Below are 144,179 nucleotides of genomic sequence, written 5' to 3'. Positions count from 1 at the left end.
TGCAGCTGCTGGAGGGGAGCGGGCTGCTGGGGAAGGGAAGCATTATCCTGGCAGACAACATCATCTTCCCCGGGGCACCACACTTCCTGCGCTACGTCAAGAGCTCCGGCCTGTACCAGCACCGCATTCACCAGGCCACGCTGGAGTACTTCCGGGGCATCCGAGACGGCATGGCAGAGCTCACCTTCATCGGAACCAAGTAGAAACCTGTCTGTGAAGACAGAAGGGGCTGCTACCTGCTAACTTTAATATTGAAGAGTTAATACATGCTGTGATAATTTGTCAGTATTTCAATGCTTATTTCAACAGACTTTATTTTTTTTAATGTTATTTGTCTCTATTCGGATTGTATTTAAATGTTGTCAACACAAATTTGATTGAGTTAGTAGGGCTAGATTATGGCTAGAATTAGTTTTGCGAGTTGGTTATTTAAGTTACTATTGCTTCCTTATTCACACAGAATTCTAGCTCCTTTTTTACGGTAGGATTCTTTTTGGGGTCAGCAATAAGTAAACTGAAATACTATATCTATACCACCTTGCATTACCTTTTATATGAAAACCATTTACTCATACAGGGTCAAATCAGTAACATCATGGATTTTTTAAATTTAATAAACATGAGAACAATTGCAAATGATCACCATTTTATTTTTAAAAGATTTTAGATTCTTCTCTTTTGGTGTGGTTCTTTCAGAATATTTTCTTTAAGTGTTTTTACAATACTGTACAGAATGCTTATTTGTTCATTACATTTTATATATCATCTTATTTTCAGAATGGTTTGATATTTAATTAAATACTCGTTAATGTCCAATTAAGCGAGCAGCTGCCAACCTGGTTAAGTCCTTTTAAATATGTAATTTAAGGGGAAGTAATTTTAAAGCCATTGTTTTATATAGAATATACAACCCATTTTCACTAACTTGGTTATTTTTTAAAATATGGAATTATTTCTCAAATGGCAGTCAACCATGAAAATGAACACAAATAAAGAATTCAATTGGACAGTAGACTACCAGAAGGGTGAAGACATGCTGTTGGCATCTGAACATTTCAGGGCAAAGTCCTTTGGTAATAATCAGTGTTTGTATTACAGGCAATTAACACAGACAATCTAAAGCACTTGGTTCACAGTTCATTTTCTAAAGTTTAGATTGAGCAGTAAGATGGATTGTGAAGCATTGATCTAATGCACAGACAATGAGTGATCAGTACATTGTGTTCATGAATAAAAAAACAACACTTCAGAACAAGCTCTTCTTTATACAGGAAAATGTGAGACCTACAATGACAGAAAATAAGGAAGAAAGATATACTAAAACAATTGTTAAGTGCTGTGATGCTTGAAAGGTGTAGAATTGCTGCTGGTTGAAATTCATATATGTATTACACTATATACTGATATACAAATACCCTTATCTCCCTCTCTATACTTATTTTTGTCACCTTGCTTCTATGGAATCGTTCAGCATTAATACACTCCCTGCAATCTCTTATATGCTTGATTTTAATGTCATTTTTGCCCTGGTAGTAGTAATGTTGTAAATAGAAAATAAAATGCTTTAAAACACACAAGTTCTTTAAATAACATGTGACTTTAATTTTTGTTTTAAATAGTAAAATGCAGTAGAACAAACCAGATGCATTTACCCCAAATGAAATTTCAGAGTAAATCCCAGACATGGAAGCTATCCAACTTTGTTACTGTATCCATTTTGTTAAATCTCAGCAGAGACAGCTACTGGATGGTCTAGACTCTACAGCAGCATGACAGTTGATGACCATCAGTGACTGCTCATTGATCAGTTGTGTATTAAGTATCATAGTTGCTAGAAACACAAGTTCATCTCGAATGGGCTTGGATGTGTACGTGTTCTGTATAGTACACTCCAGACAGTAAATTTATAATACCAGTAAAAGCACATAGTACTATATTCCCTATTCCATAGCACCATTGGGAAGCCAACCTATTTTCACATACTGTATTTGGATAAACACACCGGATATGTCTAATGGCTGTGTGCCGTTTGTAAACACAAGTGTAAAGTGGTTATGATTTGCAGCATTTAAAAACTTCTGGACAAGCGGCTCTCCTGCTGTAGAATGGTTACCCAATAGTGTTGGTTTGTTTCTTACATTCATTTGCTGAAGCATAAACACTTTGTTATACAACAAAACAAACAAGCAAAAAACAATCCAACAAAACCTACTTTACCATATACTGCAGTTAAACAATGCACTCAAAATACCAGAGCAACAAGGTTCAGAGCATACAAAGCCAACGGCAAAGGGCTGCGTCCTTAAAACCGTGAACCCTTCCTGGGTACTGGAAGACCAAAACAAGGTTCTGGATGTTGTTTTTCACTCTAGTACTGGAAGGAGGGTCTAGATTAGGGGCCTCCAACCCTGGTCCTGGAGAGCCCCTATCCAGCAGGTTTTATAGGTGTCTTTACATCATCAGTGGCTAAAGAGCTGGAACACCTGTTAATATTGACTAACTAAGCCAATAATTGGTTCAATTACATAACAGAGATTGGTTGAAACGAAAACCAGCTGCCACAGTAGCTCTACAGGACCAGGGTTGGAGACCCCTGGTCTAGATCATCCACTGGTCCTGGTCTTGATCTGCCCCTTCCATATCCACCTAGGAGGAACACACAGCAATCAGATTTCATTTATTTTTTAAATAAATGGATTGATGTAATGGTGTCAAGTCCATATGGCTATTTTTAACAGCCTCTGATTAGCTCTAATCTTTGGCTTACCTCATTGATCTCCCCGTCATCAGGAGACTCTGTGTAATCATTCATCTCGTCCATGTCCTGCATGTCCTCGTCATCTTCAGAGTCCTCCTCGCTGTCTTCATCATCCTCATCATCCTCTTCCTCCTCGTCATCAAAGTGCTGTCAAGTGGTCAGCATGGCAAACAGTACAAACAAAACTCAGTTAGTCATACAAACCTATTTATTATGGTTATGGTAAAATAACAGTTACTTCCTTGGATTGTTTGCAGTTTTGTTTTGGTAGATGTTTACATAGGTGTAACAAATGCTTGTTTCTCAGGGATTTCTTCAAGATCACCAGAGCTAGCCTGGAGCACAGCCTGATGGGGATGTGTCTCAGGTCTTAATGCTGTAACATTGTCAGGCCTTGTAAGCTATACCTTGACATATGCATGCTATAAACAAATGATCAGTCCGACGCCTACAAGTTAAGCCAGTCCGTTCAAAAACAGCCATTTAAAGCCCTGCAAAATCTGTATCTTTTAAGACTATAACTCAAGAATCTCAACATATTTTTATCCACCAAATGAAGCTTTATTTTAAAATGACAATACAACAAAATGAACCACACGTAAAGAGCTTTTAAAAAATCCTTAATGCAACAAAGTGAATGTCAAAAAGCCACAGACATTCTCAATCCACCAAACAAACAAAAATAAAAAGTCCTGTAAGTACATTTGGTACCTCCGAGGCGGGCTTCCCAATAGGCACCAGGGTATTGTCTTTCTCAGCTATGCTCTGGAGCTGAAAAGACAGGGATTATAATCACAATTAACGAAGAAGGACTGAAAACAAAACCTGTTGTCTGAGACAAAGTAAAATGGAGGCTTAAACAAGGACTGGTATGTTAGTTGATCTTGCTAATCTTTTACTAATGTAAAATGTTTACATTAAACTGTCTTACTGACTTGTATTTATTTGACAAAATGTATTTTTTCAGCTACCAAGTAAAGACCAAGTGAAAAGCTGCTAAACGGGTACAAGAGTTAGGAAGACACTTCGAATGTACCAACATAATTCATGTTCAGTCGTGAGTAGAATAAATAAGGTGGTGCACAAACAGCTTTCTTTTTTTGCTTGCTAAAGTGAAATTCTCATTGAAGGGAGCACCACCCACACTACAGCAGGCAAGGACCAAGTCAAATAGATCTTTATTTGAAGACATGGCGTATATTCAATTGATATAAAGAGTGGCTAACCTAAATACACCCAAGAGAAGCACACACACACACTATTAAGAGTTTTTTTTCTATTTAATTAATTAAAGGACAACAATATTTAGACCCTCCTTCGTTTAGTTCAATTAAACCCCCATATCTAAAAGATTACTAATGGGCGGGACAAACTACAATTGTTCTGGTCTGGATTGCATTAGCCTCATCTGTCAAATATATTATTATTTTACAGGCTATTTCACAAGCACCACATACTTAAAGGGGAGTGGTTGTACCTAGACAGCTCTCTTCTCAAATGGCTGAAGGTCGTTCCTGACAATATATGGCAGGTGTGGGTTATTTCAGCACAACCGCGTGCCTTCTGGTGTGTTACTGCTTGCTTAATTAATTAATTAATAGCGTGGGAACTGTTCATCAGGCAACAGCTTGACAGATCATACACAAACCCAGGCCTGGTGCTGCTGCTCCTGCTGCTGAAGCTCGTTCTCATCCACACAGGGCCGGTCCAGGTTAAACCAGAGGGACTCGGTCATCCGCGGGAACAGGGAGGGGAAGAGTGTGGACATTCTTAAGAGAGAGAAAGCAAGATCAACTTCACAAATTGGGCATTCCAGCTCAAGTGGACCACATTCCTGGAAGCTGTTTCCTCCATTTGTTGGTTGATGATCGATAAACCACAATTTTGCCGCACCCGAACACTGAGTAAGTAAACCATATGGAGTTAGCCTACATGGAAGAGACTACTTGCAGTTTGTTTTCCTTTGTTCCACTGTCCACTACATGAATCGTTACTTTATAAAATATTGCAAGTTGCAAAACAGCTTTTAATTTCGGTTAACACCTCGTTTATGTGCGATCAACATACCATGATACAGCGTTTCAATAATAAATGAAACGCTATACTATAAAATTACATCATCAATTGAAACTCAATATTAGATTCTGCTATGAATACAATGCAAATGACTTGAGTTAGTCTGCAATTACACAAATACCACCCACGAACAGAGAATACAGGGAATATTTTGCTACAAACATATAACATTGTATGTTTTTATTTTAACACAAATGTCCACAATACCGTAAAAAATAATCCATGTTTTAATTTCAAGTCAGGTCTTGTCTTTGCTGACTCAAATATTAAACTTTTTTTTTTTAACTCCACCGTTTCATTTTTAGAATTTGGATTTATAAAACGTTTCTGTCAATTGCAAAGTTGTTTTTAGTACATACCTCTGATCACAACCTGTCAGTGTTTAAATTCAAATTGTTTCCCTGCCGGAAGTCTGTGTTCACTGAATCAGAGTCCCTCTCCTAGTGATGGTACAGTTCCGCATGAAACCTACGCTCCTGTTTCCGTCAACAAACCGAAGCCCGTTGCGTTATTGAGTTTAATAAGGAAAGGAAAGGACCCCAACTGGGCTGAATACGATGTCATGTCACCACAGGCACAGGGCGAAATCGATTCGAGGTGCGCAGTCTGCGACTGTGTAAATTAGAGGGATGATTTACCATTCTTCAACGATCGGGATGAAATTATATTATGGGACTCCTTCAAGCTCCAGACAGCTAGTTCCGTTTGAAGTTGAAGCTGCCTTTATTCAAACATACAACACATATTGTTCTACAAATATCCTAACAGAACACACATGCACATTTTATAATTATACTGACATACGTACAGTCTTCTTAAACCAATTTGAGAGAGCTTTCCAGGTATTTTAATGTGGAGCTCCCAGACTTCCAAGCTACTCTGGAACACTGGTATTGGGTCAAAAGATTTCTAACCTGTTTTGGCTAGCAAGTTTTCATGTCATTGATAAACATTTTTTTTTCTTTTCTGTAGCCTTTCCTTCAGACATAATATTTGTTTTACTTCTGCAATGCCCTTGATAGGTCTGTAAAGTAATTTCTGGTTTCAAGGATAAATTCCTCCAAAAAAAGGATTGGTTATCTCAGTGTGAAATGAAGGAGCTCAGATAAAGTGGGAAACATTTCCATAAAAGTTTTCCATAAAAGACTCCACAAATGTACGGAACCCCTAAAGGGACATGGTGTGAATTTAAAAAGTTGGTTAGTATCTTGAGCGCATGACATAATATCTTGCTGAACACTTTCTGCAAAATAATCCCATACTTCTCAAAATATGTTTTAAATGTCTTTCACTTATAACATAATCATGACAAGTGTGAAGTACAAAGATAATATCTTTATTTTTAGCCCGATATAAAAGTAAAACTCAATCAAGCCACACTATGAGCTCTGTTACCACAATCTCTTACAAGGATTAAGCACTAACTCATGCTCACCAGATGTCATGCGCACAAGATATTATGTTGATACGAACCTTCTTTTTTAATTCACACCATGTCCCTTGAGGGGTTCTGTAGAAATGTGCCCATTTGCTTAGGAATATGTATCCTATCCAGAATAGCAGGTATGCGATGAGAGCATGGTACATGCAAGTCATAAAAGTAAAAATCCCCTAAAAAATGCTGTATTTATTAAGAGATGTGTAACAGGATGACAACAGGACCTCATAATATTGTGTCCTACAACAAAGTATAACTCCTGCATGGTAGGGGTTTGTTTTAAGAGTTTATAATACCCAATTATTTTACAGTTTTTTTCTCCCCAAGTGTCAAATTTTCTCTCAATAGTATCTTTACACCCAGGAATTCGACAGAGGATGTTAACAGCCTATGGGCTGTAGAGAAGCAGTCCCTGCCGATTTCACTCCCATAACTGTATAACTCACCTGGCCTGCACACCCTGAAGTCATGCCTTTAGCAGGTGAGCCACTCACAGAACCCTACACACTCACATCTTGATCAGATGCCCACTGGTTAAAATTCTACAGTGGGATAACCTGGACTTGCTCCATCTACCCAATCCCTAGCTTGGTGTGTGGGGCACAATTCAGCCCACAGCGAGAGTGTATGTCTGTGACACATCTGCATTTGTGTTCCCTGATGATGCAATGGTACTGTGTGGATTAGTTCGTACCATTGTGATACCATTTGTACGTTAAAATATGAAGATGTTACTAATGTGGCTCATACACTATAGCACCTCCTTGTGCTCCCATTTCCCCTTAAAGAACAAAGAATCGGGACTAGGTTCTCCCATTTATCTGTTAAAAAAGCTTGAAAAGCATGTTTGAAACAATCCCTTTGAAGGCATGCCAATCTGTGATTAATGATGGAATTTAGCTTCACATTATGAACGCAGTGGCGATATAGCCACTCTCCTGCTTGATCAAACACTGTAGGTCGATGCCCATGGATGGGTTTTCTGTTGTAGAGATGATTTTGATGCAGATCCATTAAAATAAAACTACCGGTATGGGCTTGCAAAGAGCTCAGAAGAGACTCTCAAATGATTTACCTTTGGAGTGGGACTCCTTTCTTCAGCCTGGAAATTACAACACACAGTTGGACTTTAATCGGAATTCAGCGTGGATAACAGCAAATAAAGTTATTGAATAGCACTGCACTTACTGAATAGTTAACTGTTAAGCACAATGTTTTATTATGATATAGAGGAGAATGCTACAAGTCCCTCAGTTTTGGAAGCTCGCCCTCAGGTTCCTGGCACTCTCAGTCGCTGCTCTGTTCTGACCCACTCCTGGCCAAGGCCAACATGTCGGGTTACGAGGCAGCGCCATGACGGTGTCGGAAGATGGTGGGCACGGCGTCCGGCTTCAGATTCTCTCGGGTCAGCACCTCACAGATGAAAGGCTGCACCACGAAGCAGCAGAACCAAAAGCTTTCCTTCCATCGTACTTCTCACTATTTTAAAATATTTATTATCTTCGACATTTCATAAGGAATAAACACAATTAAACCCCTGGAACAGATTTTAGATAGCCAGGCAGTTTATTGCTGGCCCTTGTAAAAAGGATTTGGTTCCAGTGGGAACACCAAATTTAACGTGGTGTACAGAGTGCAATGGTGTTCTAATGCACCACACTGAAGAATAGATCTACAAATCCTGCTGAATAGTGTATCTGTTTACTTTAAGATCAGCTTAGTTGCCATCATGCATATCCCGTCACCATAATCCAGAATTAGAAAGTTTTGCTCCAATTTTGTTACATACAGCCTTAAAAGAGTAAGTAGCGGGGTTCAGAAATAAATACAGCATTACATGTCCCCACGTATTGCTACAACTGTTTGCAAGAAAAAGCCCTACCTCCCGTGTTGCTTTTGTTGACCCTAGGAATAACCAGCAGCCCCACATCCTGTGATCTCAGAGTGCGGTTTGGAAGATACAGGGTCAGTAACTCCTGCGAATAACTGGGTGCTAATCCATTCAGCAAAATCTTACAATTCTATACTGCACAGGGAGCCAGTGTAAAAGAGGCCAAAACAGAGGTAATATGTTCACTTTTCCCAGTTTTAGCCAGAATTTTTCTGGTGTCCCACGTTTTGGGACACCAGAAAAAAGTGCATTACAATAATCAATCCTAGATGAAACATGGGCATGCATTAGTCTCTCGGCATCAGATAAGGAAATAATTGGTCTAAGTTTGGCCTGGTTTCCTGGCATGTAAAATTACTACATAGTGCAGGTTTCATCTCCAATTAGTACGGAGTCAAAATGTAGTTGTTTTTATAAGAAGTTGTTTTTATTTAAAATGTATATATATATAAGAGGAGTATACAAATTACATGTGCATCAAACGCATTTCCCACAAAAAGTTTAATTCTCAGAGAAAAACAGTTTATTTCATGAACACTGTAAAATAAACAATAAAATTGCACAACATAAATGCCAAAAAAGAACTTACATTTGGTCATTTCTACCTGTTGGTGGTGTGGGGGTACTTCACTGGGGTCATCAGCTGGGCACCTACTGTCTCGGGTGTTTCATCGACAAGCCCACGACACCTCGGGTAGGCTGGACTATGATTCCGGCGTCCCAGCACCACCCTCCTCCCTCCCCCAATCAATCCAGACCAGCTAACTTACCTTGGCTATCCGTTCCTTTTCAACCAAATCCATCTGCTAGATATTTCCACGCTCTCACCAGGGCACCACCATCTTTTTGCTAATATTTTTTAGCCACACGATGTTCATCAGCTTCCGAAGAGTGCCAAATTTGGAAGCAAGGCCGTTCGAGAAGCAGACATAGAGGTTTGCAATTGCACTCGGGGGCGAAGCACACAACAAACGTTTTGCGTTCTATTTTAGTCGTTCTGTAACACAGCCAGCAGTTCTTATGTTTCTCTAGGTAGCCAGGAACGTGCAATGTATGGAATGACGAGGAAGGCTGCTTTATTTTGACTGCTGGCTCATACAGCGGCACGTCATCTTCTATACCGATTCCTGCCAGCTGCCGGCAAAGATTTTCTCTACAATGGAGATGAGAATATTTTCTGCATCTTTCAAAACCGTCTGTACCCTGATTCTTTTCTCGCCACTCTTGGAAGAAAAGGACACTGTTGGTGACCGTTATGTCAATGAAGTGGAAATGGATTGGAGGAGAACATGGTAGGCTCCGATTCTCTGGTCGGATTTGTCTACACCACAAATGTGCCGATTATAGTCGTGAATGGCGGCAGGCTGCCACACCTCCGTTTGAGTCCAATGACCCTCGGTTTTTAACATTCTTGTTATGGTGCTCGATTCGTTGGCACTATGAAATGACGACAAACAAGTAATGGCTCGAGCATCCCTCCACTGAACAGCTAGAATGTTCCCTTCCTCGATACGACATCATCTCATATCTCCACACTTGCTCCGACATTCCCATTCTTTATAATCCTTCAGAATAAAGGAAAAGTTTAGGCAATTTCTGTTGCACATGCCACAAGAATTACAACCAAGACTTTAGTTCCATCAGCAAACTTGGCGATGTATAAAAATGATATATGTTGTAGCCTTGGTGAACAAGTGGCTGGACCAATTCTAAGACTACCTTTTTCGCTAAACCAGTTTCCCTACCATCACGGTTGCCGGTGTAAATATCAAAATTAATTATGTAACCGTTGTCTGACGCTGCTAGAACCCACAACTTGAACCCCCACCTAGTTGGTTTATCTTTCATGCACTAAAACCTGATCGCGACTTAGACCTAACCATATGCTCATCGACTGCTACATTTGGTTAGGCTGGTAAAGTTTAAAACATGTGGCTTTTAGGTGATCGAGGAGGTAGCGCAGTTTGTGTAGCCGATCATTATTATTCTCTGTGGCAGGATCGACGATATGTAGCGCAGCAATTATCGCCTTGAATCGATTGTGTGTCATGAACTCCCTGGGGGGGGATTACATTTTTTTTACTCAGGTGCTGTAAGAGAGATCAATACATCCGGGGCTTCATTGGAAACAGCAGGCATGGGGCTTTGGTAACCAAGGAGACTACACAGGTACGCTCCAAAGTTAGAGCGGGCCTGTAGGCTCCTTGGTTACCACATACACAGTGCACACGCTTGGAATCATGCCGCGGACGCATAATCAAAATGCTTAAACATTTTCAGTTCTTCTACATTCATTTGAAAATGATAGAAACTTAAAATATATGAAATCTGAGGCCTTTATCTGTGGTTTGTTAGCTTCAATCAAATTTATTTATGTATTTTTACATTAATTTATTGTTTTGGTTATGGTTTGTTTAATTATTTGATTTTTCTTTTATTTATTTTGAAATCTGATTGCTTATTTGTAGCACTTGTGTGTAATATGACACCTTTTTAAAGGGGTATTGGCCGAGTTAGGCAGTTTTTAGTGTTCCTCTGTCAAGTTCCTCACACCATCTTAATCAACGCAGAAGCCTGGTATTTACCTGATGGATAGTGCCCAAATACCGTTCTGATTGTGATATTATTTGAATATAACAAGCAGATCAGACATTTGCATTGCCTTTTTTCAAACACACTGTTCTCTGCACTTTGCTGGTGTGCTGTGTTATGCCTTTGTTTTGCTGTTTGTTGTAGCCTTGAGGGCTACTCAGCGCAGACTTTGACCTACTTTAGAGAGAGCATTAATGCCAAAACTCCCCATTACACAGCTTATCATGCATTCTTCATTTCAAGCCAATCAGAGGTACACTGAAAAAACATGACAGTGAGCGGTGATTGGACGTTGTGTTAAAGTGCAATAAGTAGGTTTTCAGGTTGCATGAATGTTTTTATTCTCTAGTTTTCCTGGGAGGTTGCTTGATGTTGGATCTCTTGAAGTGCAGTCAGTGTAAAACTCCAGGGTTCATCTAAAGCAAATCTTGAAACTATATATAAAAGGTATTACTTTTCATTATCCTGCGTTTTAGTACTAAGAAGTAACTTCTTGAAAAGTGACTTGCGGCGAGCTGGGAATTCAAGGTATTGGTGCTATTATTAAAGTACAGGTAGACTGTGTGTTCATTTCCAAGCAAGGTGACTGATGTAGAGCTGAGAATTTTCAGTGCTTGTTATTGTTTTGGTGCAAAAATACATTTTAAAACTTGAATCTAGTTGCCCGGAGAGGGGAGCTTATGTTTTTGTCAACTGCTAGTATCTCATAATACATTAAACTGTTATCAAAACACTGTTTTGTAAACTCCTTGGTGGAGCTGTAATAATAAATGTAACTTTTTTTGTACCAAAAAATGAACCATGTTCATACAAGCACTTAGAAGAAACTACTGTGATTGAAGTAGACAAACGTTTTGGCTAGTGTCTTCCTCGGTTCACTGATATTAATACACAAGCCAAAAAGGCACCAGCTGAAACATTTGGCTACTTGACAAAGTATGTGGACATGCTAAGGGTGTTGGTGGCAACTTCTAACCTAGTTTGGCTGCCATATTGAGGTCATATGACTTTAAGTTTGGCAAATTTTTAAAAAATATATATAGGTGTTTTTGGATTTACACATAAATATTTATTTCAGGACATTATGGACTAAAACCCTTATACACATCCTGAAATAAATGATTTTGTAAGCATTTAAACCTTTTGTGTACATCCAAAAAAATGTGTTTAATTGTTTTTAATTTTATATCTAGGCCTATTTTTAAAAAAGACACAGAGAGAAAGACAAGAAGAGGGAAAAACTGAAAAGAGAGAAGTCATGCATGACCATTTAGCAAAAAGAGATGAGAGGGAATGAATACAAACCTGAGCTGAACAAAATAGACCATTTTGTCTAACTTCAATTTCATGAGCTCCTTAGTCCAGTGACTATATGAAAAGGAGACAGCCTGCTTCCAGTTTAGGATGGACTCTCACTGAGACTGACTAGGCATCCACTTTTGATGAAGGGTGTCAGTGTGGTGGTTTTGTGATGTGGACTAATGCCCACTGTGGGCTAAATTAACGCCACCAAATGAATTTCACTATTGACAAAATTCACCCCAGCCTACTGAGGTGAAGACTTGTGCGTTAACCCACTAAGCCACCTAGCAACGACAAAGCATGAAAAATATTTACACAAGATGTCCCTACATTCAAATAGTGAGTCCAGAGAATAGAAGTGGCAAGGCATGTTCTCTAAGCTTTTTAATACTTTATTAACTTCAGGGATAAGTTAACAGCTAAGCTACGTTGAGATGTGGCTCTCAGCAGGCAGTAATTCCAGTCATGTGTTGCAATAGTCATTAAGTAATTGCACTGACAATGCTTTTCAGTGATTTTATGCTTACGCTTGGTTAACAGTTAAGTCTTGCAAGCTTTATCCAAAGACAAAGGTTAAAGCAGCCTTTTTTTGATGACCTTCTACAATGATCTCTCAGGTATGAGTCTATATTAGAAACAAAAAAAAAGACGACCAGATAAGTGTGAATTTATTGATTTATTGATTTCTGTTTTATATTGACTTAGACTGTTGGTTTTGTTCTTAAGATTGTGATAATCTATTTTTTTTTTTACTTTTATGTAAAACAGTATAAAAGTAATATAGGTGTATAAAGGTGAAGCCTACAAACTCGTCTGTTGTTTTTTATTGTCTGTATGCAACAGACTAGCTACTATAAAAGCCCTTTCTAACAAGCCTGGTGCCTCGTACAGTCATGGTTTTTATTTCAACCAGGAACCAAAGATTTGGTTACACTCTTTTTACACAGAGTGCAGTTACAGTGACTGGTCCAGAGTCTGTGGCTATGGCCAAAGATTTTGCATCTACTAGAATTTTAGGATTGAGATAATAATAATAATAATAATAATAAAAAAAACTGTATAAACATAATTTAGATCTTTCATTTAACAGCATGTAATCAAACAAACTACAAAATTATTTCGCATAAGTCTATCGGAAGCCACAATAGTAGCAGTGTATTTCATGTTAGATTTCAATTTATGTCAGTTTTTCGTTAAGTGTATGTTATACTACAAAGCGGTATGCAATTGAATATGTTAATGTGACATGTAGGGCGCAATGCAAATGGAAAAGAAAAAAGAGAACTGAATGAAACAGAAAACCTGAAAAACATTTTGCAGAAATGTGTGGTCCTCGACATCATCTCCCTATCTGTCATCTACAGAGAGATGCTGGGGCTAGTGTTACTGGCGATGGTTTCTATGGCAACAGGAGAAGACGTGCTAAACATGTGCATGGATGCTAAGCATCACAAAGTCCACCCAGGACCAGAGGGGGACCTGTACCAGCAGGTAAGGATTACAATTGTAGTCATCTATCTAAAGCTATGTTTTCACTTTATTAGTCAAGCATACATACATATTACTGCCTGTGTACCACACACGGTCTTTTCCTTGTTTATGTTATCCAGTGTGCTCCCTGGAAGAACAATGCCTGTTGCATGGCTAACACCACCTCTGAGGCCCACAATGATCAATCATACCTTTACAACTTCAACTGGAACCACTGTGGCATGATGACGGACAAATGCAAGAAACACTTCATTCAGGACACATGCTTCTACGAGTGCTCTCCCAACCTGGGGCCCTGGATCCAAAAGGTAAGAAGAAAAAGGGTCCACTTTTTGTTTTTCAGCAGCTGGTGGCTAAACACAGATTCCCAGTCCCTCAGCTCTAACCGCTATGCCACTCTGCCTCAGTCCCACGGCTCAAACTACTACACTAGGCCCCATTTCCTCTGATGCATTAGCTCAGATCGCTGTAATCAAAGACCACGCCATCAAGTCCTCATGTGTACATTGTATCCATCCTGCAAGGCACTGTTAGGCTCTTATATATATATATATATATATATATATATATATATATATATATATATATATATAATTATATATATATATATATATATATAATTGTTGTGATTGTTCAACTACTTTAATTGGAAGCCAATTTAATTGACTAACAGTGACTTCAATTTAATAAATTTGTTTTAACAGAATACTGATAATTGCCATTTTTATCAATAATGTGTTGAATTGGGAAAGAAAATGGAATTGGAATTGAAAAACTGGAATTGACCCAAACCCTGGTGATCACTGAAAGTACATCTATTTTAGCTAGCCGTGTTTGACCACTAGATGTCACTGTAGCCCCAGAGACACACTGCCTGTGTCTGGACCTTCTGTGTTTAAATATTTCACTGCTGAGGAAAGCCACCATTGTTCACCACAACAACAAAGCCTACCCACAAGCCATAGTCATACAACTTGTTCCATCTAAACAACAAGACCTTTCAATGGCTGTCCAGAAAAGAAGTAAAATATTATTCTATACATTTTACCAATTGTGATGTCATTTTTTAAAGAAAAATGCATGTTTGTTAAAACACTGGCCTCTTATAAAACAGCACACATGAGACCTACATTTTCTTCTAAAATTTTTATTGGAAAAAGGCCATATGAGCTATAATTAGCTCGTTTACAACGGTGTCCAACAGCAGCAAATTACAATCACATAAAACACACAGAATACACATTTAAAACACTACACAGCATGATATACACAGAGCTTCTTCAGATAATAATGATACAGCACATTTTTTAATTGACGATGGGAAGTCTCTGATCTAAGTCCCATCGGCAACGCATTCCAATCTTCAGCATAAGCAGAAGATTTCCTTCCAGTAGCACTTTTTACCAACGGTATTTTAAAATATTTGGTACCACAAACATTTCGTAAGCTGTAATCACAGGTAAACTCCTGGAATAGATTACTCCGATAAACAGGCAGTTTGTTAAGTTCTTTCTATTATCAGGTGACAACAAGTTTACAAGGTACAGTGGTGTTCTAAAGGAGTACTCTACGAATCTACAAATCCTGTTAAACACTGTATCACTCTTCTTCAGCGACTCCTTACTAGCAGTCATGTAAATCACATCATTATAATCCAGAATAGGAAACAAAAGTTGCTTAGCTAATTTAAATCTTGATGTAAAATTTAAGCAATGACACTGGCCATACAACAATCCCAGTTTTCTCCCAATTTTTCAAATTTAAAAGTTGTATCGATATTAACACCTAAGTATTTAAAAGTATCAACTGTCTCCAAAGGTTTATTACAAGTAACAATAATACTATTAGAATTATTGTTTTGTATCATTTAAAATCATAACCAATAGAAGTGCAGCACAGGTAAGATTTATGGAATCATGTCATTGGCTGTAACCCCTTTAAATGGTGGAGAACTGTGTGTTTCTGATGTGTGACATTGAAAGAGTCATAATAGAAAATTGTAAATGTTTGTTGTTGTATATGTGACCATTTTTGGTTGTGCCATTACTGCTCAATACATCAGTTGCCTTTTATTTCTAAAAAAAACTGTGCTTGATGGGTTGAACAATCAAATATGCATATCCCATCTGCAGACCTCCCCCCAAACGAGCACTTGTGGGATGAGCTTGGGCACTACTCATTAGCCTGCAGTACCCTGTGTGCCATTGCAAAAACACCCCTAGTGCCCTCGAGTGAATTCAGAGTCACTGTCCTGAGCAACACAGGCACAGTGAGTGGTTTGTTCTGCACACCAATAAAATTATATTCAGAACATAAAACATTGTATTAGTGTAGTTCTTTAGGCCTTTGTTTTATAGGAGTCATTTTTAGTATTGTTTTTTTATGCACATTCTTTGAGTCAAAAAGTACTTTAGAAATGAAATGCTGTTTTCTTTTTTTGTTTCAGGTTGACCAAAGTTGGCGTCGAGAGCGAATCCTGTATGTGCCCCTATGCAAGGAGGACTGCAGTGCATGGTGGGAAGATTGCAAAGATGACTACACATGTAAAGAGAACTGGCACAAGGGCTGGGACTGGAGCACAGGTCAGTTGCTCACACACTGAGACACAAACAAATACATCTGTCTACGGTATCTCTAAAGATGTACTGTACATGGGACCTTCCTTTTTGGACAATGATATATACTTATTTGCTTTGGGTAGGGGGTTAAAATAACAGTTCATCCAATTGCGAAGAAACTCAGTACAGTCATTCCATAGCACAGGTTTTTGGAAATATCAGAATCACTAGAAATAATAGAATTTGAAGAGGCAGAAGCATACGTGTGGGCTGAAAGAGAAACTCATGTTGCCAATGCTTGTGTTAGACCTCCTTTGTCACAATGAATGCTAAAATAAAAGCAATCATTCCTTCCTTTTCCAGGAATTAACCGCTGCCCAGCAAATACCCACTGTCAGAAGTTTAGTGACGTATTTCCAACTGCGCAGAGCCTGTGCGAAAAGATCTGGTCTGACTCTTACAAATACACCACCCACATAAGAGGCAGTGGCCGCTGCTTGCAGATGTGGTTCGAGTATGGCAAAAACCCAAACCCTGAGGTGGCACAATACTATGCGATACAGATGGGCCTAGTCGGAAAGGCTTCTTCCCTCGGTCGCCCAGCTGCCCTCCTTCTCCTCACTGTAGTCCTCTCTTTGCTGTTTTCCTGATAAAAAATATACTGTACCTAGTCAAAAATGTATCCATAACTTTGTGTGTATGTGTGTGATATCTGCTGTAATGGCTATTTCAACCATTTTCATCACTGCAAGGCCTTTTCATTACCAGGTATCTGGTAAATCAGCATATACTGTTTTTACAAGACCAGCTTTGTAGAACAAATAATGACTGCTTCTTCCTGGTAACTAATCACTTCCTGTGTCACACGCCCTGACTGCTGCAAGACCATTGGAGTGAAAGTGAGCTACATCAAAGGCAGTGATTTTTAAAGCTTGGTCATCACTCTCACTTTAAACGCTACTGTATGTGAGCTACATTCTCTACATCCTGGAATAAGATCTTAATGATCTGGCACAGCTGGCATACACAATTGCTGTACACCCATTGGCTTCAGAATGTTCAGTTCACTTTCATTTTGTAGCCAGCTTTAATAGCTAGGTTGACTGATGGTTACTCGTGGCAGGATGCAAACAGCAGAATCACATTGCAAGAAAATCCATTCAAAGCCACTTCCATATTCTGTGCTCAGCAATTCCTGCTTCTGTTTTTTTGTTGTTTTTTTTTTTTTGTATTAATTTATACTTTTGCCTAGTTACGATTCCTGGAAAAAGTATAAAATGCAACTACTCCAAGATATAATTTTTCCAAATCCTAATAGGGCGTAACCTTAACAACACACCCAGACTGTTGTAGGCTTGTCTTAGATACACACTTCCATGCATCAGATGAATTCAGATGCTCAACTCAGGTAACTTCCTCATTCAAAGGTATTTAGATAGAGTTATTTTTACCATGACTGTCCCAGATTAACTTTGATTTTGTTTCAATTACACATTGAAACAAAGGGGATTCCTCATACAACTGAGAAATGAATACATTTAAAAACAAATTACTGCAATGTGGGGTTTTTTTGGTTTTTTTTAACCCCCAAGTGCTTTTTTGCCGTTTTTTTGTGGTCAGGTTTTCAGTGCTGTAAATAATTTCACCTTGTAGAGCTTACTTAACTCTTTCAGAACTAAGTAACTGTACAATTCAACCAGCCTTATTTAATCATTTCAACAGTTTCAGTGTCGTATTAAGGAAATATATCACCAAAAAAATAACCACATGCGACTGGTTAACTGTCTGTTATGTAGAGTGGAATTATGTTCCACTATGTTAGTTTCAAGAGTGCAGTTTTGAAAGACAAACCTAGCAAACATGCATTTGCATTTTAAAACATAACATCTGGTACTACACTAGGTTAAAGAAAGATCTCAGTTTGTGGGGGTTTTTTGCCTTCCAGTAAGTCTTTGACTGTTTTACTTCTTAGGCCCTTTTATCCCAGCAGAGTCTTTGCGGATCAAAGAATCGTACTTGCTGCAAAACATATCAGTCATTAGGGGAAGCAGCTGGTTGGTCACTAACAGGACAAAAGGCCCTGAAAGGGTGGGAACAAGTTCACTCTCCAGGTGAAATGACCAAGGAAGTATAAAACTATGTGAAGCAAGGCTTACAAACAGAGATTTCATTTTCTAGTCAGTGTAGTACCAGATATCACGTTTTAAAATGAAAACACATTTTTGCTAAAAAAAAAAAAAAAAAAAAAACACGATGGAATTATGCAGCAGTTTTAATTTCCAAAGTTTAAGGTAAAAGAAAGAAAAACAAATGAATAAAACAATGTCTTTATCATGATTCTGGTCTGAGTTTAGTTACTGGTGTTGAAATCTATATATTTTTTGTTTTTATCGCTACTCTTGCTCACTAGAACTGCCTGGCAAGTTGCGTGCAGGCCTGTAAGGTTTTACCAGGTTTTATTTGCTTCTGGTTCAGAGAAGAAAACATTCTCTAAAAAAAATCTAAATTTTAGAGAAAGCAAATCATTTGGAATGATTACAAACATTATAAAACATATACTAGCTGAATATCCAAAGGAAAAAGTTTGGTCATTTTAGCAAATGTAGCATAACATAAATGGCATTATCTATCAGTTGTATTTAATGTGATATAAGAATGGTCAATAATTATAATTTTATTCTAGCCTCTCTACTGTTATAAAAACTGTTTTCTTTTAGAGTAATTTCAAGACAAGCAAAAATGGTTTAGACTCAAAAATGTTCTCTAATATACTAATGATCACAACCTGACATACGGTAAAATGTTTACGGTAATATAAAAATTAAAACAAACAAAACAGATGCATGTCTGTCATAGGGATACAAATATACTAATAACAATACATGTTTGCTTTATAACCTCGGCGTTTATGTTCATATTTACTAGGTGGACTTCCCCTTTAAATATCGGAATGGTGAAACGAAGCAGGAAGTTTTCTCGGTAACTTTTTTTTTTTTTTTTGTAAACCGAGCACACTCGTAGGGAGACGTGGAGGACATGATTTAGCAGGAAGTGGTAAAGTTATTCTGCTGTAACAAGCCACTGGATCATTTTATAGCAAGGGGTATGAAAACAGACGAGGTATGGAGAGTTTAAACGGGGAGCAAGATGTTTTTTGTCAAACTGAAAAAGCTTCGCCGCTGGCAGGGGAAATAGATTTATTGTCATGTTTTTCAAAGTCGTCGAATACATATCTGCGTTGGGAGTACGTGCAAGAAAAGTAGCTATTATGAAAATGCAGGATATATAAACGTCAGAGAGGATTTAATTGGAACTGAATGTGAACTTCACAAAACGAGGCAGACTAGAAGCCTGAGCTAAGGTGTCTGTGCGTTCTTGGTATAAACTATTCTATTATTAACTATAAGGAAATTGAAGCTGGAAAACAAGGACGCATAAAGGGAAATCAACTCATGTATTGTGAATGTATTTTTTTTTTGTTGTTTAGTTTTTTTTATTCGGAGCCGTCAAGCTGATTGGTCAATTCAAGTACTACTAGTACAGTACTACAGTACAGTAATGTCAACACAGTGACAAATCAATCACCAGCCTGAGGAAACAGAAATACTGACTGTTCTGCAAAAGAAAACTGACTTCAGAGCTGATCGCTGGATTTTTTTTTTTAACCGTATATATTTTATCCTTTTTTAAGGTTTTGTGTATTTTATCGTAACAAATTGAACTGCACACTGACTTGACTATGACAAGTTGTGTTTACCGCAGTCGTTTTGTTTTGCCTTGGAACAGTTAGTAGAACTAGAATCCATTCTTTTGGAGCGATATATTTAACATTTATTTTATTTAAAACGCGAACCCCTTCTGTTTGTTTGGTTCTGTTGTTGATCCTGCTTTGTAAATGTATTTAAGTGTATTTATTTCCGTGGGAAAATTAATCGGTGGGCTCGTGAATCCACACTTTCCGGATTTATTTTAAGTTATTTTTTTATATACAATATCCAAACTATATATATATATATATTTTTATTACTTGGATTTCATAACCGATTTTTTTAAAAAACGATGATGGCTGGCGGTGGGGTCTCACCCTCTGGCGGGGCGTCTCCGTTGTGGTATCACCGGGATCTGAGCCGAGCTGCGGCCGAGGAGCTATTGGCCCGGGCAGGTCGGGATGGAAGCTTCCTAGTTCGGGACAGCGAAAGTGTGAACGGCGCCTACGCCCTCTGCGTCCTGTAAGTCACATTTAAGATATATTTTTATATTTAAATACCCAATGTTTTGAGTGATTAAACCCCAAACCGTGGCTAAACCAAATACACGTTGCTCGACTTGCCATCTCTCCATGGAACAGGTAGAGATACACAGAGGCATGAGCTACAGCTTCGGAACCGTATACTTTTTTTTTTTACACGTTTTGTCAGAACCGGCTGTCTGAAATGGGATGGAATTTGAATGGACGTTCGTTTAAAGAAGTCATTCCACAATCCACATTTGTGCTTCAGTTGCTCGCCATGGCTTTGCTGCAACAATGTTCAAACTTAAAACATCTGAACTATCCCTTTTAAATATCCGAATATTTATGTGTTCGAATATTTAAGGAAACAATTCACCAGTTCACCTATTAAGAACATAGTTATATGTCCCTGCCGTTATAATTTCAACACACACACACAAAACAAACAAACAAAAAACAGTTTTCTATAATTAATATATGACACAGTCCCATATACCCTTGGGTACAGCATTATGAATGGACATGTTGTACTGTAGCATTCCAAAAATAAGCCAGTTGCTGGATGCTGAAGTAGCAGTAATGTAAATATCTGTCTCAAATGTGTTATGTATTGGTAGTTGCTGTACCACAGGGGCTAGTATTGACTTGATACTCAAATAGTAAAGTAATCATCACAGAATTGCTTCCTTTTTACCAGCAATCTAATAATGGTTGTCTGTCAGCAGCCATGTTGGCGATTTGCCTGTCTCTGTAAAGCTATTTAATAGATGTCATTATAATTCTAGTGAGAAAGTATCCCTTTTATTCTGTTAAGATGTGATGTGGAGTGGACTTCAAAGAGGATTCAATTCTAGAAAATGGCAGACTGGTGACCATCTATTGGCTTGGTATTTTCTTCCATGTGCAGATTATTATGGCAGGGATCTGTATAATATACTGTGGATGTAGGTCACATACTCCCCTCACCCCTTTCCCTCAGTAAGATATCTAACATTCTTTCATGAGGAGAAGCTGTACCTTGTACAGTAATATATCCTTAGCTGGGAGATATACAGTAATGGAGGTGGGCATTCATCTGTGACACTTTTCTTTAGCATAAATATTTAAACCATGATGAAATTTACTATTTTATAGTGTCAGAATAGAGGTCAAAAACTACAACTATTAAATCTGACAGCCTAAGCAGGGTAAGGTATTTGCAGGTCATCCAAAACAACTTGTAGCCATGGCGATTTGAATTATAGAAAGGCTAAACTGCAATTTGGAAATACAGATTGATGAAAATAAGTTAATGGCAATATCGATTTTGTTTTTAATGAACTTTAATACAATAAAATGTGCAGTGGAGCAGATTAACACTTTTTTTAAATATATATATAAACCAGGCCCTAGGTTCTCACAACATACTTTATTCATGATGACCAGGCACTGAGAAGCCAACAGTCAGATTAAGAATTAGCATTTTTTTTTGTTGAGTTTTCTTCTTCTAAAATAACCTTTTCCTTTTAAAGAAATAATCTTTTGTTTCTTTCTTGGGTGGCTGCTTCTGTGATTCATTGCAAACTGCACTGTCTGGGGCCGTTTCATACCACATCACCGCAGAGCTCATTGAGACAGACCTTGCTGTAAGATCAGCACAGTTTACCAGAAATGGACAGGAGAATTTGCAAACCGGCAGTCGAACCCCTCCAGGTATTAACAGGGTTACACAGATATTTGTTTGCCGTGTCCAGCGTCTAGGAGGCTCTTGCAGTATGTGTAGGCTGGGTTGCCCATCAAGTGTTGCTTTAGAAGCCTGTGTTAAAGTTATTCGTATAAAACCACTTGAAGATATAATTTGCCGTCTCTGCTGCTAATACTAACAGTTGCAAGCAGTGGTGGCTTTGTATCCCAGCAGCTGTTTGGAGATTACAAATAAAATACTCTGATTTCTGATAGAACAATGTAATGAAAGATAGTGTGGAAGAATAATGTAACAGACACCAATGCAGTTCTCTCTTGTTATAAAGCAGCTGTTTATAAGGTGGGGTGACCATGGTTCCTGTTTCCCCCATAATGCCACTACACTATCACTTGTGTTCTCTGAACTCAAATCTCCTGGTGTACCTCTGGCTCCCACCTGGTGCATTAAAGCAGACGCACTAGTACTGTACGTGTCTGAGTGTACAGTAACACTGAACACCTTTGCAGGGCTCTGTTGCCTCTTTTTAAATATAGAAGGCTTGTTGAAAAGGTTTTTATTTCACTGATGATGTATTTTTGTTTGCTACTGTGCCGCATACACTTCCAAACATGGATTCAGTGTAGAATACATATTTCAGAAAATGTAATGAGCTCACAGTGAACATCTCCTACTCGTAGGCACTGTATGTCCTGCAGTATGGTGCAGTGCTTTATAAATTAGCTAACGCAGCATGTGTGCGTGGGATGGAGCAGGAGCGGTTCCCTTTTCTTTATTTGTTTACTTGCTTGTTTTGCTTCTTGTTTCCTGAGCTGTAAATGACAGATTACCGATGAAATGTAACTAGAAAGTCAGCTACGGTACTCCAGTCTTGTTTCTGAGAACAGTCAAAGACTGTTGTAAACAGTCACAGAAAAGCAATATCTTCGCATAAGATGAAACTTATTTTGGAGCACTGTAGTGCCCTGTAATATTACAATTATTAGTGTCTGTGTTGACAGTGTTGGCTTTTCCAGCTCCTCATTTGCCAAGTCTGGATTTGCAGTGCATCTGTTATACAGTGTAGGGCTGTGAAAATATGTTTCAGTGTGTGTACTTGGCATGGTAGTATTGGTGACAAACTAGGCCTACTGTATATTGTACTTAAAATTAACAACCCAAAAACTGGAGCTGAGCTGTATAGTTCTGCTTTGCTTTAAAAAAATGAATAAATAAAATACAGTTTCATTGCTTATTTTTGTCCAGGATGGGATTAACTGCCAGTGTAATAAAGTGGTATTATATTGGCCTCCAATATAGCGTTAAGCCACTGTTTGCTTGTGGACAGCTTTATTTTCAATAGTGGCAAATGATGCTTCGTCATGTTTGCTGTTTTGTTTTCCGAAGCTTATATCCAAGCCTTTATTAACTATTCACGTTGGCCCACCATGCTGTTGTTACTTTAGCCATTAATGATTACACTCTGAATCCATTAGGAGTGAATGAATCCCTCAAAGTGTAGTTATTAAAATAATCCTGTAAATCATACCTGTTATGCACTTCCATTCCCTGTGCAGGTGCCAGACGACCTGAAAGCATGGTGTATGTTTTAAAATGAAAATGCATGGTTTCTACAGTACTGTATAACATGTTTTTCATTCAAAACTGCACACAGCCTGTATAGGTAATGGTAGTGCATGGCAGGTAAGGTTTTTGACATTATTGTGTTATCTGAAACCACTGCAAAATGAAGGTCATCAGCCTACAAGCACCAGGTTGTGTATGACATGATACTATTAATCAGGTGGTTTTGTCTGCATTATTGCAGTGCAGTTTAACACAACAAACATTTACTGTATAAAGTGCCTTTCATTTCTAGCATTTCAAGGTGAGCCATGTGTCAGTTTTTAAGACCTTGTTCTATAAAATCAACAAATACCTTCAACATCAATTGCTTCTAGAACATTCTACACAAACCGACTGAAACTGAAAATTGAAAGCAGATTTTATTTTTTCTTTCTTAACATATGGAGAGCAGTCAAGGTCTGGCCCCATCATCGGAATCAGCTTGTTTCTGTTTACATACCCACACAGTCTTATCGGCTCCTCCAATCTTAAGCATCTCTCCAGCCATGTGACTCGCACCCGGGGCGATGGAAGGTGCAGCTGCTACAGGCTTTAGAACTCCCTTCCTAATTTGTGTTTCCATGGCTGTTCTCATTGTCTTCAGTGGTTAGTTTAGAATCCTGCGCTTTTATATATCACTCTGTGAAAGCTTGTTGCTCTGCGGAATTAGCTACTTTTTGCGCTTGCGTGTCTGACTATTTTTAAAAAAAATGAAAAAATTATTAGTCGTCTTTTTTAAAAAAAAGATGTGAAGTGAGTGTTGGTCGTCTTCTTGTAACACAGGATATTTCTCTTTGACCAAAGCACCCGACGTGAATGTTGTGAACTGACGTTCTAAGATAAACACATACGGCAAAGAAAGATTATTATAACTTTTTTTATTTTATTTTAATATAACGTCTTGGTGTTCCGAGGCAGTACTGTATTTTGTTTTGGAATCTTATTAAAATAAAATCTTCTCTCTGTGGTTAGAATCTGTGAGGGGAAATGCCGGACAGCCAGGTGATTGTTTAAACCTGTCCAGGCAGCCTTAGACAGACAGGTGGATTTGTCAAGCACTGTGGCTGCTATTGTTTAATGTAATAATACAATGCTCTACACAGCCTAGGCATTGACACCCCCTTGCCATGGCACCCTGAAGGAGAGCACGGTTCCCCTTTTACAGTCCCTAAACTTGTTTCCACAGCAGTGGGTCTAGATTTTGTAATTGTAATGGTTTCAGTATAGTTTTAAATGTTCCTCCTTTAGGTTTAAGCTTTGACTCTTTTGTTCAAATGTATGCATGTATTTTATTTTTATATATATATATGGAAAAAAAGAATGGAAAAATAGAATGGAAAAAATGACAGTGACAGTTGTAAAGAAGATATCTACAGTAAGCATTAATTAATCCCTTTTGGGCAAGGTAGTTATTGTAAATGAGAATTTGTTCTCACTTGACTCATCTGGAGAAATAAAGGTTTTAATTGGTTGATCTATCAACTTTAATTCTAGCCTTGTGATAAATTAATGTATATCTATATGTCATACCTTGGGCTACCAAGAAATGAATACATTTATCGCTTACGCATTCCACTGATTTAGGCACTAGCTGAAACGTCTGCCTGTTTGACCAAGGGGTTTATTTGATCAACATTATATCCCACACGGACAAGCCATAACGGGATTCTTTAGATAATTTCATATCACTGGCGAATCCTGTATCAACCACCTCCCTGTGATTGCCCGAGATTGCTTAATGCAACACGAGGACAAGCAAAGCAACAGCAAAAAAACAAACTAACATACAAACACTAAAGAACACAAACTCCATTTCAAATGACCTCTTTCCAGTGATACAGTAAAGTACCGGTTGTGCCGATTTACTTGTAAACTATAGACTCCCACACTGACCCCCTCCCCCACGACAAGCCAAACACACAAACTAACCTGCTCAGTTCATTATGAGTTTTCTGAGTAACAATGTACTCGCCCACACACTGAGTGAATTATTTACGAAGTGATGAAAAGAATGTGCAGTCAACCCCTGGGGATAGAAAATATTTAGTTCTGAATTAAGAGTAAGGCAGTAGGGTGGACCAAATATCTCCAGTACCTTGGGGGACACATTACCTGCACAGTTAAGCAATTGCAGATGTATATTTGCAATGCTGTTTTTTGCTCTGGTTATCACCCTGAAATGCAGAGTGAAGTGGCCTGGATAAAACATTGACCTCTGACTGGCATCTCTGTCTGCTCACCTGCTGTTACTGTGCCAGTCAGTCAACAAGGATAAGGTACCTGTAAATGAAAGATCCAACAGTCTGTCAGATCTGCAACACCACATGTTTATGGTGATTCATTGCTGATGAGTTGCTTACCTTTGTAACCTTGTGACTGTAGTCATACTTCTGTTTGCACTTTGTTGACCAGACCTGGCTGTGGTATTTTAGGTACGACTTCTTCACTAGTTTACAACCTTGTATTTTAAGATATCACGTATAAGAAACTAAGGTATTTCTTGGAGCATTTTACAGCACTGGAAATACCCAGGTTTGATTCAGCTACCAATCTGTGGTTCTCTCTGGAATAATTAAAATATGACTCAGTGTTTTTGAAGTTATGGATGAATAGCCTAGTATTCTGTAGATTGTTTTATTAATACAGTACTGTATGTAACCACTGCACTATGCACTTGTAACCAGAACACAAAGCAATTACCTTCATTAGGGGAGATAAGTGCCAAAACAGTAATTTCTAACATAATTATTTCTGAATTAACACTGAAAAGCTGGCACTGTGACTGGAGTGAATTATTGTGTAGACAAAGTCATGTACAAGTTAGTAGGTTTCTATAAGTTAATTGCAGTTTTACAGGGTCTTGATATCGTAGGTATTATGTGTTCCAGATGAGTCAAGACACTTCAAATTACACAGTTCTTTACAAAAACTGCATAGAACACAAACTCTATTTTCTAAGCCAGAATACCTTTGTAGAGATGCAGTAAAGGAAGCCATAAAAAAGAGCCTTTGCTGGGTTGCTAAGAGAATATTTACAAAAGACCAGTGCAATAAACAGGCTTATAAAAACAGTAGCAGTGGGTGAGGGTAAATCATTCCTGTGGCAAACATGGTGCGTGTACTGATTGGTTCCTGTTTTGCCCTTTTTTTTTTTTTTTCATTTTGTTGCTTGTGAATTTCGTTCCCCTGAAAAATGAGGCACAATCTCCATGGTTACAGTCCGGCACATTGCCAGCTGTTGACACAAGAGCTTCACCCCTACGCTGTGCATCTCAGACACAGGCCTCAAGCAGGCTAGCAGTTGTGCTGCTTTGTGTGGTGGTTTTGTGAGAAGAATATTCCTGGTCTGATTGGCGAGTAACTGAAGCGGCTGCATCACCTATGTACAGTATTCCTTTTATGTAACGCTAATAGGAATGCAAATGTTGCCCTTCTAGCAGCACAGCAATAGCAAAGGAGCAATACCTGGTACACACTACGCAGGAAAAGGTTCAAGTCAAATATATACTGGGCGGCAGGAAAGAGACGCCTCACACAAATCATTATACATCTAGGTTATTCCCCTATTGACATGTTTTGCATCCAGTAACATACTTCGGTCCTGAAGACCATGCTGAAGTTAAATAACATAGAAAGAAACAGTACTGACGGCCTGAAAGTAAAGCAAGCCAATTGAAATGTTAAACATGCTGTAACTGAACTGAATGACTGCACTGTGAGCTTTGAATGAGTGTGGTTTGGGAGAAACTTCATCAAGCAGCTTGGAATTCCAGTGAGATGATGCACACGCCCCACTTCACAGCAGGGAGCACTTCTGCGCTAGCCGGGCAGTATCCTGTTAGGGTTACTGAGCAGGGAATAGTAACTGGTGAACCTTCCGCTTAATTACTTTCTTGCTTCAGGAAATTGGCTGTACAGAAACGCTGTTTGCGAACGCCTGTCAGCTCTAAGGCGAAACCTTAGAACAGCAGTGAAACCCACTACTCGCAGGCATGCAGTTTACTGCCTAATTGAATAGGATCAAATATAAATGTACAGTATACCGCTCACTCAGACCATACACTACTGTCCCAGATATGACCTTTGCCCCCCGATACATACTCACTGAACCAATTAAATGAACCCCTTCATTACTTCAATTGACCTGTTTTCTGTATTCAATATAGTGGGACATATTTTACCAGCTGTTTTGCTTTTTATATCGGTTATGCCCGGATTGATATAAGAATCCCCATTGCGTAGCAGTTTTATCCTTTCCTGGCTTTACTGTCCGTTTTAATAAGACACCTGAGCTTGTTATCTATACACTGTGGCATCTCGTATTAAAACCTGGAATGGGTGACACTGCTATACAATTAGTCTTCTTTCCATCCCTGTGTACTAAGGAATTCCATTTGACATTGGAGCTAGAAGAGCAGCAGACTGCACTGTAAACTTTAAAACCCAATGGCCAAGCTTGAGAAGAAAGAAGTGCTTCTGGGTAAACTTGGTTTTCTTTCTTTGTCTGTGATGAGCCCAGTTTCAGTGTTTCTTTAATCACTGCTGGACAGCATTAGGTTAGTTTAATTAATTAATTATATATATATATATATATATATATATATATATATAGTGAAAGATTTCACTTGTTTTAAAAGGTTCGATAGCCCCTTTAAAGCAGACCCAGAGAGTGGTATTTTTTTAAGCAATTGCAGATTTAAGTGCAGATTTTATTATTTATAAAAATAAAAGCAACAAAACAAAAACACAACCTAACTCCCTCATGGAGTACTGCACTATACTTTTTGACTTCCAGTTGTAACTGTATCAGACAGATAAGCTGTTTACCGATTGCAGAAACCTTATCCCACACAAAGGTTTACACAGTACCTCGCTCCGACTGACAGCCTCTTCTTGCACACAGACTGCTCTCAACAAACATTTTGGTCCTGTTTAAATACCTACCTGCCTGCTACAGGCAGGTGACATCAATTATATTTAACAAAATTAATTATACCTGTGGCTGTGTTCACACAGCCACACCCCCACATTTCTCTGTCAGGGACAGAATTGAACCCTATCCCTTTCAACCGTCATGCCACTATATATATAATTGGACTTTCCAAAAATACACACTGCATTCCAGTTATGTAATGTTTCTAGTTGTACTACAAAGATGTGATGGTGGGGATTCATAAAATTAACCTGCGTGTTACAACTAAGAGTTCTATCTTTCTGGCTGTATAAATATTTTGACAGTTTGTCAGCTGATTTGTGAAACGACTTAAAGGGATACTTTGTTTAATCAACATAATCTGTGATTTCTTACCTGTTTCAGATGCTGTTGTGTGTTTTTTGTTTGATTATTGTTACTGGTCAGATAATTATTCGCAATGCATATTTACTGTCACCTTTGGCACAGAATAATATAAGAGTCCCATTGCATAGCAGTTTGAGGTATTTCCAGGTGAGCCTGTATAGTTAAGTTCATACTAAAAGTCTGGAATTCTTAAATTGTACCTGCAAGACGGCACATGCTCGCTTGTTCCATTTTTAGCAGGAAAATTAAAAAACAAATAAATGGCTGTACATTGTCTGCCTTAAGAACTATGGTGATCTTCACCTTCTGAGCTGCTAGTGATTCAAATTTTAACCCTGAAATGGATTTCTGCAATACAGCAGAACAGTGGCTTGGAAGAATGTGCTATCACTTAGGCTCACGTTATCTCTTGCAGGAAAGCAGATAAAAGTTACACACACCACCAGTGTTGTTTTGGTACAGCACATATTTTTTTCAGTGTGAACAGGAAAAAACCCTGTCTGCAGTTACTATTGTAAACACTAATTGCAGTTCTCTATAGCACCAGTGAAACAGGATCAGGATGGGATACACCCAATTTTCCGAAACGATGCCATTTTTACCTCCTAAATAAATCACTTGGAACAGTGAAGGAGCAGGTCAAACAAACTGTACACTTTGTATTACATTTTCTCGAGGAAATTAAAACATGGCTGGTTTTATTGGAAGATTGGAAACCTGGTGCCTTGATAACTCTAAAGCAGTTTAAACAACAATTCTGCAGTATGTAGCAGAGTCATATTTATCGGTTTGTACTGTATCTGTTTGAGATTATTTTGTGTAATTTTCTTTGATGTGCCAATGTCTTGACCAGGTTGCAAAAGAGATTTTAATCTCAATAGAACCTCCTGTTTATATACTAGGTCATTCCATTTGCACTATTTAGTGGCAGCACAGTTAAGAATTTTGTCCACTAAAAATGATTCAAAATGATTGTGTATGTCTGTAGTTATGCATAAAGTGCCTTTTTAAAATTTATTTTATTAATTGGTTTCATTGATTTGTAATGTGTGGGAGGGGGATTTTTGCTGAGCGGCACTTTTATAACACTGGTGGGGACAGAAATGATCTGGAACTGGACCTGCTAGAACCCTCGCAATTACATGAGGATGACAAAGGTAACAGGTTAAACCTCTACTCTGTGTTTAATCATTGATGTAGATACTATTATTTCAAATGCTGTTTCACTGACTCACTTGTTAATTATTAGTCTGTACGGCAAGTTGGGTCGGCCAGGGTGTCCGCGGCTCACCGCGCACCAGCGACCCCTGTAGACTGGCCAGGCGCCTGCGGGCTTGCCAGTAAGCTGCCCAGAGCTGCGTTGTCCTCCGACGCTGTAGCTCCGAGGTGGCTGCATGGTAAGTCTGCAGTATGAAAAGAAGCAGTCGGCTGACGGCACACACTTTAGAGGACAGCGTGTGTTCGTCTTCGCCTCTCCCGAGTCAACGCAGGAGTGGTAGCGGTGAGCTGAGCCTAAAAATATAATTGGACATTTCAAATTGGGAGAAAAACGGGGTCAAATCAATTGCCGACCTACTAAATAAAAAAAGAAAAAAAAAAAAAAGAAATTGGTGTTTGAAAAGGTCTTGTGGTTTTGTGAGAGGGGAGCAGCTGATGTCACAGCTCTGGTTTATGTCTATGTGTGAAACGGCTCACTGTCTTGGTGTTAGGGGTGCTAGATTTCAGTGAGCGGTTTGAAGTGTAACCTTACACTGCACTGTGGCAAAGAAGTAAGATAATGTACCAGGAAGAATCACCTTCAGATGTGTTCACCTCGAGTTGTGGATAGAAACAGGAGATGCCAACCCTGATTGTATTTGCTGTGTAACTTTACATGTTTGACTATTTGACTTACTGCTGCTGTGCACTTACTGTAACCCACATCCTCACGAAAATGCTTTAAAATAAGTTGTTTGGTGGAGTTGGCTACTGTGTTTTCTTTGAAAAATGTACAGTAGTTTCAGAATGAATCCACTGGAAGATCAGTGATGGCTTGTGTAAAATAAACCTTACAGCTGGCTGAACTTCACAAAGGTGTTTTAATATATCCTCTTTTTGATATACCCATGTTTATTAACCAGATTCCAGAATTCTGGCGAACATAGTTGTTTTTGGCCTCTAAATTGCCATTGCCAAGGTGGATAGTCTCAAACTACTGTCCTTTTTTTAAAAAGTGTTTTTCTGATCCTTGTCAGATCTCTGTACCGGCTTTGAGGCGAGGAAGTGTTGACAGAGAGCCACATGATTTTCCCAGACAGTGATGTGCTCATGGTCATGGGAGTGCTAAAGTGATAAAAGGCTTATACATGACTGTGGCATTTATTGTATTTACGTCTGCATAGCAGCTTTGTATGTAATAAGATACAGCAGCTGACTGGCCATGTTTTGCACCACTGAATTGGACCATCTCGCAAGGGGAGCTGTAGAGGGAAAATGTGTCAGAGTTGCTGAACATAAGAAAAGGTGATGTTTTAACCCCACTTGTAGAAGTTGGTTTGATTTTAATATAGAGCTACCTTATGTTGTGTCTGGTGCTCTCGTACAGTGTGATAGGCTTACTGTAGCTGTTATCTGCAATGCTAGTGTTTTGTGTTAAAAATAATCCAGACATCTCCCCCCGCACCCCCGCCCCCATGATTACAAAAATACATATGATTTTTTTTTTTTTTTACACCAGTATGAAATCAGCAAGAATCTTCTTTTAGACCTGTAAATTTAGTTTATTTTTTAATTTGCTTTTTGTTTTCCCTGTGGTATTTACTGTAGTTGTACAGTATAATTTGTTTTTCTAAAATACTGCCTAGGAATGCTACAGCAAACCACTAATCTCTGTCATGTAAATAATGAGTGTCAGAAAGTACAGACCCGTACAGTATATGGAACATATCATTTGCTGCAGTGCAAGTCTTCTGTTTCACAGTGTTAAACGTGGGCAGGCATCGCTGATAAAAGGTCACCTCTGTGGAACTCAGTTAGTATCAGATGCGAAACTCATGAGGCATAAGAAAGGCTTTTTTTTTTTTTTTAAGCATGCCTGTGAGGGGGGCTTGTAATGCGTGAATTTCTTTTGAAATCCTGTGCCTCTTTGACCTGTGATCAAAGACTGTTGCTGTATTCTGGGTATGGTGTGAGGACAGTGAACCAGCTGTTTTATAAAGCTGCCACTGCCCGGTGTCATAGCCTCATACAGTACCTCAGAAACCATTTGAGGAAGTGACTTCATATTTAAAAACCGCCCATTCTAAATGCGTAGCTGACCATGACTTTTGACTCTGCAGTGTTCCTCGGCTGGTGCTGGGGATATATCAGTGCTGTTCCAGTCTATTCAACCATGTTCCATAATATTGAATTGAACAGTCCAGGGCCTTGTGTCAGCCAGCTCTTTTTTTACTGTTTAAATAAACTGAGGTGTTCAGTTCACGAAACAAACTAGTTCCTCTCGGCTATATTTTCCTTTCATAACTTAATTTCATAAAACATCTCTGACAGACCTCCACATCTTTCTTCAAAATTTAAATATATAAACAAACAAACAAAAAAAGAAATCTGTTGTAGGTGTGCCCTCTTGGTATGGTTGGGTAATATGAATTATTTGTTAATGTTGTTACTGTACTGTAGAAAAAAGCTGCCATCCCCCAATGTACCTTTTCAGATAATTCCATTTATAGTGTGGTCATGGTGTACTGGGAAATTAATTGAGGGTGTACAATTCAATGTGCAGGGGGCCACCCAGTCCAAACAACTCATCCTAACAAGATCCAAAAAAAAAATCTGTTAATGTTTTGTTAGTAACGTGTAAGATCTCTGGCTGCTCTATACTTTCTTGGATCTAGAGTTGCAGTACAAGCAGGTTCTATTTACAGTCGTTTTAAGTGTTTCAGTAAAACAGTGTTGAGGACATGTTCATGCGCTTGTCAGAAGCTTGATCTTGCTACTCTTCCCCCTTGGTTGATTTTGGCTGTTGTGCTTCTGTGCACTGGGCGCCGTGCTGCCTCTGTATCTGAGTTCCGGTTCTCCTGCCTGTGGTGATCCACTTGAACAGGCTGACTGCAACAGGAAACAGCTGCTCGATGCCACAGGCTCCTCGGTCCTCTCTCTGCTTTACAGAAACGCTTTCAGTTTCTATCGAGCAGTGGCTAAGCACCTCTGGACCAGAAACATCTAAAACCAGGCTGGGATGAGACCACAAGGTCCCAATTGGTAACCCAGGTAGTCCTTGTAGTTTGAGTTGCAGGACTGGGGGCAGGCAGGTCTAATACTGTATCAACATTACTATTACTGAATGTAGTTGTGTTGCTTTTGCCTGGAGATGTACAGTAAGCTTAATTTCAAAAGGAGTATTTTATTTGAACCGGAAAACAGATTGGCCTACTGTAACTTTGATTTGGAGCTGATGGATTGATCCGGGAAACAGTGTGGTTTAGCGCAACATGCGCACACACACACACACACGCACACACACACACACACGCACGTACGTTTGTTCCTATTGAAACCCAGTAGCACATCACTGTATTTAATAGAATATACTGTTTTCAAAAATAATGGACATAAAATAAACTGAATGCATTCCTACAGTATATCCCCTGACTGATCTTCTAATCTCTTTTCTTTTTTTTTTTTTTAGAATCATTTTTTATAAAATATGAGGACTGTACTTTTATTACTTATTTTGTACATCTTTGGCCTGATTGTTTTATAAGTACAGTGCTCAGAAGGGCTGGTGCAGTATGTACTCGGTCACAGTTGTCTGCAAGCAAATATGTGGGAGTGCAGTATAAACAGTGGGAGAGCAGTTCCTGGAGTGAAGGACAAAGAGAACAGGTGACGGAAAGCTGGCCGAGAGATGCAGGGAGGAAAATAATTAAAACTCCACCTCTGTTTAGGAAAAATCCTGAGGGAACTTAACATGAGCAGTGTCCAGTGGACGGGACTTGCAGACTGTGTTGTACTGTACACTGCAGGCAATGTGTAGTCCCTTATTAAAGTTTATCCCAGTATTTGTTCATGCTTTTCCCATGGTTATACAATGTATTTACCATAGTTTATCATGGTTTGCTGTGTTTATTAATATGCTTTACCATACCTTGCTGGTCTTTACAATGCTTTACCATGCTTTATTTTACTTTGCTATGCTTTTTACTATGGGAAACTTTTATAAGGGGTGGACTACAGCTGTTTGTAAAACCATGTTTTTGAGGGCAAGGGATTCCATAACTTGATTGGTTGGGTTAGTTCTGCTGTAATAATGTTATAATCGGAATGAAACTTGTTCTGTTGCGTGCCGGTTGACGTATAACAGATAAGCAGTAAGGACAGACACAAGCTAGTCAGAACTATATTTTCGGGGGGAAGAATAAAGTTTCTAATAGAGAACTTTCACAGCCACCCAAATCGAGAGGCAGCGGTCAGGTGTGACTGACGCCTCAATAAGCATGACCTCTGAGCAGTTTAGTTGAAGGAATTATGTCATATCCTGTTTTTAAAGTTGGACAGAAAGGAGGGGGCAGCCTGAGTGTTTCAATGTAAAGCAGAAAAATATCTTCGTGTGTGGCTGGTGTATATAAGCAATAACAATCAGCGAACAAAGAAAATGGAAGCCTGGAGTTTCACCCAATGGTGTGCAGCCAGGAGGCAGAGATACAGCCAGGCTTTGTAGGTGTAAAGCAGGCGGGACATTGTACTCTAAATGTAAGTATTGGACATCTAGACAGAAACGGGATTGTGCAGTGACAGAATGCAGGGATGGATGTAAGACTCCCATTGCATAGCAGTTTGATCCATTCCTGTGAATTTAGTGAGACTCACCTGAGCTTGTTATCTATACGCCATGGCTAATCAAGCTCATACAGTAGTAAAACCTGGAATGGGTGAATCTGCTATGCAATGGGGAGTCTTATTTCCATCCCTGAAATGTTTCAACAGTTAACACTTAACATCACAGTCAGTCTAGGTTTGAAGATCCTCCCTTTTGGAAAGGTGTCTTAAAAAGAAATATGAACTTCTGGATGCACAACACATTCTCATTAATGAAAAGACTAGTAATGTCCTTCTCCACAGCCATGTATTCTTGTGCCCATTATCAGATTGCACCAGGAAGCGTGTGTTTTGCTTTTCTTTTTAAAACGCTGCTGCTTGCAACAACAGAGTGCTATCCCACACAAAGACGACTGCCTCTCATTTCTTTATTTTTTGCATTTTTATTGCTTAGAATCAGTCCATTTCTATTTGATCCAAGCAACTGGAGATCCTGGTGTAATCCGCATTTGGTTTGTTAGTTCAAATTTGGGGAAACCAATTAGATTTTGTCAAAGAATGACAGGGTTCTGCCAAGTGGTTTTATCCAGCATGCAATTCATAGAGTGATCTTGGTTTAAGCCTTCGTCAGTCTGGCTGGTGAAAATATTGCCTTCACCTATCCACCCCATATTATAAATAAATGGGCAAAATGAAATGCGCCATCTGGCTTCAGAGTTGTTTGAATAGGCAAATGGTGTTTGTGGGCAGGCTGGATTTAGAATAGCTGCTGTATCTGCTCCTTCATTTTCACTCACTGGCTGCCTTGTTCTCACCTAGATGCAAAACTGCTTTCAGACCCCCTCATTTAAAAGGTTCCCGGCTGCAGATTCAATGCATCATTTATTTAAAAATTCTATTTTATAGTGCCAGTTTGCATGCAGGTGTGTCTAGACACTTTTCATTAAGGGTAATGCTGTGTTTTTTGTTCATATAGGCCTACATACATGCTTTTAAACAGTCTATATTTTATTTTTTGCATATTGTAAAATGTATAAGCACACTGTAAGCTAATTGTTTAGAGAAGAGATTAAACTTACAGTATGTCCTGTACTCTGCTACTCTTAGTTGGTGATCTTTCTTTTCTTCTCTTGATCTTAACTAAAAAAACTCTAGCTTTGTAATAAATAAATAACCAGCCAGTTAAAAAGCTTATAACTTTTACAGTGGCCCTTTTGTTATAATATAGATATTTTTCGATCCCCAAAATAAACTGTATACACCTTCTGTGTAAATGGCCATTCACAATACGCATTTTCAATAAAAGGCTTGTTTTAGTATTTATAGTGGCCTTTTTGTAGTCAATTACAGTGATTTACATTGCTATATAAAGCATTACACTTTTTTGACAATGTGAAAACCAATGCAAAACATTTTCAGTTAAACAATTAGTAAAAATACCAAGCCAATTATTAGTATTTTTATCGTCGTTAACTGGTTAAAACTTTAGAGCCTTCATTTGTGGTAAAAAAGAAGGCTATGTGTTTTTAATTTAAAAACAAACATATCAGATCTTTAGTTTACAGTGGGTAAAAGAAAAACTAAAATGTAAACTTTGTATCTCCTAAAACCTAAAGAAATGTAAATATAATTTGAAGTCAAAGTTCCTGTTTTTGGCTAAATTGAGTCGACACCCATTGCGAGTGGAAGATCAGGAAACCTGATATACAAGGGACTGAAACAAGACATCGTCTTTTTAGGACAAGTCATACAAAATAAAGCAATAGTGAACTGAACTGTCTTTACTGTTGACTGATTCTTTCAGTCCAGTTCCATTACTGCTGGTGTCCTGTAATAATGACCCGTTTAACTGCCCTGTTATATTAACCACTGGCCTTATCCATGATGTTGATTTCACATTTTACTTCATGTTTACAAACTATTCTATAAGAAATTCATTCCCCTTTCATTATGCCACTGGTGATCCTTTGGTCCAGTTTTGAAAGTGGGTAGTTTTATGTTAAATTTATATACAGTACACATGTATTTATTTATGTATGTATGTATTTATTTTTATATTTCAAAATGTCACATTTTTCAATTTGTCATTTTTTTTGTTAAGTATATGGAAAATTACAAAGCAGTATGTAATTCAAGATGTTAATGTAACATTATTCAGCAAGTATTATTAAGTAGCCTACTGTGCCATTGAAGAGTCATTTTGATATTGATAGGGTGAGGCTGATGCATTTATTTAAACTGCCTCAGCCAGTTTTAACAAAATGCATTGCAGTAAAGTTAATTAAATACAGCGCTGGTGTAAGTCACTTATACAGCACCTTTCACAAGCAGGTCAGGATCAAAGAGTTTCATCCTGGCCTGCTTGTGAAAACCACTGTAAGTGAAATTATGCTGTTGTTGAAAGCCAGAGGCAAGATCCTGGTATGAATGACAGGCGAGGGTCTGCGTTTCTCGGTTAAGGCGGGAATCTTGTTTGTGCTGTAGCCGTCACAAAAACAGCTTTGCCATGCTTTGAATTCAGCGCTGTCCAAAGGCAACATCAGTGTTTTAATCCATTGTACCACTCCTTATCATGGTAAATGTAAATGGTGAATTATACGTGGGTGGAACAGAAAACATAATGGTTCTTTGTGGGTAACTCAAAAATGAATTCATTTTGTGGACTTTGTCCCTTTTGTTTCTTGATTATTTTTGCATTACCCTTCTTGTATCAAACAATCGTTTATCTCTCTAGCTGCTACCCAAAGTTTAATGCTTAGCAGGGTATAAATTCTGCACACTTTCAGTTTCTCATGAACTTACTCTAAACTGCGCTTGCTCCCATGTATACCCATCCACGTTTCTTCTCTCCTATCTGCAGGTACCAGAAACACGTGCACACCTACAGGGTTCTCCCAGACGAAGAGGATTACCTGGCAGTCCAGGTACGGCCAGTTGTTTTCTCTTGTGATTTCTTGTTTCCGTGGGAATAGAATTCTCGGCATAACCTGCGTTACTCCTCCAGCGTTTCCGTTTGCACTGTGAAACCAAGCTTTAGTTGCGAATAGCGAACTAAGAAAATTACATTTTACCGTCTCTAATCCTTCAGGGAGGCTAGGGCAGAATGGCCCATAGAGTCATCACTTTTGTAACCTCTGTGTTGCATACAGAATAACCTCTCAGTTATGCTCCTGTCATCATCCCTCGATCCAGGTCTGTCTGATCAGTTTTCTTTGCTTGTACTGACTGACTTGCAACAGGGAGATGCAGCTTCTATAGATGATAAAATTAAAAAAAACTAATATAATGCTGATTCTAGTTACCTTTGGAAAACACAGTAGAGTATATAACGCTGTCTGTAGAGGTTTTGAGGGGAGAAAGTTTGTGTGTAATCTGCGGCTGTGTATTCCAGCAGCTGGCAGGAGGCGAGCGCTGGAGTTTGCCTGTATTTATATGACAGCCAGACAGCGGCTCTTTGTGCTGCAGATCTGGCTGGTATGAACAGCTGCCCTCATTCTTCAGTCTCAGACTCTCTATTTTGAAACGTGGAGCCACTCATGTCCCTGTCTTTCTGTGTTGAAAAGGAAGGAAACTTTTTATTGAGGTGTTTCTATGGGTGAAAGGCACAAACCTGGACCTTATACTAGTTATTGGACCAAGAGTTATACTGGGAGTCCTCTAAGGTATACCACAGTAAGGGGCATGTTGAAGTGGTTTTGGTGGTGCAGCAAAAGGCAATCCCTTTGCTGGGCTAAAACTCGACTGTTGGACTTGTCATCCGCGACCCCTTCTAAATTCAATGCCATCGTTTCGGAGATGCTTCTTAAAAAATTGAAAGTCGCAAACATTAAATATAAGGCAAAAATAACACCATGAACAGAGTCAAGAAAGTTATGAAGTAATTCACCAGGTAGACCTTTTACATGGTCTTCAATAAATTGTGACAGCCGCTGAGATGCATTTTACACTGTCTGCCCCTCTTAAAAGCAGGTATCCTCATTTAGACTTCAGATTTGATCAGTAGTCAAGCCAGTCCACTGCACATGGGCTCAATATCGGACTGTGAGAAACAGATTGCATGAGTCTGGTTTGAGGTCAAGAAGACAAGCTACAGCTCCTCAGTTGAGCCACAACACCGAAGAGATCCCCGATTACCAGAACTGACCGCGTCATTGGGCACGTGTTTTGTTCACTGATGAGTGAAGGTTTCATCTGCCCACTAATGATCAACGTGTTCGAGTATGAAGAGACCGATTCGCTCAACATCGTTGAATATGACCGTTTTGGAGGGGACTCGCTGGTGGTGTTGGGAGGCATATTCATGGGAAGTCGCACAATCCTATTGTGTATCAAAGGGGCGGATTTATAGCTCTGCAGTACACAGACAGTCTTGGATCCTGTACTAAGATAATTTGCTGGTGCAACTGGCCCTGAGTTTGTTGTGATGCAAGATAATTCCTGTTGTCATACTGCCAGGTTTGTCAAATAGGTTTTTGAGCAAGAGACCATAAAGGTTATACACTCATAGTAGACCTTTGGGACCTTCTAGGAAGTTGTGTTTGTCAGCGTTATATATCATTTATTTTGTCCCTGCAGACATCGCAGGGTGTTCAAGTGAAGCGCTGCAAGACCCTTCCGGAGCTGATCCAGCTGTACTTGCAGCCCAGCCAGGGCCTGGTCAGCACACTGCTGTACCCAGTCGAACGGGAGAAGGAGAGCCTAGACGACCGTGACTACTCTGGTAACACAAGCACGCAAACACATGCATGAACACGCTGCCAATAGGAGCACTGGGGCGCTTGGGGTAGCTCATTTTATTGCTCACAAAAGGTGCTGTACTTGAAAGTGCTGGAGACTTGAGCCTGCTTTGAAGGGAATACCCTTTTTGGCAGAGAGATAGCAGCTGAGATTCAATTCAATCCCCAGCACCTCTCTATGAGACTGGTTGGAATGGTTTGGTGTGGCAATTTGTGATGTGCATGCATAACTAAATTTTTTTGCAATTCTTTGAAAAACATTTAGACATTGAAAAAGACTTCTTTAAAAAAATGTATACATTTCTTTTAGTGTTGTATTACTACAGTCTGTGATGTGAGGTCACCAAAACTTGTGATCTAAGCTGTGTGTGAACCTAAGGCAGTAAATTAAGTTTCACAGTTTTGGTTTATATCGTTTTATACAGTGAAATGCTTTTCATTTGTTGAAGCTTTCAGAGACCAGGTGCTAACCAATAACAAAACCCATTACTTCAATGCTGCTGTTTGCTTTCAGACGGTGAGGATGATAAGCCGCCCCTCCCACCTCGCACTGCCTCAACCAGCAACCCCGCCTCCTCAAACTCTGCCCTCGTTCCTGCAGGACAGGACAGCCAAACAGACCGGTATGTCAATCAAAATCGTACTCCTTCAGCCTCCCAGCCTGGAGGTTCTAGTTATGTGTACAACTCCAGGAGTGATCCCATAACCCATTAACCCACATATAGGATTCTGTCATCTTTTCAATTGCATATTGATGAATATATATATAAAGGTAATGGTTATGTAATATGCTGCGACTTGTGGTCTCGAAGAGATTGAAGTAATGACAAATTAAATTGTAAAAGCCTGTGCATTAACCCTCAATTGTACTTGAGCAACTGAATTGAAATAACAAAGGAAATGTCAGGCTGACATTAATATTAGCCAAATGTATAATGTTGAACACACTAATCGAATTGATATACCTGACATTTACAAAGCTCATTCATTAAACTGGAAATGCGAAATCGAAATATTTACTGCCCGTGTTACATCTATAGGGAAGTTGGTTTATGACGGGACATTACAGAATCTGTATATCCTGTGGTAAACTCATGTGGTAAACACTTCTCAGCCTCCATTCTCCACTGAATTAAACTGACATCAACCTGTACTGTCAAAGTGCCTTTCCATATCATTTTTAAATAATAAGACCTGGATACTGTACAGATACTTTCATTTGATATTCATAAGCTTCTTTTAAAATATTTCAAACTATTAGAAATGGCTAATGTTTTAAATTTCATTTCACTGGTATAAAGTCCCATATTTTAAAAATCAAAACACTCAGTGCTTTACTTGGAGTTTAGTCAGATATTCCACATTGCTAATCCCTTCTACTACTTCCCTTAGCAGTGGTGCCAACGGGCTGAGCACAGTGTCTCATGACTATCTGAAAGGCAGCTATGCACTGGATCTGGAAGCGGTGAAGCAGGGGGCCAGCAACCTGCCCCACCTCAAGACAACACTGGTTACCTCCTGCAAGCGACTTCATGGGTGACAATTTAGAGGATTCAAAGTCCTCATATATATTTAGCTAAAATATGATCTATTGGGACTCTCTTATATTTAGGGCTGGGTTAAAATACCAGGAAACCAGCCTGTTTTATTTTGGCCTGTGTGATTGTTTCACAGCACTGTTTCGTAGCGCACCCTCCAGACCTTTTGGTTCGCTTGTTTACATTCTATAAAGATTATTTTCAGCAGCAGATACAGAAGCTTGAAGCCGCCTTCTATGTTTCCTCTTGCTGCTGGGTTATAAATGTAAATGCTGTAACTCAGGGTAGCAAAACAAAAATGTAAACAAAGGAAAGGCATCATTTCTGGTCACATTGGCCCCAATCTGAAGGAAACTATTACAAAGCCCTGACATGCTTTTAAAACTGTATGGAGCAGGCTATATGTTGAGTACTTTTTTGTGAGTGCCTGATGTGTCTGCTAAACACAGTTTGCAAGAGATTTTTGCATTTCAAATGGTGCAGTCCTAGTGGCCATTTTTATACAAATATTCTACCTTGCTTAGACTGGCTCAGAGGTAAAGTGTGATTGGCGGTCACTGTATTTGCCATGGACCCATGTGTGCAGAAACTAAATCTATAAGGAAATGATGGCTAAGTATCATTAATGCCGTTCAAGTTCTGAGAGTATAAAGAAATGTGAGTGTGTTGTGTTGTGAACACCGCCCTTGTCTCGTGTCTGCAGGGAGGTGGATAAGGTCCTAAACGGTCTGGAGATCTTGTCCAAGGTGTTTGACCAGCAGAGCTCCCTCATGGTCTCTCGGATGATACAGCAGGTACCCATTTAGACCCAGTAGCTATCTTTTACTATACTTTTTTTTTATTTGAAAGTTTAGGAATTATATTATTCTACAAGAAAAAAAAAAATTTGGAAAGAGAAAATTAGTAAAATAAATGTAGATATCAAAACAGGATTAACTTAACTGAACATATTTGTAAACTGAGCCATTTAGGTGTCTCTTATGACTGCCTGATTGTTTTGTCTCCTGTTTTTTTTGTAGTCGGGCAGTCAGGGAGGAGACCAGGAGCTGGATAACCTCGTCACAAAGCTTTCCATCCTCAAAGACCTGTTGTCTTCCATTGAGAAGAAGGTGAGTAACAAAAACAGTTTCAATTAAATTCAGTTTGAATGCAACTTTAACTTTAACACAGGAAGAGTGATTTTTCTTAGATCTATTTTTTAAATTGGCTTTAGTCTTGGTTAATAGAGCTCGGGCATTGAGGCTCTAGCGATTGGCGCTGAGCGACGGTGTCGGTGTGATCTAGTGGTTTGAGCTTAAGGACTGGGAGGCAGCTAGAACTCAGTGGCAGATTGGTTAGAGCCACAGACTGGGGGACTCAGCACAGACTGTTTGGTATAATCAAAGGGTTTCTATTTCTTTAAAGTGACAGATCCACTGCCAAGGCGAGGAGGCGCCTTGTGGTTTCGTTCATCTCGAGCGAAAAACAAAAGCAAAATGCCTGGAATGTTCTCTACTGGTACACATGGTCCAATTAGCTGGATGTTTTTAGACACTGTTACTGAGACGTGGAAATTGATTTTTTTTTAAATAGGAGACAAAAAACTGTGTGTAAAATGTTTAAAGAAAACAAAAGCAGACAATCTTGTCGTTAATAAAACAAGATGTTAAAGGTAAGACTATATTCTTTGCCTTATTTCTCGGGTCTGCGTCTGTGTTTTCCAATCAGTTTGTCTCCAATACTTTTCATAACACAGTAGCTGCGTATTTGTATGTCACATATTATACTAGCCACTTGATAAAATATGATTTAAATTATTTTTACCAATAGTGACCTGGAAAAATCTGCTTGAAACCATTAGTGTGCAACTTTTAAGAAAGGAAAAAAAAAGTTATCACAACGTGTAAAATAAGGAACAATAGTTGCTACACATGCCTTTCAATAAAAGGTGCCTATACCACTTGTACCTCACAGCATCTGGTGTGGGCATTATGTATCTGGATCATAAAGTGTCAGGACCACCTTCCTGTTTTGGTCATGGCAAGAATGAGAGCTGTATCTTTTTATTCAATAGAAAAGTAGAAATCCTTAAGGAAACTGGGTATCTGCTGGACAGGGTCCCATTAAGAGAACGTGTGCTGGCTGTGCATGTAGTAGACAGGTCAGTTCTCTCCATTAGTCGAACAGTCAGGGAAGGGGGTGTTGGGGGGTATCTGATGTTGTGCTGGATTTGGCAGTGCTGGACTCAAGCCTGCTTTTAAGGGCTTTCCCCATTTGGGAGTGAGGTAGCATAGTTCAATGCAATTCAATCCTTCGAATCTCTTTTTGGGTCTGCCTGGAAAGCTTAATGTGGCTTGCTTGTGATGCACATCCATAGCTAAAATCACTCCGTAGTAGATTACACATCAAATTCTTTGACCAAAGTAACAAAAAACAATAAGTCTTTTGAAATGTCTGAACATCATTTTCATGGGAAGTAACAGGACAGGCAGAGAGACGCAGTGAAGGGATATGGGGATGCTGTGCTGTGAACATGCTGCTTCTGTCTTATCTTCCAGGCCCTGAAAGCACTTCAAGATATGAGCTCCACAGGACTCTCTCTACCTATCATGCCTTCCACACGCCACAGCAAATCCATCCCTGTACAAGCCTTTGAGGTATTACAGCTTTGCACACAGTCTGGCCTCTTTGGCTCTTCAAGGAGGCAATGCTGCCACCTGCTGGAAACTGATCAGTAGTGAAACACAGCCTTACACACTTGGTGTCCTAGCATTCAAGAATGCATTTCTTCTTTTAAAAGCTGATTCATAGTAATCAAACCACAGGGAAGAAAAAAAACCCCTCCAAACTAGTTTGTTTTGTGATTACTAAGTTACTTCATTATTCTGACCACATTATTTTGTGCACAATAGGTGTATTTTACTGTAATTAAAGTAATAGTGAAAACAAATTGCATACAGCACTATTGCATAATTTTGTTTATGATTCATGCACCCATAGCCAAAATGTGGAATTGTGTTATAATGAATCGGGACATGCTCAACACCCAATACAGTAATGGTATAGTACAAATACACAGACAATCACAACAGTGTGCACCAGGAGCTGGGGAAATAAACTTGTGCTACCTTGCTGAACACTTAATAAAATGATCAGGTGTTGACAACATGATCAGTCAAATCTTACTTACTTATTAATTGCCAGCCTTGTAAAACTGTTTACATTACAGTTCAGGGTGAATTTAAGGTGTGATTTTATTTTATTTTATTTTTATTTATTTATTTATTTATTTTAAGGTGTCTTGTTCTGAGTGTTTGTGAAATCAGTCTATTTTAGTAAAGTGTTTAGATTCTCTGAGATGGGTGGTGGGGGTGGAAGGTGCACAAACTTGCAAGGCATCAAACAAATGCAAAATTCTGTCTACACACACAGGTATTGTTGCAGAGTATTATTAATACACAAATATGGTCAAAATAACTTGGGTATATTTCTATTTGGCATACTCTTCACATGAGCCTGTTTATCTCCTCAGTTTTGCAATACTGGGATAAGCATATACCTCTTTATGTTTAAATATGTCCCTTATTGGTCGCATGTCTCCTAAACAGTCTCACAAAATGGCTTCATTTCAACAATGCAGACTTGGGGCAGGACAGATTGATGAATAAGCACGCACACATACAGGCCAAGGAAAACCAAGTTCCCTGACTGAAGGGTAGAGGGAGAGGTCGGTGTGACCGTCTGTCTGTCTGTCTCTCCTAGGCGAAGCTGGAGGTGAACCTGGCTGACCTCACGAAGATCGGGAAGTCTCAGAAGCACACGCTGAGCGTGGATGTGGAGGGGGGAAAGCTGGTGGTGATGAAGAAACTGAAGGACTCGCAGGAGGACTGGAACACCTTCACTCACGACAAGAGTAAGAGAGAGTTAGAGCGCCCTCTGGGGTTCGGGTGGGGAGGTGGCAAGCAGGGCATCGTATATGGGTTTTCCCAGCTTTTCCCCTTCCCTAGGGTCCAGCGAAAGAGGGCTGTCCCTTAGCTCTGAATTGCAATGAGGGGCAGTACAAGCAGCACCTCATTTATATTTGTTATCCCAGGCTTACAGGAAATCCTGTGTGTGCCAGAGCCAGAAAGATTCAAGCTGGGGTTTAATTGCAAATGTTTGATTTATTTAGAAGCATTATCTATTACAGATTCATTTTCCAATCAGAGATTTGCTGAATGTGACAGGCTGTGCTATAATTCCTGGTTGAATTTGTTCCTGCAGTCCGTCAACTGATAAAGTCCCAGCGGGTGCAGAATAAGCTGGGGATCGTGTTCGAGAAGGAGAAAGACAAAACCCAGAGGAAAGACTTCATCTTTGCCAGCGCTAAGGTTGGTCTCCAGTCACACAATACCTGTCAGTGTGGGGCCGAGCCTGTTTGAAAGCTCTCAAAACCAGGCCTGGCTTACACTTTGTTACTTTATTCAGAACACATATTGTGTGTTTTAGTCATTTTTTCTTTTATTCATGTTCACAGAAAAGGGAAGCTTTTTGCCAGCTCTTGCAGCTGATGAAGAATAAACATTCCAATCAGGACGAACCGGACATGATATCCATCTTCATTGGAACCTGGAATATGGGTGAGTGTTGTGTGTGTTTATTATTAATAAATATATATAATTTAAAACTTTTTTTTTTTTTTTTTTTTTTTATATAATTAATGCCCCAAAAAGATAAGGCACTTAACATGAATCTGCCATAGTGCTGGGCAGCCCTGCTCTGTAAAATCTCTACCAGAACACCTTTATCCTGACCAGTCAAGGGCCCCTCCTAAGGAGAGACTGGTCAGTGATATGAATTCCTCCAACTTCTAGTAGGGAAGCAGCGAATACCAATTCTAAAAAACTGAAGTAACCAGTGGCAGTCGGGTCTGTCGTACAAAGTTCATGAGAAAGTACACTCTCAAATTGTTTAGAGGTAGCCCCTGAACACTTAGAAACATACAAGTCATTAAATTAAAATAATAACCGGACTTAATCCCGGTAAAACATTTCATCTGTTTTTATAGTCGTGGTTTAAGTGTTTTGAAGGCCTCATCTTTGACATTTTGAGTGTGAGATCTACACTCTCAGCGAAATAAGTGAAGTTGCTTCTGATAGGTTCCAATGCAGGTGTGGACTTATAATCAGGGGTTAATTTGTAAACAAACAGGTACCGGATCTTATCGCTAAGGAAGAGGGATCGCATTTTTGTTTATAGACCTATTGGACCAACCTTGATTTACAGTAGCTCCCATATCAAGTTCTCGTCTGCTTGTGGTGTCAGTAGCTGCATACCGACCTTTGCCTAGCTGTGCTTTAGCGTAATCTTCAGGTCTGAACAGTGCCAGTGGCAGGCTGACTAATCCGATGAATAGGAGCCACGATGCTGCTGTTAAAAGCGTTACATTTTCTGTGTTTTTCAGTTTGGGGTGTAAAAAATCAAATCTAGTAATTTTCTTACTCTTGGACGTCTCATCCTAAAATATATTGTTGCAGTACACTTTTGCCATTCAGTTCATGGAACAGGAACCGTTTTTTATTGTACATGTTATGTACATAGAGTTCTTTTGTTTGTTGCAAAAAAAAAAGGCACCGGATCCAGTGTGATCTGGCACAAATCAAGCCCTGCTTAGAATAGTGTTTTAAAATAGGGAGTTGTTTTTATTATAAGAAGTCTGAATGGCACGGTCGCACCTCTGCTAGGGAGATGAGCGTTGACGTGCTGCCTTGCTGTTCCAGGCAGCATCCCCTCTCAGAAGAACATCAGCTCCTGGGTGCTGTCCAAGGGCCTGGGGAAGACTCTGGACGAGATGACGGTCACCATCCCACACGACATCTACGTGTTCGGAACACAGGAGAACTCCGTGTGCGACAAGGAGTGGGTAGAGTTCCTGCGGGGGGCGCTCAGGGACTGCACAGAGATCGATTTTAAACTGGTGAGAAAGCAGAGGTGATTCAGGGCCTTGTGAGAGGTATTCTGAAAATAGCCGTTACTCATTATTTATTTAGTAAAAGTTATTCTGTCGCTATTCTAATGAAGAATATTCAAATCTTCTTTCCTTTAATTGTTTGAAAATAGGGGTGTAATATAAGAATTACCTCACAAAACAAAGGACATGTATGCAGTATCTCTTTCAAACGTCGGTTTGTACAATGCATGTAAAATATGTAAATTTTTTCTTTGCATGATATATATGTTTTTTTTAAAGCATGGAATTACTCTGTGAATGAATTTAGGTTTCAAGCAACAGTTTGAATTTTCAGATATTTGTAATATATACCACTAGAAAAAAAGCAACATGATTTTAAATGGGAAAATTCTTAAAGAAAATGTTTCAATGATATCCTTTTTTTATTTTAATTTTTTTATTTCCAGATTGCCACTCAGACTCTTTGGAACATTAAGATTGCTGTGCTGGTTAAACCGGAGCACGAGAACCGAATCAGCCATGTGGGCATGTCCAGTGTGAAGACGGGCATCGCCAACACGCTGGGTAAGACTCGCAGCCAGCTGGATTTCACATCCTGCAAACTGCTGTCCTTACAATCTCTTTTTTTAACTTCAAAGAATCTGTTACAAAATCTGGATAAAAACAAAGAAACAGTTGCTTACAATTCAGTCATTTCAATATTGCAGATGGACATAATACCAGAATATTATGTCTATTATCCAGCATGTAGGCTTTCTTTATTGTGAACGTGCAGTCTTTCTGTATCCCATGGATTTAATGTAATAGATTTGTTGAGGTATCATTGAGTGTAAATGTGTCTCCTTCTCCACCAGGTAATAAAGGGGCGGTTGGGGTTTCTTTCATCTTCAATGGCACCTCCTTTGGGTTTGTGAACTGCCACCTCACCTCCGGAAACGAGAAGACAGCCAGGTAACTGCCTTTTCTTTATTTTTTTGAAGCTGCATATCGGGCAGGTCAAGAGCCAGGGGGTGCTGTCAAAGATTGGCCCCTTTTTTATATCTATGGACCCTCTTAAAAACATTTCTGGGTTGGCTTCTAGGAAATTCACACAAGCTGTGGGAAAACAAGCATTTTAGAAGGAACAGAGAGCTGGCTCTGGTCACCTCGCTACAGAAAGGATATTGCTGCTTTAGAAAGAGTGCAAAGAAGAGCGACCAGAATTATTCCGGTTTTTAAAGGCATGTCATATGCAGACAGGATTAAATAATTTAATCTTATACAGTCTTGACCGAAGAAGACTATGCAGCGATCTGATTCAAGCATTCAAAATTCTAAAAGGTATTGACAATGTCAACCCAAGGGACTTTTTCGACCTGAAAAAAGAAACAAGGACCAGGGGTCACACATGGAGATTAGATAAAGGGGTATTCAGAACTAAAAATAGGAGGCACAGAGAATTATGAGGGTCTGGAACCAACGCCGCAGTAATGTTGTTGAAGCTGACACCCTGGGATCCTTCAGGAAGCTGCTTGATGAGATTCTGGGATCAATAAGCTACTAACAACCAAACGAGCAACATGGGCCAAATGGCCTCCTCTCGTTTGTAAACTTTCTTATGTTCTTATGCTTCATACAGTGAGAGAAAATAAGAAATGTGCTCTTTTTTTATTTATTGGTTCAGAAACAACATTTGGCAGAAGTATGCATGATGGATTGGGCAATAATAAACAGGAATCCTATGGGAAAGCAAGGAGTTCAAGTTGTTTTGGCACATTTTATTGCACATTAATAAGTATCCAGATAAAGTTGCTTTTTTAAGGGATCGTTTTAATGTTTTGTGGTCTGTTAATGGATTGGCACACCTTCCTAGTCCACTGGGTATGACGGGAGATTATATGTTGTTGTCAATCTGCTGGGGTCATTTTGCTGCTACTGTCTCCTGGGCCTTTCAGGTGACCACTTTGTGCTTTCTGTGAAGTTTTCTCGATATGTTCTTTATTGTTTCTGCTAAGATCGTAATTTGCAGTGCTTTCTTTCCATCCCAGCAGTAAATGCTTCTGAAAAGCAGATCAGTCATGCACAGGCTTCAGTGCACAATGCTTCTTCTGTGGGCTCCCGTGCACACTGCCATGCTGTTACGGTTCTCCAGCTCCCTTCCCTATAATCAGCCTTATTTTATTTTAGAAGCTGGCACTGTTAGCAGGCATGTCAAATAGTGATGCAAGGGCCCATTCCACGTTACGTGTTAATTTTGAGCACACCCTCCTGCATTGTAATAAATGCAAGGCGGCTGTGTGGTCCAGTGGTTAAAGAAAAGGGCTTGTAACCAGAAGGTCCCCGGTTCAAATCCCACCTCAGCCACTGACTCATTGTGTGACCCTGAGCAAGTCACTTAACCTCCTTGTGCTCCGTCTTTCGGGTGAGACGTAATTGTAAGTGACTCTGCAGCTGATGCATAGTTCACACACCCGAGTCTCTGTAAGTCGCCTTGGATAAAGGCGCCTGCTAAATAAACAAATAATGTAATGTAATGAAGTGTTAATGAAATACAGGCGAATGTAGATGATATGAAGTATGCCTTTTAGCTTGAATTACTTCAGTACTGTATATTGAACGCTAGGTGTCTGTTTTGTTTTTCCTGCAGGCGGAACCAGAACTACCTGGATATCTTGCGGCTGCTCTCCCTGGGGGACAAGCAGCTGAACTCCTTTGATATCTCGCTCCGATTCACACACCTCTTCTGGTTCGGGGACCTCAACTACAGGCTGGACATGGATATCCAGGTACAGCTGCTGTGACCTAAAGGTTTACTGCATTGAGCCCCAGTGGGGAACGTGGCAGTTAATTGTGCAGCTCCTTTAGTTAAGCATGCTTGTAGTTCAGGCTTGTAAGACGGGAGGCTGAATTGCGAAGGGTGGGTAGAGAGCTGGAGTGCAGGGCTGCAGGCAGTTTGGACTGGGTAGCACTGCTAGGAAAGTTGGTTATGCTCAGTAGGTAAGTGGATGATCAGTGACATGCTGTGTATATGTAAGGTTGTGGGTTCCATTTGTTTTAGAATACAGGATGAGGTGAGATTTTGGGTTGCAGAGCTGTACACTACAAAACATTTAACATTGACCCCTTTCATGCATGAAATATTTACAGTAGCTGGGAAGAAAAGTAGTTTTGGACACATAATAAATATATTTTTCATTGAAAATCTTTTCAGTTTTTTTCCATGACACTATCTCCATATGAGGCTATCATGCATTTGCATCTTCCATATGCCCCCATATAAAGACTAGAAGATTTTTATTTTTTTTTATTTTATTTTATTTATTAATCCGTCCAAATGTGAGGTCGCCATGCACGGAAGGGTTAAAGTGTAGTATTTTTTTTTTTTTTTTTTGCCTGCAGGAGATCCTAAACTACATCAACAGGAAGGAATTTGAGCCCCTTTTGAAAGTGGATCAGCTGAATTTGGAGAGAGAGAAAAACAAGGTGTTTCTGCGATTTGGTAAGTGAGGTGAAGCCCAGGACTGCTGGTGCAGTGAGAGGACTGTGTTCAGGATCCCAGCACTCGACTTCGCTTTCAGTTTGAAGCAGGATGCTATCAGATACCAGCCGCTTGAATCGCACTTCTCTAACCTGATGCTTGAGATCACTTATAACTAAGATATGTTTAATTGGCACGTGCAAGGAATGTAATCTGCAGCCAAGCAGCCAAGCCAGTTATCTATGCTAAAAGGATGTTTGTCTGTGATTCGTGCTGCGTATCTCAACCCCACTAAATACCAGGCCAATTTAAAATGTTTTTTGCAATAGGAGTAAATCCAATGAGAGTCAATTTTTTTTTTTAAAGTACATTTATGAATTGGAAATGAGATGTGAAAAACATCCATGGGGGGGGGGGGGAAACGCCCATCCTCTCTCAGGGTGGGAGTAGAGCTGGTGATCCAGTTTGATTTTGTGTTTGTACAGTTGGGTGCAAACTTGTTTCCTTGAAAATGAATAGAAACCCTGTGTAGATGCTATGCAGTGAAAGTGTTATGACAATGTTCTCTGTGTAAGACCACAGCGATGATACAAGTTCTTTTTATATTTATGATAAAAGGTTGAGGGTTAGGGTAAGGTCCCAGTGGATTGATGTTAAAACAGAGACATGCTCTTGTGTTTTTTTCCAGCTGAAGATGAAATCTCTTATCCCCCAACCTATCGCTATGAGAGAGGTTCCAGGGACACCTACGTGTGGCAGAAACAGAAGCCGACGGGGGTGATTCCATCTTTTTATTTATCCAGATTTAAAGTTGCTGTTTGGTCCTCAACAAATGCAGATCAGACTAGAATCCTATAGTCCAGCTCATTGACCACAGGAATATACTCGACTAGCCTAACTGCTGTAACTGTGTGTTTTGTTTCCAGATGAGGACCAATGTTCCCTCGTGGTGTGATAGAATTATGTGGAAGTCCTACCCAGAGACGCACATTGTGTGCAACTCGTATGGCAAGTCTTTCTTTTGTCCACTTTCAGAACTAGGCATGAATCAAAACCTGCATTTATCAAAATGAACCGCTTTTCCAGTTTTGCAACTTTTTTTTTAAATGTAATTATTTTTTTTTGGTTTGGGTAGCAACACACACAAACCTGAGGATGCTCAGACAGGCTGAGAACTTAGTAATAAAGCATTGTCCTAATGTACACAGATATATTGCACAGCTGTATTCTAGGATTCTCGCAATACATTTTAATTAGAGGTGATGTCTAGTAAAAAATATAACCTCTGGCCATATCAGTGTCACACATGTCCATTTTACTTCATGGTTACAAGCCATTCAATCTGATAAGCTATTCCCCTTTCATTGTGTCCCCAGGGACGTTTTGTTTTTGTTTGCATTGCCAGTTTAGAATGTTTTGGTTTTAATTTACTAGACTCTTCCTTTAGAACCAGGGTTATGTTGCAAGGCATTTTTATGCCTACACTACATTGTAATATAAGAAAAGTTTGAGAATAAGAAAAGGCCATTCGGCCCGTCAAGGCTCATCCCTTTTTAGCAGACCATTCTCCCCTACTGGGGGGGGAGGGGGGACTAATTTAAAAGCATAGAATATTTTTTTAAATGTCCCCAGTGTTTTACATCCTACCACATCACCTAGTAGACTATTCCATGCATTTATAACTTTCTGTGTAAAAAAAAAAAAAAAAAAAAAAAAAATTTATGAACTTATGATCTCTGTACCCTGCTGACTTGTGTCTCCCAGGCTGCACTGATGATATTGTCACGAGCGACCATTCCCCAGTGTTTGGGACTTTCGAAGTGGGGGTAACATCCCAGTTTGTCTCCAAGAAAGGTAGGTGCACACTTTCGGCTTATTTCAGAAACTCCTTGCTTTGACCCACGCAAAGAAAAATAACAATTGGTAAAGGAAATAGGTTAGCAGCCTACAATTTGGGACCGCAAGCACAGTAGGCAGTATTTTTCACTGGCCCCAATATACTCTATGAGCACTATAGCGCATGGCTGATTGTGAAAGTCAAAGCTTACGAGTAGGGTTTTACCGTATTTGAAATGCCACCTCTCTTTTAAATTCCAGTCCATCACGATATTGCTTGTTTACCATGAATGTGGGATCTCTCTTGTCAATGTCAGGGCTGCACAAGTCTGCTGAACAGGCCTACGTTGAGTTTGAGAGCATTGAAGCCATTGTGAAGACTGCCAGCCGCACCAAATTCTTCATCGAGTTCTACTCCACCTGCCTGGAAGGTATGTCTGCTGGCCTTCAATGGAGTTCAGTTTTCTGCGAGGGAAGTTAATTCCAGCTTTCAACTGAAATTGATTTGTTTATTTTATCTTTCCCCCCACCGCTCGCAGAGTTTAAGAAGAGTTACGAGAATGACAGCCAGAGCAGCGATAATATTAACTTCCTGAAGGTGGGCTGGTCGTCCAAACAGCTGACAACGGTGAGCAGCTCTGACACATGGGTGGGGGTGGGGGGTGGGAGAGCGAAATCTGAACATAACAGAAGCGGTTTAGTCCAGTAGACAAATGTATCGAGAAGGCCAGACAGAAACAGGACAGATGAATATAGTTTGCAGCACTGTTCACTTTCTGTTCATCTTTATTGTATATGCTATGTTTACAGCTGAAGCCAATACTATCAGAAATTGAATACCTGCAGGACCAACACTTGCTGCTTACGGTCAAATCACTTGATGGATATGAGTCCTATGGTAAGGTATCTGTTTATTTTATTAATACAGGTGCAGTAGTCCTTTTTTAAAAGCAACCTTGAAAGAACTACTGTAGTTTACTGAGATTTTAGTCTGAATTTGGAAGTATTGTGAACAGTAATTTGATCAGCCTGCTATAAACTTGATCAGCTTGCTTTTCTTGTAAAGCTTCCAAATTCTGGAACGCTCTGCCTTCTGTCGGGGAAGCTGGAATGCTTGCTGTTTTGTAAATTAAGATTCAAAACATATTTTTATAAAGCAGCTTTTTTATCTATAGTTTTCCAGTTTTACAATCAAAACTGCATTTTGTTTTTGGATCCTTTTTTTATTGGACTGTTTTAATTGTTCTATTTTACAATTCAACTGTGTATTAAATTCCAGTTGTATAATTTGTAATCCGGTGATGGAGTTTTAACCCTGTTTGCTCTGTTGCAGGGGAGTGTGTGATTGCTCTCAAGTCTATGATTGGCAGCACAGCCCAGACGTTCCACACCTACCTGTCTCACCGCGGGGAGGAGACAGGCAACATTCGCGGCTCCATGAGGGTGCGAGTGCCATCTGAGAGAATGGGCACACGGGAGAGACTCTATGGTAACCTCTACTGCCCACATGGGCATGTCTTATTCTGTGCCAGGGTGAAATGCTGCGTTTTGTATTTCATGCGATGTTCACGTCGTATAAGGTTCATTCCGGGTCCAGTGTACCAAATTCTGAGGGAGTGGCTGATGATACACAAATGTCATGGAGAAGAGCGAGTGTCATGTGCAAACAAAATAAGAGCAGTGTTAACTCCCGCTCCACATGGTGAGAACATGCAGGTGCTAAAAATCCTCTTTAGTTTATTCACTTTGTGACCGCAGGGCCAGCACAGGTACATCTCAGGAGTGCAAGCACCAATACAAAGATAGATCTAAGTGGACCATACTCAATAAAATAACAATACAACAATAAAAAAATCCAAACAATTACTGTACATCCAAAAATGTCATTTTTTTTAACATTCATATCCATATATATGACTATGTTAAAAGGTTTTGCATCGCCCTATAGAACTAACTAATTTTGCTTCCTGAAGTCAAATTAAACCTGCTGAATAATGTTACATTAACATATTGAATTGCATACCACTTTGTAGTTTTCTATATAGTTAACAAAAAATTTAAAACTGTAACATTTTGAAATCTAACATGAAATTCTGTAATACTATTATGGCTTCTGGTAGACTTTTGCGATATCATTTTGTAGTTTCTTTGATTGCATGATAAATAAAAGATCTAAATTATGTCTCAATCCTAAAATTCATTTGTGGGTGAAATTTTTGCATGTGATAACATGTAAGTAAAGTACATTTAAAGGTGAAGAAAAGTTCCTATATTCAAAAGAGAAGAATGTCTGTTTATTGTGATCAGTTAGCACTGAAATTAACTACAGAATTGTAGGTTAAGTAAGAATTGAGTTCAGCATTCTACACCAAAATAACCAAAAATTTGATTTGAACCCAGGATCCTCCTGAATTTGATTCTAAGTTTAAACCCTTTCCACTGAAAGCAGTGGTGATAGGGCATTTTTACGTGCGTAAAAATCAACATTTCCTTCCTTTAGAACTGAATTCAAGGATCTAGTGCTGGGGGAAAAAACATACAACATTGTGCTATTGGATTTCATTTTAAGTATGCAGAAGGATAATTACATAGTATTTTGAGGCAGTTGATTTCCTTTTGATTAATGAAGGCCATTTGAAGTTGGTCTACACTGCACCGAGATTTGAAAATGAATCTGTCAATTTCATTAAATGTTGTCATACTGTGTTCTTGAATGGTGGCTCTCGAAGCATCAGGTCGATTTTGCATTGTTCAAGTCCAGGTTTAAAAAGAGGGAACGAGTCCTGTCTAGCCAGTGAATATTCTTATTTTGGGGTGTGGGTATTGACTGCAACGCATCCCATAGTGTTTGTGTTGATGGTTGAAGTGTTGGTACAACAATAAGGCCTTGATTCAATTTGATGTGTAACCAGGAATGTTTGAGGACCCCATTTCTGAGATGTACTGTATGCTGCTCACAGACAGTGTTTCTGCTGCCAGTGGCTCACTTGATTTTCTTCATCTCTCACAGAATGGATCAGCATTGATAAAGACGAGACCGGAGGGTTGAAGGGAAAACAGACTACAGGCCCCCGTGTTAACCACGATTACGTCAAGTAAGCAGCCATTTCAAATTGAACTCAGATTCCTGTAAAAAAAGGTTTATAACAAATTAATACTATCAACACTGTTGCTTCTGCCATTTGACATAAGACCGGTGCCCATTGAGCCATTACCTTCTGCTTTAACACAATGCCTGACATGAGGCTGCTGTCAACATGAACAACCGCAACGAAAGTGTTTTTTGTGTCTACCTCAAGGTGCTGTTATAAACGCAGGCCCAAATGGTTGCCAAGGCCAAATTACACTGAAAATCAAATCAAAACAAGCCTACACTGTAACATTAAAATACACCGGCCTAAACCATTGCGAAGGCCAAACAATAAAATAAGTCTTGAAGTTCATTTTGAAAAGTTTTAAACAGAATTTGAGTGTCTAATCCATCCTCTGATGGAAGCCTGTGAGGTCTAGGTGGTAGATATGTAGGCAGTTACTATACAATAAATAACATAGCAAAATGATATGAGAATATCATTGAAAAATGAACCTGCATACATATTCAATTATATAAAAAGCTAAATGGAATGAGTGAACAGAAAACACAAAACAGGAGGGTCACTTTGTGTTGTGCCGCCCCCTATAGGCCAACTGCCCGCAAGCCTGTGCAGGGGGAGCCGATGGGGAAGGTGTTTGAGGAGAGTGAGCGGAACCCGACTCACCTTACAGGACGCACCAGCTTCCCCCTGCCCTCCACGCCCAAGGAGGAGACCATGCAGACAAGGTCAGCACACACCAGCCACTTCAACCTCGGAGTTATCGGCTTGTCTGCATCCAAAAATACCACTCACGAGATTCACAGTCTAATCGCATGTTAAACTGTGCTTAGCTTTCCTTTGCATTTGCATGAGCAACCCACATGAAAATAAATGTGTGTGAACTCTTCATAGAATAGAAAGCTTTGGCAAGGGTCTGTATTAAGAGTTGGTACATTTGGGTTGCTATGTCTTTGCGCTTGTGTATTTGGAATGAGGTTTACATTGTTTTGGTTTGGATTTTTTTCAAGATGTGATGGATTAGTGGGACCTAATTTAAACGCCTTTTATATCCACAGCCTTTCAAAATACTACGGCATGAATATTAAAACTGTGTACAGTGCAGTGCATATGTAGCTGCCATTGTTTGCTTAGAGGTTTAGGTTTGGTTATATTTATGATTTGAATGACACAAGAACCTCAGTCTTTGTTAGGAATGATGGTATCTTTTGTATGTACTGTACCTTCAGTTGTAAGATCAGAGGGAGAGTGATTGGTTTCTAGTGTTGGAGTTTCCTTCATTTAAATCTTTCAAAATTCAGGCCCAAGCAGGACTCCTTAGACGGGGACCCCTCCAGCAGCAAGAACAGCTACAATAACCCTGCCTACTACATCCTGGAGGGCGTGCCAAACCCAGCTGCTGCAGTGTCACCTGAATCCGTGCCAGGCTCCGCTCTCCCTCCTATAGCCAGCAAGGGGTCAGCAGCGCCTGGCAAGAACAAGACCCCTGCGGGTGGTGCAACTCAACAGCGCAGGCAGACCGGCGGACGCTCCGGCCGCCTGAAGAGCGAGGAAGGGTCCTCGGAAGAAGATGGGACTCCGGCAGCACCGGGTAGCGGTGGCACACTGAACCGGCCTCCCCCAGACTTCCCGCCCCCTCCCCTCCCAAAAATTGCCATGGACATGACTGAGAACCCCTTTTATGCTTCCAGCAAGGAAGTCAAAATGAGAAGCATCTACCCGGATCTTGCAGACATCCGGATTCCAGCTCACTCCAAACCTCTGCCCTCGCCAGGTTATCTGCCCCCTGCATCTGCTGTGGGAGGCGGAGCGGGAGCCTTTTGTCTGGACCCTCCGCCCTCGATGAACGCCGGGGGCTTCCGGAGGGGTGGGGGCAGCACCGGTATGGATGACCAGTCCTGCTCCGTGCTCCAGATGGCCAAGTCCTTGAGCGAGGTGGAGTACCAGCCCTGTCGGGACAGGAACCCCCCCTTGCCCCTGAAGGGCATGGCGCCCCCATCCCTCCGTGGCATGGTGCTGCCTGATTCCTGCCGTACCTTCCCACCCCACGCCATCAGAGAGAGCATTGAAGAGGTGCTGTCTGAAGAGGTAAGGGGTGCCTCATTTTGGGGAATAAGTCAATTAAAAGCATATCAAGGTGGCCCCAGTCAAGAATCACCAACAGGTTCAGAACGTTGATTTTGAATCAAGAGACCTCACAACAATTGGAACTACTACAAAAATGTGGGTTATTGGAAAGGGACTATGATGCAACCACTGGTAGAGGGGCTGGTACTTTTCACCTGTTTATTTTTGACAAGAGCCCAAAATACTTTAATAATTCCCTCCCCTTTTAGAGGAACATATTTACTTTTGAGTAACATGCTTGCTACTTTCAAAGTCTTTTTGTTACTACATTTTTCTTGGGGGGGGGGGGGGGGGGGGGGATAAACGATGCAGAAGTTGGCTCTTGTGATTTTTTTCATTCTCGACTCTCTGTCTCCCTCTGCAGGTGTCCTGGCAGGGTGGCAGCAGCAGTTCCAGCCTGTCGTTCGAGTCGAGCGTTGGGGACTGGCTCCGTCGGCTGGGCCTGGAGCGCTACGAGGAGGGGCTGCTGCACAACGGCTGGGACGACCTGGACTTTCTCAGGTGAGGTGTCTCCTTCCTTTCTCTCCTCTCCTCCTCTCCTCTCCTCTCCTCTCCTGCTCTCTCTCTCTCTCTCTCTCTCTCTCTCTCTCTCTCTCTCTCTCTCTCTCTCTCTCTCGTCCCTTTCCAAATTCCAATGAAAGTACAATACCATATACAGGGGTAGGACAAAGACCTAGGAACACTTGTCAGTTGGGTGTAGGTCAACCATGGCCACTTAGGACAGCACACAGATAGAGAAAATCAAAACAAAAGCTGCAGTAGTTATGGAGCAATTGTAAGATGAAAAAGCTAAATACTGTCCCAGAAAGTTTTTGTATAAATTGGACATGGCTGTAAGTGTTTTACGGGTTTTAAGCATGATTTTGCTTTATTCCTGTCCTGTCCTGTTGGATCTTGTTTCGCTCAAGCCTGAAGGCTCCATTTGAGACCCTTGCATCTCTCCGCCACCCACACCCTTACCAGCAATATTCATGATTGACATGGTTTCCTTCCACAGTGACATCACAGAGGAGGACCTGGAAGAGGCGGGTGTTAATGATCCGGCTCACAAGAAAATTATCCTGGAAAACCTGAAACTGCAGAAATAACCAACCACCTGCCTTTGAGAGGCCCTACAGACACCTTGCCCTGTCGTGCCTTCAAAAAAAAGGAATTGCACTGTTATTTGAACATTTTACTCAGAAAACATGTTTTTATCTCCTAATTTTTGTTGTTCTTATTTAAATGACATCCGGTTGAAACTTTATAACATTATAAATAACCAAGTTCTCTGCAAAAGATACTGATGACGCAATGGCTTGTGCCATTGCAAACCTATGCTGTGCCTAGGAGATCTGTGGTGTTGTTTTTGCAACATTATTTAAAGGGAAAGGTTCAAACCAAAAAAGCCCTGGCACAGAATGACTCTCTTGGGCGTGTCAAAGATTCTGTATTGTGCAGCCCCGTTTCCAGTCTATCCTCTTCATCTAACCCAGCCTTTTAGTAGTTAACGGTTAGCTACGATAAGATGAGTGACTGGGGCATTTGCAGGACCTTCCACAGCAACCAGTGCATATCATGGGTCACCATGGCAACATCCCTGGGATTAGCCAATGCACACCCCCTCCACAGGCCACAACATTATATACACTGTGTTCTACTACTCCCCTGTGAGGTGTAATGAAAGGTCTGTAAAACAAAGGGCTTCAGTATTGCTGTAAGATTTAATAGGAGAAATGTAATTCGTTGCTGTGCTGAGAACATATGTATTTATTTGATTTGTGTTTTTCTCCCTCAATGCAGCTTGACAGGACTTTGTAATCTCGCTGTGTAGTTAAAGTACCTTTCACAGTAGCTTGATCGGTGTAACCTTTTGTGACAGTGGCTCTCCGTACCATAAAATTTCAATAACTTAATTTATTTATTTTTGTAAGCCAGGAAGTTTATGCTGAGTTCAGTGCAGGTGCAAAGTGGCAGACTGATAACACTGCAAAATAAAGACAGTTGTTTTTTTTTCCATGAAGCCTCCAGATTCGACAGAGCACACTCCAGTGTTAAATACTAATAGAGGGAAAACAATATGCGACAATATGTGAACCTGTGTTGTTTTCATCAGCCAGCAGGGGGTGCTGCAGAGCTGTTAATGTAATTGCAAACCCTTCCTGGTCTCTAATCACAGCCTTGTGCACGGGCTCTAGTTTGGGTGGAGGGGTGCTACTTTGCAACACATGCACTGTTGTTGCAATATAAGCAACAATGAAAGGGAGGAAAGGGAGGAAATGGAGGATAATCCAGTTCTGTAAAGAAGTGTATTTATGTGTTCAATGTTACCTGAGAATAACTAACTTACGAAATACAGTGGGGTTTATTTTTAATAAACGTGTTACTTACTGTTGCTCTTGCCTGCTGTCTGTTTATTCCTATGTCGTTATTGGGTAGGTGTTTCTGTTTGGAGTGCATTACAAGTCTGTTTAATGTACTGGGACAGGTTAACTTCACCAGTTTTACACAGCCAGGCAGTTGTTGGCGTTCACAGCATGTTGAAGCAATTGAGCAGCTTTTCCGATATTAGCTCGGAAAAGTGGAAAAACGAGAAGAAAAATATTCACAAAATTCAAGATAACACTGTATTCTGTGCCTCTGCAAGATATTTCAGTTCCACTTGCTTAAATAAGAATAGATAGTAAATGTGACTTTGGGATGTCCTTAGACCTGCTCAGTACTTTCATCTCTTATGTCTTGTAATATAATGGTCTGCATTATTTCCTCACCTATCCAAACCAATGATGCCTCGCACTAAATAATTATTTCATTAAAATGTCTCCCTGAGCATTTCAGCAGTATATTCCATTCCAGAGTAGCTCATTTGTGTTAGTCCATATTACAATGCTCACTTTTTCATATGACTTTCTAACCTTTGTTGCTTTATCTGTGTATTCCCAAATCTCTGCATAACCTGTGTTTCGGAACATGTAAACTACTCTCCAATTTCACAGTTTTAAAATCTGTATGAAATATGTTATTTCACTTAATGTAAAAAGGATGAAAAGTAAATGCGGTTCAAAGATTAGGTCTAAAATGTTGGATTTCAGCAAAGATTTAATTAGCTAGTTTGTTGCACAGGATATGTGTGTGCGTGTGTATTTATGAAAGACAATAGGAGACACAAGTACATCATCCATAACATGAAGCACCCATAAATGCATGAAACAATCTTTGTCATGTCTGAATCGTTGGTATTCAATCTGTACCTGATCCACTGTGTGCACTCCACTCTTCAGTGTGTTTCGTTCATGTTATAAAGAAAAAAACATTGTTTTTGTTGGCACAGTTCTAAATAGGCCAGTTGTATGGTTTTTAGTTAGTGTTTTGAATATAATTTGTTATTGTTTACATCTGACTGAGACTTTTTTTTGTTTTTGTTTTCTTAGTGAAATAAAAATATATATTTTAATACCTGCTACTTACTACCTTCCTTCCTTCAGGTCTTCACTTAACAACGTGATCCCGCGGGTCAATGGGTATGTTTACAACGACTTTTAGCAAGCCAAAACGGTTTAACTTCCCACAATACACTGCTTTGTCACACACTTAATGGTTTTTGTATGAAGTGCGTGGATAAAGTGGTATATGGAAGGCCATCCGGATCAAAAACGTGCTATTCAGTACGCGTTAAAATATTTAGTACATGTATTGATTTGGACCAATCAGAATACATAAAAAAATCTGTGCGTTCTATATAAATGTAAATTAGGGGCTGGTCATTTTACAGTCGTGCAGCGTAATTATAAGAGTAGCTCATGACCTTCGGAATAACATTTTTAATTTCAGACATGAAATACGCTTAAAGAAAATCAAGAACAAGGAAAATTGCAAATCATGGCGGAGAGATATTTTCTTCTACGGTGCAAATATAGATTTCCTGAGTGCTGCCGACTTCTTGAGACAGACAATGCTGACCATGCCGTCCGAACACGGCCACGAATTGGGCGGGAATCACAGATGTGAGACGACTTTTAATTGGATAATTTATTACACATACTATTTTCTTTAAATTCGTTGGTTCTCATTTCATTTTCAGTGATCTGATTGGCCAAATTAGTATGCGTAGTAATTAGAATTACAACATGTATTAAAGTCAAATGAGAACGTGTATTAAATAATGCGTCTTTGACCCGGACGGCCTTCCTTTGTGGTATGACCCAAAGCGGGTTCCTGGGTGTTTTGGCTTGATAGACCGTGCAGTACTATTCATTACGTCATATCTAAGGAACACTTTGAATAATTCTTCATATAACTGTGACAAAAACAAACATTCCCAAGTCCCTGGTTTGTCACAGATACACGTTTTTAAAAATGTTTAGGGGTGCTTGTTGGGTGATTTGATTAATATTTCTTTAAAATAATCACCAATTGAATAAAGTCTACTTAAATAATGACTGTTCTCTGACATTACAAGGAAAACACATTTTAAACACATTTATAATTTGCAGACTTTGTAAAATCTATAGGTGTAAATATGCTCATAGCTTTAAGCTATTTTCATTTTGCTGTTTTTTGAACAGGAATCAACCAGCGTCTTGAAATATAATCCCAGGCACGAAGAGCTAATTTAAAACTGTAATGTCTTCACTTTAAATTCCTTGAAAGTGTTAACAGTAGGATAGTACACAATGTACCGCAAGCTGGAAACTAAAACTGGATTGTAACTGACTGTTTTGTAATGCATGGGATTTTGTGTGTTCTTAACAGGTTGCTGTATTGGCTTTATAAGTTTAGTTCAATTTCAGTCTTGACAGAATACTATGGCAAGCCAAATGATCGTTTAGCGATATCTCAAATTGCATTTTAAGATATCTTGAAATATGTATATCTGTAAATCATTTGCAGATATCTTTAAATTAATTTGGGATAAATAAAAAAAAAAACATTTTGAAGATATCTTAATTTCATTTTGAGATAGCTAAACATTAAATAAAGATATCTCAAATTGATTTACAATTATCTTTTAAATAATGTTTTTGCTAGCATGATATGGCAAGCTGTCATTTAATGTTCATTTGGAGTGATCTCTAAATCATTAAGATATCTCAAAATGACTTCCTGTCCATTTGGAGATATCTGTCAATCTTATCTCGAAATAACCAGGAAGCCAAAGACTTCCTGTGAAAATGTGTTTTGAACTGACTTGTTGTCCATTTAGTGATATCTCTGAATGAACAGGGAGTTATTCAGAGATATCTTAAATGATTTAGAGATATATCTAAATGAATAGGAAGTTATCTCAAGATATCTTAAAATGGATATGAGCTGTCTTTAATGGACAGGAAGTAATTTCTAGATACCTTAAAATGATTTAAAGATATCTGAAAATGCATTTAGATATTAAAGCTCCATTTAAAGACATCTGGAAATAATTTTCAGATACCTCTAAATGTATTGTAGATATCTTCAATGATTATCTTAAAATATTTAGAGGTATTTATAAATTAATTTGAGATATCTCTAAATGATAATGGACTTGCCTTAGACTACTACCTGTGAAATGCAAAAGATTACAAAGAAGACTTCAATAGTAAGTGAGACCTGCTTTGGAGACAAACTTGATTTAGGCTACCTAGACTGCAAATTAAATGTATTTATTTAAATTGCATTATCATTTAGCATGGCTGAGCAAAGCCCCACTTCAATTAACAGTTTGTTCTAAAAAATGCAAGCAGAATCGAGAATTTTATCATATTACAAAGGTACGCCAACAACCAACAGCACACCATTCTTTTTATCCTGTTGTAAACACAGCATTGAGGGTCATCATCACCAGCCTTGCTTTTGTATCTTGTCCTCAACCAGGGATCACATGCGCTTTGGGGCTGCAGTCCACTTGCTCACATAACAGATAATCCGGCACTTGTTTTGGTTTTTCGCCACTACACTGATGGAAACATTGCCTTTCCCATAGCAGTTTGGTCAACACGATAAACTTGAAAGTTGCTGTTATTGATATATTATTGCAGCTTGTTGCCTGGCCTTTTCTGCTGTCATTCAGCTTGCATTGGCATATTGTCCTTGATTGTTAATTGATTCTACTGATGCTACGGGGATAAGCAGTTCTAAAGATCCTGCTGATAATTAATTACTTTATTTTATGTATCACCAACCATACTGGCACAATTTGTTTCACTATCCTCTTTCGACCGGCAAAGTGAACTATTTATAATTGAGACCCAAAGAAATCAACTCTTAACTTTCAGTAAACAGTAACAACCAATGGAAAACAAAGCACACAGGAATGTACACAGTTCTGCAAGAGGCTAATCAAATGGTTTTCTTTCTTGCCTTTATAGTGTTCAAATGGAAGAGTGGTGCAATGCATAATTTTGGCAAAACAAAGACCAATCAGAAATCTTGGTGTAGTATTTTATTATAACGTAACAGTTATCACACATTTGAAAAAATATACAGTGTTTAAGCAAATACGTTTTGTTTTAAATCGTTGTTTTTTGTTATTATTATTAGCAGCTGTACAGAGTTTTCAAAGTCTTCCATCCATTATAGTCCTTTCCACTACACAAACAAACACACACACATACAGCCAACAGCCTTCTTGCTACCAATGCTAACCCGAATCAGTTCTTTGGATAGAACCAAGGACAGAGGATGTTTTGCAGTAGAAATCCAGCCTCCATTGAGAGCCTGTGTGGTTGCATCTGCTACACTTTGAAAACATAGTGCTTGGGTTGGCACATATAAATTTAAAACACAAAAAATCCAGAAGTTAAAAAAGGACAACATTATTGGCAATCTGGTTAAAAATTAAGAACAATTGGAGGGAAAAACTGAACCACGAAGCACTGAAAACCATTTTAAACTCTTGAAAGTTGCTGCCAGATTTAGTTGGATCACTATGGTATTTCAGTGTATCCAACAATATGTGGTGCACCTGGTAAAAGTTTCCTACTTGTGGTATATATTTTGCCATAAAGCTGTTGTTCCTATGTGTGGTCAATCAGGCTGTAACAAGGCTTGTGAGCTGTGTGGTTCACTACCTAAGGACTGAGGAAGGAAGGCAGATGAAAGGCTGGCATTGGCTTAAACAACTTCTCTTTGGAATGTCTGAATTGTTATTACTCAACAAAAAAACTACACTACCTAATATTTATATAATATTTACAAATAATATTACATTACAATATTTATTACTAACTTAAAAAAAAGTATGACCATAAATAAAAGCCTTTTTTTGTTCAATAAATTATTATTTTTTCTTTTATTATTATTATTATTATTATTATTATTATTATTACGTTTTGGTCACGTATAATTTATTAATTTTATTAAGTTTTTTTTTCAGGAGCTATAGTCTATAGATTACACCCAAATGGTTATTTGTTCTTTATAAAAAGTTGGATGTGCTGCTGTTAACTGGTAATTAAACCAGTTCACTAACTAAACTCCACAGTAGCATGCTAGTACATTACTCAATTAGAGTGGCATGTGCTGGTTTGATAGCATGTGGTTTCTTTTTTCAGTATTTAGAGTTTTTAGGTAAAGGCAATCAATACCTTGTTTTAGCTGTGTTTTTCTTACAAGATAATGAGCCCTGTAAAGCACTCTGTGAACCCTGCCTTATAGAATACTGAATGGTATTATATAAAAGTACACCCCTCTGTTTCCTCCAAAGCTCTGATACTGTATCATAATACTGGAAAACAAAAGTTTGGTTCTAGAATTGTCCAAGGCTTTTCTCGAACAGTAGTCTTAAATTGTACTACTTTTGTGGCATTAAATATTGGGGGGGGGGGGGGGGGAGGTGAAAGCATTTTACTTTCTCCACCCCATTCTCTCCCTCCTACAAACCAGGGCCTCCAGGTGAATTAAGCAGAAGGAGTCTGGCTGGAGAGTAGTCCATTGGTATGTTTCTAGAACAGGTTTGTCTTGAGGGCGTTGGGTTTCCGGTGGAAGCTGGAGAGCACTCCAGCGAAGGGTCCCACCATGCTGTCTGCAGGCTGCCAGGTCTTCAAGAGCTCAGAGCTTGGGACTCCACTGGGGTTGAGACCACCACCGCTTGAGGTTCCGATACTGGACCAGGCTGGGGCTTTCAGAGCCTGGGGCACACAGGAAGGGGCATTCCCATAGCCTGCTGCACCTGTAGACACGGACACTGGGCTGGGGCTCAGGCTGCTCCCAGGGCTGCCCATGTTCCCGGAGCCAGGGAGGGAGGCGGTACTGTCTGGTGTTGGGCTGCATGTCGACTCTTTTGATTCGTCATCCTCCGATGAGGACCTAGGGTCTCCCTTCTTGGTGCCTGAGTTCCCACTGCTGCTGTTGCCGTTACTGCCTCCCTTGGAGTTGGCAGCACGCTCCTGCTTGCGGAACTTGGCGCGTCTGTTCTGGAACCAAACCTGGGGAAATATAATGAATAATAGTACTCATAATAACCAATTAATGCCTTTGAAAATTGTTTCACATTTTTTTAAGGCACAGTGTTAATGGTCTATTAGCAACCATTCTAACTTGCTCTCAAGAAACAGAATGTCTATTTTTGTAGCATATTGCACAACGTGTACACTTTTTCCCAGGGTGGAATAAAACGTACAGAAGCTTTAAAAAAAATGGTCAGGAAGGTTGTCATTAACAAGCAAATAGCGTAGAGGAGTTTAAGAAATAAAAAAGAAAAAAAAAACACATGCAGTGGTCCTTTTCCGTTACAATAACTTCCAAATCGATATATATATATATATATATATATATATATATATATATATATATATATATATATATATATATATATATATATATATATATATATATACATTGAGCTCCCCTGCTGTTACACTGCTTCACTGGCGGCGTGTTCTCACCTGGACTCTGGCTTCGGTGAGGTCTATCTTGAGCGCCAGCTCCTCTCTTGTGTAAATGTCGGGGTAGTGAGTCTCCGCGAACACTCGCTCGAGCTCCTTCAGCTGCGAGCTCGTGAAAGTCGTTCGGATCCGCCTCTGTTTCCGCTTCTCGTTCAGCCCAGAGGGGTCGGAGAAGAACTTGTAGGGTACTGAAGGGAAACAATTAAAAGAAGTTAATTACATGAAATCGACTCCCAGGGTAGCACAGTACTGCAGTCCCTTCACGCACTGCTGTTGGAGAGCAAGTAGTTAGCAGAATGTAGATTTGTACGTAGTGGTTTTTTTTTGGTTGTTTGTTTGTTTTTTAGCATCCATTTAAAAGCCTAATGCTACAGAGGTTGGTAGATTTTTGTTTGAAGTTCGTATTTAAAATTAATGGGCCTGGATTGGTATAGTTGGCAACTAGGCTTGACCGTCCCGTGCTCCATCTACCAGTACCCAAGCGTAAAACGTTCAGCTGCTGTGCTATTAAGTGGACCTGCCTTTACTGTACTGTATCGTTGGCCATACCTACATTCACAAAAACGTACAAAAGGACATGCATTTGTGGATCCCAAGCATGCTTTAACGAAATTATGCTTAATAACAGTTTAAGGTTACCCCTAAACCATAACTATAACCGCAGGTAATGACATTAATGCTACTAATCGTCATAGATTTTTCTCAGGATCTTTAGGCTCAATAATAGTACCAGTGCGGCCGGGGAACTGGTTACATAATCAATTGACTTTGACAATGTTAAGCGTGTTTCTTATATTGCTATACACCTGAACAAGACATTCAGGATGCAAGATCATAATATACATCCCTATGGATCTTACAGTTGACACTATGAAATGAATAAAGGAAGGGGTTTTATACTAGTACAGCACCATATTCTCCTCCTTGTGAGCAAGTGCTCCTACACACTGGATTAGAACGGTCAGGCTCTTGACGTTTTTTTTTTTTTTTATTGTGTTTGGATTTTGCAGTGCGTTTGTGGGAGCCTACTGCTGCGCACGCATGAGTGATGGCGTTCGTTTTATTCCTATAGCTAGAGTTTAGAGCTGGACCTTAAAATCCCAATCATCAGAGTTCCTTGTGAGCATGTTCCTTCACGTTTACACCACATCCCCCGGTACCTGTCAGCTGCAAAGCCAGGTATACGGATAGTGACGGAACAGAGAGATACCGGTAGTGATGGCGGTACTGCCCGTGGCATATTATTACGGGTTTAGCTGCAGTGGGTTATTTCTTTCATATTCACTGCAGTAAATGATTGCCTTGCTCCGGGGAATTGCGCTCACTGTGAGGGCGGTATTTCGTTTAGAACAGGGGAAGAGTGCTATTAGGATATTGATGTTGATCAGAAACGGGATTAGCCCGCTTTTAAACAAAGAATTTGAAATACCCCTTTTCTGGTTCTTTCCTTTCTTCCTGATCAGTGTTGATGTCAGTTTCTTAATCCCTCAAATGACAATAGGGTGAGAGTAACTTCAGACAGAAAGGGCGTTTTATTCACTGTTACAGTTAAATCCAGAGTGATATTTTTGAAGTCCCAGGTGTAGGCTACTTTAGTTTAAAAAACGTAATCAAAATAAATAAATAAATAAATAAATAAATAAATAAATAAATAAATAAATAAATAACCCCCAGCTATGCGTTGGTTTACTCCAGTGCATTGGTCAATCCGCATTGCGTCTTGATGAAAAATTATAGGGAGTGGTTTACTTTAAATCTTTATAATAGAAGAAGAAGAAGAGGAAGAAGAAGAAGAAGTTAATAGTCGTATATACACTATACAATTATACACAATTGTGTTGTTTTTAATCAAACAAACTGTTTGTGGAAAGTTACTGAATAATGTTAGGTAAATAAAATATAACGGTCTATATTAAACCAGCTCTTTGGCAACGAAGGAGCTATAAGTATATGTAATATTGAAAATAATTTAACTCTGGATCTTAAAATTCGTTTTCATACAATGTAATCGAGTAACACTGACCTGTAGTATATGCATTATAATCTTCTTATTTAAATAGCCTAATGCTTAAAATTGTGTGTCTCAACGGAATAAATTGTTCCAGACAGTTTCAGATAACGGCCCTTAAAATCTTGGTTAACCCTTGACACAGAATTAAGCGACATTCATGTTTGGAAAATGTAGCACTCTTATAAAATACATTATTTCATTTAAAAAAATATTATATCCCCACTTCTGCAAATATTAAATTATAGTGTTCGACAATAGCCTGGGTTGCAGTAACCGAATTATACATTAATGTGTTGAGCTGTGAATACTTAGGCTACTAAAACAAACTCTTGAAGGTAACCAGATTAGCCGCCAAATGTTTTGTAACCGCATTTTACAAAATTAAGTTTCCTAGGCAAGCTATAAAGTCATTGCTGCTGGATTCTCCTCAAAAAGACGCGCGACAAGACAGGAAAACGTCACCGCAGAGTTTATTTGCTGCAAATATTCTGGAACAACATTACGGAAACTTAAAAACATCATAACACTGGATTTGATGTCTTGCCGAAGACATGCATTTGGATCAATGAAAATATATATAAAAAAGTGCGTTCTGTTAGTGATTTATATTAGCAATTGTATTTATCTTATACACATATCTACAATTACCCTTAAAATAAGTATTAACGTTTTGGGGAAATACTGGTTTTAGTAGCTATTAAATATAATGTATAACAACAGATATTATAAAAAATATAAGATACTTGCAAGTATTTAAAACCTTTTGTAGTTTATTTTAGCTGGTAGGTTTACCTGTGGAGTAAGGGGCGGGCTGGTGGTCCCTCAGGGCGCCTAGTGTGCAGCTGGCCGTGCTCAGAGGCGGGCACCCCGGGTTGGCCCCAAAGCTGGTCCGAATGGGGTTGTACTGGAATGTGTTGGCTTGGCTGCACGAGCTGAAGTCAGCATAGGCCGAGGCTTCCATCGCTGCCATGCACGAGTCGTAGGTGTTCAGGTAAGAGTAATCCATTTTGTACATGGGAGGCAGCAGGCAAACTCTGGCGAGCGCGCTTCAAAGCGAAAGAGTAAAGAAACGGTTTTGTAAAAAAATTTAAAAAAAATAAATAAAAAAAATATAAGGCTTGGGTTCAAGCACCGAATAAGGATGCAAAAGATGGTGTCAGGATTTTTAATTCTTTTTTTTTTTTTTAGCTCTCTCGTTTCCCTGCTTAAATCCTGATCTGTTCTTTTCTATTGTCTCAAACTAATGCGCTGTTTCCAGTCCTGTGGTGTATTCTCAGACTCGGTGTTGTCAACTCTCCCTCTCATACATATACGTTACCCACTGTCTCTCTCTCTGTGTCTCGCTCACTCTCTCTCTCTCTCTCTCTCTCTCTCTCTCTCTCTGACTGTCTTTCTTGCTATCCAGAGCCCTCTTTGACAGTGCACTGCTTCTGAGCTGCTCGCAGTGTTTATAATAAACTTGGCAGTCGTAGAGACAATGGCGAGGCGGTGGTCTCTTTGAATGACAATATCTCACAGTCTATTGGGGGGCATTGCCAGTGGACAGCCCACTCCCAGTCTCATGCATGAGTAATTCTCCATTAACCCTTATATATATATATATATATATATATATATATATATATATATATATATATATATATATATATAATTTTATTCTGATATGTAATATTCAAGCATTAAACCATAAAGACAGCATTGTATTTCATGTTATAATTTTATATTTAATTTTTAAAATTGTATTTGCCAATTATTAACTTTGTTAATATTTTTTCATCTTTTTTTTTGTTGTGTGGCTAGCCATTTATTTCGCATCTCTTATATACCTACATGTGTGAAAACTGATGGAGCTGGATCATCTTCCCTATATGTAGGTTACAGATATATGTTTTGCTTTATTCACTGTTACGTAAGAACAACACTTTCACACAGACACATGAGAAAATAAACCGTTCCGTTTTTTACGTTAATAAACACAATTCAGTGTTACACGAAATCTCAGCCGGGCTAATTAAATTGATTTATATTGCTTTACCATTTCGTTAAAAATGTGATTTGGGGAAAAAAATGTATCGCCTCTGAGGTAATATAATAACGAGGGGAAAAAACATAAGCCCCGCCATAATTTGAAATTTCTTTAATATAACAGATGGTTTTCCATTTGACACATTCATAACAAAAGTATAACGGATCTGAAAACTGACACTTAAAGGGCCAGGTACCTAATGAAACCCTAAAAACCGATGAATGAAGCTGGGGATCTAGGCTATACTGGTTCACATTTGCCAACATTATGATGATAAGAAAAACGATATTGTGTATAAGGTGAATAATTATTAACCCGTTATTTATTTGTACTGTGTATACGGCCTGGGGTGCCCTGTCTGTAGCAGATTTCTACAGCCCCTCGTTACCCTGCAAACTTAACTAACGAAATTAAAAGCATTTCGTTTGGTGATAAATATATCACCTTTTATCTGCGAAATTAATTGAAAGGATGCTACCATATTTGCTCAGCCTTGATTAGTACTTAACAGTGCTTAATAGTATTTCACCTCTCAAATGAAGTGAGAGATGTCCGAGGAATTTATTTTTTATCGCATTATGAGCGGTTGGCCAGTTAACTCTATTTTCTAATACCATAGAGCCATTTGCTCACACATTAGAGCGAGGTTACACTTTTATGAATTCCCTTTTAATCAAATCCTCGTAAAAATCGATAATATTTGCGGTTTATGAGCGTGTTTGTTTCTATTTAACTGGTATTAATTCAGTTTTGCTGGAGTAGACAGATATAATAAAATTACATTGCAGTGTCACTGAGAGCGATTCGTTTTTTTCATTTGCGGGGAAATGAAGGCTACATTAAATACAGACTAGATATTAAAATACATTTGGTGATATAATATTGATCATGTAATTAAATTGTGTTTTAAATAAGCAGTTTGATGTCAATTATTATTATTATTATTATTATTATTATTATTATTATTATTATTATTGGTTGTGCCTAATAACAATTGTTAAATTAAGGTATTTTAGAACTGCCACACCTTTATTTTGTTACCATATAGACTACAAGCCATACTAAAACCAATTTTGGATTGTGGCATTTTATTTTTTCTAGCAGAACATTGATTCAAAGGTTGACAGTAACGCGAGATTAACATGCAGTTTTAGGAAGAGAAATTGAATGTAGCAAAATTAATTATGCTTTATCCATAAAAAATATACATTATACATTTATTTTTAATACAGATAGATTGAAATAAATTAATATGTTTATAATAATTGTGACGTATTGTTGTTTACTAACTCGTAACCTGACCTTTAATACTTTAAACACATATATAGCCTGAAGGAATTTGTTGTGTATTTATTTGAACACGATTACATTTTACTGTATTGTTTATATGGGTTATTGTTTATATCTGAATTATCAACTAAACCAAAGAGAGCAGAGGTATTGAATCAGAAAATCCCTGTATATTTGAACACATTATGGTTGTATAGTTTTCATTACTGGAGTTTAAACAGAGGCTCACAAAATAACAGATCAACGTTTTCCCTGTGTGTGTGATATATTACATTTTTAAAGGATTTTGCTAAAAATGTTATTACAATTAATAGCTTCCTTGTCAGCATATTGATAGAAAAAAATACACCAGATAGTGTATAACGGTTGAATCGTGATTTGCTCAATAATCGGTGTAAGACAGAAATTCTCTTTTAAATCATTCCTCTAATCACGTTCCTTTTCCCTTCCTAATTCAATTAGCATCCTTTTCCACCAGCAGAAGGGAGCGTGCCGAGCCTGCTTGGCTATACTGCAGCTCATGTTCCAGGGGTTTCCGATAAAGAACAACACGGACCCTTTATGAGTCCCAATCTGGTCGCTGCATTATTCCTATTCTTCTTCTTGTAGATCTGGCGCATGTTTTATATCCGCGGGGCTGGTGAATTGTAACCAGGTTAGACACGGGCTGCTTCCAGCAGGTTTGTCATGGTTCATTTGGATAATTCGAGAGCAAATAGCTGGTAGACGCTATAGGACCCCATACTCTATCCAAACCCATCCATCACGCACAGCATGCGCCACGCTAAAAGTATATATTAAACTACATTAAGTAGCTTTATTGTGTCATTGTATTGTGTCACTGTTTCAATGTGCAGACTGCAGGTCCTCAGAAATATGGTAATGCATGGAAGATGATACATCCAGGTACCAGTAATTACATGCACAACACGATATAATAGTAGCATTAATAAAATCCATAACGATTAAACATTCAATAGTACTGCATTTAGGAACAATAATAGAAAACTAAATTCAATGACAAACGTTTTCACTAGAAGGCATTAAAAAAGACTTCGAGTCGAAACATTTGTCATTGAATTGAAGTTTATTTTAGTATTTATATACTACTACTACTACTACGACTACTAAGAAGAAGAAGAAGAAGAGGAAGAGGAAGAAGAAGAAGAAGAAGAAGAAGAAGAAGAAGAAGAAGAAGAAGAAGAAGAAGAAGAAATCATTTTTATATTTTGTTAAATTGCTTCAATAATGCATGCCTGCTGCCATATGTTTGTTTGCAAGTACAGGCCCTCCTTGCATTAAAACATTACTGCAGATTAAAGCGGATTTGAGTTCTTTAGCGCACGCGCCCGTGTTGCTGCATCAGGTGCAAAACCACCACTGTGTTCATGCACTTGAATCAGGATGACTGTAAACCTTATAGGCCATCCAGGTGCTTCACTGGGCAATACTATAGTGTTCGCTGTTTAGTATGTGAACGCTGCCCAGTAATAAAATATATTAATTGTCTATGCAAATAGTCCTCGTTACTGTATAACGGAACAAGAGCATTAACTGGATGTTTCATGAAATATTGCTCATTTAAATCTGGTTATACTTTTGTTGCATCTTTAATTCTGATGTGTGGTTAAAAAAAGTAAACGTTCTTTTGTGCAATAGATTAATAAATACACCACGGTGTGTGTTCACGGACAACACAATCTGTGTTAAATGTAACGAAACAATGTTTAGTTTGATGCATTAGAATCGTTTTACTCCTCTAGACACGCGCTCTTTCGCACTTTTTTTCAAAAGGGCCCTCTTAGAATTCTGATATGGGAGTAAAACGAAAACACCATTGAGAATAAACTAAAACCACAGTATTTGTTGGTTTACACGCACACCTTGGTTGAAATTCATTTTGTAGTTGACATTTTTACTAACTAACTTTTACTGTCGCTATTTTTTTTTAAAAGAGAACAAATACCGGTTTGTTTTGCTAGAGAAACAAACAATAATATGTAACTCAATATTTTATTGTCTAGTAAACGTGATTTGTTCGCATTTTGTGTAAACTCTCCTATATATATATATATGTATGTTTATGTTTTATATGTATTTTCTGGGTGTGGACGTAATGTTATGCTATCCTGTACAAATAATAAAACAAACAATTGCAATTACTGCAATGTTTATTGGTAAACTTTTTAATGTAATTAATAAATCAGTAAGAACCTTATTAACTTGATTTACAGCTTTTCGATAAGCATGGTTAATCCTTATTTTGCTTGCTAGGTTGTCTTGGAAATCATGGTTATTCATGTGTGTGTGTTGTTTATTGTAACTTTCCCCCAAACCGATGGGCATTTAAATGAGTCGCGTGGTTATATCATGGCGCTTGAATATAAAAGTAAAAAGGGGTAAATAAATAAATAAATAAATAAGGCCAAAGCTTAATCTCAAAGGTAACACCAAATACAATGCAGTATTAAAACCAAAATGAAAGTTCTCATCTGTGAATTTCAAAAGTACAGGCTCGTGCAAAAAAGTATATTGCTAATTTTGTATTTTCATTTTAGAAAACAGGATGCTTTTTGTGTATAATGTGAAAACATTTTTTAAATAAAAAATAACCGCGCAACCCCCCGTGTAAACTGTCACACCAAAGTGCATTACAGAAAGCTACACAATGACAGGCTATGTTTTGTCAGAAGTCAGGGTCTGACTTCTCAAGTTGTCTGCTTGATGTCCGACCTCTTTGGAAACCAGACACACATTTTAGGTTTTGAATTTAAATAATAATTATTTTTTTCTTAGGAGACGCCCTTATCCAGGGCGACATACAATTGTTACAATATATCACATTATTTTTACATACAATTACATTATTTTTTACACATTATTTTTACATACAATTACCCATTTATACAGTTGGGTTTTTACTGGAACAATTTAGGTAAAGTCCCTTGCTGAAGAGTACAGCAGCAGTGTCCCCCACCTGGGATTGAACCTACGACTCTCTGGTCAAGAGTCCAGAGCCCTAACCACTACTCCACACTGCTACCCTGTAATGTACTTTTTTTTTTTTTAAAAGAAACAGAGATATGTATTTAATGGATCAGTAATTTGAATAAGTTAAACCCATATAAATTGCGGGTTAACACAATATCAAATTCCTCAAGTGATAGCTGTAAAGATCGACATTTGAAATACGGAGAAACGTAAAGGCGGGGGATCACTTCAGCTCTGACCCGAGAATAAGACTTAATTTTCCTTTGGGGGGAGTTCTATCTGACAAAATGTCTCCTTCTTAACCCCATTACATCTTCCTCAGAGTGACTTAGGGGACAGCCCTAGGGACAGGGAACATATTGTCCCGTCCCCCGATTCAGAACCTCCTTTCTTTACCCAGATTGTCACTCTTCCATTCATTTCGAATCCCTTATCCCATTTACACCATCTATATACCCATCCAGCCATCCATCAACGTATCTCCGCTTCCACACATCCGTCTTCCACTGTCCCGCTACCTTATACCCCTTGTCTAATACTATCTGCATTCACATGAGATCGGTCTTAGTTCTGTCAGCCGCGCACATCTGCATTTCTATCCACAGTAACAGTCTCTGTTCGTCCGGCGCATTCGATTTCTTAGCAGTCTGCAGCTTGCCCTTGTCACACACACAACAATTCGTCCCGATCTATGTATCAATCAGTGCATACATATATCGGCAATTCTTTAAATGATGGCCGCAAATTCATGACTCCAAATGGAAAAACAATCAACTATCTATACAAGTTTCCCCTGAACGAATCAACCAATCAATAAAAATTACAATATATATCGTAGTCTACAGCGTAATGTCCAATTATATGATTCTTAGTGTATCAGTGACGGCCCATAACCAAATTAATGTTATATTGGTAATATTATGTATGTGCCGCAGTGTCTCTCTGTTCTCAAACTGTCGTGTAAGAAGTCAGCGTCTTAAGAAGATAGCCTATCATCTCATTATTACGTTTGTTGAAAGATAACTGCTGTATCGGTTTGAATTTTTCGGCTATAGCTAACGCTATGACTTTGGACTGGTTCAATGTTATAATTAACCAAGTATAATCAAGTACAATGTATAATAATAGTTAAAACTACAATACATATAAAACCTGTGGCCTATTCCTTACATGAATTTTTTTAGCAGACGCCCTTATTCAGGGAGAATACAATTGTTACGAGATATCACATTATTTTTACATACAATTACCCATTTAGACAGCTGTTTTTTTTTAGCAGACGCCCTTATTCAGGGAGAATACAATTGTTACGAGATATCACATTATTTTTACATACAATTACCCATTTAGACAGCTGTTTTTTTTTTTTTTTTTTTACTGGAGCAAACTAGGTAAAGTATCTTGCTCAAGAGTACAGCAACAGTGTCCTCTACCTGGGATTGACCCCACAACCCTCTGATCAAGAGTCCAGAGCCCTGAGCCCTAACCACTACTCCACACTACATTCCTCATTAGAAGGAAGACCAAGTGTCTTCAGACTAAGCATTGCTCTCGGGCCCATACATTTATTGCAATATGTCGGTGTTCTCTGTCTAATAAACGTGTTTTAAAAGGTGGACCTACAATAAACCAATTAACCCATGGGATGTTCCAGTAGGTTCAATATTCTAGGCTATATCAGGCTGCATGGCACAACATGAATTAAGCTTTTATAAATGTGTGTCCCAAAAATAAAACTAGCAGGAGGGTGACGTGGGTCCCAAACTGCCCTTCTCAGGCACTGTTCCTCCCTGATTGATATTTAATGTTCTCCCGGGGCTGTCAATCTCCCATCCTGACTTTTGTTCCCGCCTTTATTTACCCAAACTCCATGAATCTGAATGGAGGTCATTAACGTTTCGTTGATCGCCCATGAATGTTAAAGTCCAAGTTAAACCCCCCTTGTTTCCTTTCAGGTCCCTCAGAGAGGGAATGAGCCGGGATTAAGACCCATTTTCAAGACAAACACTTGGACAGCAGTGGATTTGAAAGTCTGATCAGACGCAACGAGATACTTTCACTTTGAGGGGATTAAGGGTGCAATGTTATACACGACGAAAGCCGTTTCAAGACTAAACCCCAGTAAAATCACGCGCCAAAATGTAGCAATATTGATGAGCCCTGCATCTCACAATTTAATGACGACAGGAAAGTTCACGAACATTTTGCTGCTATAAGGTTGTGGGCTTCCATAAATTGACAACTGCTTATTATTTGCTTAGAATACAAAGCAGACTCTAATACATTACCACCTATTGGTTATAGTTGAGACAAAATGTGATTTCCAGATGATTGCATATGCAATTTGCTTAATACCGTTACATAGCCAATTTGCATAATTATTTTTATGCAACTAACAACAATAAAGAACAATTAGATCTATTGTAATGCATGTTCATTAGAGAAGTGCCTAATTTGATTCTAACTATGCGTGCACTTTTACAAGTAAGTGGAACATCGTACCTGTTTGATGAACAGCATTTATGAAAAGGTTTAGCTGTTCGTTTTTATGCGGGATACATATATTTGTATAGATAATTATACAACAAGGCTTAATTATCTCAATCAGTTAACATATATTTATGAAAACGTTTTTGTTTTCATTTTACTGTAAATACTGAACGTGAAGAAAATGTACCATTACTGCTTCGGTCCAATTCAGTTTTATATGCTGGCATGACGTGTTGTAATAGCTGGATAAAATGTGCGAGGCTTTGCAATGAATATAACCTCAATCCTAGACTTTACAGAAAAAAAAGACCATTTAAACCAGATGCGAGGCAGGAATAAAAACCTGACCTCAGCACCCTTTAAGAAACAAGCCCCCGTTAAATTTACATCTCTTCCCCCCCAGCTGCTAAACTTGAAATGGTCCAGGAGAGAAACGGCAGCTTCTCCAAACAAGTTAATTAGATCAGAGGATCTGGGCCGTCTTTCTGAAAGGAAGGCCCAACTGTCAGAGCGCTGGAGTTGTGGAAAGTTAATTGAATTAAGTTTTCTCTAAACTAATTAGGGAGCAATCTGCCACGCGAGCTGTCCCAAAGCAGGACGCGAATTAGGGAAGATGGATTTTTTTCTTTAGAGAAAAAAAAGAAAAAGAAACGAGTTGGGGTGAACATGGTGTCATTTTTTTAAATCCTCATTCTGTACAATCTGTTTGTTTGTTCGGTTTTTCACCCGGTGTCTGTCGATTTTTTTTTAGATATATATATTTTTCCTTAATGGCTATGTCTTGGACCTAATCTGTCATTTTACCAGTCACTGGGCACGTACATGCACTAGAGCACAGAAGAAACTGAGTACATATATCTATCTTTAACAAACAGCTCATTGCTATACCTAGCTATCTATGCCGTAAGCCACGTATCTATGTATCTATCTATAACTATCGTTCTATAAATCAGCAGTTTCTAATACTTTCACCTGAAGAAGAGACCTCTGAGGTCTTGAAAACTTGTGATTAATTGTTGTTTAGTTAGTCCAATAAAATGTATCACCTCTCCTTCTCTTTATCCTACATATTGACTTAAATGTTTATTATAATAATACATGTATATGAATATAATCCGAATACAGATATTAACTACAATACAAAGAGTGCCTTTCTGTGTTTCTAATAGAATAAAGAACACACACACACACACACACACACACACACCACACACACACACACACACACACACACACACACACACACACACACACACACACACACACACACACACACACACACACACACACACACACACACACACACACACACACACACACACCCCTACCTTTGGGAATAACTAGGAGACAAAAATCTTAAGGAAAAAAAAAACAGCTAGATTTTAGCCAGTGTTGACCCCAATCAATGCTAAAGATTCTGATCCTCAACAGTGCATTCTGTTGAATAGATTACTGCAATTTATTTTCAGGGCTTCCTGGAAGAATGATTATTTCAGACTTCAGAAACCTAGCAGCCCACATTTAGAGAGGTATCATATCCAGTCAGAACACAGTGTATTAAGTGTGTTCTGGGCTGGCCGTTTTGGACTGGCTACCTATCAAGTGTTGATTTTAAAACAATTTAAAATCTCTGATTCAGTGTATAATTGTCTAGTAATATTAGTCGAATGATATTTTAATACATACCTCATCTTAGTCTACACACTACTAGCAGTCCCGCACTGACCACTAAGCTACTCATACACTTCCAACTGCAACCCATCACTCTAACTGCTGAGGATCCAGTAGCATCGTTTTTTATTACGTGCTGTGCCAATATTAAATGTAGATGGGGTGTGTCTGTAAAGGCTTCTCATGAGAAGTTAGAATGCATTGGTCTTTTGCATGTGTATGAATACGAGCAGGAAGAGATTTCAAAAGTGCAAGAAAAATTGAATTACAAAACTGTCAAAGAATCAAAAGATATTACTTCATTTCACCTCACTTGTGTCAAATGCTGCAGCTTGTAGAGTAAACGTTTTAGACTTTATTACATGTGCCAACTATTAAAACATTAAGCTTTAAAACATTGTAAAAAATATGCATGTCAAATATAGATGTTAGACTTAGTGATTTGATCAGCGTTATACCCCAAACAACAAACAACCATGGAGAGAACTCTAGTAAAGCTAATATTTGTTTTCCATATACATATTTATTCAATACATTTATAAATAATACCTATTTATTCAATACATGAAGATTGTATATATGTGCATCATAGGACTTCGAAAAGCTTACTGCGGTATACCATGATGCAAGCTCACAGTGTGTAATAAAGAGTAGTATAGCATTGTGAGATCCTGGTAAGGAACAGTCAAAGCCATGGTAAAGCATGATAAATACATAGTATAAGAATGGGACCAGCATGATAAACCAAACCGGTGTAAACTTTTACTGATTTTATTTTTCTCCAGTCGTTCTCATTTTAGTAGATCTTTGAAACTGCTGGTGACAGCCCTTAATGAAGTCATCCTCACTCTCATGATAACTTAATTCACTATTTACTTTCATTACTGGAATTACATTTTCCCCAGTAATGCAATATGATAAATACAATATACCCACTCCAATACTGCCCGGGCCAACTGTAAACAAAGGATTGGCTCTTCTCTAAGAACATGTTTGTTTTCAGTACATTTATTCTGAATTCGATCACGAAAACTGATCTCAATAAAGAGCACAGCAGGCAGGATCTTTGATCCCCCCTCCCACTATATTTCAAGGAAGACAGGTTTAAACCCTTTTGGGTTTGGATCATTGAGGGGATGCATGTGTATATGTGTATGTGTGTGTGTGTGTGTGTGTGTGTATGGGGGGTTGGTGGGTGGCTAACTGAATTATGGTGAGTCACATGGTTGAAATGTACTTTACTAATTGAATCTCCCTGTCAGCTTCTGTGATGTTTTTGCCTTAAAGGGTTATTCCCTGCTATTGTTTCCTAAACCAGTGCCACTGTATGATATCTGCTAGGGGTTGGGAAAAAAAACAGAAACACCTACTTCATGTAGCACATACTTTAGTGTAAATGGTAATCCTTGCATTTGTAATATGCAGTATAAAAGCTAAACATCCTTGTTTCTCGTCACAACAGATACATCTGTTGGCAGGTGCTTCTGTACCCAAAACTGTTAATTGTGAGCAACAGTCACGATAGTAATAATGCAATATGGCAGGCATTTCTATTTTTTGTCCAACTGCTGAATATACCTATATGTTTTGTGTTGTACAGTACTCTCAATGGGTGGGCTGTAAAAGCTGTCCTGCGATTGATGTATATATCTGTACCCTACCTTGCCAATTTAACACAAATGCATCTCTGCATTTAGACAATCCATTCATGGCAGCAATGCTCATTATTACTGGATTCTTGTTTGTGTTTGTGAGTGGCGTGCATCCGGTTCAACACATTCCACACATTGGATTCCAAACCTGAATTAAAAGTAAAAGAAATGGTAGCTGCAAGCAAAGAGCCCATCCAACAGATTTAATTCATTCATTCTGGCTATTTGAAAATGGATCATTAATATTGCTGATAAATTATCAATGCTAATAATTTGGGACAGGAAGAATGTGATAATACAGTCTCTGAATATCAACCACATTCAGAGACTGTATTAAACTTACACGGGCCACATTTACAACAACTTAAAAACCCTTTATTTAAAAACAGTATTCAACAATCAAATCTATTATTAACTACCGTTATAAGGGTGATGCTGTAGGGCTAAGAACATACCTGGAGCATTAAAAGGTTTGAGAGAATTCTATTTACAATGAAATGATGCAGAATCTGATAAGGGACTCTCGCTCTTCAGCTATTGACAGCTGCGGCTGCCCTGAGGCCTCTAACACCTTCACACAGGCAGAAGTGTGGCTGGCACCGGTCCTGAGTCCATCTGCCTGCAGACCACAGGCTCTTGAGTGGACAAACCCACTCGTGTGTAAAAGGTAAACAGCACCTAGCGCTGCATCATTAGCAGGCTGTGTGTCTGCCGATGTTGTGTCATCTCTGGAGGGCCGTCACAGGACGAGCACTGAGTGAGAGCACAGCACCTGAAATCCAGGTGCGCTCCCAAGGGACCTGTCTGTAAGATAACACAGGCAGGTGGGATTTGCATCTAATCAGGAGGGGTCAAAGTGGTTAACCTCCTGCCTGAGAGATGCAGTCTGCAGGGTAGACCTGCACTTAAAGGACATCGAGCTAACTAAATAATTCCAGTAAATCTTATCTGAGATGTATTACAATATAAAAGAGACATGGTATGGTAAACGTGTATGTGTGTGTGTGTATAAAAAAGTATGAAAAAAGTGAAAATACATGCAGAGATTATACTGTTCACTTTTCTTAATAAAAACTACTCTATATATATATATATATATATATATATATATATATATATATATATATATATATATATAGAGTAGTTTTTATTAAGAAAAGTGAACAGTATAATCTCTGCATGTATTTTCACTTTTTTCATACGAAGAGTTGCAGAGGCATGGAAATAATGTGAGTCATAGTCATAGGAAAAGCAGACAGCAGCAGAGAACCAGACGGTGTGGTGGTATTGCAGGGGCTTGTGGGATATCTTGTAAAAGGAAAGAAATGGTAGCTGTTCTACCCAAATTGAAATGCCCAATTGGAAAATAGCCGTGGCGTTGCAATTGACCTACTGATCAGGAGGACTGAAGCTCAGAAGAGGACCTCCGTTCCTGTTGTCAAGACAATTGGCTTGGTTCACATGCCAACCCCAAGCAATGGATGTTACTGAGCTATTGAAACATGGAGGCAGGGGCTGTGCCTGAGAAGATTCCACCTGGACTTGGCAGCTGATAACCACTAGTGGTTGATGAAGCGGAAAGCCAAAGGTGACTTGCGAATGCCATTGAAGTGCTGTAAGTCGGAATTCAACCATGCTGAACTCCAAATGGCAGCGTGTTTTACTAGGTGAGCCACTTTCGACCCCATGTTTTTCGAGGTGAAGAAAATGTATTTCAAATTTTGAGGCAGATAGAAACCAAGAGTAAAACTTTGAAATCAATATGCTGTTTAATGGCAAGACAGTGCAGATCAGACCGAATCAGGGAGACGTGATCATATTTCTCTGTTCTTGCGCAGCTGCTTTTTGTGCCAAGTCCAATCTCTGTAAACTGCTTTGAGGTAGAGCCATTAGTACCAAATTACAGATGTCTAGCCTGTTACAGATAGAAGGAAGACATGGATCATCATAGCAGTCAGGAATAAATCAAGGAGGCACACTAAAAAGCCATTCCTGGCATGTTGTTTATATGACAGTCTAGGGATAAGGAGGAACATAACGCCATTTTAATAAATGACTTAGGCTCGGAAATCTTATTACCCAGAATAAAGGAGAAGGGACCTTCCTAGGGCTGTACTCATAAAGCATTAGCAAGGAAGAAAGTGCTTTTCCTGGCAAGCTACTGCTATGTGAGAACTGTCCCTTATCTTTTTAGAGCTGTGGAGCAACCAATGTAATTCTCAGAATACACTGACATTCAATTGTGAAAACACACCAACAATGCATCTTAAACACAGAATAAATGGCTAATATTTCACCCGATTAGTTGAACGAGATTGTGAAAATCCATATGGTCATAAAATAAACTTAATATTTAGGTTTTTTTTTTTAAATAATAAATTTTCAATATTGATCGTTTTAAAGCTAAAAAACGTTTTTGTTCAGGCCTTTCATTAGGAAAACCATAGAAATATGTGTTGTAGCCTTTCTTGTCTTTAATGGAAGACTCTTAGGACTTGACTAGGAAAAATACAGTAAAGTCTGTTGTTGATCACCAGGGATGTCCTGTATTAATAAACTGGTCCTTGGCTGGGTGTGTGTGTGTCTGTTTGCACCTGGGGGGTCCAGGCCAGGCTGTGGGAGGGCTCAGGGAATGCATGTCTTTTCAATGCTAATTCAGCTCTACAGGAAGAATCCTTGTTCTACATATGTATGGAATGAAGCTGGGAAAAGAAGGAATGTGCTTTCCTGCATTCCCCTCTCCTCCCCCCTGTTCTTGCTCATACACATGTCCGACATTTTTTCTGACACGCTTATTACGCTTTCCCACAGTGCCCCACAACAACCCGGTAATCTCCCTGCCACACACCATAGTAAAAATATACCACTGTCAAAGCATTCTAAAGCACGGAGGTATGGTAAAGCAAAACAACGTATGTCAAATCATGGGAAATGCATAGTATAACCATGAGAAAAGGGAAATGCTGTTTTTGGAGTTATATTACAGATTAGAAATCGTCATTGTCCTCTCACTCAATTAAGAGTCTTCATTCACAAACATTCCAAAACTACTGGCATAGGTAGAACATTCTGAGGTATTACAATTCCATGTTACTTGTAGACATGATTGGTAAATATACATTTGTAAGTTTTAATCAAAATGTTACATGTGCGTCTTGTTATTTAGCCTCTTTTTGTGCTGGGGCTGAACCAAAATAATCTCAAACAGTTAATATAGCACCTTTATGTCAGCCCCAAAAGGTCACATATGGTTGAATAAAGTGTCAATGCATGTCTAAGTGACCACTGGGCTTGATAATAAATCTCAATCAAATCTTGATATGGTCAAGAACCAGACACCCACAAACCAGAAATATAGCATCAAGTGGCTCAATTTGTAAAATGCTTTCACTCCACAGTTATAAGGAGCCAACAACGGGAATATCAATAAGACCATGTAATCTTGTTTCTGTATAAATAAACGACACAACCACGATACAGTAAGATAATGCTTTTCCTCTTTTACTGTAGGATTTCCCATAGCAGAGGAGCAGTACTGTGCTTCCCTGGTCTGTAGTGTAAAGTTCCTGCACCAACAGCTGTGCTGGCTTTGGCACACAGGGGGTTAACGTCTTCAATACTACAGACCTCTGATGGGGGCTTCCCTCAAAATGACATGCTGTGAGTGCAGTCTAGGAAAAATAACTCCTCACCACACAACACAACCGGTCCCTGTATGATATGTCCCTATATCATTTTTGTACAACTTATTTCCATACACTGAATTAATGATAATAGGGCAGACTTCTTGCAAAGTTACTGCGTGAGCTAATCCCAATAGTGCACGTCTCAGATGAACTAGGACTACACTGTCACCATAGATCACTCCAAAACCAAGCTGGGGGGAGTAACACTCAAACATGATTGAGAAATCAGCCGTTTGTGTTCCCAGGTGATGGAAAACAACACAACCAACAGTTCATGCAAGTCTTCCTGTGTTTGAGTTTTCCATTCTTTTTGTTGTGGTGTTCAACCTGACAAAAAAAAAACTTTGCCTGCTTTGAAAAATGACGTGTCAATGTCTTTTTAAAGACAGCACACGGACGACAGGCCTAAGATGCCTGGAATTACTTTGGAGCTTTCCAACATCACCGATATACATGATAGATACATTTGATCATATGATATGCAACGGGGTTCAAAGCAGCGGAAGTGCACATTTACACCAATAGAATCGGTCACTACTTGAGATCTCTGATATACAACCTGCCGTCTGGAAAGACCTCAGACAGCTGGTCCCTTCACATGTTAATGGCTGGTTGGGGGCTTGGTGTCTTTGTATCTGCAATGGAAACCTTCCTCACTGGGCTCAGTTGAGTCTCGGCTCAGTTCCTAGCTGGCAGGAGTCCATGTCTTAAAATCCACCATCAGACAGGAGGAGGCCAAATGGACAGTCTGCAGTACATTCACTGTAGAGACCAGCACCTTCACGATCACTGTGATTCATAAACATGTGAGGTAATTTGCATGCAACCTCGTAACTGCGCATGTCACTGTGTGATTCGACTGTTGCCTGCCTGGATACTTGTCATGAAAGCAGCACTACAAGCACTTTGCCTGTACCTTCTATCCATGAACGCTAAGTCCATTGAACTGCATGTGATCCTGTCCGTCATGAAATGAAAAAGATGTGTTCTGTAATATTTTATGTCCTATGACGTGTTGTCGCTTTGTACCATTTTGCTGTATCCTGATTAACACCCCAGCATTCTGTTAATATGAAGTATAACTGTAGGTGCACCATGGACTTTGCTTATACTCCCAGCTCGCTCTCATTTGCTATATTGGGAGAATGATGTACAATACTGTACATTTACAGAAAAATAATGAGCAAGTTATGAAAGAACGCACACAGTTGATATTCAGCTCACTGTTTGATTCCAGCTTTGCACAGTGTTGTTCTGTGTTGTTACCCAATCCAAGCTAGTGACAGTATTTTATTGATTCCTTTTGATAGAAAAAAAGACAGCAATGCACAGTTTCAGTCATTTGAACATTGTATTTGATACTGTACTGTATATATTGAGATAATGTTCCTTTCTTTTAAGCTGAAACATCCAACCTATTTTCTGTTCGCGATTTTATTTCAGTAGGATAATAAATAAAAGAAGATCTCACTAGTTGCAATACATACCAGGATATGCAATTGTAATGAGATTTTACTGACCTACAGAAAAAAAAACTGAAGCAAATTGCAGGATTGTCCACACATGGAATATATAGAATTCTAATGGGAGTAGAATATCCATAACCACGAGAATATGCATAAGCCTGAATGCTTGTAATTCATTCAGATCTTGATCCCCCTTTCAATTGTTGTTTAATACTCAGGCTTATGCCTGAATATTTATCCTGGGTGAGATCACATAAGTTAGTTGAAATATTTTCTCACATTTCTTCACAAAACATGTATTTCTGTATTCTTTGCTGCACCCTCACTTACAGTTTGAATGCCCCGACCCCTGTAAATGGCAAACCACATTTAGAAAAGCATTAAAAAACTCAAAATGACCCCCATGTTTTACCCAGTAATTATTTAATATTAGGCGTTCTGATGTGTGGATTTTACCTGATAAAGCCACATTTCTACTACCCAAAAATCTTCAAGAATGTAACCAGAAACCCTTGCTGTAACACATGAATAAGTGCAAGAATTTAAATACAAAATAAAGTTTTCATATTTTTTGTTTAAATAACTTCAACGTATTACACTCTTATAATTCCGAATGATGATCCTTGTGACAAACCATTAAAGCAGAGCTGTTGTGGTGATGTCACCAGAACCCCCCTTGATGAAGACTGGAATGCATTCCAAACTGGTATTCTGTGTTCTATGTATTACTTTCCTCACAAGACAATTATAAACTGCTGTTCATGCATTCGTGGCCTTGACGATGTGATGTGGCTCCCCGGCTGTGGTGTAGGGGAGGAGGTCAGAGAGAGAAGGCCAGTTCCTCTGGGATGAGTGGGGGCCTGATGTCCAGTTTGCGGGCAGTACTGTCCTCTCCCACAATCTCCAGACGCAGGGCTGGGCTCCGGGCCTCCCTCTCGCTGTCCCCCCCACCCCACAGGCCACAGCGGTCACTCTCATCGACGGAGAGGCGGAGCGTGCAGCCGTGGGGGAGGAGCTCCTGCTCATGTGCAGCAGCTAATTGGTTCACAACTCGCCGTTCCACCTAAAGAGCAGAGGGGGTTATTTATCCAGAATGAAGTTTTAAATATCTTTTTAGGTTTATTGCTACATTATAAAATCATTAACAATCAAAGAGCACCCTATCACATCTGATTTTGCCAATAGTGTAAGCTTATGAAATAATCAACTGTATAACCTTTCTTTGGATAATTCCTGCTTATAAACTCCCTCACATACCTCTAGTATCCCCCTGGTATTTTAATCAATGAATCCTTGTTGTGAGCCAACTTCTATCCTAACAGGGGTTGTCCAAAGTCAAAGTGGTTAGATTGAAATTAACAGAACTGATTTCAACACTTTCAACTGGAACCCAGTGGCTTCATAGAGCCTCTCTCTCACCTCTACCCCAGCCCAGCCCCCTTCTTCCTGGATACCTCGTGTTTGATGGAGCGCGCCCCGTAGTGAAGGTTGTATCCCCCTGCTAGCACATCCATCACCTCCCGGTCCCACAGCAGGGTGATGTTGTGTCTCTGCTTCGCCTGTGAGGGGGCACAGGAACGACGCTTAGTTCAGGACACATTTCTATTTATAAAACCCTTGATCTAGTTCCTTGCATTAATGCCTGAGGGGAAATTTCACAGCTTACATGAATATAAAAAAAAAAAACAAGAGCTTGTAACTTAGGCATTTTTTGGTATTGAACAGTTTAATGCTATAGTGCTACTTTAGATGCTGCGTTAACTCATTATTTCGTGTTGTGTTTTTCACTCTGGACACGCCAATTTCTTACTTGCAGAGACTCTGTAAAGCCATTTATTTTAGTGGACCGAAAAAGGTTTATATATTTTTTAAATGTAGCAACTTTTATTCTAGCGTTTTTCACCTACAAATGTGTTTTTTCATGTGCTTTTGCACTGCACACTGTAGCTTTAAATTAAAAAAAAATATATATATATAATTTCTTTTTTTGAAATGACAAAACAGTGGACATATTGCAGCAACTTTGAATTATATTTCACCAGTGAATAAATATGTTAACTGTACTTCTTGATTCTTTAGGAGTGACTGTGTGCTGTGCTCTACCTGTGTGTGTGTATATATAAACTAAAGCTGTTCATTTTTCTGCCAGGAGACGGCTTTCAAAATAAATTAAGGGAAGTAAAAAAAGAAAAACAACAACAACAAAATACTGAATCTGAATCTGAAGGTGTTTATACACGCACGTTGTTTAGCAGTCATGAAATTGGGTCTTCATCTCTAGCAAGCTAGTTGCTAGAGATGCTAGTTGCTAAGTTACTAAAAGCCCTTTACCTTTTTTGCCCAGAAGTTCAACTCCTTGTTGACCAGCTGGATCAGTTCAGAGTGGCAGAATGGCAGGAAGTAAACAATCTCGTTGATCCGACCTAAAAACTCATCCCTCCGGAAATGAGCCTGGGAACAGGAAAAGAGGTGACCCACGATGTTGGTGTTAGTATCATTCAGTTCACAGAATAGACAGAAGAACAGCACCATTTGTAAAGCAATGATCAACATTTATGGAAAATCTTAGTGTCACATTCTCCAGTCTTGGTCTTTCTTTCAATAAAGCTGCCACTTTAGAAATATCTAAGAGATTAACAAATAAACAATGTTAAAGCCAGTACTTACCTTCAATATGGGACGAATGACCTTCTCCTTGAACTGTTTCGATATGGTGATTTTGTCACCAATCTGAACATCATCTACACAAAAGAAAACGAAAGTCAAATTGTGGTAAATGCCGCACAGTGAAACAGTGCTGTAAATGGTGAACTTCGTGACGTTTCGAGTGAAATACAGCATGTTGACAGCTCACCTAGATTCTCCGCTATCCTCCTTCTGCTCAGCTCCTGGACCTCCTGCCTCAGCTGCAATGCATGTTGAGCGATCTCATCACTCGCCACATTCGACGTCATGATGAAGATGGCATCTTTACATTCAATGGTTTTCCCTTTACCATCCGTCAGCCTGCCCTAGGAAGGGTGAGAAAGTCCTTTGTTTAAATGCTGGTGCTATTGTAAATGCGATGTATTACTAATAAATACAGACACACAGACGCATCAGTCATCTGATTATTAAACTGAGATCACCTTACAATACAATACCAGAGTACAAGGATGTTCAAAACACCTTATTAGAAACACCTGAATACTAACCATTGTAGGAATTCAGGCAGCAAATCTCTACTGTACTGCAAATTAAATGATAAACAAAAAGTGCCTAAAATAAAACAGAACACACAACATCTTTTACAAAACCTTTGCCCCAAGTCTTGCTAAATCAATACAGTACTGTATATGACAGTCTCTGCTCTGTATTTATAAATAAATCACTTCAGGTCAATACAGCTGTAGTGATATTAAACAACAGTCTTGCCCAGGTTTTATTTATCTCACAATCTCTTATTCTCTGGCTGCTTGTGATTAATACTTAGGCACGACCCCGTCTGTCTGGCAAGCCTGCCGCTGCGGTATCGATTTCCCATTTCCTTTTATTTTTTAAGATCTATGCACAACCTTTAAAAGAAGAGGTGGTGTTATTAATCCTTAAAATGTTCTGTTATTAAGGGAGTGCTCTCCAAGGACGAGGTGGATGTCATAGAAACAGAAGAGAGCAGAGTACAGAGGCACAGCACGGCCTGCCTTAGCTGTCAGCACCTCCGTTCCCCACTTAGCTGTTTTAGCTCATGCTTAGCTGTCACACCCTTATTTAATCTGAACCAGTTGGGAGCAGGTCTTCTTCATATTAGCGATCTGTTTTGAGTACTGATCAGAATCGGTACCATACTAAAAACTGTTTTATGTTTTTCGTTTTTATATTTTGTGAAGTCCAGGTACTTTGCACCACTTGTTAGAATCCGACGGTGGATAAAATAAACATAGAACAAAGAGTATCCGCTCTCAGGATTGGTTCACCAAAATATCTGGAACTTTTATCTGTGCAACATCGAGGTTAAAAAGTGAACAAGTCAAATCAAGGTTCCGGTGCCATGCACCTTCATCAGGATTTCCAAAACAGAGAAGTCACATTTTATATAGAAATGAGTAATTAGTACAATTACAATTAGAGTCCACTGTAAATGTTGTAAACAGGCATCATAGAATTATGATATTGATGTTTAGTTTCTACATCTGCTGTCAGCATTCATTTCATTATGATAGCATGTGTCGGATTATGGACCAGCTGTATTACTCTGTATTACACTTTCCACCATGTACCGTCTCTGAGGAACAATGTCAATATCTCGGTTATTCCCTGGCATGTACACTTTGAGAGATGCACCCAGGACCATTTAAGTGTCTCTAGAAACTCTTTGTTTTGGGGTAGTGGGAGGTTTTCAGAAATCTTGACGGATTCTTTCTGTTTATTATTTTATTTTTAAAGAATGAGAACAGCTGACCTGGTCTAAGAAAGGGAAAATCATCTGATTTATTGAAATGAAGACAAGTTTATGCTACAGGATGCTTTGAAAACACCTACACAGAATACATATCCTGAGATGTTACATGTGCTTCCAAGGATGCACAATCACGTTTTATCAGGGTACTGGGAATTCAGGACTGTTTTTAAATTAAAATTTGCCAGGGCAAATAAATCTGAGCCAGGCCAGACTCTGACCTTTGGAACTTGACATGGGCACCTGGGTGAACCCTGTCCTGCTCTCCATTAGTGTCCTGGGATCTTTAATGTCCACAAAGAATATAGTGGGGTTTAATGTCTAATTCCAAGGGCAGAACCTTCAAAAGCACAGTGCCCCTTGACAATATGTGCACCTCACTGAGGCACTAACATCCCTCTACCCTGCTACCCATGTGTTTTTTTTCCCCCATCCATTAACTGCACCAATCAGGCTCAATTCACCATCCATTATATACACGGATGACAAAGTTTGTTATTGTGGACTGGTTAATTATATTCTTGATACTATGCAAAACTCTTTGTGATTATGAAGGTTATGAATAAATAGAGACCTGGGAAACCAGGATGCCTCTGATTTGTCTACAACAAGTTTACATTGTTCTAGTGGGATATGTGACCCTTCTCCAAAATGTCCGTAGATCCAGAGAAAGGTCTGTTTATCAGAATGGTTCCTTATGAAGCATCAGTCATTTGTACAGTCTTGGATAATATATATACACCTGCCAAGTGTCTACTACTAGCACTGGAACAAAGTGGGTCAGATCTGCTGTCTTGTCTATTTTTGTAAACGAAACCGATTTGTTCAACAGCTGTTTCTGCTCCACACCTGGATCCCTTCGAATACGGACTTTTTGTCTCCTAGAAATCGTTTACACCGTGGCTAAATCAGAACCTCTGCTGTCTTTGTGTCTGCGCTGTACCTCATCGAAGAGCTGCAGCATGACTGTGAGAACGTCTGGATGGGCCTTGTCCACCTCGTCAAACAGCACCACTGCGTTTGGACACTGCTTCAGCTTCTTGGTCAACTGACCCCCTTCTTCGTGGCCCACGTAGCCTGGCGGGGAGCCGATAAACTTGGCCACCTGGAGCGAGCAGCCAGGGGAGAAACAGGTAACAGGGGAATCAAGGATGAAAACAAGCAGAAAACCAAATAGAACAAAAAATAACTTGTAAGCAGATACTGTATGTGGAGCACTGGGTTAAAGCACTAGCCTCTCACCACCATGCAGTGATGAGGCACTCTCGCAATAAGGGATAGCTAACACTGCCATGGTTTGTGTTATCCCTGCTTTACTTTTAAGAATTCAAAAAAGACAATTATGGGAAGATCAACTTGGAAAGACAAATAGACAAGACAGATAAATACTGATATATTATATTAGGGCTGTCAATTACATCGCAGTTAACTTCTGTGATTAATACGTTAATTTTTTTGGAGATAATTTTTTTTAACGCAAGTTAATCTTACTCCTCTGTCTTGACCCTCTTTGCATACCGTAATTCATTTCCTGCAGCACCATTTTAATACACTCAAGTGCATGCCAGGATTGAATGAGTGTAGTCATCGTTTGAATATAAAATTAGTCACAGAACCGCATTATGTAGCAAAGCACTCAAGGACTTGTGAATGGGACGTTGTTTTTTGTTTTTTTTTATTAATTCTGACAGTTCATTGGATAGAAAGAGGGTTACTTGTAAAGTGAGCTCCAGTATCACAGAAGTGCATCTAGTCTGCTGTACCACCTGCGTGCTAAACATGCTTTCACTTTTCAGAATACACTTTCTAGTCGTACTTTTGCTGCAGACAACAACAATACAACAACAAATGAAACCCGTTAGCTTCGACAGAGTACTCCTTCAGAAATTCAGGATCACTGCAAGCCCATGAATCAAGCTCAGTACAATACTGTAAGTATAACCAGTGCTGTTGGATAGCTACCGACTGCAGACCCATTAACATTGTTTTATTTCAATAACCACATTTATTTTAAACAACATTTTTTACAATTATGGAGGATATAACTGTTGCTAAGTAAATGTTTTGTATTATTTAGGCAATTTCAAGTTAATAAAAGAGAATTCAAAATATATATATATATAGGAAAGTAAAGAAAACTGATAATTGTAAATGCAGTAAGGTGAGTAATAAACTGACTCCATTGTGAGTTAGTAGTTGGTTCAAACAATTTAACAACAAATGCTGGATTGTAAATAAATATAAAATTACAGAAGTAGGAGCAACAAAGAGGATCTAGAATTTATTACTAACTTCATGTTTGTCTTGGAATTCTGACATGTCCATTCGGATGAAACCCTGAAAAATATAAACACAGTGATAATCCCCAGTGGGAAAACTGGACCACTCCACCCAATGATGTACACCTCCACAGCACTGACATGCTGAAAACACTGCACAAGGTAAACAGGTCACAGAACATTCACCCAGGGTTTTTTAGGCAGTGTTACTGTTCAGAGTTCAGTTAGCATTAGGCTTGGTTTTAACTGGGTGTCCCCTAGTGTTCAATAAGCAAACTGTCTTTAAACAGGGGTGTTGCTGGCTAGATTTGAGTTTAAGAGTCATTCAGTTAGCACTTGGACGAAAGATCCACTACAGCCAGCTTGAATTCAGACCGTTCCAACACATACACTGTATATATTTGGTGGTATAACTAAAATCTGGACAATTATGGGCCTAACCTAGAATTCCCTGTAACAAAATGATCTTTCTAGATCAGGTTTGCTGGGAAGTAGTTCTTGGGATCTGGTATTAAATCATTAAATGCAGGGGCTTGTGGAGTTCCATACCTTTTTGGCATCCTTGTGCATGTACCTGGCCACCTGCTTCGCTAGTTCTGTTTTACCTGAGGGGAAAAATAAAAAGACATAGTATTCAGTAGGCCACATGCACTTTAAGGATTTTGATCAATCAAATCAAGTTTCAGTTCACAAAACCCTTTTGAACTATTTTAGAGAGGGTTTGTGAACTTATTCTCATTTTTCAAAGATCTGATTAACCTCAGAGAATGTTCATATTGTGAAGAGAGCCCTTTCTTTCTATAGACCTTATTATGTCATCAATATCTAATCAAAGTTCTCAAAAGGACCTACTATATACACTAAGAGCAGTGTCTTCACACACCACTCAACACAGCAGACTAGCAAACTTGACCTTGTGACAATTTATGATTCCACCCCCCATACAAGACACTATACAATTGGTTCAGTAGGGTTGTTTTTTTGCACTGTACTACCGATACTGAAAGAGCTAAATTACAATTGCAACATTACATAATTGAATGGTGGCAGCTGCAGCATGTACAGAAAACATCATAAAAGTCACACAGTCCTCTGTTACTCTTTCATGTGCAGTTTGAAGGCAGCACGATGACTATCTGAAAGGGTCTTTATAAAATAGCTGTAGATGTTCAATGTGCAGTATGTCACAGCGAGTGCCTATTGACCTGTCTCTGACTTGTCTTGACATCTCACAGAGCCCTCTTAAAAAAAATCACACACAAACATACCCCAGTTTAGCGGTAAAGATAGGAAAGAATAAGAAAGTAACACAGCATCCAAGCCTGCTTCTTCTTTTGCACTACTGCAAATGTAGTTACTGCATGAGCATGCCAATTTTTATATGCAGAAGTGAAGTGAGCCCAGACTGCACTGAAGGATACTGCTCCCTGCCAGGACTGCTGTAATGAAGAGGCTATCAGTCACAGAGCCTTCAGTTCTGTCACAGAGCTGTTCTGCAGAACAGTAAATGTAAAATATTCTCCTTATAAATTTTAATATACATATAGGGAAAGAGGCTTACTGTTGCCTAGCTGTTAAATATTCATATTCTCTGGCAGGTTGCGCACAAGTCGCTGCAGGCAAGGAGAATATGAAAGCCTGGCAATTTCCATAATTTTTGTGCCTCCCAGTACAAACAAACAGCTTAACAAGCTGGGGAAACAATTAACCCTTTGAGGCACAGAGTGTGTGTGTGTGTGTGTGCGTGTGTGTGTGTCCACCCATTCACCTGTTTCTATCTTCCTTATTTCTGTCACCTCCAGCATTTGGACAAAAAAAACATACCAGGTATATAAGACACTATTGTGTAAATGGTTTTCCCCTTACTTGATTCATTCATTCATCATGCAGTTCCCTGACATGCTTTCTTTCAAAGCTGTATCTCCACATTGGAAGCTTTAGCTTACTTTTACAGAGGGCTCATATCAGGCCTAGGTTGTCAGGTGTTTCAGTATGTTTAGTATCTCCTTGACACATAACTGTAGTGTTAATGGACTGAAATCATTTCCAGTATTGTGTGTTATCGATGTTGTCCAACTAAAGCAGCAGCATGTGAAGTACTGTTCATGCTGGCTAGCTTTCAGAACAGTTACTGGAAGTGTGTGTGTGTGTGTGATGGAGGCAAGGAACTCTCTCTTAAATCAAGTAATTTAGATACAGAAATTGGTAAAAGAACATTTAGTTATTTCGCTCTCTTGTTAAAATTTAAAGAGTTAAAATTTAGAGGCCGATACCTCTGCTGTAATCTAAACAAAGGATTTAGGATGATGTAAAGGAATTTGTTATTCTAATGACATACAGTACTGTTAATCTCTTATCGGTAATTCATTAAAATGGATGTTGTGTATGATATGTGTGATGGAGATGCTTGTGTTTTTCATGTATTTTACAGGACTCAACAAAAAGAGATGTTTTATTTCAAGTGACTTCCTAGGTAACAGTTGAAAAAAGAGAAAAACAATGACAACTAATAGTTTGGGGATATCGATTCCTGTAAAAAAAACATCCGACAAAATAAAAATTGGACAGATATTCTCCCCCTTGTAAAGTGTTAAAATCGACCCTGAATTGAAAATACTAATGACGGACATTGTTGAGCAATTTTAGATTTTTTTTTTGTTTTTAGTTTCTAAAAAACAGTAATTTGGGGCTTTATTTGAAGCAAGTACAAAATCAAAAGAACAATAGTTCTTATAGGCTGAGAAACTACCATGAGTCAACTACCACGACCGAACCTTATTGGAAAACTAAGATTGTCTAAATGCAATTCAATTCATGTTTCTGTTCAGACCTAGACACTAACACCATGCGCAAAACACAATTTTACAATCTGTTGACAGATTAGGACAAATAATCAGTCAAAGATTGGACATTGTTTTTGCTATTGGTCTTGTAATTCCTGTTCTCCTTGTTGAAGAATCAAAACATGCAGTAAATGAAGACAGATCTTCATGAAACGCGGCAAACTTGTTGAGATGAACTAGGGAATGTAATGTTTCAACTCTATAGCACAACATTTTATTCACGCCACTAATAGTTCTGTTGCAATAAAAACTGTGCTGTTACTTGATAGATTTATACCATTAGAATTGTTTTATTCCTTACGTAAATGCACTTGTTAAAAATAGGTTCCTAAAACAGGAGCTGAATTGGGCCTACTGCTTAGTATTAGTCATGTAGCAGGCAGTTAATAAATCCACAAATAAATACATTATAGCTGAAATAAATTAACGGTGTCAGAGAGCTGGGTGGTTAATCCAAGTTACCAATTCCAGATGACCCCAGGAAAAGGAAGACTAAGGGATGCTCTTCGTCGTACCAGCCGTTCTCCTTTCTCCGGATGGCTGCCAGGAAAGAGAGAGAGAGAGAGACAGGATCAGAAACACAAAAAAACAGCCCTCAATAACTGAATACATCAATGACACAGGAGCGCGGATAATTATCGCAGAGTCTACATGATGTTCTGACTGCTTTCTGCCTCCACTCTCAGTCATTCGGACCATTAGCCTGCCGTAATTTCATTAGCCAGCCCGGCGCTGGAGAAACCAAATCGAGTTAGCATGGATCCAGGAGAGCAGCCCGGGGAGAAGGGTTCGGATAACGCTGCGTTGTCCTGGCAACCAACTTGGAAAAAAAGCACAGGGCAGCAATGGCAGGGTAAAGGGGAACAAAAACACGAAAACAAAAAAGAAATAAAATCACAGAGGCACTTAGATCTGTACCGCTGCCAACCACAATTTGTTTTTTGGTTGCTTTAAAGATATATTGTCTGTTTTATTTGACACAAGGTGAAAGGCTGTGGTTTATGTGCTTTATATCAGATCCCTTGCAAAATGTATTAGTTTGAAATGTTAATGTTTCTACATATAAATAAAGCAAGTAATAATGCAGTCTAGAAGATAAAAAAAAACTGACCCTCAAAAGGTGTTGGGGCGAATATTATTACTATTTTTTACAAATAAACCACTTGCAATATGTAGTACACACTTAACGATACGCAAATAGCATCCCTGACGCATGCAGATTTTAAGACATAGTAGGAGTTCGCTTGGCAGAAGCATCAGTAAGCATTTTAACAGGATAGGTTTTTTTACAAATATTCGGTGAGTTTCACAGACCCAGATTAACACTATTCCCGGACTACCTTACCTATGGTAACATTAGGTAGTTCAGGATTAGTGCTAACCAGGGTCTGTGAAACCAGCCAATGAAGACCGACAGTTATGCCTTTTTCTTCTACTTTGTCACAATCCTCTCTTGCAGCTGACTGCCTTCCTTACTGTGGATAATAATATCGTGTTTGTACTGAATGTAACTTCGGTTTTCATTGACTGCTTAACATATGCCACCTCTGGGACAATGTAGCGCTTTATTTCAGAGGCTTGCTGTAGTGAAATCTGAATTAGTCATGTTAAGGTTTATTGAGGAGACAATGGTGACTGGGCCCAGTTTCAAGTGTACATTGGTCAGAGTGGCTGGAGGATCCTGTGTAGAGGGCAGGAATATCCTCAAAGGTTGTGGTGGGTGGGTTGGCCTATAGTATTGTCACTGGAATATGAAACGTGTCACGTCTGGGTCACTGATTTGATTTCAGTGTGGTGTGTTTCATTATTTAGGTTTTGCTCACAGTTCCTTGAGTGCTTACGGATGTCCCTGAGAGGTATTTTATGAACAATAGGGATTGCGCAGCAATATATCTTCAAAGGTGTTGTGAGCGTATCTTTATTTACAAATAAAGCAGGTAAGCTCTTATGAAGGTCTATAAAATACTGACAAGTCGTCTTGACTTCTTTATTTGTCATGTTCTCGGAAGGAGATGGGCACAGTGTATTGCAATATACAAATTACAAATCAGTCAGGTATGTTTTAACATGCCCAGTTGTAATGTGTGTATCCTCAAAGTGGCCCGGTGAAAACTTCTTAGTAGAATCTCTTACTTTAATCACAAACGGCTTTCCCTCTGCTGTTCAATACAAAAACTACTGCTTTAAGTGACCGAGATGAAGGTATAGAGCAGCCATCTCCTCCATGGTGCCCTGCTCCCATTAGAGCCCCTAATATTTTTTTTTCCCCCAGTTAGAATTCCATCTAACACATGCTGTGCATTCTTGCACGGTTGAAACTGGCATACAGGTGAATGACACATGCTGGGATGAATTATAAATACGGCACTATTATCCTTAGACTATAGCCTCTTCAACAACAACAACAAAGACATATCTATGATCTTGTATATTATGAGATGTTTCAAATGAAAGAAAACATATTAAGAACACAGATCAGATACTGAACCAAACAAATAAACAAATTCTAAATTACCGTAGGATAGATTTGCTTGATTTCGTTACGCAATATTTTTAAGTTTAAGTTTATGACCCTATATTTACAAAACATGTATACAAGTGAGCTCAAATGAAGAAAGGTGCCACTGTAGCAGGTGAATATCCTAATATTTTACACTAAAAGTACATTTAGCTAAATCAAATGTATCCTTGTTGATATCTTTTATTTTTTGTACTTGTACTAAAAACAGAATGTACAACTCATAATGGAATTCTAAATGAAAGTTAAGAAATTTAGTGACAAACGCTTCAACTTCAAGTCTTTTTCAATGTCATTTTGAAGACACTGAAAAAGACTTCTAGTCAAAATGTCTATCAATGAACTTATTCAGTTTCTTTTAGTATTTCCAAATTCAGCGCTATTGAGTGTTTGATAGTTATGCATGAAATTGTACTGGAAACAAATTAAAAATCCAAGTGTTTTTTTTATTTCAGGGTAGTGAAGTCAAATTCTTCCACCAACTGACACACACATTGAGGTAGTGTTTGAGTGGCGTCCACCTGTCACTGCACACGTGCTGTACCTGTCAAGTGGATAATCAAAGGACCTTCGATTATCAGTGCTGTGAAACTGGAAACTTTCATCATCCCCAGAAATTCACTCAAAGATAATTAGGACAATGCAGATCAGTGGTCCAACAGAAAAACCATAGCATTCACTTGACAAGACATTCAAATCCACAATTAACAGAAATGATAAAGAAGTCAAACTCGTCAGCATGTTTTCAGGAAGAGCACGGTGCCCTGTGGGGATGATCTTTTGAATCTGAACTGTGAGGTATACGAGAGGGACCGCTCCCCTCCCCCACCCCACCTCCACCAACATCCATCCAAACTCAATTCCACTGCTCCTGGGGCAAAGGACACTTAATAAAATTAGAATAGCATAATGGTTTTCAATAACTTTTAGCCCTCGAAAGCTAAATGGAGATCAATCTGCCCTTCTGTGTCAGCCCTGTGGAGGATATTAAGAAGTGATGCCACACCCCTTTCAATAGTTTAAAATCAGAAAGCTGAGCCTTTCTCTGGAACTCAATGAACTGGTTGACAGACAGCTCCAGGGCATGACTGGATAGGAACAGCAATTACTGGATGGAGGGATGGGCTGCAGTGTGGAAACTGGTGGGCTGGAGTAGCTCAGTGGTTAGAGTACTACTGGACTGCAGAGTGGAAGGTTTGAGTTGCTCTGTGGTTATAGCATGAAGGCTTTTTCATGACAGAATTAAGCAGCTGATTTAATTAATTACGTAACTTAAAAATGGATGCCTTACAGTTCAGGCTGGTTAAATCACTTCAGTGTAGAGTGGTAGTGGATTTATGTTGCAAAGTGGTAAGAGTGATGGACAGTGGTGTGGAAATGGGTACTTGTCCTAAAATAATCTAAGCCCCCCTCCTTTCATTGTAAAAGGTGCTACCATTCATTTCTCTGATTGAGCTGATATATTCACTGTATTACTTTGGAGGAATCAATAAGCTCTGCCTTTATCAGCGAGTGATGTGGTTGAAATTTGTTTTGGCCAATTTGCGAATGCAATAACTGTCCATTTATCAAATCAGTCCCCCCCCCCACACACACACACTTTCTGTCAAAATGGTGTTTCTGCAGTGCAGGCATCTCAGTACTAGAAGAACCTACTGCAAGAGAGGGACACAGTGGAAAAGTCCTTGATATGGACATTGGCTTTCACCCTGGAACCTTGTATACTTGTATGATGCATAATAAGATCAAATTGACATTTATGATCATTTAAAAGAGAAAAATGTAATGACTTAGGGAGAGCAAGTATTCATACCAGCTATAAAACACACGTATTCGTCACATTCAAGAACCACTTGGTGAACTACAATGCGATATGTTGTGCTTTTGCTCTATCACGATATGTACCTCTATTTTGATATCTCATGTAAAGAAAAGATCACGATTCATCGATACACAATTAACCGCCACACCCCTAACCCCTAGGAAGCACTGCACCTCCAGTTCTAGGGGAATGTGCGCAGGATGTGCCACTTCAGGTTGATGATGCCCACAGGAAAAGTAGTAAAGGTCATATATTCTCTACATAAGCAGGGAACCTGGCAATGTCTCTTTAAATGGTTGATATGAGTGCTACAGGGGGAGAGAAAGCGCATTTTCACTTAATTCAATTAGAAAGCTGCCCCCCTGCCCCTCCCTCCCGCACACCAGCCGGCAGTAATGCACGCAGACACTGCCACCTGTGTCATACTCAGGGACTACCCATCAATCACAATTAGCCAATTAGCTGGCACAGCCTGCCCAGCTCAGCCACTCCCCGGGCTGGAGATTGAAGCGGATGGTTAACCTTTAAAGTGCAGACTAGTTTACAGAGAAATAAAAAAGAAAATACAGGGAAAGAGGGTGAGAGTAAGATACGGCAGAGAGGGAGATACAGACACAACAGATGGGGAGAAAGGGATCATAGAAAGAGAATAAGGGTGAGCACATAAGTCAGGGACAAAGAAAGGATAAAGTTCCACTTCCTCTTGATGATTTGCTTTATAAATGACTGAATAGTATCTTATAATCTGGGGTGAATCGAAGCAAACTCAGTTATCTGTAGCTCACAGGATCCTTCAAAGTCTCACTTTCCCTACATCAAGTATCATTCTCTAGTCTTCTCCCAATCATCATGTTGCTGATGTTATCCTTTATAAAAGTATTTTATGGAGTAATTATGTATTTAATTAGAGTATTTATTATTCAAGTTAATTCTAATACATATGCTAGTTTCAGAGCATATGCTAGTTTCATAGCAGACGAATAATGATAAGGTCACCTGGCTGGCTTGTACACAGAAAGGCTGTGTGGGTTCAGCTGGAAGTTGCTGTGGTTGACATGCGCCAGTGAAAGGGCGTTGCAGGACACTGCATTTGGATTCAGGGGTCTGGTACTTTCACTTTGGAGTCAGAAGCACAAAAAGAACTCTCTACAATCTTTTTATATTTGACCATCAGTGAAATGGCATAGATTATAATTTGAGAACTATGGATATTTCAGAGCACATTACTGCTGCCTCAAATGAAACTGAGCTGCTTTTGGTGATTATTTTCCATTTGTCTTACTGTTTCAATATTTGTGTACATATTTTCACTCTAAATATATGTAATGTTGTGAAGCACAGGTATACATAAATAACTTCATATAAAAATCTAAACTCTTATTTTCAATGATCTTTTTTTAAATGTAAATGTTTCCTCACTGAGGATACGCAGAGCTGGGAGATGACACTGATAACCTCCTGCTGCTGCAGGTAGTACCTGTTTGAAGAGACATATCGGGCAGGGTTGAGTTTGTACACGAAGGACGTTCTATAAATACGTTTGGTATGGTATTATCTGAAGCTGAAATCACTTTTAGGCAATGTAAATAAATTGAAAAGCCATCATTGCCTGATTTTGGATGAAGCAGAGTACAAAGCAGAAGGGTAAGCTCTGGAATAATACAATAGTCAACATCCACCAAGAAATCATATTTGAGTATAAAATTCATCATAATTGTGTGCAGCTTTAAAATGTTACATGCTAGTCCTTTCTTTAGTCAATATCTGTCACAGACACAGACACGCACGCACAGTTGAGCTCATCCCTTTTTTCATAGATGATGTCTGTTCAGAACCACACAACAAAAAATGTCATCAGTCAGCAAGCCCCAAGTTTGGACGACGGTATGCATTCCTGTGCAGTGCCAGAGCAGACAATCCAGGTGCTGAGATACTGTAAACAGACAATGTCAGAATTAACAACTGTAAATAGAATTAATTGTAAGTAGAAGAAAAAAAATCCATAATCCATAAGTTTATTAGCAGGATTTGTAAACTTGGTTGTTTTTCTGCAAGGAAAATCCGCCCCTAACCAACACGTCATCAGCAAGCACATAAAGGCTCTGGGTGTTATTCTCTCATGTCGCTTCTTTTGTTTCGGCCACTCAGTCAAGCGCTGGGAGGCTGAAACGGCAGTTGACCTCTTAGAACCTGGAGGAAGGGCTGCCCTCAGCCACGGATTCCCTGAGGTTTCCACCTACATCAAAAATGTTAAATATGTGAGTAGGGGGGTTTTCCTTATCCGAGTGCCGAGCGGTTCGTATTTAGTTGTGCGGGGTGCGTGGTCAGGTTGGACAGACTGGGCTCGTTCGCTCAGTGCAGTCATGCTCTGGGGGACGGGCCATGTCTCAGCTGCTCATTTTCATTAATTTTTAAATATTTTGGGGGGTAGGTGGCGGTGCGCCACTGTGGGGTGCGTTAATTATTTATTAGGTAGTGAGTGGTATCCCACAAACATCACTTAGTTACTTCACAATAAATTAAATGTTTGTTTTGTAAAACAAACAACAATAAATAAATAGAACGACCATTTACAGCATTTAGATTGATAAATAATATATTGATAAAGAATATTAAACAACTGCTTACAGTATTTGTTTAGCTTTATAGCCTATGGAGCTATTTTTTTCTCTACAGTTTAAGTTCTACAGTTATTTACTGCTTCGGACACAAATGACATCAAAACGGTAACAAAATGTTTCAACATGTTTCAACAGTTCTATAGTGTTACAAGATGACGAATGTAGCAACATTCGCTACCACTTAAACTGGGCTTCTCTGCATTCATTCTTTCCCATATGATTTGTTAAAAGCTTCAATGTACCTCTGTAGAAGCTGGCGGCACAGCTAGCGAAACGTTAGGACTATTGTCTATCAACACAGTTCCGGTGTCGTCTTAATTTGTTGATTTATTTGACTTATCTGTGTCACTTATATTTTTTTCTTCTCGTCCTCGCTGTTAAAAGTCGGTGGGAGGGTGGGAGGGTGGCCCGTTGGCCCACCCGTCACTGGCGCCCATGGGCCTCACGCAGGTAGCCATCTAGCACCCACGAACGAGGCCTCCGGCCAAATTTATCATTCACTCGGGCCCTGAGCGCCCATCAGTCATCGGGCCCTGAGTGCCCATCACAGTCATTAAATCATCTGCAATTGCAATCATTCATTCATTGCAGATTCTCTGAACTGAACTAAATGTTAACAATGCAAACAAGGGTGTACAACTCAAGTGTTTTGGTTAATGATCACCCAGGAGATATTTAATCTTGGATTGACAGAATTGACTGATATTACCCTATTATCAATGGATGTTGCTTCCTTTTATGCCCCACTTTTTTCTGTAGTTTAGTTTCATTAAATATCTTAAACAAACACTGTCATTCCTCTTCTTCAGTTACTTTACAGTTGACTACTGTAGCACTGTGCTTTAGTGAATATATAGTCAGCCCGGACCTTTTCACCCAAATCGACTTCTAAGTCAAAAATGTTTAAAAGACAGAACGGTGATGTTGACTCTTCTAGGTGTGTCCCTATAATAAAAAGGGGGCTTGCAGAGCAATTGACGTGACAAAATGAAACAGCACAGACTCCTGTAAGAGTATTCTAAACAAACAAAAAAAAAATCATGACATTTTGCAGTGTGGTTGCTTATTAAACCAGCACACCCCCCCCCCCCCAAAAAAAACACCTAGGTTTACAGCCGTCCACAAGTGTACCAATTAGTGCCTTAATGCGATTCCTCACCCCAACGACTAAAACACTAAAGCAATCAAGGAATATATTAATGTAGCAGTGTTTGGATGAATGATGAACATCAAAATGAATGACTGACTCCAAAACACATAAACAAGAGAATAATGCAATATTGGAATGAATGAATACAGAATTAATTTGATAAGTGATTAATCATTTCTTTGTCGCCCTATTAGATACCTAGTCTTATGATCCCTCATGGGACTAAAGTAGAAAAGACGGATGGGTTGTGACAATGCAGAGTCTGGCATGAGTCCATTGACATGGAGGGACACCTGCTGAGACACAGGCCCTCCCTCCCTCACTCACACACTCCAGTGCCAGGATTGCAGGAACCGCTGCCTTACCGGCTCTCTGGACAGCTTCTCTTAGCTAATAAGGAACTTTTCTGTCCCTACAGAAACAAGCAAGATTATGCAAAACACCCCGACATGCACACAGCATGGGGCAGGGCCTCTTTGCAGTCAAGCTTGCATGTGATATACAGCTACGGCCAAATACATAGGTCTAAATAAAAATCATGTTCTATTGAGACGTCTAATTTGAGGAACTTATACAGCTCTGGCCAAAAGTTTTGCATCACCTAGAATTTTAGGATTCAGACATCATTAAAAGAAATATATGTATCTGAACATAATTTTGATCTTTTATTTAACATCATGTAATCAAAGAAACTATAAAATGATATTGCAAAAGTCTACCGGAAACCATAATAGTTTCATGTCAGATGTCGAAATGTTTCAAATCAGTTGACTATATGGAAAACTACAAAGCGGTGCGTAATTCAATATGTTAACGTACCATTATTCAGCAGGTTTCATTCGACTTTATGAAGCAAAATTAGAAACTTTTGGCCAGAGCTGTAAGCTTAAATTCCTCTCAAAGTAAAAGTGTGCCCTTTTATCCTCATGAGTAATACGCTTGGTTAAAGTATAAGCAGCTTCAAATGCTATTTAAATTGCTTCTCTCATACTTCCCTTACTATTTTAAAGTGCTTGCAATCAATCTCAGTGGTTCAGACCAGGGACTTAAGATTCTCTAGAGAAGCTCAAAGCAGCTCACAAAAGCTCACTGCCAGGTAAAGGTAGATTCAGACATCAATGAGAACTCATGTAGCTCCAGAACCCCTCAGAATGAGTGCAAACATCCAAAAATAGTAACAGTAAAGAAATGTAAAGGGTTCTGCTTATGTATCCCGAGATACAGCCTGAGCAAAACTGGTTTTCGTACTTCAGTCTGTATTGCATTCGAATGTAGGCTTGTTGTAGTGGTGATGATTACTAATGAAATCCAAGGACTCGCTAACTGTTCAAGCTATACTGTGTGTCTGACTGCGAGTGTCAGTACCTGCAGCCACGGTGTTTATAGCGCCCTCCTGGCCGATGATGTGCTCTCGCAGTCTGCGCTCCAGCGGGAACCTCCTCCTCTCCTCAGCTTCCCGACGCCGCTGAACTTCCTGGAACTGAAAGAGTGTGAAAAGGAAGTGGGTCACTCGGGACTGACCATCCCCATAGCACAGCACAGCAGCCAAAACCCTTCAACCCCTCGCTTCTGAATAAGCTAGTACAGTAGAACCTCAGAGTCAGGAACACTAAACTTCCAAACTGACCGCTCTACCGAACATCAACATTCAACCGGAAGAGTGCAATCACTCTACCATGCGTGCAATGCAACCAGATAGGCACTCCTATAGTGGTAACGGAGAAGGCAAAATTACTGTACCAACAAATGTATCCTGAAAGGTGAGGCAAGCAATTTTACTAGGAACATTTTTGTTTTAAACAAAGCACAGGTTTATAGTTTGTAAAACAGCCGAGGGACTTGGTGCAGTTTGGACTTATTGTTTAGAGCTGGGTGACAGGGTAAGAGTGGAAAATAGTTAGACAGTATGGCTTAGTGGTTAGTATTGAAGAACTGGATGAACCTTTCTTAGCTTCTGTACATTTTTTCGTTAAAAGGGCCCCAAAGAAAGTTATTTAACCAAACTCATTTTGTTGGGATGTCTATACTGGAACTAAAAAGGACCCTGAAAAAAACAACATGTTAATATTACGGCCTATGAAGCTCAGCAAGCATTCTCACCTGATATTTTATACTCTTTCTACTGTCTTCCCATACCAGTCTATTTTAATCATTATTCAAGTCTTGAACTTACTAGTATTCATTCCATTGTTAAACTGTATTTGCTTGTTATTATCAATGTTTGTACACTACATTGTAAAGGGTATGGAACAGTTTTGGTACAAAGGGGAAAATACATAATATTCTTCATACTTTAAGCAATACTGACCCATTAACTGAAATAGGGTAGGGTGTATAATCACGCCTCCACAAACTGTTCAATTACAACAAGCCTCCCCCTCCTTAAATTACTGTTTTGAAATATACATTAACAACAGAGTGTCTCGACTGAAAATAAATAAACAAAGAAATAGAAAGAAAGAAAAATCACAGAAATAAAAAGGAGGAGAACGTCAGCATCCCTCAATTGCAGCAGCCCCCAGTGCAGTTTTCCCTGTTAGGATCCTGGCCCTGACAGAAATAAGACAATAAATTGGTTGGAAATGCAATTTTCTAATGGTGCCATTTGTCTCTCCCTACAAGGACCCATCCATCCAGACTCCTGCTTTATATGAAGCAATAAAGTTTCCCAGCTCTGCCCCCCAGAGGACCGGGGCTCTGGATAGGAAAGCACAGGCCTGCCTGCCTCTCTCCCTCTCTTTCCCTCTCCCTCTCAATCTATCTATCTCTTAACATACACAAGCCCTCAGGGCAGAAATATTTCATTGTTTCCCTACTTTTTCAAATAGCTGTGGGGTAAGCTCAGCTCAAGCACTTATCCAATCCCAGGCCCTGCATTGCTCTCAACGACTGAACGTCTGTTTCTATCTGCTTCCTGAAGTAACTTAAAAAAGGTTAACTTTTCCGATTCTTATCTGTAACTATCTTTTTTTGCTGTTCCCCTTTGGTGTAATTCTTTAATATAAAAGAGCGCAACTTGTCCTATGCTACTGTTTGCACCTTAAAACTAGTTCTGGGACAAATATCCGGCCTTGTTTGTATTTGTACAAATGATGCTTTCGCTTTCCAGCTAATTACAAGCAAGTACAAATTATTTGTTAACATTTTAAAAGAATATTTTCGAACATGGAAAACCCATGTTTGTCTCAGCACTTAAAACAGTCAATCATAAAACCCAAATAAATTTTAAAAAAAAAATACTTTGTCAAAACATTTGTCACAGAGAAGTTCTCTCTTTCTCTGTGCTGACTGAGCTGATATTCCATCTGAAGGCTCTCTTTCAAAGCCACTCAGAGGCAGGTGTGGAAGGCTTGGGCTCTCACTGACAGACCCAGTAATTGCGGGGCAAGTTCTGCATCACAAACTGTCCCCTTTAATCGTACTAAGTGTTGCTTTTAAATAATACAGCTTTCAGAAGAGCTCACACAACAAGGGGGATTAACTCGTAGATATCGAGCCCCATTCTCCAAGGATCCGCCCTGTCAAGACCCTCAGGGGGTTTATTATGTGTATGAGTAAAATCGGTCAGACGGACGCAAAGACATTTCTGACTCACAGACTAAGGAAATCTGCACGGACAGACAGCGTTGTGCGATAATGCATTTTTTCATTTTCGAGAATGGTAGGTATGAAAAATATAATCTCAAAATGCAACAAAAAACACGCTTTTTATTGGTCTAATGAATCAAGCTTAGGAAGTACTGCTCCTGTGTTACTGTATATGCAACTCACAGACCAGCTCTCACGTCTCATTAACTCACAGACCAGCTCTCACGTCTCATTAACTCAGACCAGCTCTCACGTCTCATTAACTCACAGACCAGCTCTCACGTCTCATTAACTCACAGACCAGCTCTCACTTCTCATTAACTCAGACCAGCTCTCACGTCTCATTAACTCACAGACCAGCTCTCACGTCTCATTAACTCACAGACCAGCTCTCACTTCTCATTAACTCAGACCAGCTCTCCCTTCTCACTCACAGACCAGCTCTCACTTCTCATTAACTCAGACCAGCTCTCACGTCTCATTAACTCACAGACTAGCTCTCACGTCTCATTAACTCACAGACCAGCTCTCACGTCTCATTAACTCAGACCAGCTCTCACGTCTCATTAACTCACAGACCAGCTCTCACGTCTCATTAACTCACAGACCAGCTCTCACGTCTCATTAACTCAGACCAGCTCTCACGTCTCATTAACTCACAGACCAGCTCTCACGTCTCATTAACTCACAGACCAGCTCTCACTTCTCATTAACTCACAGACCAGCTCTCACGTCTCATTAACTCAGACCAGCTCTCACTTCTCATTAACTCACAGACCAGCTCTCACGTCTCATTAACTCAGACCAGCTCTCACTTCTCATTAACTCAGACCAGCTCTCATGTATCATTAATTCAGACCAGCTCTCACGTCTCATTAACTCAGACCAGCTCTCACGTCTCATTAACTCAGACCAGCTCTCCCTTCTCACTCACAGACCAGCTCTCACTTCTCATTAACTCACAGACCAGCTCTCACTTCTCATTAACTCACAGACCAGCTCTCACGTCTCATTAACTCAGACCTGCTCTCACGTCTCATTAACTCAGACCAGCTCTCACGTCTCATTAACTCAGACCAGCTCTCCCTTCTCACTCACAGACCAGCTCTCACGTCTCATTAACTCAGACCAGCTCTCACTTCTCATTAACTCACAGACCAGCTCTCACGTCTCATTAACTCACAGACCTGCTCTCACGTCTCATTAACTCAGACCAGCTCTCACGTCTCATTAACTCAGACCAGCTCTCACGTCTCATTAACTCACAGACCAGCTCTCACGTCTCATTAACTCACAGTTCTACACCATTCAACATGTAACTAATAATGAATTATCAAACAACAGGGTTATTAATACCTTCACTTTCAAGTAATGGCTACACAGTCGTATGAATTAACAGAATTTCATAAGATTTGACAACCGAATAACTCATGTTTTGTAGTTCTCTGTAACACATTTTCTTGTTTAAAAGATAACTGACCACAGGTTCATAATGAAATCAAGTGAAACACCACAGATATATATTTGTATCTGAAGATTCTTGTGTTAAAAGCACAAGCCGGGATACAGAACTGCTTTCTAACCACACTGTGCAACCCTTTGAACGATTTTTCCAAACTGTACTTTTTTCAGTAGGTTGAATTATAAAGTGTTTAGTGTCCACAAGAGAAATGTACTGCAGTATTGACAGAAATGCAGCCCTACACTTTGTGTTTGTGCACTAAATGAAATTACTTGTCATAGAAAAATAATACAACCCTTTCTCCCACCAGGGCACCCGTTACAGACTTCTGCCTCCTTAGTTAGTTTGTGCTTCAATTACGCATTAACGCATTCTCTTGAAATGTATCTCAGCGTCTCAGATTTATCAGAGAAGATAAGGCAGACACATAACAGGTATATGTGCATTAGTACATTCCCAGTGTATGTTTTAATGCAGCATTCATTTTAATGATATAAATACTAGTAGTAACACGTTTTGAAAGCAACTTTTTCTTCATCAGACTTGTTAATAATAAACAAAGCAAAGGGCAAGAGTCTGTAAGACAGGAATTGTGTCTCCAATATCATCTGTTACTATTTATCACATCTCAATGATAAACAACATAGACAAGACTGAGATCGTTTAAAGATGGTGCTCACATTAAAATGACACAAGTGGGCCTACATACTGTAGGATTCAATACACATGGAAAAAATAAGAGAATTTCTGCAAACACACCCTATTAACTGCAAAACAACTCCCATTGTAAATATTTCATTTTTGACCGTCACTTGTGGGCAGAATTCCCATCTCACACACTGCCGTTGTTTACATGGACACATTTTTGTTCTTCTTTTACTCTCTTGTAAACATGACGACCGATAGACAGACAAAGAGAAAGAAAAGTGATTCAGGATCAGAAAGACAGGCAGACAGACAGACCATCCCTTCTCTTGTCACTGAAGTTTCCTGCAGGCCTACCTTCACCTCCCAGTCCTTGAGCAGCTTCAGCATCTCCCCTTCCTTGGCATACATGAGCGGCGTGTGCCCCATCTCATTAGCCAGCAGGGGGTTGGCACCTGGACACAGAAAGAATGGGTCAGAGGTTAAGCGAGGTCAGGGATTCACAGGGTCACTCTCTCTCTCTTCTCAGACACAGAGCAGAAGTTAGGGGTCAGTTCTGCCCAGCAGGGGAGCGAGGTATTCTTAGGACAGCAGAAACCCTAACGGGCAGCAACAATATGCAGTGACCTAGGAGCCAAGAAGGACCAGTAGCCTTTCTTCTTTTCTCAAGGGAAAACAGGGAAAAGATTTTGGTGAATATGGTGGCAGTGACCCGCTATGGCTGCCTGGTTATTAAAAGCGGGTAGGGATGAGGCAATGGCTTTTCGTTGTGAAAGGACGTCACAACCACATGTTCTGCTTTGTCTTGGGGTGTTTAGCACTGCTCCTACCCTGACCCTGGCTTTGTCATCCACAGGTAGGTACAAGATAGGTTACTAAATAATTGCAGTGTTATTGGATACTGATAAATGCCATCAGATCCCTTTTTTTACCCACTGGTGCGATTCTGTTTAACTATATCCAACAAATTATTTAATAGGGAAATGGTTAACCTAGTGAAATATGCACAAGCACAGATGCTACAATTTAAAAAAAAAATGATTTATGAGACTCTGAATCAATGAGAATTTTTGGCCTCATTAAGTGAGATTTGAAATAAAACTGAAAATAGAGTAGAATAAATACACAAAAACATACAGAAACTATTGCAATCTGATTGTGTTTCAAGGCTCCATGTAGCTCAAGAAACCAAAAACAGTAACCCAGCAGCCTGCCTGGTGGTCAAGCAAGCTCAAGAACTGTAACCTGCTTGACATCCCAGTATTCAACAGGGCTTTTCAATACAAATAATCCGTTCAGATAACTTCTAAGACATCAGTAAACAATACATTATGTGATCTATGATGGTCAATGCATAACATTTTTTTTGCTCGGTTCTTCAACACAAAAAGATAATCTGGAATTTCAAAGAAATTTGAGAAAAAGTTGTGGTGGTCAGCTTCCTCAAGAGTCTGCAGGAAATAGTCTACTGATAAAAAACGCTAATAAGAAAGTCTTACGGCAAATTGTCCACTGTGACATGGCAGCTTGTAAGCTACTAACCTGCTTTGCCACATCTAGAACTCCCAAGCCACACTGCGGACGGGCGGATCGATCAATCTAATCCCTGGTTTCATAGCGGCCTGGACACCAGGTTGACTAATTGCTGTAATCATTGATAAAACCTGACGACTTCTTCATGGATCCCAATCAATATCAGAGAACATAAAAATAGAAAGCAATAACTAACAAAATACCCACCCCCCTCTTTGTTTTTCACCAACATAACAAATAGCATCATTTGGCCCTTTAATATCACAGACCTTTGCCCTCTGGCAGAAACACTTCATAAAGGATCAAGCCTGGCACCCCCCAGCCTCCCACCCCCCCACACACAGTCCCTAGCAGCCTCTCGACTGTGTTAAACAGAGAGAGGCAGCTGGTTGCAGCTTGCACTGCCTCCTGGACACTGTCAGTACCTGCTGAGGGTTCAGATGACCTCTGGACTCTCAAGATCCCTGGCAATTAGTCACCTCCCACTAGCTGTCTTATGCATTGGGGGTGCACAGCTGAACGAGACCCCAGGCTGTATGTGTACAGGGAGGGCCTGGACCAGTATTAGGGGCTCCCGTTTGATAAATGAAGACGAGTCTCCTAGACCCTCTGGAGTCCAGAGTGCAGTCCGGCCCAGGAGGTCACTCACCGGGGAAATAACTTACTCCTCCTCTCCACCCCCCCACGTATCGGAAAAAGTTTAGCGACTGACAGCACCCAATTTTTCAAATTTTATTAAACTTGCCTGGGTAAAACAGATGTATATTCTGTCATCTCAATATCCACCTATCCTTATTGCATGTACATCATACCTATACATGAAGTGGTAATAGCAATTATTCAGAATCCAAAAGGGTTTATATTTTATTTATTTATTATTTCTAAGCAGACACCCTTATCCAGGGCGACTTACAATTGTTACAAGAGATCACATTATTTTTTACATACAATTACCCATTCATACAGTTGGGTTTTTACTTGAGCAATCTAGGTAAAGTACCTTGCTCAAGGGTACAGCAGCAGTATCCCCACCTGGGATTGAACCCACAACCCTCCGGTCAAGAGTCCAGAGCCCTAACCACTACTCCACACTGCTGGGGTAAAAAAAGCTATAGCTTTCTGCATTGTGTTACTACCTCTTGCCATAATAGTGGCACACCCGACAATTCTAATCAATTCTGATTAGTTCAATTCATTAAACACCGATTAGTTCAATTCAACTTCAGTTTAGGTATGCCATAGGTATGCCATTGTTTTTGGTTCTTCAAGACATGTGTAATTGTGTATTTCATTATTTATTTTATTTATCTTCTTCAATGTAAGTCAACTTTGTTTTATTATTACAAAGTCTTTAACTTATAACTATAGAATATGAAATTATGGATACTGTTTAGAGTAACTGTCCTCTAACCACTAGGCCGGAGAGACTCCCAGTCTCTCAGTTCTAACCACTTGGCCACACTGGCTCACTTGTACATAAAGGGAGATTGTGTAGAGTAATGCTGACTTAGTTTCTCTCCCCAGCCCGGCACTCTGTTGTGTGGGTGACAGGTTAAAGATGGAGTGCCAACTTCCTGTCAGCTGGTGAGGAGACGGCTGAAGATGCTGACTTGTTACTCTGACATCTGGGGCAGGAGCCAAGGACCTTCTTCATCACCAACATCACCTTCTTCTACTACTACTTAGTCACCAGTAAGTGCTTCACTCAAACACACGCTTACAGGGTTAAAACAGTCAGCTACAAATGACAGTAAGCCATGAGATGGAGTAAATATTTACTGCCTTTATGTGCAGTAAAAGGAGAGAAGCAGACACAGCCGTTATATATTGAGTTGATATATGTTCTTCATAACATGGTCTGACAATTGTAACTGCTGGGAAGCTTTTGAAAAGTATTTGGTTTTGTCGTAATCTAAAATTCTAATAGGATTGTCGCACTCAGGACCAGATTAACCTATATGCAAATTACGCTATAGCGTAGGGCTCCCAGCAGAATTTAGGCCCCCGCAAGGTCGCCGTTTGTTTGGGACATTTTACAAAAACTGCATGCGGGCAGACGGGCCCACACACACACACAGGAAGAGAGGCGCACAGAAGCTTGCTTTTGGTTAATTTTGTTATTTTATGACAGCTAGGCATTCCTTCTCGATGACAGCACACCTGGTCTCTGAGTCTCTCACGCAAGCAGCTTCCTGCTAGTGTACAATACCAAATCCCCCACGCCCTCTACCTCCTGGGAAAGATCCGTCCCTAGTCCTACTACGTCAAAGGCATCAGTCTGCAGGATAAAATGCGGTTCACATAAGTTATCTAATTCAATTCAAAGATGCTTTCTCATTATTATTGATTACTGAAAAAATGCATACATTGAAAATAAAGTAAAAGTTAGGAAATATCATCTTGCAATTAACAGGTTCCTACGATGTAGTGTACAGTGTACTCACCTATTTCAGACTTTGCATGATTCATATCAAATTAGCTTTATGCTGGCCTTGTTTGTATCCGAATATCTCATAGGGAGCTCAAAGCAACCCACGAACACATATGAGCGAGTCTCAACGGGGCTGACGGAGCACCCTGTAGTGTATGAACTATCCTTAAGAGTGCAGAAAATATAAACCGTGTTCAGAGCGCTGTATGGGGGCATAACCGTTTAACTGTATAAGAACAATATAGGCTATGTAATAACCGCAGACAAATTGGGAGAATATATATTTTTTCCCTCCATAATGGATTATAAATTGCAAAGCCAATCACATTAAATATAAAAGCTTTTTTTTTTTTTTTTTTTTTTTTTTTTAAATGCAATTCTCAAGTCTGCAAAACATAAAAAAGTGCCTAATTTTGGTTTGAAACTGGAAAATTAATGGTTACCTTGCACAGGCATGATGGAAAATACTGTAAAGTGACTGCATCTGTATTTGTCACCTTATTTTTATAAACTTTTTGTGCAAACTCCATGGCCGAACATATATTTAAGAAAAATAAACCTGTGATCGGTTCTTCTCAGTGCTGTGAAAGAGCCGAACACACAACCAGAGAACTGAAACAACGGCTCAGGCCAGTGATGGGGTAGAAGCAGTAGAGGGGTGGCGGTACTTTAGTCAGAAGAAACCCAAGAGCCCCTCCCCACGTTTTTTCCTTTATTTCTTTTGGAGTAATGACAAATGACTGGATTTAAACTAGAACATAACAATAGTTCAAACAGCTGGTACCTGAAATCCCAGGGAATCCATTGAAAACGTCTAACCTATTATCATCTATCAGCTAACCTGGCACCCCACCGCTACGATTAAAGAAAAAATATGTAAAGGTGTTCAAGTACTAAAAAAGAAACTGAAATATATAGCAGTGCATCCCTGGAAATTAGGCCCACAGAGAACGAGGATACAGAATGAGGTTAAAGGTTTAGTTTGTGAGGATCAGGACGGTGGTAAGATCACAGTAGCTAAGTGCATCATTCTCTGAATTATCAATAAAACGTCACCTAACAGTGAGTAAGGCTTTCTGTATCAACTAGGCCAGGAGTTTTACACAGTCTACATTTACACTAACTAAAAGGGACAGGTGACTGTGCAGTACCTGGAACATCTATCGTCAATAATAACTGGGACAACTTGGTTTGCTTGGATCGAGTTACTAGTGTACAACTGTTGATAAGACCTTCCCAAACAGACACATCCATCAATACAATCCAACCCCTGTACCTTTAGTTATACAATTGCGTGTGTTCTCAAACCAGAAAAGAAGAACACTGGACAGAACAGGCCAGGTTACCAGGGTGTTCATAGAATCACAGTTTAGATAATCAAGATTTTACTCTGCTAGACAAAATAGATTTCTGAAGCAGGAGTCACTGAAATATTTTTTTGTGTGTACACTTACCACCAAGTACACCAACCCATCAAACCATAGTACTTGCGTTTGACTTGTTCTTTAGAGTCTGGGCACTTGTCAAGGTCACCTTTACCTGAGGCAGACAGTCGTTTGCCTATTCAACCGGTGTCGCTCGCAAAAACAACCTTCATTCGCGACCTCAGAAACTAATATCAAGATCAGAATGAACACTGATGCCTTCACTAGCTGCATGCTGATGTATTTTACATCACTGTTTGTGAACTACCTTTGTATACCATGTGCTCTGACCAGTTCTAATGCAATGAACCACAACTGAAGTGCTTCTGTAGAAATCTTTAGCAAGACTAAATGGCAGGAACATAAATATTATTGTACAGAAAATAAATATTTCCAATTGAATGCCAATGATGTAATTATCAATACACAAATAAAGACACTGGCCTATTTTGGATAAGGTCTACTATCTTCCAGTGCAGTAACTTCAGTTAACTGACACCATTAACAATCTGGCAGCAAGGAACTTTAGGCTGTCTAAAGACAATTACTGTATGTCATGAAATCAGCGATTGGCAGAAGGCTTTATGCCAATTATATATCAATATACAGCTATGACCAAAAGTTTTGCATCACCCTATAGAATTAAGTAATTTTGCTTCATAAAGTCAAATGAAACCTGCTGAATAATGTTCTGTTAACATTAAAATTACATACTGCTTTGCAGTTTTCCATATACTTCATGAAAAACTGACAAAAATGTGACATGTCGAAATCTAACATAAAATCTCATACTACTATATGGCATCCGGTAGACTTTTGCACTATAATGTTGTAGTTTTTTTGATTATATGGTGTTAAATAAAATATCTAAATGATGTGTCAATCCTAAAATTCTAGGTGATGCGAAACTTTTGTCCAGAGTAGTATAGTAGGACTAAAGGTGTAGTAGAACTAAGCATTTCTGTACTTGCATATAGAATTACAAGGGTTCACTTTACTTCTTAATTCTAAGATCCATTATCACCCAGATATTGGCCTACAATCGGCTACCTGGTTAAAAGACAAATGAAGATTCTGAGGTTTCCTTTTTTTAACAAGTTAAAAACTAAAATTAACTGCCACATTATTCACCAAATATGTTTAACCTAATTAAATTCTTATATATTTCAAATCCCATTCAGGCACTCAGTTGGACACAGGATGACCTGCTCCACCAACCCCAGTACCCGAAGGTGCAGACACAGGGTCAAGGGACACACACAGGAGGTCCACTGCAGGGTCAAAGGTCGCCTACCGTCAGGCACGTGGAAGCTTATACAGCCATAAACATTTATTAAGGTCCCTTGTTTAAGAAGCACGCACTGCTGGATGAACAGAGGCAGAAACAGAGACAGAGAGAGTGGTTAATGGAGTGCCCTGGGGGCTAACCAAGAGGGGACATGTGGAGAGAGGTAACTGGACACTGTCAAAGACAGGTGTGTGCAGAGAGAGAGAGGGGAAGGGATGGGGTGGGCTTTTAGGGAAGACAAAAGGAAACTTGAAAAAGCTTTCTGACAAAAACAAAAGAAATACCAGGAGTTCGCTCATGTAGTCAGACGAACACCCTTATATAAATAATATAAAATACAGAGCTTTTTAATAATGACATTTGTGGATCCATTTTCACAGGTCTTCCGTTATTTCTAGACTGTGAATTAAATTTGTGAAGCGCAATCTTAAAAAAATAAAAAATAAAGAAAATAGTGCTATGGTAAAGGAGCAGTGAGGGGAGACAAACAAACAAAACAAAACAAAAAAAACTTGTATTACCACTATAGAAACAAAGGTGAAAAAAACATACTACACTGCACCTGAAAACAGAATGTGCAATTAAATCAAAAGTACATGGTAAAATGGATGAAAATACCTTTTTTTTGCAATTAGTTAACTATCATTCCTAGGCATGACGTGTCTTAGTGATGATCTACCAATGTCAATACTATCTTTTTTATAGGGTTCATGAGCACTGATTCTCCCAAACCCGACTGAGTTGTATGTAAACTCTGTACATGTGTTTTCGGATCCATAACAATCAATTATTAAAGGATGAAATGCTTGTGCATGAAAACACAGTAAATGTCTGCAGGTAGCCTCTGCCCTGTTCTCTTACACAGTGCGCAATGTCACTACGTTTTTTTAGCGTTGCATCTGGAGAATTGATTGCAGAGATAGGAAATAATGCAGAACCGTACCCCAGAGGAGCAGTGGGGAAGCAAGCAGGGCCGATCCATTTTCCAAATCTCTAAATTGCAGAGCAGGTTCGCTGAGGGGCAGGTGACTGCACAGCGATATAAAACAAACAGCACAGACAACAGTAACCATTTCAAATCATTCTTTGCAGAGTACAGATTATTATCTTTTTTCTTTAAAAGAAAGAAAATAAATAAAATATATGAATTCAGCAGCAAATAAACACTTTGTTTAAAAACTGTGCCAGGCAATTCATCAAATCAAAGGTATAAAAGGGACCACAAGACATTTTCCACTGTGAAGTGTGGAGGAGTGTTTTGGGTACATATGAAAAAACACATCTTCTTGAACCATTGTGGGGCTTAGTAGACAGAACGAAAAGCCTAGGAGTATAGGATTCCTGCTGGATAGAACCGAGATTCAAGTGGTTTTAGCCGAGGTACTCAGGGGGCTGTACGGTTGTAATGGTTAAACTGAGGGACTGGGAGGCAGTGTGGTCTTACACTTGATGGAATGGAGGGAGTGCAGTCTAGTACGTAGAGTTGAGGTACTTGGAGGCAGAGGCCTCCAGTGTGACCAAGTTTCAAGGACTAAAGAGACTGGGAGGCAGAGTGACCAAGTGTATAGGACGAGGGAACTGGGAGGCAGTCTCTGCCGACTCAGACCCCCAAATTCGAAGACCAAAAAAATGCATGTCACATTTAACTCTAACTGAAAAAAACATAATTATCGGTAGCTGGAACAGGATAAATTACCTTTAACTTTATTTCAGTCAGTTTTATTGTCCTCCTTTGTTTAATTTGGCCAATGTGACTTTGTCACTTATCAAGCACAAACAGCCTTTAGATTGCATCTCCATCTTCTGACACACATCTCAGATGCCCCAAATTCACATTCTGCTGCACGGTTTCCCTTTTCTTCAGCAAACAAGCATCATAAAATGTGTATGAAGTTCGCCGCACATGTTAATATCGCGGGACTGTATGAAGAGTAATTACTGTGGTGGGCTTTACTGTGTACAGCAGCTCTCGTTCAAGCGCGCTAGAATAATCAACATGCGCAAATTCACAAATGTAAATTGGTACTCTAACTGAAAAACCCTGAATCCAAGTCGCTCCCCCCCCAATTCACACTTTGTTGACGGAAACAAAAGTTCAACTTTAATTTTAGTAAATACAGTAAATTTCAAGAGCTAAATAACCACCAACATATCATGCAACAATACAGTAAGCTGAAAGAGTGGTTAGGATTATTTAAAAACATTTGTCCCTTAATTAGGTTTTATTTAACACTGTGAAAGAGGTATTATTTTTAAATTTTCATGCCCTATATAGTATGGAAATGTGCAGTAGGCCAACAGTTTGGTAAATGTCTTTTTGTAGGCTACAATATAGCTACTTTACTTACAGTAATAATCCCTAAAATGTGTTTGATTAATGGATGTAAATGATCACTTTGGCAGTTTGACAAAAAAAGGCCATTACCAACAGAGATTAACCTCTAAGGGATTACTACAATTGTAAACCAAAATTCTTGTTTTTTTATTATTTTATTTTTTTAAAGCTGCTGGCAAAATCTGTTAAGAAACCTATTTGTTACCACCTACTGTAGCAGCAGGACTGAACAGCAGAGCACAATTAGATACTGCAGATGACAGAGGGTTACCTGTACTTTTTTTTATTCAGTCAGAGGGCCTGAAGTGATTTATAGTTATTACGAGTCCCACACGATCGCAGCAGCCGATTTCAGCACTTTGTTTGTTGCTGTTTTGTAATGGAGCACCTGTGTGTTTGAAAAGTCAAGCCTGGTAGTTTTAAAAAGCAATTCATATTTAGCAAACGTATGGTACTGGAGAAAAAGGACAGCGAGACCTCAAGACAGTAGACAAATGTCACCTAGCTTTAAAAGACACAGTGCGGCGAGCAATATGTTCCTTGTAGAACTGGGTATCAGTATTTCAGTGCTTGATCCTACAAGCAGACTTCTAAACAGGCCTGGCAACGACTGCTTCTCAGCAGATAAGAGGCAAGACTTTTCAATCCATTACAGTTCCTATCCATTCAATTTGCACCATTTTTGTGAAAGGACAGTCAAACGTTTTTTTGTAACAAGAAACACCTCCTTTTAAAGGTTAATTTAAAAAGGACTCAAAAGTGTGTCTTTTTGTTAATAGTTTTGTGCTGTAGCGTTAAATATTTCACATGAAATAGTACCGGTTTCAAAAGTTTTGACAAGTCAGGGCCCAACTGCTGAAACCCTTGAGCACTATTATACCACTCCAATGATTGAAGCTTGACTACTGTGTAAGCACTGTCTAGCGCCCCCTACCTGCCTCCAGAAGAATCTGTACGGTGCGCAGGTCGTCTGCCAGGACAGCGTAGTGAAGCGCAGTGCAGCCACGGAAACTGGCCCGGTTATTCAGCCGATTACTGAACTCATCCTCCCGAGTCACCATCACTGCCAGAAAAAAACACCAACAACAAAAAACCATGTCACAGTCTTACTTTTGTGCATTTCTTAATGAGCCACTCCCCCTTTTACAGTAGGCCACAATTGTATCCTTACACTGTTATTATTTACTGACCATTTCCTGATTTTAACACGCCTGTTTACTTTCTCATTAACATTTATTTTGAATGTTTGCAATTCATAGGAAACTCTGATTAGATGGCATTTATTTGCCCTTTCTTTTCCGCAATGACTCTATCGGATATTTATGTCATCATCTAAGGCTGTATCGGGAGCTTGTTGCTATGGTTGCTACAGTAAATGGAGCAGAGATTGATGGGGGATGTAGAACATTTTTTTCCAACTTTGTTACAGTACAGACATCACAACTCCAAGCTAAATCAGCCACACCTGAGTTTGACACCTGGCTGTCTATGTTAGCTTAAGTATGACAGTAAAACATGGCATGAACCAAAATCCCACTCATTTTTTGGTGAGAAGAAAGAATAGAGAGAGGTAACATGCATAGTTATTGTTGTACTGTGTATAGTGAACTAAAACAATGATAAACCAACCAAAAATGATACTCTTTTTCTTAACTGTCAAGCATCAGAGCTGAGAATGGACTGAGACTAACTCACTCAGCTTTCTAGCATGGTATCCCTTATGAGAACAACACATTCCATTCTAAGCTACGGTCACCTTACTGTTTAATAAAAGATTTAAATAAATTATAAATAACATAAGTATTATGCTACCACACAAGGCCCAGGCAAGGTTTCACTGTTAAAAAAAGAAAATAAAAAGAAAATATGAAAGTTATTGTTTTTCATTCCCCCCCCCCCCCCAAATAAAAGATTCCTGACAGTCTAGTCGTCATTGGAAACAAATGTCCGAGTGCTGGATAATCATCGCAAACTCAATAAAACGTCAGGGAGAGGGCCTGGCCCCATCCATCAGAGCGCGTCTGGGAAATCTCACCCTTCCCATCACACAAAAAAACTGCCAACAATATAAATGTCTGTAATATACATATCATATATAAATACGTCTTCTCCTTCTGCTTCTTTCCTTTTTTTATTGTTTGGGACGCGGTTATGAAAAATAAATAAACAAGCAAAACGAAACAGATACAAATATGCAAATCTGCCACCAAAAAAAGATATCTCGGTGTCTGAGGCTAAATTTATATATCTAATAATAACAATAAACATGTAGCGCTGAGCTTTCTCAAGCAGTTCATTTTTTTAATGCAGGCAGCAGTAGGGACGTGTGAAAGGTTTTTTATCGGAAGCTGTGAATCATTTTTTTTTGCATACTGAATATCTGTAAGAGTATTTCGACTATCAAAAAGACGCATCCCTTGACTTAACAAATTAAGACTGTATTTCTTGTGGTTAGGAAGTATAAGACACATTCAAATAGACACGGGCCTAGGTATACACTTGAGGCAGTCACCCTACTGTGGCTCTATAGAGGCATTGCTGAGGTACACACTGGGGCTGTCACCTTGCGGCGTTCAAATTTGCAGATAACTCTTTGTTAGTTCTGCAACGAACACTCAAATCGTTTAGTTAATTGCAAATTTTGCATTGACGGTATGATGATTATTATTTTTTTATCTTCGCTTTTCTAAGCTCCTCCTCACATGGGTTATTCATCACAAATTCAAACATTTGCTCTTCAAGCGATTCAACTGCAATGGTAAATCACCCTCAATGCTAGCAATGATCCAGCCCAAATATTCAAAATACTGAATCGATTCATGCAGCACAGATGCTATTAATGATTTATTTCACCAAATTTATCGTTTGTAATTAAGGTGTCCTGAAAAAAACTTCACACCCTACAATTGCCAAATATTACCATGAGAAACGGCTTTCTAGAAACATGTGGTGGAAAAAAAACATTTAAACATTTTGGTTTTCAGAAGTTGGATTAGGTTGGCAGTTAGAAGCAAGGTAATGTCATGGAAATAAAACTGTGGGTGATCAAGATTTTCCAAGACATCCCAACATTCCTGAAATTAGAGAGCATCGGTTATAACAAATATAACATGAAAGCGTTATTACCTTCCAGAGAGTGGATCCCTTTCTCCCTGGACGTGTCATAGACGTTACTGAACTCATCTCCTAGGTTTGGATCAGCTCCAGCTGCTAGCAGAATTTTCACCACACTGCAGGACAGCAAGCAATGGTTAGAAATGACAAAAACAATGTCTCAGTATAAACAGACTTACAGCACAAATGCACCGATATTAGATTTCTCTTTAGATTATATATATTTTTATAGCTTATAGCTACTTCCTCTCAAGTATTACAGTCAAAGGTTTTGTATTTTTCTTTGTCCATTCCCCTTACAGCTCCGGTGCATTCCCTATTTAATCTGTATTAAATTTTAAAAAAAATTGAAATGCAGCAACATTTTGGATCAGGCTGTAGCAGAGGTTCAGTTTAGCATGTCACCTCCTCTTTTCTCAACAAACACAAATTGCTGCGCAACGTGAAAATTAAACACAGAGCCTTTAATAAACAGGAATGGCACACAAAAAAAACTAAATCACAAAAGAATCAATGAGCCAATAACAGCAAATACACTGTGCTTCCTCTTTTACAGGTAGAATAGTCTATTGATTAGATAGGGTGTGTGGTCCAGTGGTTAAAGAAAAGGGCTTGTAACCAGGAGGTCCCCGGTTCAAATCCCACCTCAGCCACTGACTCATTGTGTGACCCTGAGCAAGTCACTTAACCTCCTTGTGCTCCGTCTTTCAGTTGAGACGTAGTTGTAAGTGACTCGGATGCATAGTTCACACACCCTAGTCTCTGTAAGTCGTCTTGGATAAAGGCATCTGCCAAATAATAATAATAATATACGCATTGTGGAGTGGCATCCAATGTCTCTGAATACAATGGGGTCCCCACACTTTGGAAAGCAGTCACTCAATTAAAATGGAGAGTTTTGGAGCATCAAGGTTGCTTTCAGAATGCTTTCACTGTATAGGGTGACACTGCTTTGTGTAACCTAGATTTGGAAACGTCAGGTGCTTGAATGAACTATTTAGATTTTCAGAACTCCGGTTTATTTTACCTGTTTACTATGTGATTACAGTATGTGTGTTCTGTATCATTCTGTATTGCCGTTTCATCATTTTCCCATGCTTGCTAACATATTCTAGAAAAACAAAACATTTTCAACCATTTTTTAAAAGCTGCATTTCCGAAACAAGGTGGTTTGAATAATGGCCACTAGGGGTGTGCGACTGTAATCTCTGCCACTTCTGCAACTACGGGTCAGTAAAAGGAAAATCTCTATATAAAATGTAGTTTTAGAGGGTACACAAATTGCAGCTGCACATCCTTCAAACCACCTCACTTCTGAAATTCAGTCTTTAAAATCATTTAAAAAAAGGACATTTCTGCTGGAATAGTCTAAGACTCGACAATAGAGAATGATAGAGACCACACATAATTGGATATTAAATATAATGAAATTGAAGATGGTCTAAAGTATCCCTATCTTTAGTCCCTGTTTTTCCACTTTATTCATTTTTGGTTGCGTTAAATTCTGCCATTTTTAGACCCACCATGTCACAAAAATCACTCGTACATCCACTTTGGACCAAGTTGTTATATTTCGTCACATTCACAGTTAATATCTGCCATTGCACCTCTTCAGTCCCATGAATGTTCATCATGTCGAATATACTCACTGTGAAACCGTCTTGCCTTTGAGGCCACGTAAATGCTGAATGAAGACACGAGTGGACCTACAAGGTTGCCATAGTAACGGAAGTGGAGCCTTCTCAGTTTGTTCCTCCACCCTCAGCTGTAACTGGGTGCAGTGAGCCGAGGGCTACAAGTGCCCACCAAAGTAATTTAATTTCCAGGCAAAATTAGATCTTCACATCTGGTGGTACTTGGTCAACCACTTTCAGTCAGTGATCCACCCCCCCTGGCTCGGAGATACAACCCCCCCCCCCCCCCCTTTTATTGAACCTACAGACCATATTGATTGCTCACATCAAGCACCACATCAGAACAAGCTGGTCTCTAATGTTGACTGCAGTAAAAACCAGATTAGATTAGAGCCATCAACTACAGAAGAAGAATTGGCAATGAATTGTTTAATCACAATTTGATGTGTGATTCTTCACATATATGATTACAAAAGTTTCATGACAATCAGACAAGCTGTTCTCCAGATATATGTAACAATAGAAGTGTGACATGCAGATGACTTCTGTCAAATATCAAGTTTCAGGACAATTGGATAACATATATGGGAAAATATAAATTGTGACGTACGATCCGCCTCCAGAATATCCCCTTTGCACGAGGACAATAATGGGTTTTTAAACTGACAGCAAATAATATTGAAAAAGAAGCCAAGCTAAGTGTTTGCATTCTGTGCTGGGGGAGAAGCTGCAGCCACACAGCAAAAGATCAAACCAACATTAGTGCATTTTTTATATAATAGTATTACCTCTCATTAGCACAATGACTTTACTCTCAAGTCCCTTTGATGTAAATCAGACTTTGTTTTCATGTTTGCACGTTTATCCTGCCAACACACTATAAATGAACGTCCTGTGTGAATTGCCTTCACCCGGGTCAAAAGGGGCTTGCAAGAACATCATTACGGTAACGAGAGGCAAGACATTTGATTAAAGCCTTGGTTACTGACAAAATGAGGAGTCCCAGCCATCACGGTTACGATGAGGGATGGTCTAGCCTTGAGATGGGGATAGTCTGGGGGCGATGGAGAGGAATGCTGGGGAATCCAAACAAAACCATCTGTGGGGGTCCTGCTCCAAGGGGCTGAAGGGGTGGGGGGGATCTCTTTGTCTGGCTGGACACCTCGATATGGGGCTTGGCTGAAGTCCCACAGATCCACAATCCATGCTCCGGAGTGTTGGGAAAGAGGTGCCACTATTGTTACCAGTGACTTGGGCAATCATCCGGAGAGAGATGATCCCAGAAAAGCACTTCTACAAACAACCCCAAACAGGAGGGCAGGGAGAGGGGGTGGGGAGGGCAGTGGAGAAGGGAGATGTGAAGGAGCGGAAATGGTCAAGTTAGTAGTAAGCAGTAAGACAGAGAAAAGGGAGTTACAGAGGGGTAGAAAGCAGAACAGAGGGACGACAGATTTTCTAGTTTCTTGAGATGTTTTGAGATAATCCATTATCTCCAAATCCATTCTTTTTTGGCTCTCCTCCTCAGCCACTGCTTTTCTTATTTCTCTCATGTTTTTATAGTCTCTGTGTTCATCATGTGACTTCTCTCTGAAGTGCAGGGCTGAAAAATATACCAGAGAGCTATGCACTTTTTCTGTTACATAGAAGAATGAGACAGTAGTTCAATTTTAGATATGATTTACTGGAATCATTGGCTTTTATATCGTCTTTTAAAGTATTTTCTTTTGGTTACCTTTGTCTCACTTAAATATTAGGTGGTAGTTTGATCTTTTTTATTTAAATGCATGTTTCATTTCTCTCAGTGTAACTGCAAAACACCTCCCTTGCTAGACATTCATGAATGACTGTATCATGTGCAGTAATCACTGTTAAAACTTAGATAAATACCTGGATCCTTGTTTCAATTGGGTCATGCCTGCAGGCTACGGATAGGTTTAATCCCAAAATCCCTTGTGTTCCAAAGCAAGAGTGGTGTATACAAAACACATGGGACTGGAAAGAAAGAGGAAAGGGTCCCATTTGCAATATGGGTAACTATTTCCTCTCCCAGCAGGAAAGCTAGGAGGCAAACAGCAGCTCTTCTCTGGGACTTTGTAGGTGTCCTTTTCTAATTACAAAGCTAAGGGGGCACAAGCAAGATAGCTCTCAAGCTAGATAGCTCCTGCTTGTTTGTTGTTTCCAGCTAGAAGGCTTATGCTACTGGAGGCATTGGTCTCCCCTCTACTTGCCTTCCCACCAGTCCCAAAGGTAGATTATCCCACGTCGGTTCAATAACCAAGCAGTGTGTCTATGCCCTTTCTCTCTATCGTACTGTACTGCTCTTCCTCTCTCCCAGCGACTTAAGCCTTTTCTATCCCGCCGGTCATTCGGAACAGTCAACAGCCGTTCCGCTCCACTGCTGGTCACTCATTGTCCAGCTCACAGCGACCCGAGGGGATGAAGCGGACAGTCTTTCAAATCCCACTCCGCTAAGAGTGTAAACAGAGACGGCCATGTCCCCTGCTCTTCACACCCACATCAAAGCTGTATAAACAGAGCCCTCCCCTTCAAAAAAAGAAGGGCCGGCCGCAGGGCTCTGAAGGAGGTCACGACTCCAGCTTGTCAAGACGGACATCAAAGTTTCCGCCACACACGAACTCGGCACACGAGGGCACACCTCATCTGGAGAGCTTTGCTCACTCATCTACCGACAGAGTGCGCGCATGAGCACGGTGGTGTCTCAAAGTGGAGGCAAACTCAGAAGATGTTATTTCGGATTCATTACTGCCAGACAAATGTTCTGTGTACATTGTGACATGTTGTATAATAAACATACTTTGTTTATGACCCAAGAAAGGTAAAAAACGGGAGCAGACTCCTTTCTATTCTCTAGAATGTCACAGTCATAATAGTAATATTATGACCACAGAGCCAGACTGGCACTTTTCTCAATTAGACATATATACGTGACATTCTGGCAGCTGTGCTCAAACAGCCGAAGGAAGATAAAAGCAATAGGATATTTATTAATTACATTGCACTACTAAATTGTAAATGCCTTCTAGAAATTCATTGACTTGGTATTTGTTATGGGGAAAACAGGTTTAACAAAAAAATATATATATATATATATTTTTTTTTTTGGTAAAGCTATTCAATCAGTTTTTTATTCTATTTATACATCCACTGCTAATTAAAAAACAAAAAAGACAGAGCTTTGTGCCAATCCGTATTACAAAACTAACAACATGAAAAGCTTCCTGTACTTTACAGGTTGAAGCGGTTATATTTTATTTCTTGATAGTTTTCTGATACAGTAATTGTTTTATTCCTTTCAAACTAGCCCACGGTGTTCAAACCATGGTAAAGTAGGTAAGCAGAGGCTTGCTTCACTGCTGCAAAGTAACTGAATGGCCTTGCCCCTGGTTTACACAGAGCTGACACCGAGCAGACTAGCAACAGTGAAAAAGGGATAAAGCTGTGCTGATAGAACAGAAATCGGAGGGCAGACCTAACAATAAAGTGCCACTGAATAACTGTACATGTGTGAATGCAAACCCAACAGCTATCCAATAAGTTCTAATTCATTCATATGAAATCCTATTTCTTCCATTCCAACAGCTACATAAACAATAAGCATGTTACTAACATACTGTACTTCTTTTGTCATGACTGTTAATTAAAAATTAGAGTTGTCAGTATCATGAAAAAGAAGAGCACCCTATACAAGGGACATATGGACCGAGAGACGGACAGGTTCCTCCATATACCCCCAGATTCTGCTATCCTCAATAAGATGGTAAATAATACTGAAACTTAATCTAAAATGGAATGCGGTTGACTAGATATTCAATGCAATAAACGTACAGGACCCACAAAAACACACACAAGCAGCATGCAACAAGTATCCATATTTTATACTTCACTGAATCCTACTGTAGGATTATAAGTGTCTGGGTGCCCTCTATGATTCTACTTTGCTTAATAGCAAGGTTTTGATAACCTGTCTAAATGCAGACAGCTGTCTTACAAAGATTCTGCCTTGTGAACTTGTCTGCTAACTTCGTGCCCCCCTCCCCTCCCCAGTCAGATGGACCCACGGTTCAAAGTGGGGGGGGGGGGGGGGGGGGGGGGGGATTTGGCCCAGTGGTTCACGTTCCTAAATTGGATTCCGTCTTCATGTTTGCCATGGAGGAGGTTAATTGAATTTGGTGGTGCATCTCTAGCCAGCTCTTGAATGGTGTGAAAGGGGCACTTTGCACTTCACAAGACCGTTGTGTGAAAGAGATGAAAGCAGACGGGACTGTATCGCCTGTGTTGTTTCAATCCAGCGCTGCAGACAGAGAGCGCTTTCCCGTCTCAGGACGCTGCAAGCAGTTTATTACTTTGAAATTGTAAATGTGTGGTTTAAGCGAAGGTCCATAACAGGAGACCTAAACATTATGTTAAAAGCAGTTCATATTACTTTAAAGGCAACTGCCGTCCATGATTTAAACTATCATATATACAAGCTGCTAAAAGCTACCTTTTAACTCTAGGCAGGTGCTTCTGTTTCTAAGACTATATAGATTACTGATGCTTCAGAAGGAACAGGCTCATCCTTACACAGAAAACACTCAACAGGACTACATTTAGAAAAATAAATAAATATGTTTAAAAAAAATGACCACTAAAAGTCGACAAGCTTGTTGTTGAATGTATTATGTTTCTTTTAGGATTTCTAAAAGCCCCTAATGACCATTCTGGAGAACAGGCTTTCAGTAGCTGCAGATTTCCACCCCTAGTTGGTGTATTTTCCAAGTAAAAACACTGTCAGTCTGTTAGAGATTGAAACTCAATGATTGTGCAAACCAGGCGAAACCGAGGAACTGTATTGTTTTACATTGAATAATTAACACGTTTTATTCCATTTAATTAATACCTAACAAGTTTAAATTTCTGAAAGGTAATTACTGGGACAATACGGGTATCAGCACACCTCTAATTAGATCATCGAGGGCAGGTCACTTATGCCTCCAGAACAATTTAAACACAGAGCATACTGGCCATGTCAAATAGTGCTGACCTAGCTGATAATGTTGGCCCTCTGTGTTTGTGTGGGGTGGATGGGGAGCTCATGCCTTTCCCCAGTATAGCTGAGCTGGACGGGCTAGGCGAGGTGTGGCTGGAGGGTGTTTCCACGGACACTCAGCTATACCTTAGCTACACCTCAGACAGTACAGTTTCACATCTCATACCCAAACTGTGCTGTGTGGAAGCATGTCATTGAACGGCAATCTAAAGAGACAAACAGTTTTGAACAATGGCTACTGTTTTCCACCGCTTTTCTCTTATCGTGTGACAAAACCTCATTAATAAGACTACTGACAGCGGTGTGAAGATCGAAAATAACAGCAATCAATATTCAATCAATCCCACAATCCAACTGGGCCTTTTACTACTGCACTATGACCTTTACTGTGGCACTACTACTTCAGCTATACCTGACAAAATGACACTGGAATGCAGACAGCCATCCTTAACTACTCCCCCAGACCGTGCAGCTCAGCTATACCTGGGAAAGGGCAGTGGAAACGTTAGTGTACCAGGTATTTACAATGGATTTATGTGCTCCCAGCGAGTCACTTTTAGGAGAATAGGGGTCTTGATGAGTATTAGAGTTGGAAAAAGCGTATTGGGAGAAAGTGGCACTGCATGCCAGTTCTCACTTGTGGTTGCGGCTCATCGCTGCCACCATCAGTGCAGTCCAGCCCAGTCGGTGGCGAATGTTCTGGTCGATCCCCGCAGCCAGCAACCTGGTGTGAGAAAAGAGATAAAAATCAGATGAAAACCAGCGCCCCTTCATTTCATCAATGAGACACAGCAACAGCACAGGCAAAACACCAGGGACATGCACCTCCAGCAGTGTGCTGAACCACGAACATTTCATTTAGTGCTATTTCAAAATCTTCAGAGGCCTTACTGTATACCTCAAGTGTTAGAGAATAACAAAATAGCGAAGCTGCATTGGCTAAACCACATGCTACCATATTTAAAAGTGATTCTCTGCACTGCTGGTGCACCTTAAGGTGTTATAGAAATCGCTGTTTGGTTCTGGTAGTTAAATAGGGACCATTAACCTCTTTTACTAATGCTGGTTTGCTTTCAGGGCTGCACTGGACAGAAGACTTGCATCTTAATTTTGAAAACCTGGTTATATAATTAATAAAATTAACTACAATAAACTTATGATCAGTCAGCTTACAGCAAAATAACTAGTCCTGTACAATGTTACTTACCACTAAGTGAACTTAGTGATAGTATTTATTTCTCTCTAATATACTTGCCAGCGAGACACCGGGCTAGATTCCCAAAGCTATTTACTCCAAATCATCATAGGCAAAATTTGTTCAGATCGTAAAAACACACCCAATAATTAATTACGACGGAGGAAAAAGCTGAGAATCTAAACGATCGTGTCATTGGATACACCTTTTTGAAAACCTGATTATGAGAAATTCCAGTGTGCGTGAGCGGTGCGCAACATAGGGAAGCCATAGCCAGTGCTACAAGTACAACTTACAATGCTTTACCACACTATGAAGATGATTACTATGCTTTCATTTGCTTTTATCACAGTATACCAGAGTACAAACCAGAGTATAAACTGATAAAGGCACAAGCCACAGACGTTTGTCTGCATGACTCAGTGTCTTATACATTTTACCCTATAGTTTTGAAGGTATAAATTCAACTTTTGTAAGGGTAGTGATAGAAAATATTATTTTTATTTTCAAATGACAGTGACTGTTAAACAATGCAAACATATATTAAGACCCAAAAGAGAGAAAAAATTGGCAAATGATGATTTTTTTTTTTAACACCAGGCCTCTAAGCTCCCATTATTAAAACAATTGCTCTGATATTTGACCCATTTTCACTTTTTAAAAACATGAACACCAAAGCTTTGTAAAAGAAGCGCACTGCTCAGTCTCTGGATAAAGCTTTCTTTCCTTGGCCCTATTCCTGCAGGGATTACAGCAGGATACATACGGGCTGTGTTTATTGTAAACAGCAGGAGAGAATAGACCCTGTTCTACCTGTCTGTGTTTTTAAACGGTTACAGCCTGCACAGCGGTAACCAAACCACTTAACATAACACAGCCCGCAGCTGCTGGGCGTCCGCGACATATGGACCGATCACCTTTACTGGACTGCAGGTAACCTAAACCGTTGCCATGGCAAGGAGGAGGGAGCTGCACTCTGCTTCAGGTAAAGGCTGCCTCCATTAAACAGCATTTCATTCTGTAAAGTACGTTTTGTTTTACTGACATTAGTATTTAATTTTCCTTGAAACTGCGCTACAAAAGTACAACTGGAATTTTAGGATTGAGACAATTTTTATATATATATATATATATATATATATATATATATATATATATATATATATGAACATAATTTAGATCTTATTTAACATTGTGTAATCAAAGAACCTACAAAATGGTAATCGCAAAAGTCTACCGAAAGCCAAAATCGTAGTACAGCACTTCATGTTAGATTTCGAAATGTCACATTTTTCAATTTCTTTTCAGCTTTTTCCTTAAGTACATGGAAAACTACAAAGCGGTATCTAATTTAATGTTAACGTAACATTATTCAGCAGGTTTCATTTGACTTCATGAAGCAAAAGTAGTTAATTCTATAGGGTGATGAAAAACCTTTGACCATAGCTCAAGATTTCATCCCAGTCCAACTGTACTAGCTATGAATGAACTGATGGCATAAACATGATATTCGCATTATTAAATCATTGTTTCATTATTCTGTATTAGCTCCCTCTGTGCAGACACAGTTGGTAGTCTTGTTAGCTAAATGTGTCGATCAGGTTGTAAAGTCAAAAGCCATTGTTGGTTTACAGTGTAATCTTTAGAAGCTTTCTGGGAACACACTTCAATTGAGAATGTCACTATTTCAATACTTGAAATAAAATGTTTCATTTCTTCAGAAGCTTCAAAAACAATTAAACATCACAAAATAGGATCAGTTAGAGAAACAAAGCAGCAGGTTCAGTTATAGCAAATACATGAGATGTTCAGCATGTTACAAAATCCAGTAGAAATCCTGCAGCACGAGAGGAACCGGAGCAACTAGCGTGACTCTACAGGACCCAGCTTAACGGGAAAACTAAGACCCAGGGTACTGCCACAACTACACCAACTGTTTAAATTACATTCGACTTGTGTTATATTTTACTATCTCTTGATGGATTCGAAAAAATAAGTATCAAATACACTTAAAAAAAATAGTGCTTTTTATTTCTGGTGTTTATTACAAAAATGTAATATCCCCAAACCCGTTCCCTCCAGCCAAAAAGTTAACCAAGTAACTGGGCTCAAGTATTATTAGATGATCTATGACAAAAACTTGCTATGACAGTGGTGTCCAAACCCAGGGACGGTGGCCAAACATGGCACTTGAGACGTATGATTCTGCCCTCCACCCCCACCACTAATATTGTTTTTGTGTCGATATCCTTTTTCTACATGATGTAAAGTGTCCAAGCAGACCCCTACATATTCCAGCTCTACAAAGTTGGTTACCTCGTTTTATTTTGAGCAAATAAGTGAGCAGCGGTAAGTGATGCAAGAGAGGTGCACGAAGTAAGCTTGTCTGCTGTTTGTTCTCCTCAGCTTGTGTGGCAGCGAGCCTGCAACCTTATTGCTGACAGATGGCTGTGTGCCCCCCCTCCTATCCTAGAAGTTCAGGGTGACTAACTTGGTGACACGGCTGCAAAGAGCTGGAGGGGCATGTTTGAGTTTGTGCTCAGCCGGGGGGGGCTGCTCCGCTCTAACAGGTGGGGAGAAAGAGAGCTGGCTCTCTCCCTGGCTGCTGTTTGACATTCCCCCTCTTGCACTGGGTGTTAAGTGTTTCACTTTACTGTTTGGCGAGGCCCCTTTTCAGACCCTGATCCAGAGGCTCAATGTACAAGCAGTCAGACAGCGGATTACAAAGTTGTTTGTCTGTCGGATAGAAATATAACTGTAGCATCCACAGTTGTACCGGATGAACTTAAAACAGTGTTTCTTTTTTTCATAGTTTATATTATTATTATTATAGTTATATATATTTTTTTTGTTATTAATATATTAACTTTAAAAAAAATATATTTTTTAAACAAATCCTTTACTTTGAAATTACAGCGTGTCCATATATAATTTTGTCCCATTGTAAAAAAAATTCTGCAGAGGACCTTCTTTGGTTCTATAACATATAACAACCTTCAGATTTATGCAGTCTCTTTGTCCATCCGACTGTTTCTCTGAAGGTCACGTTAGAGTTTTGTGTATTTCTTGAGAACCGCTTGAATCTTCTTTATCTCAAGCTGCTGAGTGTCTGGGGGTGTACAGAGACTGTCTGTCTGTCTGACTGCCTGTCTGTACAGTATGTCACATCTTGTCAAATTCTGATAAAGTCTGTAACTGGGTTACTATTCAGGGGTCAGAGTTATATTATACTGTTTTCAGCTTGTGTCTAAAGTGTTAAACAGAGCTCTCCTGAGTTGTGTGAAGTCTATACTGAAGTCCCTCCCGTTGCAATTTCCGCTGTTACACAGTACAGTACTGAATTGTTGTGTTGACACATGTTTGATTGATGCCCTCATCAGAAATGGCACCGTGATGATTCTAAATACCCCCATGCAGCTCTAACTGAATATTAAAGCCTCTCATTTAAGGATGAGCTCCCTTATAAAGTAAGGCACGTCACCAGACAATGGCTGAATCTGTTTGGTGTATTTCTAGCACCCTCTTGTGGCACACAGCTAATAATGCGGTTTCTGAACAATTTGGCACTAAAACCGTTGACAATGGACATAAAACCTGCTTTATGACTCAAGCCTGGCTTTTTATTTTATTTTTTTGCAACATTAGAATCAGACAATTTGGAGTCTGCATTCATACAAATAGGCCATTAGGCGCTGTAAGACTACTCAATTTCACAGAGTAATTTACATTGATGAAGTTCACAACATCGATTCGATAGTCATTCTGGAGTATAAAATGGTTTTTAATTTGGTATTTTTTTTTCAGCTTGGATAGGACTGAGAATAAAGAGGGTCAAGTTACCATTGGCCCTGGTAGTATTGAAAGTTATTGACGTCTCAATGGTTCTTATCCTGCTTAAAAAAAAGAAAATTGACATATTCATAATTCGTCGATATGAAGTGATATTCTTACCTGCTGATTTCCTGGACATTATTGGTCCTGGCTGCTTCCAGCAATGCCTCTCCTGGTAAAAAAAAAAAGATCTAAATCAATCAAGTGAACAAATCAATCACTAACAAACAAGTCAAGCAAACAGCAGTTAGAGTGAAACCTGCCAAGAGAAATTACAGGGAGGGATGTATGATTTAGAGCAGGGCATTATTTCCATTCCTGAATGACCAGTTTTATTTCATCTCAACAAACTGTAAGTGAACTGTTTCTGCCTAATTACCTGCTGGGCAGGGATGGAAATAAGGCTCCTGTTGCAGGCAGTTTTACCCATTCCAGGGTAATACAAGCTTGGTTAGCCACAGTGTATAGGTAACAAGCTCAGGTGTGACCTGTCTGACAAGGGGAGGGCAAGGCTGCATTTCAGGAACCACAAGAGCTACGCACGTGGTTCAGACAGCAAATTGAACAATTTCAATATATAAAAACAGTTATTAAAAACCATTTTCAGTAACAATGAATGAATTCAAATTGAAATCAAGTAAAAACTGAATCATCACTTTTGCAAACTTGACATGGTATGACTCAATATTAAAATTATATACTTTTTTTTAAATATCTCAATACATATGATCATTAAAAATAATAATACCAAAAATAAAAACCCTAGACCAGTACCTCAGTCTTAGCAAATACTTTGTTACCTTTTAAATCGGAATCTTTTTTCAGGCAGTATGCCAGGGCAGTAACTGAGATGACACCTACAGGTGTAACATTCCCAAATGGAGTCCTCTTTTTTTTCTGACTTCTTTCGTATTGTTCGTGATTGGAGCTCTGTCCGGTGGCAGAATTTGAGTACTTTAACTCATTCAACTTTGGGCTCCACCGTGTGGTCAGGTGCGGGTACTGAGGCTTAATTTTGACATTCTTGGCCTCACAGTCACAGGGTTGCGGACACTCGCTCACTGGCAAGCTGGACGTGAAAGCAGCGATCTGGCGTTCGGTGCGACAGTAATTAAGCTTCACCTTTCCCGGAGCAACGCTTATCATCCTAACTGCATTGTGTAACCCAAACCCAGCCGAACCTACCTCCCGGTACTGAGGATATCGGGTCAGCAGCGGCCTGGAGGCCACGGACAGCCACATGCTTTTAGTTTAGAAACGCTAAGTTGTTTTGTGCTTTTTTTTAAAGGATATAAAAAGCGACTTGTTAATTTATTATTTGCATTTGATGCCACTTTGCTTTTAAATTTAACAGCAACACATTTCATTTCATCAAGATGGAGTTACCGAAGGGAAAATACAAGAATGTTCGACGGTCATACGTCAGAAAACAATGATGGCGCTACTAACATCACGGGATACGTAGTTTTTCTATTACTCCCTGATACGTTCACAGAGGGAGACAGAAGGCAAAATAAGACTACAGCTCCCAGGAAGCATAGCACCATCACCGGCAAAGCGTGATGCCGCGGTGGATGCAGGGATTAGTAGTTGAATTTGTTGTACACAAACATGTTACCTTTCTGTAAAAAACACATGAATGTCCGAATATATTTTTAATATGCTACGGCATCGGTTTGCAACATAGTATATGTCATTTTACGTATTTTTTTTTTAAAAACCAAATCTGAATGACGTTTAAAACACGAACGCGAGCCATCATCTAGAGAATTTCATTTTACATCCACTCTGTTTCCAGGAGGTGGCGTAAAATATTCATTTGTAATGAAGTCTTACAAAATGTTACATCACTTGTTTCTTAAGATTTAAATTGCAAAACAGCAAATTAAAAAAACGGGTGAAAATATAAATAAACACAACATCTCTATGTATTCATTTTTCATACGAACCCTTTAAACTCCAGGGAAAAGCCTTCCAGTCTAAACAGCAGTGTGCAAGGAAAGTTCAGGAAAAACAAACCCACTCAACACAGCAGGTCAGTTAGCTGCTTGCGTTCTTGGGTATACTCCTGTAACATTTCTGTGGAAGACATTACAACTTTCTAATTAGCTACAGGTTGTCTTTTTGCAAAAGTTACTCAGGGTTCAATTTGGTTAACCCTATACCCCTGTGCGATAAACCACAAATGGATTGGAGAATTTGACATCACTAGTGAATCAGCTACACAAATACAGAAACACATAACTTTTTTTTTCAAACAAACAAGGTCACCAAATGTGGTTGCACACTGGCAATGACATGGTTCCATGGTTCTGCAATAGATGAACCGCTGGTATTCATACTATTGTGATACCATTGGTAAAATGGAAAACATGAAAATGTTTTCACAGAGGCACTGTTATACAAATGGCATATTAGAACTAGTTGTCATCACAAAATGTAAGAAATGTCTGAATATAAATCAAAGGTGTCCTTGATAAACTCACAGAATTAGGCTGCTGTATTCCACACGCACACAGACACGCACACCAACACATTACCCTGCTTCACTAAACCCTTCACAGCATCTCAGCCATCAAGCACTGTTCCCATGAATGATTTTATTTGTGTTGTCTAGCTCAGGATAGACCAGTATGTTAAGGCTCTCTGCCCAACCTTATAAAAGCTTCCCATATTAAAAGCATAGCAAAGTCTAAGAAAGTATAGTGAAAGCAGGGTAAAGCACAGGTAAGCATTGAAAAGCCCACAGAGGTACAGTAAAGCATATTAAAAAACACGGCCATCCAGTGTAAACTATGGTAAATGCACAGTATAACCATGGGGAAAGCATAGGAAAACTTCCAAAAATATTGTGCAGATTTACCAGGGTGCTTTTATAAGTGGATTTTCTATCACCGCTGTTGCAGGTTTATATGTACCCACACTGTAAAGTAACCTTTCCCTCACCAAAACAACAATGTCCCAGTTTTAGTAAAGTTCTACAGCGGCACAGACCGTTACAATCCAAATTAACATTTCAACCTGAGGTCACAACAGAAAAAAAGACAAAACCTCTTAATTTTCCCACAGTGACCCACAGGGCATTCATTATTTTGTTATCCTCCAACCCATTTATTTTTTTTGCAATTTACAACACGCTCAGGGCTCATTTGCATTTGTTTTACATTATGTTTAGTGTGTCTGTTTTTCGGTTGCTCGCTAATGTTTTGAATTACTGCTATTTATTGTAAATGTACAGTATAGATAGTTAGACTGTGCTGACTGAAAATACATTTTACGAATGAACACTGTTGTTATCAGTGCTATACGTGGTACTACAGTAAATTAGAGTTTATTTTGTGAGAATCTAGGAATGACACACATTCCTAAACCTGTTCTTCCTCTCAGGACTCAGGATAAGTTGTACATAATGTTCCACCCCTTTACGATATGCTGAAGGGCAGGACTACCAGTTCCCTCCTCTGTTCATTACAGACAAAAGGGATTCAAAGTAGATTAGGCTAGGTTTTATGACAGAATGTATTGACTGCAACGGTGATAGTCTTGTTAATTTAATATGTATTTATTTCTTACTAACCAAGAAACCAGAAACTAGAAAGTAGCAAAAACAAGACGATTAGAAAATATCTGTTTTTACTGCTAAAATTCTGAAGTCAAATGGACAAATTGTTTCTAATAATAATGCTAAGAATGAAAGAGACTAAGAGAGAGGCTTTAATGGCAGCTGGTCCTTACATTGTGCTAGTCTGCAGAAAAGAAATTACAAATGTATTAAAATGCACCACAGAATGTTTTTCACAAAAAGCACTGCTGGCATTTAGAAATGATGGGCAGCCAAAAGTTTTGCAACACCTAATTTTGCTTCATAAACCTGCTAAATAATGTTATGTGAACATATTGAATTACACACATCTTTGTAGTTTTCCATATACTTACACAAAACTGACACAAATTGAAAAATGTGAGATTTCGACATCTAACATGAAGTACTGTACTACTATTATGGCTTCCGCTAGAATTTTGAGATATAATTTTGTAGTTTCTTTGATTACAAGATTGTGTCAGGGCAGGGCCCTGCTTGTAAGTAGTGTTTTGTGGTGGTTGGCAGGGATGGGGTGAATGCCACAAAACACTGTTTACACGCAGGGCCCTGCCCTGACACAATGATGTTAAATAAAAGATCTAAATTATGTTCATATATATAAATTTTGTCTCAGTCATAAAATTCTAGGTGATGCTTAACTTGTGGCCAGAGCTGTAGTTTTCTGTTTCAGTCATGAAAGTAAAAGCATCCACTTGGACCCCCTAGAGCTCTCAGACAGCTCTTTTCTCTAAGTATGGCTGGTAACCATTTACCAGCCTCTTGTGAATGTAAGAAATGCATCAATAAGAAATATCATATAGAACAAACAGGCATTTCATATCCAGTGGTGGAAAACTGTTGCAGGGGGCACCAGCATCACTTGTGTATTGCACGGATATGCATTGCCAGCAATACAAAGTAACTGATCATTATATTGTGCTGGCTTTTTCTTCTATGAAGACACTTTGGCTGATCTGGCCTATTATCTATGGCAGGCTACTAGAACTGAAGATCAGCTAGAAAGCACATCAACACATACTGTACTTACCTAGAAAACACACTGGAGTAATTGTGATTGCAATTGGAAACCACTCTAGTTGCAAACCTAATGAAAATGCTTAAAAACATATTAAACAACACAGTAAAGCAGAACATATCAAACTACGGTAAAAGCATAGTATAACCCTGGGAAAGACGTGGGAAAACTGCAAAATGACATTGCAAATTTATGGAGGTCACCTCTATGTTAACTAAAGTAAAAAATACAACTAAAACACTTTATATGACACTTAAACAAACTGAAAGCAAATGCAAAGAAGCATTTCAAAGTGCGCTCAAATTAGGGTAAAGCATGCAAATTATCCACAGAATAATGAATAATAATGAATATAGCGTGGAACACTATCTTGCTGTGTGCGATTTTAGGACTCAAAATACAACAGTGGCTGGTGAGCCATTAAGCTGGAGGAGCAGGTTTTGCACCTGTCTCACGTTACATCTGTCACTCTCAGGTATCCCTGCCCTGCATGCGTGGCCAACTCTCATACACCTGTTCCATTGTCATTGGCTTCCTGCTTCCTGTTTCCTTTACACCTGTGCCTCCTAACTCAGGGCAGTCTTCGGTCTCTGGGTCCTAAACTCCATTGATTTACTGGTACCGGCTTCATTCAGCTGGTCTTTGTTCCACCTGAACCCTAAAGAGGTTCCCAACCCTGGTCCTGCGGACCCCCTGTGTCTGATGGTTTTCATTCCAACTCAGCTCTCAATTACTTAACTAGACCCTTAATTGAACTGATAATTGGCTTAGACCTTTTTAATTGTTTTCAGCTCTTAAACAGTTGCAGATTTTAAAGTAGCTATAACATTTTAGTAACTTGAACTCTGCAACTGTTAAAGGGCTGAAAACAATTTAAAAGGTCTAATTAAGCTAAATATTAGTTCTATTAAGGGTCTAGTTAAGTAATTGAGAGCTGTTGAAATGAAAACCAGCAGACACAGGGGGTCCCTAGGACCAGGGTTGGGAACCACCACTCTAAATGACTTAATTGAAACAATCAAATCTCCTTGCAGTTCTCAATCCCTTAACTATTTAATGATGAGAACTGTAAACCGCTGGTCTGATTTTGAAGCATTTTCAAAATTAGATTTCTGAAACAAACAACATGAATATTATAAATTTACCAAGAAACAATAGTTAAATTAATGGCATAGTTCAATTAATGGAATGGTTCAGGTCATGTAAAAACATATATATTTTTGACAGGCTAAATTGTGGACACATTTCCTTTGCTTTAAAATAAGGCCCTTGCTCTTAAATGTGCTTTGTGTTGAAAATGTGTCCGTGTGTGGGTGTGTCTGTGAGTAAGTACATTTGGGCTTGTCTGCTACACATACTGAGATCCCCTAGTGTACATTGAGGTGTGGCTGACATGTTGTCATGGTAATGAGGTTCATAACAAAATCCTGCAAAGCTTGTACGGCAACTTTAGGGGGTCAGTTAGGTCCTGGAAATGTTGGTTCAACCTGTAAATTGCAGTCAAAAGTGTAATTACAGGCGCTATTGCACCATTGCAAATAAAGTTCATTCTAAACCCATCTAACTTAATTAGAGACCATTCTGCTATCCTGTGTATTTTATTTATTTATGTATTTAGTTTTGCTCAAATGAACTCATTATCATTAAACTATAACTATAACACCTGATTCCAAATGTTTTTGTACATGCAAATGTTTTGGTCAGATTCAAATGTACTGTTATACTTCAGAAGTGCTTCCACTTGTATTCAATGAAGACATATGCTCTATAAACTTCCATCGATGTACATTTCTAACCTTCACAAACTGAGCTAAAAGGGAATTTGAATAGAGTAGAACTCAGATACAATTTTAAGATGTCATTTATAGATGGCCTTGCTGCATATTACAGAACAGCTTGGTATAGTTCTGACATAGCACCGTTATCTTAACTAATGTCTTGTAATTGATGCATTTCATGCATCCACCAAGGACAGAGTTTTGCAGAGGACAGGGTAATGGTTACACTCAGGTGTACCAGCTGCACGCAGAGAGAAGACAGAGCTACCTGTATATTGAGGCAGCAGTGAGGTTCTTAAATTCTGAAAAACACAGCACGATGGGATGAATGAAACAGAAAATGATATACAAAGTGAATATGAATAAGAAGTAGACACTAGTAAAAGTAACTCATATTTCATACTTGTATTTAATATGAGTTGCTCTAATATGGGTCTATATTCAGAGGTATGTCGTACGGTAAGTACCGCTGCACAATTGCTGTTTTCAGACTGCAACAATATTCCCTTGCAATCTTCCTTGTAAGTAGAGGTCAGTGAACTCAATGAATCACGAACTGTGGTTAGAAAAAGCTAGTTTGAAAATGGTATTGGAAGAGTGTTAAAAGAGCAATTGATAATCCTTGTTAGTTGACTCATGTGTAATACAATACTCTATTTGACTTGAAGTGGCTTTTGAAGAAGAAGCTACACAAGTCGCTGAATAGAGATCAGGCAGGCCAGGTCAGACTTCATTTTCAAGAGCCAGAGTGAGTCAGGCTCATGGATATGTGTAGGCCGGAGATTCAACAGTATGGATGTGCAATTAAAAAATGCCTCATAACATTTTTAAGAACCTGAAAAGCCCATGTTGAAAATATTAGCTTTATAGGTGTACCCAAGTGTGAACACTTGTGCGGGATCACACTAGATCCCAGATCCAGTACCTTTTTGTCTGACAGGTGAGAATTAAACAGTTTTCAAATGATGGGGGAAGAAAAAAACACTTTCCTGTTTCATAAATTGAATGATAAAATTTTACGATGTAACATTTAGGAGTAAGAAAATGGTTAGTTTTATTACACCCCAAACAGCGAAACGCAAAAAAAACCTAGAGCTCTTAATAATTTTATTGCTCCTATTGAAGCATATAATTTACATTAGGTCTATAATCAAAAAATGCTCTTCCTTAAGATCCGGTACCTTTTTGTTTACACATGAACGCCTGGGTGTATCTTTTACAATGCCATCAATATACAAAAACACTGAGAAATGTAAACAAAGAAAACAAGGAGATCTACTCTCTTCCACTGAGCAAGCAGAGCTTACATATGGCATTCAGACCCTGCTGCTGCTGTTGATGGCAGTTTAGTTCACTGAGTGACAAAGCTTTAGTGGATGAGGAAGCTTGTGTCCACGAGTGCTCTCTATGCTGGAGTGTGATCTGTATGTCTGCCTGGAAAAATGTACTTTTCTATTGATGTAGGTATTTAAATCAGTTATTAGGGGAGGTATTGGTTCACTGGCAATTGGATGGGACCACCTAAATATGAGTGAATAATACAGAACTAAATATCAAGGACATGATTAATAATATCTCCTGGAATGTCTTCTCTTAAAAACTGGAGAGTAAAATAGAGGAATGTTTTGACTAGTAGAATGCAATGAAGACTTTGCAGAAACGTTGGTCTGCGTCATTGATTTAATAATTGCGATACAATTAACCCCTTTTTAATATAATTTCAAGAGCACCGGGCACAATTTTCTAAATAACGTTGGTACGACAAAAATGCCCGCTTTGCCGTATAACTCGGAATATAGTACTAGCTATGGAGTTGATTACAGTATTGTTCATTAGAAAAAAATGACTAGTCAATATACTGTACAGTCCAATATAATGTACATGCTAATCACATTGTACTAAAACATACACAAGCTGCATGCTCTGTATGCAATGTTCTGTATGCTACAGGATTGTGTGTTACTTTATCAGGTGCTTGGTAATAATTACCAAATTAAATGACATTATTGGTTGACCGTGATATTCAATAGCTGAAGATGGGGAATTAATTTAAACCTCCCTGTAATTTAATATAGCCTAGTAGCCTTTTGTTTCAGGGATGAAAGATTATATTGCAGTTGCTGCAGAGGCTCTCTGCTCTGCAACTGTTAATGCTCCCCTACACATTACCACACTATATAGGTGTCTGATAACGACTGTGGTAAATTATCTGTCTGATTACATATCTGGATTGTATAGAGAACCTGTGTGTATTATTATTTAATATTAGTAGCCTGCCCACAGCTACACCGAGCAGTGTATGAATGTATGCTAAAATCAGTCTCTTTTTTCCCCTTTCTATAAGCTAGCCAAATATATACTGGTGACAATTTTAGAGTAAAACTGCAGTATAACAGCCCTATAAACACAGTTAATATATCATTATAGTCCAGCTGCAGTTACAATGTACAGGGGTTAAACTACAAACGTATCTGCGATTATGTAGCACACACTTTTGTTTAAATGGGCTGATCTCACGTGACTGTATATTTGTTATGCAAATCCCTGATGTGTATTCTGCAATATGTAAAAGCTCTCTGCTGAAATCAATTGTTAGTCACAATTGGCAAAACAGAGGATCCGACAGAAGGAGGGCTGATAGCAGGTTCTTGGTTGGCAGGTGCTTCCATGTTCAGTAGCAGCCTCAAAGGTCATGAACCTACAAACCATTCTGAAGAATACACTGCAGCAGTTTTCCACCGTCCACTTCCCTGGAGGAATATGAGGCGGTAATTATCGAGGAATGGGTCACCTATCTCCCCAGAACAGATTAAACTCCTGTTATTTTCGTGCTGCTGCACTCCAGTTACAGTGTAGAAGTGATGGCACAGTGCTGAAGCAACCAGGCCTGTCTGCCTGCTGCTTGTCAGAGACAGTGAGTGAGTAGGAGTATTGTGGGGCGTGGGTGGGTGGAATATCCTTAGTTTTCACCAGAGCCATGCAGGGAAGCCCTCTCATTAAAGCAGGGAAAGGGCATATCTGGAGCCCGTGGGCGGTATTTGATATTGTTTGTTTCAGTAGCTGCATATGTCTTAGCATGTGCTCTCTGTATGCAGACAAAAACACTGCATTGATATGTTTTAGGTGGCTATTTCTCTACCGGTCCCTAACTATTTATGATGGTAGATAATTGTGGATGCATAAAACCTGTTTTGCATATAACCTTTTTTTTTGTTCTTCTTATTAATTCTTAGCCGACACTACAATTGCATTATTTTTTACACATTATTTTTACATACAATTACCCATTTATACAGTTGGGTTTTTACTGGAGCAACCTAGGTAAAGTACCTTGCTCAAGGGTACAGCAGCTGTGTCCCCCACCTGGGATTGAACCCACGACCCTCCGGTCAAGAGTCCAGAGCCCTAACCACTACTCTACACTGCTGCCCTCTCTTTCCTATGAAAATGTTGTACAGGTATTACCTTCTTCCACATCTACAAAGGCTATCATAACACTGCTGTGGAGATCTATATACAGCTTGACCAAAAAACTGCATTGCCATTGCTTTGCCTGCAAATGAGAGAATGCTATAGAAATGCACCTTAAGTTTCAGTTGGCTATACTGAAGGAATTTGCATTGTAATCCTATTTTGGTTATATCAAACATCCATCAGTCAAGACTACTGTAGTTTTCCCAAAGGGCCCTAAAGTGCCTGACGGTTGGAAAGAGTTCAATTCTAAGCAGTTATCCTGGAGAACAGACTGACTATACATACCAATAAAAACACAAGCATCTTTCTAGCATCCAGCATGCAAGACTATAAAAGCAAGTTTAAAGCCAGGATAAGGAAGGATTCCATGCCTACCACAAACAATGCCAGGGTATGCTTGGATGATGCAAGTGCTACATAGTTAACACAGATAATTTCCAGGATAAAAAATGACTGCAAGGATAATGCAAGTTTTGTGTAGGTATGCTTGAAATAACTAAATACACCTTTCAGAACTTTTCCTGCTGCTCATTAAGTTACACCAATTTTCAAGGTAAGACATACTGCAAACTTGTAAGATGCATTCCTAACTTTTTATTCTCAGTATGGGTAACAAATAACCACCCCCTTGACAAACATTGTAAATGGGTGGAAATAATAACAGAGCCCCATTACTTTGTTACTGCAAATTGCATTCTCTGTTAAACTGGTTTACATAACAACATATATAGCTGAATTCTGGTTTGATTGCAGCTACACCGTTGGAGTAATTTTACAACACATGTGATGAGCTACAGTACCAGAAAGCAGCAACAACTTTTTATCTATGACGTTGTTTTTCAAAGGGACCAGTGATAATATTGCTAGGAGGACATTTGATTTCAAAACTTGGTTATCACTCCTTTAACCCTTTCAGTCCTGAATTATTTTTGTCGAGCTGAAAAATGCAAAATTAGGTTATATAATCCTTTATTGATTTATTTATTTTTTTTTACATATTTTAATAGACTGGGACCTAGGAGTCCCGTGAGGTTCCAACGTGATTTCCGACGGCATATGTTAACATCGGACGCTAAGGTAAGGCAGGACCTCGAGGGCCCGCCAGGACTGCAAGGGTTAATTCTGGCAACAGTGTACTTTTTACATGATACAATGTACTTTGACATAAATCTGCTGACATTTAAGAGCTTTGGGTAGTTTCCCAGAAGCCTGATGAAATGGTTTGCAAAGGACAAGAGTCTATATGATGGGAATTTTGCCAACAAGTGACAGACAAAAATTGCTATGGAAGTCTCACCATAAATGTAGGGTACAGTATATTTACAGAAATGAAGTCATCAATTTGCCACATTCTATTTTTTTCCATATGTGTTGAACCCTATGTAGTTCTGAATCCTTGTGCAATTTTGTACATGTTAAGGTACTTTTTCCAACTTCATTTATTTAAGGTGAGCTCCATCTATAAACAATATCATCTTTTAATATCACGCCTCGTGAAGCTAAACAACATACTGAAGACCGGGGTTTATCATGTGGTTCGATAAACGTGGGGAA

The 144,179-nt window shown here is 39.3% G+C and overlaps 6 protein-coding genes across 17 annotated transcripts in view; 3 read left to right on the top strand and 3 right to left on the bottom strand.

Moving 5' to 3' along the window:
- Positions 1-1,108, top strand: part of LOC117405881 (transmembrane O-methyltransferase homolog) — a 5,106-nt gene extending 3,998 nt beyond the window's left edge. For all 3 annotated transcript variants that reach the window (XM_059028550.1, XM_034923965.2, XM_034009338.3), the window contains one exon: positions 1-1,108. This exon is cut by the window's left edge and continues 118 nt beyond it. In XM_059028550.1, coding sequence (XP_058884533.1) covers positions 1-203 — 203 coding nt within the window. In that variant the 3' untranslated portion in view covers positions 204-1,108.
- Positions 1,109-1,578: 470 nt separating this feature from the next.
- On the bottom strand, positions 1,579-5,302 carry LOC117973037 (anaphase-promoting complex subunit 15). Of its 5 annotated transcripts, none has more exons than XM_059028556.1 (5): positions 5,194-5,302; positions 4,401-4,527; positions 3,461-3,529; positions 2,768-2,905; positions 1,579-2,646 (listed from the first exon to the last, which is right to left on the bottom strand). In XM_059028556.1, exons 2-5 carry the CDS (start codon positions 4,524-4,526, stop codon positions 2,599-2,601), a joined length of 381 nt encoding a protein of 126 aa, XP_058884539.1. In that variant the 5' UTR covers position 4,527; positions 5,194-5,302; the 3' UTR covers positions 1,579-2,598. The 5 variants fall into 5 exon arrangements, with proteins under 5 accessions (XP_058884539.1, XP_058884542.1, XP_034779862.1 ...); XM_059028559.1 differs by having other exon boundaries at positions 3,470-3,529; XM_034923971.2 differs by having other exon boundaries at positions 4,407-4,527.
- On the top strand, positions 4,525-16,784 carry LOC117973036 (folate receptor alpha-like). 5 transcript variants are annotated; one of them, XM_059028554.1, is made up of 6 exons: positions 4,559-4,662; positions 6,621-6,753; positions 13,422-13,548; positions 13,668-13,856; positions 15,995-16,130; positions 16,470-16,784. In XM_059028554.1, exons 3-6 carry the CDS (start codon positions 13,426-13,428, stop codon positions 16,754-16,756), a joined length of 735 nt encoding a protein of 244 aa, XP_058884537.1. In that variant the 5' UTR covers positions 4,559-4,662; positions 6,621-6,753; positions 13,422-13,425; the 3' UTR covers positions 16,757-16,784. The 5 variants fall into 5 exon arrangements, with proteins under 5 accessions (XP_058884535.1, XP_058884537.1, XP_058884536.1 ...); XM_059028553.1 differs by having other exon boundaries at positions 4,561-4,662; positions 6,636-6,753; XM_059028552.1 differs by lacking the exon at positions 6,621-6,753 and having other exon boundaries at positions 4,525-4,662.
- Positions 16,785-16,926: 142 nt separating this feature from the next.
- LOC117405879 (phosphatidylinositol 3,4,5-trisphosphate 5-phosphatase 2A) lies at positions 16,927-59,807 on the top strand. 2 transcript variants are annotated; one of them, XM_034922380.2, is made up of 28 exons: positions 16,927-20,335; positions 37,579-37,642; positions 39,294-39,438; positions 39,969-40,077; positions 40,850-40,990; positions 41,696-41,786; positions 42,012-42,101; positions 43,530-43,628; positions 44,734-44,884; positions 45,235-45,341; positions 45,488-45,590; positions 46,731-46,927; positions 47,368-47,485; positions 47,776-47,872; positions 49,548-49,686; positions 50,300-50,399; positions 51,067-51,155; positions 51,305-51,386; positions 52,143-52,232; positions 52,532-52,645; positions 52,754-52,842; positions 53,025-53,112; positions 53,548-53,703; positions 55,225-55,309; positions 55,897-56,034; positions 56,608-57,394; positions 57,798-57,934; positions 58,431-59,807. In XM_034922380.2, the coding sequence occupies exons 1-28, from the start codon at positions 20,166-20,168 to the stop codon at positions 58,519-58,521; spliced, it is 3,867 nt and encodes a 1,288-aa protein (XP_034778271.2). In that variant the 5' UTR covers positions 16,927-20,165; the 3' UTR covers positions 58,522-59,807. The 2 variants fall into 2 exon arrangements, with proteins under 2 accessions (XP_034778271.2, XP_033865227.3); XM_034009336.3 differs by having other exon boundaries at positions 40,847-40,990.
- Positions 59,808-63,815: 4,008 nt separating this feature from the next.
- On the bottom strand, positions 63,816-69,774 carry LOC117972687 (paired mesoderm homeobox protein 2A-like). Its single transcript, XM_034922584.2, has 3 exons — positions 69,077-69,774; positions 66,274-66,461; positions 63,816-65,814 (listed from the first exon to the last, which is right to left on the bottom strand). Exons 1-3 carry the CDS (start codon positions 69,297-69,299, stop codon positions 65,332-65,334), a joined length of 894 nt encoding a protein of 297 aa, XP_034778475.2. The 5' UTR covers positions 69,300-69,774; the 3' UTR covers positions 63,816-65,331.
- A 16,336-nt stretch (positions 69,775-86,110) lies between these two features.
- Positions 86,111-134,276, bottom strand: LOC117405822 (mitochondrial disaggregase). The gene is made up of 16 exons (XM_059028547.1): positions 133,555-134,276; positions 132,875-132,926; positions 128,366-128,452; positions 121,057-121,160; positions 118,865-118,993; positions 109,277-109,374; positions 104,590-104,704; positions 95,576-95,653; positions 92,820-92,875; positions 92,284-92,328; positions 90,935-91,096; positions 88,411-88,567; positions 88,224-88,297; positions 87,888-88,007; positions 87,011-87,115; positions 86,111-86,619 (listed from the first exon to the last, which is right to left on the bottom strand). The coding sequence occupies exons 1-16, from the start codon at positions 133,994-133,996 to the stop codon at positions 86,377-86,379; spliced, it is 2,067 nt and encodes a 688-aa protein (XP_058884530.1). The 5' UTR covers positions 133,997-134,276; the 3' UTR covers positions 86,111-86,376.
- Between the last annotated feature and the right edge of the window lie 9,903 nt (positions 134,277-144,179).

Source organism: Acipenser ruthenus, chromosome 8 (assembly GCF_902713425.1).
Source record: "Acipenser ruthenus chromosome 8, fAciRut3.2 maternal haplotype, whole genome shotgun sequence".
Lineage (NCBI taxonomy): Eukaryota > Metazoa > Chordata > Actinopteri > Acipenseriformes > Acipenseridae > Acipenser > Acipenser ruthenus.
The sequence above is the reverse complement of the archived record's forward strand: the minus strand, read 5'-3'. Positions and strand labels throughout refer to the sequence as shown.

What these genes read in the sequence shown, in the direction of transcription:
- LOC117973037 (XM_059028556.1), bottom strand. Translation starts at nt 4,526, where the DNA reads ATGTCCACACTCTTCCCCTCCCTGTTCCCGCGGATGACCGAGTCCCTC. An exon ending in CCGCCTCGGAGGTACCAAAT is followed by an intron (nt 2,906 to 3,460) that starts GTACTTACAGGA and finishes ACCACTTGACAG; the next exon opens with CACTTTGATGACGAGGAGGA. An exon ending in ATGACGGGGAGATCAATGAG is followed by an intron (nt 2,647 to 2,767) that starts GTAAGCCAAAGA and finishes TGTTCCTCCTAG; the next exon opens with GTGGATATGGAAGGGGCAGA.
- LOC117973036 (XM_059028552.1), top strand. Translation starts at nt 13,426, where the DNA reads ATGCTGGGGCTAGTGTTACTGGCGATGGTTTCTATGGCAACAGGAGAA. An exon ending in AGGGGGACCTGTACCAGCAG is followed by an intron (nt 13,549 to 13,667) that starts GTAAGGATTACA and finishes TATGTTATCCAG; the next exon opens with TGTGCTCCCTGGAAGAACAA. An exon ending in TGGGGCCCTGGATCCAAAAG is followed by an intron (nt 13,857 to 15,994) that starts GTAAGAAGAAAA and finishes TTTTTGTTTCAG; the next exon opens with GTTGACCAAAGTTGGCGTCG.
- LOC117405879 (XM_034009336.3), top strand. Translation starts at nt 20,166, where the DNA reads ATGATGGCTGGCGGTGGGGTCTCACCCTCTGGCGGGGCGTCTCCGTTG. An exon ending in CACCTTCACTCACGACAAGA is followed by an intron (nt 44,885 to 45,234) that starts GTAAGAGAGAGT and finishes TTGTTCCTGCAG; the next exon opens with TCCGTCAACTGATAAAGTCC. An exon ending in GACGACCTGGACTTTCTCAG is followed by an intron (nt 57,935 to 58,430) that starts GTGAGGTGTCTC and finishes TTCCTTCCACAG; the next exon opens with TGACATCACAGAGGAGGACC.
- LOC117972687 (XM_034922584.2), bottom strand. Translation starts at nt 69,299, where the DNA reads ATGTACAAAATGGATTACTCTTACCTGAACACCTACGACTCGTGCATG. An exon ending in GCCCGCCCCTTACTCCACAG is followed by an intron (nt 66,462 to 69,076) that starts GTAAACCTACCA and finishes GTTTCCCTTCAG; the next exon opens with TACCCTACAAGTTCTTCTCC. An exon ending in TCACCGAAGCCAGAGTCCAG is followed by an intron (nt 65,815 to 66,273) that starts GTGAGAACACGC and finishes ATATTTCCCCAG; the next exon opens with GTTTGGTTCCAGAACAGACG.
- LOC117405822 (XM_059028547.1), bottom strand. Translation starts at nt 133,996, where the DNA reads ATGTGGCTGTCCGTGGCCTCCAGGCCGCTGCTGACCCGATATCCTCAG. An exon ending in AAAAGATTCCGATTTAAAAG is followed by an intron (nt 132,927 to 133,554) that starts GTAACAAAGTAT and finishes TTTTTTTACCAG; the next exon opens with GAGAGGCATTGCTGGAAGCA. An exon ending in AATGTCCAGGAAATCAGCAG is followed by an intron (nt 128,453 to 132,874) that starts GTAAGAATATCA and finishes TTCTCACACCAG; the next exon opens with GTTGCTGGCTGCGGGGATCG.